This window comes from Pseudophryne corroboree, chromosome 3 (assembly GCF_028390025.1).
Source record: "Pseudophryne corroboree isolate aPseCor3 chromosome 3, aPseCor3.hap2, whole genome shotgun sequence".
In the NCBI taxonomy this organism is placed as follows: Eukaryota; Metazoa; Chordata; class Amphibia; order Anura; family Myobatrachidae; genus Pseudophryne; species Pseudophryne corroboree.
In genome coordinates, this window is record NC_086446.1 from 269,972,183 (window position 1) to 270,116,361 (window position 144,179).

Below are 144,179 nucleotides of genomic sequence, written 5' to 3' on the forward strand. Positions count from 1 at the left end.
ACGTCAGGGGGAGGAGGCACGACACAAGGGGGAGGAGCTAGGCCAGCGCAATAGTTCCTCTACTATCCACGCCACCAACTATTACCTTTAGTAAACAGGTGGTGAGCGAAGCGAACCACTGAGCCCGAAGCGCGGTGAGCAAACTTTTCGGGTACCCTGTTCGGCCGTAGCTCCTCCCCCTGGTGACGTTTCTCCTCCCCTAGTGATGTCAGAAGGTCCCTTCTCCGACTCCGATTTAGAACCAACCATAGGCTTAGGCTTAAGGCCCCTATACAACAGAGCTCCGTTTCCCAGATCTGATGTCATGGCAGCTATCGATGATTGGCGATCCGTTGGCATGGGGGAATCAGGAAAATTTAAACAGGTTAATGATCCCTGATATGCCGATCCCGAATGTTTTCAGTTGGAACCGGGAAAGCGTGATTTTCCCTGACCCGCCCGTTGGGGGATCAGGCAGCAATCTGCCGCTGGTGTATGGGGTCCAATGGTGTATGGGGTCCAATGGCCGATGGGGATTTGATGCTGCGTCTTCGGACACAGCACTTGGATCTATGATGCAGGCAGTAGGCGCCTTTTTTGCAGACTCCTCCTGCAGCATTAGCATTTTTTTTTCATCTCTGCTGCGTCCATCTCTGAATCACCACCACTGTGCATTGTGGCCCTCATTCTGAGTTGATCGCAGCAGCAAGAAAGTTAGCAATTGGGCAAAACCATGAGCACTGCAGGAGGGGTAGATATAACATGTGCAGAGAGAGTTAGATTTGGGTGGGGTGTGTTCAATCTGCAATCTAATTTGCAGTGTAAAAATAAAGCAGCCAGTATTTACCCTGCACAGAAATAAAATAACCCACCCAAATCTAACTCTCTCTGCATAAGATATATCTGCTTCCCCTGCAGTGCACATGGTTTTGCCCAATTGCTATCAAAAATCCTGCTGCGATCAACTTGGAATTACCCCCTGTATGCACAGGAGGAAATGTAATCACTTGCACATCTAATTGTGGTAGAGCCACATCGCTTCATTTGCTCCCATTACAACAGTTCCCATGCTATTCCCAGCATAGTTTTGAATTCAATTATTCCCACAGATTGCTATGCATGTGCAGTGTATAAGAAGAGTACAGATGTATACAGTTATCAATGCATGTGTATGGAGTGCAGTGTGTATATAGGGATCAGTGCATGTGTATGGAGTGTAGTGTGTATATAGGGATCAGTGCATGTATATGGAGTACAGTGTGTAAACAGGGATCAGTGCATGTATATGGAGTGCAGTGCATACACAAGATACATGTATATGGCGTATAGCATACAGGGATCAGTGCATGTATAGGAAGTGCAGTACGGATGTATATTTAGAGCAGTACGGATGATGTAATGGTTAGTATTACTGCCTCACAGCACTGAGGTCATGGGTTCAATTCCCACCATGGCCCCAACTGTGTGGAGTTTGTATATTCTCCCGTACTTGCATGGGTTTCCTCTGGGTAGTCCGGTTTCCTCCCACACTGCAAAAATATACTGGTAGGTTAATTGGATCTCAACAAAAATTAACCCTTGCGTGAATGTGTGTGCGTGTACATGTGGTAGGGAATAGTGGGGGCAGATGTATTAAACTGGAGACGGCATAAGGAAGTGATAAACCAGTGATATGTGCAAGGTGATAAAGGCACCAGCCAATCAGATCCTAACTGTTAATTTACATATTGGAGCTGATTGGCTGGTGCCTTTATCGCCTTGCACTTATCACTGGTTTATCACTTCCTTATGCCGTCTCCAGTTTAATACATCTGCCCCATAGATTGTAAGCGCCACTGGGGCAGGGACTGATGTGAATAGGCAAATATTCTCTGGAAAGCGCTGCGGAATATGTGTGCGCTATAAATAACTTGTAATAAATAAATAAGTGCAGTGCATACACAAGATACATGTATATGGAGTGCAGTGCATACACAAGGTACATGTATATGGCGTACTGTATACAGGGATCAATGCACGTATATGGAGTGCAGTGCATACACAAGGTACATGTTATGGTGTGCAGTGAGTGAATACATAGTGTACAGAGGGCAGCAGTCTCTCTATTGAGTTGAGTGCCTGCATTGTGTACACATAGAAGTGGGAGAGCTGGAACCCCGCCCTGCGTTGTGTACGGTGGCCTGGGTGGGACAGGCCGGCTTGTGACGTCACGCAGTCCCTGCCCAGCCGCAGCTGTCACACGGTTCCCGAACACCCGGATCCGGCCTGAGGTGCGACCCGGGGGATGGGAGGGAGAATGGAAGAACATGGTGGGGTGTGTAAAGGGCTGCGACCTGGGTGCACAGAGCAGGGACACGCAGGGCCTGGGGCAGCAGTGAGGGAACACGAAGCCCAGAGCTCATACTCAGTCATCATGTGTAGAGCACAGGCCGGGCTTGACTGGTGTGTGTACAATGACTGCATGCTCCCATCCTGTTGTTTTACCATTGTACGGAGTGTACCTGCTGCACTGCATGGGGAGGATTCATTGTAGGCATTTAAATCTCAATAATGCCTGTGTGTGTTATACTGACCCTACACATCCTATACCTGTGTTATATTGTCCCTACACATCATATACCTGTGTTATACTGTCCCTACACATCATATACCTGTTTGCGTTATACATGTGTTATACTGACCCTACACATCCTATACCTGTGGTGTGTGTGTGTTATACTGACCCTACACTTCCCATACCTGTGTGTGTGTTATACTTACCCTACACGTCCTATACCTGTGTTATACTGTCCCTACACATCATATACCTGTTTGCGTTATACATGTGTTATACTGACCCTACACATCCTATACCTGTGGTGTGTGTGTTATACTGACCCTACACTTCCCATACCTGTATGTATGTGTGTGTGTTATACTTGCCCTACACGTCCTATACCTGTGTTATACTTACCCTACACGTCCTATACCTGTGTTATACTGTCCCTACACATCATATACCTGTTTGCGTTATACTGACCCTACACATCCTGTACTTGTGTGTGCGTTCTACCGTCCCTACACATCCATACCTTTTGTGTGTTATACTGGTCCTACTAATAATGGTTTGTCATTCTAAATATGTATATGCCCACCCTACACATCTCAGTCCTGTGTGTTATGGCTTGATGGCGACCCTACACATTATGGGGTACATTTACTAGGCAGTGATAAGAGCAGAGAAGTGAGCCAGTGGAGAAGTTGCCCATGGCAACCAATCAGCACTGTAGTAACATATATAATTTGCATGCTATAAAATGATACAGAGCTGCTGATTGGTTGATGGGGAAATTTCTCCACTGGCTCACTTCTTCGTTCTTATCACTGCTTAGTAAATGTCCCCCTATATAACGGTATGCTGACTCACAATATTTTAATATATATTTTTATAGACCCTATACCATATGACCACACAGATCCTATAACTAAACTATTTATCATTCCATATACTCCCCCCCCCCCCCCCCCCCTCCCTCCACACACTTGTTCTAATTTTATCCTATTGTGAGCTTATAGAGTTGCTGTACCATTCTGTGTTGACCATTCTGATTATTAGAGAATGAAACTGTCCAGTGTGTACGCTGCAGGTGCTATGTGTGTCTGTAGAACATAGAGGTATGATTTTCTAGTGATTAATTAAATGCTTGTTGTATTTAGCAGTAATGACCCCTTTTAAATGGCAGAATATTTTCCTATTTAGCATTGTATAAAATAACCATTTCTTCCAGAACATTTACTAAGCTGTAGCTTTGGGGACAGGACAGAATGAAAAAGGGAAGTGTGTTAATTAATTTTGTATTTACTGCAGTGTATACAAAGAGTACAGTATTATTCTTTAAATTTATGTAAAATAGAAAACTATTTGCTTGAAACATTTTTTTTGGTATACTAGTACAGGGGTCCTTAAACTATTTTGCTCTGAGACCCCGTTTTACAATGAAAATTATTCCGGGACCCCAGCACGTTACCGCGGAATATCCGCCACATATGTGGTCAGCAGACTGCGCATGTACCGTAGCACTGAAGAGACACAAAACAGAAGTGAAAGCACCGCTAATGCGATCGTTTAATTTCTTACACATCCCAGGGACGAGTTCCTTTTGGAGCCCATGACATGCATGTGTTTTTTTAATACATTAATGCGAATGTTACGTTTATACCGACTGTTAAGGCTATGGAGGTGGCAGGGAGAGGCAGTAGGTGACTGGGGAGGAAGTGGGTGGCAGGGGCCAGGCGGTGACAGAGGCAGGGATGTGTAGTCAAGGAGCCTCCTCTGTCATACTCCCTGTCAAACTTCTGAGATTTGATATAAAAATAATTAGACTAATACAAAGAAGATATTTATAACATAAACATCTTCTTTGTTTATTGTAATCCTTTTTATAGCTAACACTCAGCAGCTTTGTGAAGATCCCTGGAGCTGCAGGGAGACGAGATGAGGCAGCAACAGCTCTGCCCCGGTTCTACAGTCAGACACTGCTTTTGCAGAGCTGGGGACGGGGCCACACCACGGGCTGTAAAGCTGCACAGAAAGGGAGCTAATAGAGGCATGCCTCGGAGTGTGGGGGTGTGCCTTCATTGATGGACACTTGGATGAGTCATGTGACCAGGAAGTGCACTCGGAGCTCAGTCAGCAGCAGCTAGAGAAGAGACATAGGGATGCATAGGATACTCAATGAACACTAGGTTAGTGTAGTAAGGGGAGAGTTACAATGAGTAGGGTGTGAGACAGGCTACTGGCATTCAGACGCATCCCTATATGTGCCTCCCCAGACATTGTTCCTAGAAGAGAGTCCTGCTGGCTCCTCTGAGTCTGACTGTGGTCTGCTGCTGATACTGGCTGCCTTTTTAGTCTGTAAGTAGCTTCTGCTGTGCACTGCGGTAGGGGCATTGCAGACAGTTCTACTCACTCGCATCACTGGCTGAGAGATCAGAGGAATCATCAGCAGCAGCATGGAGTCACGACCCACTTTGGGGTCACAACCCGCAGTTTGAGAACCGCTGTACTAGTATATACACTTGTATTTAAAGACCTAAAGCACATAAACATAACATTTCTAATGCTTTTTTCTCTTACGTCCTAGAGGATGCTGGGGACTCCGTAAGGATCATGGTGTATAGACGGGCTCCGCAGGAGACATGGGCACTCTAAAGACTTTAGATGGGTGTGCACTGGCTCCTCCCTCTATGCCCCTCCTCCAGACCTCAGTTAGATCCTGTGCCCAGAGGAGACTGGGTGCATTGCAGGGGAGCTCTACTGAGTTTCTCTGTAAAAGACTTTTGTTAGGTTTTTTATTTTCAGGGAGCACTGCTGGCAACAGGCTCCCTGCATCGTGGGACTGAGGGGAGAGAAGCGGACCTACTTAAATGATAGGCTCTGCTTCTTAGGCTACTGGACACCATTAGCTCCAGAGGGTCGGAACGCAGGTCTCACCCTCGCCGTTCGTCCCGGAGCCGCGCCGCCGTCCTCCTCACAGAGCCGGAAGATAGAAGCCGGGTGAGTATGAGAAGAAAGAAGACTTCAAAGGCGGCAAAAGACTTCGGATCTTCTATGAGGTAACGCGCAGCGGTAACGCTGCGCGCCATTGCTCCCAATACACACACACTGGCGGCACTGTATGGGTGCAGGGCGTAGGGAGGGCGCCCTGGGCAGCAATTATTAACCTTTTAGGGACACTGGCAGAGATATATACTGCGGAGGCAGTATATGGCAAAACCCCCCGCCAGTATAAAGATTTGAGCGGGATCGAAGCCTGCCGGTGAGGGGGCGGAGCTTGATCCCTCAGCACTAACCAGCGCCATTTTCTCCACAGCACGCTGCAGAGAAGCTGGCTCCCCGGACTCTCCCCTGCTGAACACATACTAAGGGCAAAAAAGAGGGGGGGTGCACATTTATTTGGCGCAGTGAGTATATTTATAAAAGTGCTGTACTGACTGGGATTTTATTCCAGTATCCGGTGGCGCTGGGTGTGTTCTGGCATACTCTCTCTCTGTCTCTCCAAAGGGCCTTATTGGGGGACTGTCTCTCTCTCTCTCTCTCTCTCTCTCTCTCTCTCTCTCTCTATGTATATATATATATCCCTGAGTGTGTGGGGGTGTCGGTACGTGTGTGTCGGCATGTCTGAAGCGGAAGGCTCATCTAAGGAGGAGGTGGAGCAGATGATTGTGGTGTCTCCGTCGGCAACGCGACACCTGATTGGCTGGATATGTGGAATGTTTTAAATGCAAATGTGTCTTTATTACATAAGAGAATGGACAAAGCAGAGTCCAGAGAAAAGTCAGGGAGTCAAGCCATGGCTTTGGCTGTATCACAGGGCCCTCCAGGGTCTCAGAAACGTCCCCTGTCCCAAGTAGCAGACACTGATACCGACACGGATTCTGACTCCAGTGTAGACTACGATGATGCGAGGTTACACCCAAGGGTGGCCAAAAGTATTCATTATATGATTATTGCAAAAAAAGATGTTTTACATATCACAGATGACCCCTCTGTCCCTGAAACGAGGGTATGCATGTTTAAGGAAAAGAAACCTGAGGTAACCTTCCCCCCATCTCATGAGCTGAACGCGTTATTTGAAAAGGCTTGGGAAACTCTAGACAAGAAACTGCAGGTTCCCAAGAGAATTCTTATGGCGTATCCTTTCCCTGCACTGGACAGGTTACGGTGGGAATCCTCGCCCAAGGTGGACAAGGCTTTAACGCTCTTGTCCAAAAAGGTGGCGCTACCATCTCCAGATACGGCAGCCCTCAAGGATCCTGCTGATCGCAGACAGGAAACTACCCTAAAATCAATTTATGCACATACGGGTGCCTTGCTCAGACCGGCAATAGCGTCGGCTTAGGTTTGTAGCGCTGTTGCAGCTTGGGCAGATACCTTGTCATCTGACATTGATACCCTAGATAGGAATAGCATTTTATTGACCTTGGGTCATATTAAAGACGCAGTCTTATATATGAGAGACGCTTCCAGAGACGTTAGGTTCAAAAGCTAACGCCATGGCGATTTCTGCTAGGCGAGCCCTGTGGACACGTCAATGGACGGGTGATGCCGACTCAAAGAGACATATGGAAGTTTTGCCTTACAAGGGTGAGGTTTTATTTGGGGAAGGTCTCGCGGACCTGGTTTCCACAGCTACCGTGGGTAAATCTACCTTTCTCTATCGTCCTAGTGGATGCTGGGGTTCCTGAAAGGACCATGGGGGAATAGCGGCTCCGCAGGAGACAGGGCACAAAAAGTAAAGCTTTAGGATCAGGTGGTGTGCACTGGCTCCTCCCCCTATGACCCTCCTCCAAGCCAGTTAGATTTTGTGCCCGGCCGAGAAGGGTGCAATTCTAGGTGGCTCTCATAAAGAGCTGCTTAGAGAGTTTAGCTTAGGTTTTTTATTTTACAGTGATTCCTGCTGGCAACAGGATCACTGCAACGAGGGACAGAGGGGAGAAGAAGTGAACTCACCTGCGTGCAGGATGGATTGGCTTCTTGGCTACTGGACATGAAGCTCCAGAGGGACGATCACAGGTACAGCCTGGATGGTCACCGGAGCCACGCCGCCGGCCCCCTCACAGATGCTGAAGCAAGAAGAGGTCCAGAATCGGCGGCTGAAGACTCCTGCAGTCTTCTTAAGGTAGCGCACAGCACTGCAGCTGTGCGCCATTTTCCTCTCAGCACACTTCACACGGCAGTCACTGAGGGTGCAGGGCGCTGGGGGGGGGCGCCCTGGGAGGCAAATGAAAACCTTTAAAAAGGCTAAAAATACCTCACATATAGCCCCAGAGGCTATATGGAGATATTTACCCCTGCCTAAATGTACTAAATAGCGGGAGACGAGCCCGCCGGAAAAGGGGCGGGGCCTATCTCCTCAGCACACGGCGCCATTTTCTGTCACAGCTCCGCTGGTCAGGAAGGCTCCCAGGTCTCTCCCCTGCACTGCACTACAGAAACAGGGTATAACAGAGAGGGGGGGCAAAATAAATGGCTATATATATATTAATATAAAAGCAGCTATAAGGGAGCACTTAATCATAAGGCTATCCCTGTCATATATAGCGCTTTTTGGTGTGTGCTGGCAGACTCTCCCTCTGTCTCCCCAAAGGGCTAGTGGGTCCTGTCTTCGTATAGAGCATTCCCTGTGTGTCTGCTGTGTGTCGGTACGTGTGTGTCGACATGTATGAGGACGATATTGGCGTGGAGGCGGAGCAATTGCCTGTAATGGTGATGTCACTCTCTAGGGAGTCGACACCGGAATGGATGGCTTATTTAGGAAATTACGTGATAATGTCAACACGCTGCAAAGTCGGTTGACGACATGAGACGGCCGACAAACAATTAGTACGGTCCAGACGTCTCAAAAACACCGTCAAGGGTTTTTAAAACGCCCGTTTACTTTAGTCGGTCGACACAGACACAGACAGGGACACTGAATCCAGTGTCGACGGTGAATAAACAAACGTATTCCTTATTAGGGCCACACGTTAAAGGCAATGAAGGAGGTGTTACGTATTTCTGATACTACAAGTACCACAAAAGAGGGTATTATGTGGGATGTGAAAAAACTACCATAGTTTTTCCTGAATCAGATAAATTAAATAAAGTGTGTGATGATGCGTGGGTTCCCCCCGATAGAAAATTATGGGCGGTATACCCTTTCCCGCCAGAAGTTAGGGCGCGTTGGGAAACACCCCTTAAGGTGGATAAGGCGCTCACACGCTTATCAAAACAAGTGGCGGTACCGTCTATAGATAGGGCCGTCCTCAAGGACCAGCTGACAAGGCTGGAAAATATAATAAAAAGTATATACACACATACTGGTGTTATACTGCGGCCAGCGATCGCCTCAGCCTGGATGTGCAGAGCTAGGGTGGCTTGGTCGGATTCCCTGACTAAAAATATTGATACCCTTGACAGGGACAGTATTTTATTGACTATAGAGCATTTCTATATATGCGAGATGCACAGAGGGATATTTGCACTCTGGCATCATGAATAAACGCGATGTCCATAACTGCCAGAAGATGTTATGGACACGACAGTGGTCAGGTGATGCAGATTCCAAACGGCACAGTATGGCCGTATAAAGGAAGAGGACTTGTTTGGGGTCGGTCCATCGGACCTGGTGGTCACGGCAACTGCTGGAAAATCCACCGTTTTTTACCCTAAGTCACATCTCTGCAGAAAAAGACACCGTCTTTTCAGCCTCAGTCCTCTCGTCCCTATAAGATCATATCTGCCCAGGGATAGAGGAAAGGGAAGAAGACTGCAGCAGGCAGCCCATTCCCAGGAACAGAAGCGTTCCACCGCGTCTGACAAGTTCTCAGCATGGCGCTGAGACCGTACAGGACCCCTGGATCCTACAAGTAGTATCCCGGGGGTACAGATGGGAATGTCGAGACGTTTCCCCTTCGCAGGCTCCTGAAGTCTGCTTTACCAAGTCTCCCTCCGACAAGGAGGTAGTATGGGAAAAAATTCACAAGCTGTATTCCCAGCAGGTGATAATTAAATTACCCCTCCTACTACAGAAAAGGGGTATTATTCCACACTATATTGTGGTACTGAAGCCAGAAGGCTAGGTGAGACTTATTCTAAAAAATTTTTTTTGAACACTTACAAAGGTTCAAATTAAGATGAAGTCACTCAGAGCAGTGATAACGAACCAGGAAGAAGGGGACTATATAGTGTCCCGGGACATCAGGGATGCTTACCTCTATGTCCCAAATTTGCCCTTCTCACTAAGGGTACCTCAGGTTCGTGGTGCAGAACTGTCACTATCAGTTTCAGACGCTGCCGTTTGGATTGTCCACGGCACCCCGGGGTCTTTACCAAGGTAATGGCCGAAATGATGATTCTTCTTCGAAGAAAAGGCGTCTTAATTATCCCTTACTTGGACGATCTCCTGATAGGGGCATAGTCCAGGGAACAGTTGGAGGTCGGAGTAGCACTATCTCGGATACTGCTACAATCAGCACGGGTGGATTCTAAATATTCCAAAATCGCAGCTGATCCCGACGACACGTCTGCTGTGCCTAGGGATGATTCTGGACACAGTCCAGAAAAAGGTGTTTCTCCCGGAAGAGAAAGCCAGGGAGTTATCCGAGCAAGTCAGGAACCGCCTAAAAACAGTGCATCATTGCACAAGGGTCCTGGTAAAAATGGTGGCTTCCTACGAAGCAATTCCATTCGGCAGATTTCACGTAAGAACTTTTCAGTGGGATCTGCTGGACAAATGGTCCGGATCGCATCTTCAGATGCATCAGCGGATAACCCAATATCCAAGGACAAGGGTGTCTCTCCTGTGGTGGTTATAGAGTGCTCATCTTCTAGAGGGCCGCAGATTCGGCATTCAGGATTGGATGCTGGTAACCACGGAGCCCAGCCTGAGAGGCTGGGGAGCAGTCACACAAGGGAAAAATTTCCAGGGAGTGTGATCAAGTATGGAGACTTTTCTCCACATAAATATACTGGAGCTAAGGGTAAATTTATAATGCTCTAAGCTTAGCAAGACCTCTGCTTCAAGGTCAGCCGGTATTGATCCAGTGGGAAAAACATCACGGCAGTCGCCCACGTAAACAGACAGGGCGACACAAGAAGCAGGAGGGCAATGGCAGAAACTGCAAGGACTTTTCGCTGGGCGGAAAATCATGTGATAACACTGTCAGCAGTTTTTCATCCCGGGAATGGAAACTGGGAAGCAGACTTCCTCAGCACGACCTCCACCCGGGAGAGTGGAAACTTCATTGAGAAGTTTTTTCCACATGATTGTAAACCGTTGGGAAATACCAAAGGTGGACATGATGGCGTCCCGTCTGAACAAAAAACGGGACAGGTATTGCGCCAGGTCAAGAGACTCTCAGGCAATAGATGTGGACGTTCTGGTAACACCGTGGGTGTACCAGTCGGTGTATGTGTTCCCTCCTCTGCTTCTCATACCTAAGGTGCTGAGAATTATAAGACGTAGAGGAGTAAGAACTATACTCATGGCTCCGGATTGGCCAAGAAGGACTTGGTACCCGGAACTTCAAGAGATGCTTACAGAGGTCTTATGGCCTCTGCCGCTAAGAAGGGACTTGCTTCAGCAAGTACCATGTCTGTTCCAAGACTTACCGCAGCTGCGTTTGTCGGCATGGCGATGGAAAGCCAGATCCTAAGGGAAAAAAGGCATTCCGGAAGAGGTCATTCCTACCCTGGTCAAAGCCAGAAAGGAGGTGACTGCACAACATTATCACCACGTGTGGCGAAAATATGTTGCGTGGTGTGAGGCCAGGAAGGCCCCACAAAGAAATTTCAACTCGGTCGTTTCCTGCATTTCCTGCAAACAGGAGTGTCTATGGGCCTCAAATTGGGGTCCATTAAGGTTCAAATTCGGCCCTGTAAATTTTCTTCCAGAAAGAATTGGCTTCAGTTCCTGAAGTCCAGAAGTTTGTCAAGGGAGTATTGCATATACAAACCCCTTTTTTTTTTGTGCCTCCAGTGGCACTGTGGGATCTCAACGTAGTTCTGGGATTCCTCAAATCACATTGGTTTAAAACCAGTCAAATATGTGGATTTGAAGCATCTCACATAAAAAGTGACCATGCTCTTGGCCCTGGCCTGGACCAGGCGAGTGTCAAATTGGTGGTTTTTTCTCAAAAAAGCCCATATCTGTTTGTCCATTCGGACAGGGCAGAGCTGCGGACTCGTCCCCAGTTCTCTCCCTAAGGTGGTGTCAGTGTTTCACCTGAACCAGCTTATTGTGGTGCCTTGCACCTACTAGGGACTTGGAGGACTCCAAGTTGCTAGAAGTTGTCAGGGCCCTGAAAATATGTTCCAGGACAGCTGGAGTCAGAAAATCTGACTCGCTGTTTATACTGTATGCACCCAACAAGTTGGGTGCGCCTGCTTCTAAGCAGTCGATTGCTCGTTGGATTTGTAACACAATTCAACTTGCACATTCTGAGGCAGGCCTGCCACAGTCTAAATCGGTTAAGGCCCATTCCACAAGGAAGGTGGGCTCATCTTGGGCGGCTGCCCGAGAGGTCTCGGCATTACAACTCTGCCGAGCAGATACGTGGTCAGGGGAGAACACGTTTGTAAAATTCTACAAATTTGATATCCTGGCAAAAGAGGACCTGGAGTTCTCTCATTCGGTGCTGCAGAGTCTTCCGCACTCTCCCGCCCGTTTGGGAGCTTTGGTATAATCCCCATGGTCCTTTCAGGAACCCCAGCATCCACTAGGACGATAGAGAAAATAAGAATTTACTTACCGATAATTCTATTTCTCGGAGTCCGTAGTGGATGCTGGGCGCCCATCCCAAGTGCGGATTATCTGCAATACTTGTACATAGTTACAAAAATCGGGTTATTATTGTTGTGAGCCATCTTTTCAGAGGCTCCGCTGTTATCATACTGTTAACTGGGTTTAGATCACAAGTTGTACGGTGTGATTGGTGTGGCTGGTATGAGTCTTACCCGGGATTCAAAATTCCTCCCTTATTGTGTACGCTCGTCCGGGCACAGTACCTAACTGGCTTGGAGGAGGGTCATAGGGGGAGGAGCCAGTGCACACCACCTGATCCTAAAGCTTTACTTTTTGTGCCCTGTCTCCTGCGGAGCCGCTATTCCCCCATGGTCCTTTCAGGAACCCCAGCATCCACTACGGACTCCGAGAAATAGAATTATCGGTAAGTAAATTCTTATTTTTTACCTTATGTTCCCCCACAGCAATAGAAAACACTGCAATATCAGATGCAGTCCTTTCGGTCGCATAAGTCCAGAAGAGGTCGGGGCTCTTCCTTTCTCGCCAGAGGTAAGGGTAGAGGGAAAAGAATGCCTGCTACGGCTAGTTCCCATGAGCAGAAGTCCTCCCCGGCTTCTACTAAATCCACCGCATGACGCTGGGGCTCCACTGAGGGAGTCCGCGCCGGTGGGGGCACGTCTTCGACTCTTCAGCCAGGTCTGGGTTCAGTCAGACGTGGATCCTTGGGCGATGGAAATTGTATCCCAAGGCTACAAGCTGGAATTCGAAGACGTGCCTCCTCGCCGATTTTTCAAATCGGCTTTACCAGCTTCTTCCCCAGAAAGGGAGATAGTTTTAGCTGCAATTCAAAAACTTTGTCAACAACAAGTGATTGTCAAGGTGCCCCTAGTTCAACAGGGGAATGGGTACTATTCAACCCTGTTTGTGGTCCCGAAACCGGATGGCTCGGTCAGACCCATTCTAAATCTAAAATCCCTAAACCTGTACTTGAAAAAGTTCAAATTCAAGATGGAATCGCTCCGGGCAGTTATCTCCAGCCTGGAGGGGGGGCGGGGGGGGGAGGATTTTATTGTGTCACTAGACATAAAGGATGCATACCTTCATGTCCCCATATATCCCCCTCATCAGGCATACCTGAGATTCGCTGTACAGGACTGTCATTACCAGTTTCAGACGTTGCCGTTTGGGCTTTCCACGGCCCCGAGGATTTTTACCAAGGTAATGGCGGAAATGATGGTGCTCCTGCGCAAGCAGGGAGTCACAATTATCTCGTACTTGGACGATCTCCTGATAAAAGCTAGAATGAGAGATCAATTGCAGGAAAGCGTGTCACTCTCCCTGAGAGTTCTGCAGCAGCATGGTTGGATTCTAAATCTACCGAAGACACAGTTGATTCCAACGACTCTGCTATCTTTCTTAGGCATGATTCTGGACACGGAACAAAAGAGGGTTTTTCTCCCGATGGAAAAAGCCCAGGAACTCCAGAACATGGTCAGAGACCTGTTAAAACCGAAAAAAGTGTCAGTCCATCAATGCACTCGAGTACTGGGAAAAATGGTGGCGACCTACGAGGCCATCCCCTTCAGCAGGTTTCATGCAAGGACGTTTCAGTGGGACCTTCTGGACAAGTGGTCGGGGTCCCATCTACAGATACATCAGAAAATAAGCCTGTCCCCCAGGGCCAGGGTGTCTCTCCTGTGGTGGCTACAGAGTGCTCACCTTCTCGAAGGTCGCAGGTTCGGCATTCAAGACTGGGTTCTGGTGACCACAGACGCGAGCCTCCAAGGATGGGGAGCAGTCACACAAGGAAGAAATTTTCAGGGACTATGGTCAAGCCAGGAGGCTTGTCTACACATCAACGTACTGGAATTGAGGGCCATATACAACAGCCTACGACAAGCAAAGACTCTTCTTCGCGACCTACCGGTTCTGATTCAATCAGACAACGTCACGGCTGTGGCTCATGTAAACCGCCAAGGCGGGACAAGGAGCAGAGTGGCAATGGCGGAAGCCACCAGGATTCTTCGCTGGGCGGAAAATCACGCAAGCGTTCTGTCAGCAGTCTTCATTCCGGGAGTGGACAACTGGGAAGCAGACTTCCTCAGCAGACACGATCTCCATCCAGGAGAGTGGGGACTTCATCAAGAAGTTTTTGCAGAGATAACAAGTCAGTGGGGACTTCCACAAATAGACATGATGGCGTCACGCCTCAACAAGAAGCTTCGGAGGTATTGTGCCAGGCCAAGGGACCCTCAGGCAGTAGCGGTGGACGCCCTGGTGACACCATGGATGTTTCAGTCGGTCTATGTGTTCCCTCCTTTTCCGCTCATCTCAAAAATATTGAGAATCATAAGACGAAAAAGAGTGCAGACAATTCTCATTGTTCCGGATTGGCCTGGAAGGGCCTGGTATTCAGATCTTCAGGAAATGCTCACAGAAGTTCCGTGGCCTCTTCCTCTCAGGGAAGACCTATTGCAGCAGGGACCCTGCGTGTTCCAAGACTTACGGCGGTTACGTTTGACGGCATGGCGGTTGAACACAAATTCCTAGCGGGAAAAGGTATTCCGGAGGAAGTCAACCCTACTCTGATTAAGGCTAGGAAGGAGGTGACGGCGAAACATTATCACCGCATCTGGAGGAAGTATGTATCTTGGTGTGAAGCCAAGAATGCTCCTACTGAAGATTTCCATCTGGGCCGTTTTCTCCACTTTCTACAGACAGGAGTGGATATGGGCCTAAAGTTAGGCTCCAATAAGGTACAGATTTCGGCCCTATCAATTTTCTTTCAGAAGGAATTGGCTTCTCTCCCAGAAGTCCAGACTTTTGTAAAGGGAGTGCTGCACATCCAGCCTCCGTTTGTGCCCCCAGTGGCACCATGGGACCTTAACGTGGTGTTACATTTCCTAAAATCTCACTGGTTTGAGCCTCTTCAAACGGTGGATTTAAAATTTCTCACTTGGAGGGTGGTCATGTTGTTGGCCTTGGCATCTGCACGGCGGGTGTCTGAATTGGCGGCTTTGTCTCACAAGAGCCCCTATCTGATTTTCCATGTGGATAGAGCAGAATTAAGGACTCGTCCTCAATTTTTGCCTAAGGTGGTTTTATCTTTTCATATGAACCAACCTATCGTGGTGCCTGTGGCTATGGGTGACTTGGAGGATTCCAAGTCCCTTGATGTAGTCGGGGCCTTAAAGATTTATGTAGCCAGGACGGCTCGGGTTAGGAAAACAGAGGCACTGTTTGTCCTGTATGCAGCCAACAAGCTTGGTGCTCCTGCTTCTAAGCAGACTATTGCTCGCTGGATCTGTAATACGATTCAGCAGGCTCATTCTACGGCTGGATTGTCGTTACCAAATTCGGTAAAGGCCCATTCCACTAGGAAGGTGGGCTCTTCTTGGGCGGCTGCCCGAGGCGTCTCGGCATTACAGCTTTGCCGAGCGGCGACTTGGTCGGGTTCAAACACTTTTGCTAAATTCTACAAGTTTGATACCTTGGCTGAGGAGGACCTTATGTTTGCTCAATCGGTGCTGCAGAGTCATCCGCACTCTCCCGCCCGGTCTGGAGCTTTGGTATAATCCCCATGGTCCTTACGGTAAATCTTTTTCTCCTAGTCCGTACAGGATGCTGGGCGCCCGTCCCAGTGCAGACAAAATTCTGCAAGACTTGTATATAGTTATTGCTTACATAAGGGTTATGTTACAGTTTTGATCAGTCTCGGGCTGATGCTGTTTTGTTTCATACTGTTAACTGGTTCGTATGTTCCGAGTTGTACGGTGTGGATTGGTGTGGGCTGGTATGTATCTTGCCCTTAGATTAACAAAAATCCTTTCCTCGTACTGTCCGTCTCCTCTTGGCACAGTTCTCTAACTGAGGTCTGGAGGAGGGGCATAGAGGGAGGAGCCAGTGCACACCCATCTAAAGTCTTTAGAGTGCCCATGTCTCCTGCGGAGCCCGTCTATACCCCATGGTCCTTACGGAGTCCCCAGCATCCTCTACGGACTAGGAGAAAAAGATTTACCGGTAGGTTTAAAATCTTATTGTTTCTTTTAAATAAGTTTATTTACAATAATAATTTTCATTATTGAGTTCCTCTGTGACCCCAAAAATGGCAACTGGAAAACTCCCCGAGACCAATCTCCCCCATAATATCCTCTCCTACTTTTATGCAAAGATGCTTGTAAGAAAGGCATCAAATCCATGTTCTATTCTTTTATACTGAGAATTTGCCATTCTTATGGCCACTGCATATGGAGTTCCGCAGCTTAATCATCCTTACAGTAATATTATCCTTACAGTAATACAGTAAAAAAAACACAATGTTCAGTGCTGAAATACCTTTACTTTGCATCCACAGCAGAGGCCCTTGCTCTCTGTCTTCCTCTTACTATGAAAAGTTTAGAAAGCTTTATATGTATGTTTGTGACCAGATAGGCTTAACTATCTACCACTCAGCACCTGTCAGGTTCACTTTTACTGAGTGACCAGAGATGACTTGCTTCCCGACCTGTGGGTATAGGGATTCCCTTTCCTTCAGTAGCTGTCGATTACAGACTCCTGTAGCAGTAGAGTGACATAGATGCTGGGTTAGGTTTGCTTGTAGAATACAGTGCTCTTAAGGAAAAAAACAGGAACTATGTAATCCTCCCTTTTGCTCCCCCGCTCCTTCCTTAGTTCTTTTTCCATTCCCTGCATAGCTGTTGCCATGCAGTCAATATGATGCTGCTTACATGTTCCTGCTTCAGATCTCTCAATGCTTCAGCCTGCAGATTGACTTCAGCTTGCGCCAGCAGCGTGGCTATCCATCACATTGACAAGTACTGTCTCCTGCTTTCCCATGACTACTTAAGACAATTAGTGCCCCTTTTTGAACTGCAGGTATCCTTCAACAATTCCATATGGCAACACTAGAGTCTGAAATCCTTCAGTCGATGCCTGAGCCAATATGGTCCCCTTCTAGTGCACAGTTTTTGGACCAACTTTCCAATCTACTTATTTTGGAGTAACTGGGCCCAAGTACCTCAATGTCTCCAATCTAGAATCTGTCTGGGCTAATACACTAATCCTTTCCAGGGACTAAATGAGTTGCTGGAGGTGTGGGACTTCGTGCGAGTCTGCCTGTTTTTTTTTTTTTTGTTTGGTTTTTTTAAAAGCAGCAGTCATTTACAAGGCAAAATCGGTTGGTTTTCAAGGCAAAGCCATTTACAAGGCAAAACCAGGTTGGTTTTTCATTGTAAATGATTGCTGCTTTAAAGAAACGGGCAGACTCGCATACAGTCCTGCACCTACAGCAACTCGGAGGCTATTACATTTAGCCCCAGGCCTTTTGAGGAAAGTCACAGCCTTCCCTATGTGTTTGGCTCATGGGGAATGTATTGGCTGTGTCAATGATATATACTTATTCACATGATGAGCAGGTGAAGCTTAGGAAGACGAGGATAGTTTGACAATTTGATGTGTATCCAAATCTGATGAGTCCTTTCCTGCGACTGGCTATGTATGCTTATCAGGGTGGTGCTCTTGTCCCTGACATATTAGTGCTCACAGAACCTGCTTATCCATTGCGCTTCCTCTTGAATGAGGGGCAGTGGGTGGATCCAGACACTTTTGTGCCTTGTGGAGCTTTGTATCCCCTTTGGAGCCTGTTTCTTAAGGGGGGTACTGACGGGAGAGATGTGTGCTGAGTGATCTTAACACAGTCCGCTCAGCACACATCTTTTCCCCCGCTCAGCACAGCGCGATGTGCTAAGCGAGGGGGGGCAACGACGGGGTGCCGGCCACTTCACACAGCGCTGAAGTGAGCGACCCGCTAAATTGATGGGCCCTACACACTTGCAGATAAAACAGAACGATAATGAACGAGAACTCGTTCATATCGTTCTGTGTGTAGGCACCAATGATTAACGATGCGCAGCCCCGCGCACATTAATCGTTGGTGCCCCATCGCTTATGCATGCAGGCCAATATGGACGAGATTGTCCATATTAGCGTGCAGTGCTAACTTCACTTCCCCCGTCACCTCCCCATCCTGCCGCCGGGTCGCCCGTCGGCCGTATCCACCGTCGGGCAGCTCAGCGGCGGATCGGTATGTGTAGGGCCCATGAGCCTGCATGCAGGCTCAATCTAGCACCGGTGATAGCGATACGCGGGGCCGCGCATCGCTATCACTGGGGGGTATACACACGGCAGATCCCTGCTTAAAATCTAAGCAATCTAGTCAGATTGCTTAAATTTTAAACATGGATCTCTCCGTGTGTACCCCCTTTTAGGGAGATTTAGATTGTGGGCATTTTCACCAGCAATGAAAAGTGGCTGTCTAGGAACAAAAACATTTCTTTGATGCCTTGGACAAGAGTTAGACAGTCTTCTAAAGAGACCATTTTAAAGGCTCTGATTCTGCGCTAAGGCAGCTTATCTGGGCAGCTGGAACTTTTTCAAAAGCTGATACAGCTTGCTCTAATATCTTGCAACTGACCTGTCCCTGATCATCAGAGGGGTGTAGTTTTTGCTCCTTGTTTCCAAGCAGGACAGTATCTTCCAACTTGTTTTGGATCTGAAGCCCTGTTTATAAATTGTTTTGGAAAGAGTAATTGTAGACCAAGTTGCTTTAGTTCGTATAACAGTCAGTGAGGGCAGTATATTGGATTTCTGTATCCATATCCTTATTTCTCTGACGTCCTAAGTGGATGCTGGGGACTCCGTCAGGACCATGGGGATTAGCGGCTCCGCAGGAGACAGGGCACAAAAGTAAAAGCTTTAGGATCAGGTGGTGTGCACTGGCTCCTTACCCCTATGACCCTCCTCCAAGCCTCAGTTAGATTTTTGTGCCCGGCCGAGAAGGGTGCAATCTAGGTGGCTCTCCTAAAGAGCTGCTTAGAGTAAAAGTTTGTTAGGTTTTTTATTTTCAGTGAGTCCTGCTGGCAACAGGCTCACTGCTACGAGGGACTTAGGGGAGAGAAGTGAACTCACCTGCGTGCAGGATGGATTGGCTTCTTAGGCTACTGGACACCATTAGCTCCAGAGGGAGTCGGAACACAGGTCTCACCCTGGGGTTCGTCCCGGAGCCGCGCCACCGACCCCCCTTGCAGATGCCGAAAAGTGAAGGTCCAGAAACGGCGGCAGAAGACTCTTCAGTCTTCATAAGGTAGCGCACAGCACTGCAGCTGTGCGCGATTGTTGTCAGCACACTTCATAGCAGCGGTCACTGAGGGTGCAGGGCGCTGGGGGGGGGCGCCCTGGGCAGCAATGATAGTACCTTATTCTGGATAAAAATACATCACATATAGCCCCTGGGGGCTATATGGATGTATTTAACCCCTGCCAGGTCTCAGAAAAACGGGAGAAGAAGCCCGCCGAAAAGGGGGCGGGGCCTATTCTCCTCAGCACACAGCGCCATTTTCCCTCACAGAAATGCTGGTGGGAAGGCTCCCAGGCTCTCCCCTGCACTGCACTACAGAAACAGGGTTAAAACAGAGAGGGGGGGGCACTTATTTGGCGATATGTATATATATATTAAAATGCTATAAGGGAAAAACACTTATATAAAGGTTGTCCCTGTATAATTATAGCGTTTTTGGTGTGTGCTGGCAAACTCTCCCTCTGTCTCCCCAAAGGGCTAGTGGGGTCCTGTCCTCTATCAGAGCATTCCCTGTGTGTGTGCTGTGTGTCGGTACGTGTGTGTCGACATGTATGAGGACGATGTTGGTGAGGAGGCGGAGCAATTGCCTGAAATGGTGATGTCACTCTCTAGGGAGTCGACACCGGAATGGATGGCTTATTTAAGGAATTACGTGATAATGTCAACACGCTGCAAGGTCGGTTGACGACATGAGACGGCCGGCAAACAAATTAGTACCTGTCCAGGCGTCTCAAACACCGTCAGGGGCTGTAAAACGCTCATTTACCTCAGTCGGTCGACACAGACACGGACACTGACTCCAGTGTCGACGGTGAAGAAACAAACGTATTTTCCTTTAGGGCCACACGTTACATGTTAAGGGCAATGAAGGAGGTGTTACATATTTCTGATACTACAAGTACCACAAGAAGGGTATTATGTGGGGTGTGAAAAAACTACCTGTAGTTTTTCCTGAATCAGATAAATTAAATGAAGTGTGTGATGATGCATGGGTTTCCCCCGATAGAAAATTATTGGCGGTATACCCTTTCCCGCCAGAAGTTAGGGCGCGTTGGGAAACACCCTTTAGGGTGGATAAGGCGCTCACACGCTTATCAAAACAAGTGGCGGTACCGTCTCCAGATAGGGCCGCCCTCAAGGAGCCAGCTGAGAGGCTGGAAAATATCCTAAAAAGGTATATACACACATACTGGTGTTATACTGCGACCAGCGATCGCCTCAGCCTGGATGTGCAGCGCTGGGGTGGCTTGGTCGGATTCCCTGACTGAAAATATTGATACCCTTGACAGGGACAGTATTTTATTGACTATAGAGCATTTAAAGGATGCATTTCTATATATGCGAGATGCACAGAGGGATATTTGCACTCTGGCATCAAGAGTAAGTGCGATGTCCATATCTGCCAGAAGATGTATATGGACACGACAGTGGTCAGGTGATGCAGATTCCAAACGGCACATGGAAGTATTGCCGTATAAAGGGGAGGAGTTATTTGGGGTCGGTCCATCGGACCTGGTGGCCTCGGCAACAGCTGGAAAATCCACCTTTTTTACCCCAAATCACATCTCAGCAGAAAAAGACACCGTCTTTTCAGCCTCAGTCCTTTCGTCCCCATAAGGGCAAGCGGGCAAAAGGCCAGTCGTATCTGCCCAGGGATAGAGGAAAGGGAAGAAGACTGCAGCAGGCAGCCCATTCCCAGGAACAGAAGCCCTCCACAGCTTCTGCCAAGTCCTCAGCATGACGCTGGGGCCGTACAAGCGGACTCAAGTGCGGTGGGGGGTCGTCTCAAGAGTTTCAGCACGTAGTGGGCTCACTCGCAAGTGGACCCCTGGATCCTACAAGTAGTATCCCAGGGGTACAGACTGGAGATTCGAGACGTCTCCCCCTCGCAGGCTCCTGATGTCTGCTTTACCAACGTCTTCCTCCGACAGGGAGGCAGTATTGGAAACAATTCACAAGCTGTATTCCCAGCAGGTGATAATCAAAGTACCCCTCCTACAACAAGGAAAGGGGTATTATTCCACACTATATTGTGGTACTGAAGCCAGACGGCTCGGTGAGACCTATTCTAAATGGGAAATCTTTGAACACTTACATACAAAGGTTCAAATCAAGATGGAGTCACTCAGAGCAGTGATAGCGAACCAGGAAGAAGGGGACTATATGGTGTCCCTGGACATCAAGGATGCTTACCTCCATGTCCCAAATTGCCCTTCTCACCAAGGGTACCTCAGGTTCGTGGTACGGAACTGTCACTATCAGTTTCAGACGCTGCCGTTTGGATGGTCCACGGCACCCCGGGTCTTTACCAAAGTAATGGCCGAAATGATGATTCTTCTTCAAAGAAAAGGCGTCTTAATTATCCCTTACTTGGACGATCTCCTGATAAGGGCAAGGTCCAGAGAACAGTTGGAAGTCGGAGTAGCACTATCTCAAGTAGTTCTACGACAGCACGGGTGGATTCTAAATATCCAAAATCGCAGCCGTTTCCGACGACACGTCTGCTGTTCCTAGGGATGGTTCTGGACACAGTCCAGAAAAAGGTGTTTCTCCCGGAGGAGAAAGCCAGGGAGTTATCCGAGCTAGTCAGGAACCTCCTAAAACCAGGAAAAGTGTCAGTGCATCATTGCACAAGAGTCCTGGGAAAAATGGTGGCTTATTACGAAGCGATTCCATTCGGCAGATTCCACGCAATAACTTTTCAGTGGGATCTGCTGGACAAATGGTCCGGATCGCATTTTCAGATGCATCAGCGGATAACCCTATCTCCAAGGACAAGGGTGTCTCTCCTGTGGTGGTTACAGAGTGCTCATCTTCTAGAGGGCCGCAGATTCGGCATTCAGGATTGGATGCTGGTGACCACGGAGGCCAGCCTGAGAGGCTGGGGAGCAGTCACACAGGGAAAAAATTTCCAGGGAGTGTGATCAAGTCTGGAGATTTTTCTCCACATAAATATACTGGAGCTAAGGGCAATTTACAATGCTCTAAGCTTAGCAAGACCTCTGCTTCAAGGTCAGCCGGTATTGATCCAGTGGGACAACATCACGGCAGTCGCCCACGTAAACAGACAGGGCGGCACAAGAAGCAGGAGGGCAATGGCAGAAACTGCAAGGATTTTTCGCTGGGCGGAAAATCATGTGATAGCACTGTCAGCAGTGTTCATTCCGGGAGTGGACAACTGGGAAGCAGACTTCCTCAGCAGGCACAACCTCCACCCGGGAGAGTGGGGACTTCATCGGGAAGTCTTCCACATGATTGTGAACCGTTGGAAAAGACCAAAGGTGGACATGATGGCGTCCCGCCTGAACAAAAAACTGGACAAGTATTGCGCCAGGTCAAAAGACCCTCAGGCAATAGCTGTGGACGTTCTGGTAACACCGTGGGTGTACCAGTCGGTGTATGTCTTCCCTCCTCTGCTTCTCATACCCAAGGTATTGAGAATTATAAGACGTAGAGGAGTAAGAACTATACTCGTGGCTCCGGATTGGCCAAGAAGGACTTGGTACCCGGAACTTCAAGAGATGCTCACAGAGGACTCATGGCCTCTGCCGCTAAGAAGGGACTTGCTTCAGCAAGTACCATGTCTGTTCCAAGACTTACCGTGGCTGCGTTTGACGGCATGGCGGTTGAACGCCAGATCCTAAGGGAAAAAGGCATTCCGGAAGAGGTCATTCCTACCCTGGTCAAAGCCAGGAAGGAGGTGACCGCACAACATTATCACCACATGTGGCGAAAATATGTTGCGTGGTGTGAGGTCAGGAAGGCCCCATGAAGAAATTTCAACTCGGTCGTTTCCTGCATTTCCTGCAAACAGGAGTGTCTATGGGCCTCAAATTGGGGTCCATTAAGGTTCAAATTTCGGCCCTGTCGATTTTCTTCCAGAAAGAATTGGCTTCAGTTCCTGAAGTCCAGAAGTTTGTCAAGGGAGTACTGCATATACAACCCCCTTTTGTGCCTCCAGTGGCACTGTGGGATCTCAACGTAGTTCTGGGATTCCTAAAATCACATTGGTTTAAACCGCTCAAATCTGTGGATTTGAAATATCTCACAGGGAAAGTGACCATGCTGTTGGCCCTGGCCTCGGCCAGGCGAGTGTCAGAATTGGCGGCGTTTGTCTCAAAAAAGCCCATATCTGATTGTCCATTCGGACAGGGCAGAGCTGCGGACTCATCCCCAGTTTCTCCCTAAGGTGGTGTCAGTGTTTCACCCGAACCAGCTTATTGTGGTACCTGCGGCTACTAGGGACTTGGAGGACTCCAAGTTGCTAGATGTTGTCAGGGCCCTGAAAATATAGTTTCCAGGACGGCTGGAGTCAGGAAAACTGACTTGCTGTTATCCTGTATGCACCCAACAAACTGGGTGCTCTTGCTTCTAAGCAGACGATTGCTAGTTGGATGTGTAGCACAATTCAGCTTGCACATTCTGTGGCAGGCCTGCCACAGCCAAAATATGTAAATGCCCATTCCACAAGGAAGGTGGGCTCATCTTGGGCGGCTGCCCGAGGGGTCTCGGCTTTACAACTTTGCCGAGCTGATACTTGGTCAGGGGCACACCCTGACTGAGGAGGACCTGGAGTTCTCTCATTCGGTGCTGCAGAGTCATCCGCACTCTCCCGCCCGTTTGGGAGCTTTGGCATAATCCCCATGGTCCTGACGGAGTCCCCAGCATCCACTTAGGACGTCAGAGAAAATAAGAATTTACTTACCGATAATTCTATTTCTCGTAGTCCGTAGTGGATGCTGGGCGCCCATCCCAAGTGCGGATTGTCTGCAATACTTGTACATAGTTATTGTTACAAAAATCGGGTTATTATTGTTGTGAGCCATCTTTTCAGATGCTCCGCTGTTATCATGCTGTTAACTGGGTTCAGATCACAGGTTGTACAGTGTGATTGGTGTGGCTGGTATGAGTCTTACCCGGGATTCAAAATCCTTCCTTATTGTGTACGCTCGTCCGGGCACAGTATCCTAACTGAGGCTTGGAGGAGGGTCATAGGGGGAGGAGCCAGTGCACACCACCTGATCCTAAAGCTTTTACTTTTGTGCCCTGTCTCCTGCGGAGCCGCTAATCCCCATGGTCCTGACGGAGTCCCCAGCATCCACTACGGACTACGAGAAATAGAATTATCGGTAAGTAAATTCTTATTATCTGTGGTCCACCAGTGTTGCCTTTGCTTTCAAGGGAACTGGCTTAGGCTGGGGCCACACAGTGCGTTTTAGCGGACCTGCTCTGCAGGAAAGAGCCATCACATGGGCTCCTATCCGGCCGTCCACACATATGCACCGCCGTACCCTTTGGACCCAACCGCAGCATGCTGCAGTTAAGCCGTATGACAGGTTGAAAACACTATGGGGCAGATGTATTAACCTGGAGAAGGCATAAGGAAGTGATAAACCAGTGATGTGTGCAAGGTGATAAAGGCACCAGCCAATCAGATCCTAACTGGTAATTTACATATTGGAGCTGATTGGCTGGTGCCTTTATCACCTTGCACATATCACTGGTTTATCACTTCCTTATGCCTTCTCTAGGTTAATACATCTGCCCCCATGTGTGGTCCAAGCATTATAGTGCTAGGCAGTGCTCCACAGGATTGTGCAGATCATAAAGAGGCCCAAATTGTTATTAGCCCCATTGATTTCCATGGTGTTTCTGGACTTCTGTTTCGCCTTTTCATGACAAAGTGTTTCTCCTACAGATGTGTCTTCATACATCTAGCCTCAATACGCCGTGCACCGCAAGGTGCCTGGTGTGAGTGAGCCTGCAGTTTCTGGGCAGCTCTGCTAATGCTGGGTGATTTTGGTATTTTTTGCCGAAATTGTATCTTAATCGCATCGCTACGTGTAAGACACACAAGCAGACTCTGTTGATTTAAAATGATATGCAGCATGCCACATATCATTTTAATCAGTATTCGGAAATGCGCTCAGGACTAGGCATGTAGAAGCACACATCTGTACCTTCAAGCCATTTGCTTTGTACAGGATCTAAAATCCTCATTTAAGACCAGCCCATACACTCCCATCAATACCATATTAGTGTATTGACCTTAGAAAGAGTGCCCTAAACACAGTCCTCCAATCACTTTATGTAAAGTGCATTTCCCCTGTAGTGGAACTAGTCTGTCATAAACGTCCTCACCATTTATCTCACAGGGTGGATTACTTTCTGAGTTGGTGAATGGATATCGCCTATCTTATGATCTGGGACTTCTCAGATCCTGTGTGGACAGTGTCTCTTGAGATAGTAATTTTCATTGTTCACCATGTTTGGGATACTTGGTTTGCTCAGAAGTCCAATACCCATGTATATGTTATGGAACTCGTCATTCTAGTAGGCCCTAAACATATGGACATTTCTTGGTAAGGACCAAGCTGTTTTGGTGTAGATGTACAATTCTACTATGGTGACTTACCTAAAACATTAAGTAGTAGTACCCAGGCCAATAGGGAAGCATCTTGCAGAATGCTTTGTTCCAACCAGATCACTGACCTACATACTTTGGGTGGACAACTGGGAAGGCAGACTGTTCAAGCATGCCTAAACTGAAGCAAGTAGACCTTGTACAGGTCTGAATCCCTGGAAGTAGATCTGTTTGCATATACAACTAATAAACAAAAATCCTTATTTATGCACGTGTTTCTGTAACTGTTTTATTTAGTCCAAATTTTCTACTTCTTTAAGCTGAATCTTCAGTTTTGTTGATTTCTTGATCAGTCTTTTTCGACTCCTCCCTCTTCAGCCAGACCTTCTGTTTTGGGGTGCTATTTAATAGCCTTTGACTTGCCTCTTGAAGCAATGATACTTAAGAATAATAGTCTTGCAGACCCTGTGATTGAGGCCATGCAGCAGCACTTACGAATTTTCTCTTCCCTTGATCTATTATATGTTTGGAAATTGAACATGGTCTGTTATGATTTTTTTTCTTTTCTTGAGACCTTTCATATTTGTTACATTTCCTTCAGTGGGGTCAGGGGAAAAAAATGTCTTTCTCTTACGTCCTATCCTGTAGGACGTAACAGAACTAAGCCGGCGTCCCGGTTAGCGGGTCGCCGGCCATTATGGCGGCATGAGGGTACGGAGACTCACGGCTTCTAACCGGGGCGGATTGCGTCTACAGTCTCAGTACACTGTACACAGTACCCACACTGGCAAACAAAGCTTTAAAACAAATGACCTCAGCCAGTATAAAAAAAGCGGGAAGACTGCACGCCATGGAAGGGGCAGGGCTTCACTATGAGCGGATCCAGCAGCTCACCAGTGCCTTTTTCCCTCTGCAGTGGACACAACTCTGACTGACCTGGACACGCAGCTCCTCCGGTGTGACTCCAGATTACCTCAGCCATATCAGGGGGTCATAGCAGGGAGGGGAGCTATTATTAGTGTACTAAGTCCCCAATCTGGGTACTTAGTCTGCGACCCGGCTATGTTTGGCATTAGCAATAAGGGCACGGTGTGCTGGCAAATACCTCTGTGTCTCCATGGAAGGGCTCCTGGTGGGTTAATTGTGCTTTTAACCTTTCCTGTGTGTGCGGTCACATTTACAATATCTCAGGCAAAGAGTGTGTTTCATGCACGGCAGAGTGTTCCTCTTCCCCAGGGAGCTCACTACTATGTACTTAGTGTAGTGCACCTTCTCAGGCTAGCGTGGCTGGATTACCTCAAAGGAATGATTTCCAATATCTCTAATAAATTGTTCCAGAATGAGACGCAATACTTAAAACAGTCTGTGGATGAGATTATGAACAGAGACTCAGTCCCAAAACAAGTGTCCCAGTCCCTTGCCATTTGTCCACAAAAACGAACTCTGGCCCATATCCTGCAGTCTGACTCTGACGCTGAAGGGGTCAGACATGGAGGTGGATTCAGAAGGGGGGGACGCTGCTATGTCACAGGGAATAGAGGCTCTTAAGGGGGGTACTCACTGAGCGATAATCTAAGCAATCTGACTAGATTGCTTAGATTTTAAGCATGATCGCTCCGTGTGTACACCCCACAGTGATAGCGATGCACAGCCCCGAGCATCGCTATCGCTGGTGCTAGATTGGCCTGCCATGCAGGCCAATCTAGCAGGTCGCTCATTTCACCCGCTGGGTGAAATGAGCGGCTCCCCCCGCACGCTCAGCACACATCGCGCTGTGCTGAGCGGTGGGAGAGATGTGTGTTGAGCGAACCGCTCAGCACACATCTCTCCCACATTGGCCCGTGAATACGGGCCTTTATAGAAGCTATCAGAGATGTACTACAAATTCCTGATAAGGTGACAGAGTAGTGTGAGGAATCTTATTTTAATGAAAAAAATAAGTCCTCAGTCACTTTTCCTGTGTCAAAGGAATTGAATGCCCTGTTTGAAGAACTGTGGGTTAATCCTGATAAGAAATTTCAAATCCCTTAAAGGTTACTCTCATCTTTTCCTTTTCCTCCTGGGGATAAGAAAAAATGGGAAAGTCCACCGATAGTGGATGCATCTGTGTCCAGGTTGTCACGGAAGATTGTGTTACCCGTCCCTGGTGCAGCCTCCCTGAAAGACAAAGCTGATCGTAAGATTGAGACTACTCTCAAATCCTTGTACACAGCTGCTGGGGTGGCTCAGATACCCACTATAGCATGTGCGTGGATTACTAAAGCCATTGCTAAATAGTTGGGTATCCTTATTGAAGGGTTGGATTCCTTATCTAGGTGGGAGATTGTGTTACTCCTGCAACATATACAGGACTCTGCGAACTTTATGGTGGAAGCCATAAAAGAAGTAGGTTTGCTTAATGCACGCACCACTACTGGCGTAACCATAAGCAGGGGCTTATGGTTACGCCAGTGGACTGTGGAAGGGATACCCTTCACAAGAGAGGCCTTATTTGGAGATGAACTGGACAAATGGATCTCCAAAGCTACTGCGGGTAAGTCCACATATCTTCCTTCTGCAGCTTCCCCAACCAGGAAGACCTACTCAGGACCTACCCTACAGTCCTTCAGACTGCCATGTTTAAGGGCAAAGTCAGAGGATCTTCTACTGCCAGCAGAGGTGCTAGAGGTAAACCACGCAAACCAGCAACTGCCGGTTCTCAGGAACAGAGCTCCATTTCTGCTTCCTCATAGCCTTCTGCATGGCGGTGGACCGCGAGGCCTGGAAGACTGGCAGGTGGGAGCCTGACTAAAAAATTTCAGTCACATCTGTACAACATCTTGCCAGGATCCCTGGGTCATATATCTTATTTCTCAGGGCTACAGACTGGAGTTTCAGGAGCTCCCACCTCACAGATTCTTCAAATCAGGCTTACCAGTTTCACAAGAGGCAAGTATAACCTTACAGGATGCAATTCAAAAACTGGTACAGACTTAGGTCATTGTTCCAGTTCCACCTCATCTGCAAATGAAGGGGTACTATTCCAACTTGTTTGTAGTACCGAAACCTGACAGTTCGGTAAGGACGATTTTGAATCTAAAATCGTTGAACCCGTACTTTCGAGTGTTGATATTCAAGATGAAGTCTCTGAGAGTGGTGATCTCTGTTCTGGAGGAGGGGGAATTCCTAGTGTCTCTGGATATCAAGGATGCGTACCTTCACATTCCGATCTGGCTGCCTCACCAGGCTTATCTACGCTTTGCACTACAGGACTGTTACTACCAGTTCCCTGCCATTTGGTCTCTCCACGGCACCGCGCGGTGTTCACCAAGGTGATGGCAGAGATTATGTTTCACCTTTGCAAGCAGGGAGTGAACATAATTCCGTACCTGGACGATCTTCTGATAAAGGCACCGTCCAGGGAAAGGTTGTTGGACAGCATTGGTCTCACAACCAAACTACTCCTGGATCACGGGTGGATTCTAAATCTCCCGAAATCTCACTTAGAGCCAACTCGGAGGCTCCCATTTCTAGGAATTATACTGGACATAGAGTCGCAGAAAGTTTTTCATCCGTTGGAAAAGGCATAGGTAATCCAGTCGATGGTTTGGGATGTCCTGAAGCCAGCCCGGATATCGTGCATCTATGCGATCGCCTTCTGAGGAAAATGGGGGCCTCTTACGAGGTGCTTCAGTACAGAAGGTTTCATGCGAGGCCCTTCCAGCTGGATCTGTTGGACAAGTGGTCCGGATCATATCTTCACATGCACCAGAGGATCCGTCTGTCACCAAAGGCCAGGATCTCCCTTCTGTGGTGGCTACAGACTTCTCACCTGATCGAGGGCCGACGGTTTGGGATTCAGAATTGGATTCTGCTAACCACAGACGCAAGCCTCAGAGGTTGGGGAGCGGTCACCCAGGGGGTGCAGTTTCAAGGAAGATGGTCAAGTCAGGAAGTCGTCCTTCCAATCAACATTCTGCAGGCCTCATATCTTCTTCAAGATCGTGCCTTTCAGGTTCAGTCGGACAATAAGATGGCAGTAACGTACATAAACCGACAGGGTGGAACGAAAAGCAGAATAGCAATGTCAGAGGTATCAAGAATTCTCCTTTGGGCAGAAAAACACGCCGTGGCATTGTCGGCGGTCTTCATTCCGGGAGTAGACAACTGGAAAGCAGACTTCCTCAGCAGACACGACCTGCACCCGGGGGAGTGGGGCCTTCATCTGCAGGTGTTCAGGTGCTTGACACATTGATGGGGATGTCCACAAATCGATATGATGGCCTCTCGTCTCAACAAGAAGCTCAAGCGGTATTGTTCCAGGTCGAGAGACCCACAGGCAGTGGCGGTGGACGCTCTGATGACTCCATCGGTCTATCAGATGGTGTTCCCTCCACTTCCGCTGATCCCAAGAATTCTGAAAAGAATAAAAAGGGAAAAAGTTCAAGCAATTCTCATTGCTCCAGACTGGCCAAGATGGCTTGGTACGCGGACCTTCTGGAGATGCTCCTGGAAGATCCGTGGCCTCTATCTCTTTGCAAGGATCTCCTGCAACAGGGGCCGTTGGTCTATCAAGACTTAACACGGTTACGTTTAACAGCATGGAAGTTGAACGGCTGATTCTAGCCATCCCGACTATGATCCAAGCCAGGAAGGGGGTAAGGTCTAAACATTACCACCGTATTTGGAAGAAATACGTCTCTTGGTGTGAGAGCAGAAAATATTCTGCGATGGAATTTTATCTGTGACGTTTCCTGCTTTTTCTGCAGCCGGGTGTGGCTGTGGGCCTACACCTGGGCTCCATAAAAGTCTAGATTTCAGCTTTGTCCTTTTTCTTTCAGAAATAATTGGCGTCTCTTCCTGAGGTCCAGATGTTCTTGAAAGGGGTTCTGCACATCCAGCCTCCCTTTGTGCCTCCCCGGCACTTTGGGACCTCCAATTTGGTGCTGAAGTTCCTCCAATCAGACTGGTTTGAACCGTTACAGGGCGTAAAACATCTTACGTGGAAAACCGTCACACTATTGGCCTTGGCTTTAGCAAGACGTGTGTCGAAGCTGAGGGCGTTGTCTCACAAGAGCCCCCATTTAATCTTCCACGAGGACAGAGCTGAACTCGGGACTCGTCAGCAATTTCTTCCTAAAGTGGTGTCTGTGTTTCACATCAACCAACCTATTATGGTTCCGGTTGTTACTGACACCTCTGTTACTTCAAAGTCTTTGGATGTTGTGAGGGCTTTTAAGGTGTATGTGAAGAGAACAGCTCGTCACAGGAAATCGGACTCGCTGTTTGTTCTTTATGATCCCAATAAGATTGGGTGTCCTGCAGTTAATTGCACGCTGGATAAGGCTCGCTATCCAGCATGCTTATTCCACGGCAGGATTGCCGGTTCCAAAATCTGTACAGGCCCACTCGACTAGGTCAGTGAGTTCTTCTTGGGAACCTGCCTGCTGTGTCTTGGCCTTACAGCTCTGCCGAGCAGCTGCTTGGTCAGGTTCGCACACGTTTGCTGCGCTGTATAAGAAACTGTTAATATATAAATAAATGCTTATTCCACGGCAGGTTGCCGTGTCTAAAATCTGTACAGGCCCACTCTACTAGATCGGTGGGTTCTTCCTGGGCGGCTGCCCGGGGTGTCTCGGCTTTACAGCTCTGCCGAGCAGCTACTTGGTCAGGTTCGAACACATTTGCAAAGTTCTATAAGTTCGATACCTTGGCCTCTGAGGACCTTCAGTTTGGTCAATCCGTTCTGGAGGACCCTCAGCACTCTCCCACCCGGTTTGGGAGCTTTGGTACTTCCCCCATGGTACTAAATAGATTGCCAGTATCCTCTAGGAGGTAAGATAAAATAAGATTTTAATTACCTACCGGTAAATCCTTTTCTCTTAGTCTGTAGAGGATACTGGGCGCCCGCCCGGTGCTTAGTTCGTCCTGCACTGTTACTTGGTTAAGTATTGTTGTTTGTTTCAGCTGTTGCTATTCCTGTTCCAAGTTTGGTTAGCATGGCTTTCCTCTTGTTTGTGTGTGTTGGTTCGGAATCTCACCACTATCCTTTTATAGCCTTCTCTCAAAGGGGTCGATTCAATTCACCGACAGTTGAATAGCACCGGGAATTAGCTCCCGCCGCTATTTAATTCAGCTCAAGTTAAGTCGGCGAATGCCCGTTCTCTCGGACTTAACAGGTTGATTTGTTGGGAGAACGGGCATTCTCCGACTTAACTCCCCGCGGCGATGCTGATTCTCGACAGAATCGGCCTCGCGCCGACTGATCGGCAGCACTTTTGTCTGATTTCCTCTCTCATCCCCCCGGGGGTGAGAGAAGTATTCCCAACAATTGACTGTCACTTGGCGCTGTATTGAATAGCGCCGGGAGCTAATTCCCGGTGCTATTCAACTGTCGGTGAATTGAATCGACCCCAAAGTATGTCTGTCTCCTCAGGCACAGTTTCCTAGACTAAGTCTGGTAGGAGGGGCATAGAGGAAGGAGTCAGCCCAAGCCTCCCAGTGGACCCGTCTATACCCCATGGTACTAAATGGATCCCCAGTATCCGCTACGAGAAAAGGATTTACCGGTAGGTAATTAAAATCCTATTTTCTATGCGTCTCCTCATTATGCAAGTCCCTGCCCTGTCTGTTTTGTTTAAGAACCAATTTGTGCTACTTTCTAATGTTACTGTTTTTACAAGAGTGCCAATTGTAGGACACTTTTCTATTTTCCTTGCTCTTTCGAAGGCTTAAACCTGCTTCTTATGATCCATAAGGCCTTTTCTATCAAGCCCTGTGAATTCTGATCCCTTGTGTTTTCTCACTTGTAGGGTAATTTTGCACATATTTATTATATTGGCTAGGTGGGTCTCTAAACTGGCTGTTGTTTCCAGTATGTCTCCTTGTGCCCTCAAACTAGTGATTACAATGAGGCAAAACTTCACACCTTTGGCATGGTGCATAGTTTCCAAGACAGTCTGTCCAGGATTCAAGCGTTCTCCCTATGGATCAGATGGCAATCCTGCGGGCCTATTCTGTGGTGGGGATTCTGATCCAGTATAGATGGTGGGGGGGGGGGTGTTATCTGGCTTTTCATTTTGCTGGTCTATGTATCATGCTGCTGGAAACATAATACAGTTAACTGCATTAAAATATACTACTAATAGGAGCCAGTTTAAGTTTGATAATTTGTTTAAAAAGTTAACCATTCCTGTATAAATTGAAATATAATGAAAATGGTAAAATGTCGCTAGTAAGTGAGGCAGCATGTTTGGGCATGGTGTGTGTACAAAAAAAAAAAAAAAAAGGCACTAAAAGTGTACCATGATGTGTAAAACGTGACTGCAAGAATGGAGTACGTGGGTTGCTATAAAAACTGATGTTGGGCACTGAGGAAACGAATGGGACATTTAGGTATAGGACAATAGTGGAGTGAGTTTGAGCAGTGAGTAACAAATCAGACTATGTGGAATAGAGGGATATGAGACAGATGTCTTGAAGATTGACCGGTGAAAATGGTGATAGCACAACAGGGAGCACTAGGCCAGTGAGAAGAGATTGGTATAAAATTTGTATGAAAGGGGATGGTAGGAAAGGTGTAGCTGAAGCATGGGTGACAGGACGAGCAGTGACAGTGAGAGAATTGAAGGGAAGCGCTGTACAGTTAGATAAGGTTGACCGGCATGTAGTTTGGACAGTGTGACAGCTAATGGGTAGACTGAATATTTATAGTCCGCTAGATTCATGCTCATAGTACTGTTTATTTTTTGCCCCTTTTCCAATCTGGAAATGACAAGTTGGTAACATTTTCTGAGCAGTAGTCTCTTTGGGATGTCTCTCGCTTGCACCAAACTTCCGGATTTAAATTTTATTACATGCTGGACAAAGTCTGAGAAGCATCCAGTTAGTGACAGATATTCTGCCTGTTCCCTACAGTGCATGTTTCCCAGCACCACCGGAGTACAGGGCCCACGAGTAGCTTTCTTTTCTATTCTATGAATTGCCTGACATGAAAGCTGGACAACAGTGATAGGATTACTTTGTCTCCTCAACAAACCACACTGCTATGTGTTTCAGGATGAGATCTCGGTGAGTGAAGACAAGCCGGATATGAATGACAGCACATGGGTAGATAAGTCGGGGAGCCCCAGTGAAGAAGAGAAGATGAGGAGCCCTCGGAATGTGCCAGGCCCCGAGGATGGTGAGTGATATAAATACAGACATACATACATACATACATACATACATACATACATACATACATACATATGTAGTGCTGGTATAGTATACTGTATCCCACCTCCACAAGCCCCTGACAGATGGCTGTGGCTTGTTAGTTAATTTGGAGACTTAAGGGTTACACGTGTCAGGAATGTGCACAAGGAAGAGGTCAGGGTTACCAAGGGGTGTGTTGCATCTGGATGAGCTGGATTGTAAAAGGTAAATAGACATATTCCAATTTAGGTCAAAGATCGTTTCTATGGAGTTTGGGCCAGCCTACATTTCAGTTGAGATAGTGTACTGTGAAGGAAGAGTGCACAGGGTGTCAAATTGACAAATTGTGAGGAATATATTATGGTGATACAATAAGAGAGCTGCTTATCAGCTATGGGATTAGTGAGAGAGTTTTGCTTTTTGATCGTAGTAATAGAAGGACGGTATTGCTTATATTCTGTGGTAATAAGAAGAGAGCACGGCTTGTGTACTGTAGTAGAGAGTACTAGTATACTGTGGTGGAAGGGGGGTCTATGTACTAAGGTTTGGAGATTGATAAAGTACCAACCTATCCACATCTAACTGCCATGTTATAGACTGTGGGGTCGATTCAGTTTAGCGTGCTGTTAACTCCGCCAGGATTTCTGCTTGCACCCATCAGGAACTGCGAACAGAAATCCAACAAAACTAGAACTGCAATGCTGTTTTGTGCCTTAGCGCGGCAACAAACAGTATCGCAGCTGGGCACTTAAGTTGGAGAATGCCCGTTCTCATGACTAAACACCCGGATTAAGGCACCAGTACCTGTATTCTTTTGACCTAACAGCATGCTGAATTGAATTGACCCCTGTGTTTGTTTGAAAAAAAAATGACAGGAGCTGATTGGTTGGTTGTTTTATCTCTCTCCAAAACATTTGTCTCAAAGAGCTGCTGTATTGATAGGAAGATAGTGTAGCTTGTATAGTATAGTGGTAGGAAGTGGGCACAATTGTATGCTGTAGTGACAGGAAGAGAGCACTGCTTGTTTACTGTGGTGGTAGGAATAGAGTGCTGCTTGAATTCTATGGTGATAGGAAGAGAGCTTATACTGTGGTTGTAGAAAAAGAGTGCTGCTTGGATGTTGTGGTAGTAGGAAAAGAGCACTATTTGTATGCTGTAGTGATAGTAAGTGAGCACTGCTTGCATACTATAGTGGAAAGAAGAGAGCGCTGCTTGTGTACTGTAAGGGTAGTCAGAGTGTGCTGATTGTAGACTGGTGGTAGTAGTGGAGATCGCTGCTTGTATGAGGTAGTGCTAGGAAGAGAGCGCGCTGATTGTATACAGTAGTGGAAGAGAGCGCTGTTTGTATGATGTGCATGTAGGAAGAGATCACTGCTTGTATGTTGTGGTAGTAAGTGATCGCTGCTTGTATGCTGTGGTGGTAGGAGGTGATCGCTGCTTGAATGCTGTATTAGTAGGAAGAGAGCGCTGTTTGAGCTGTGGTGGTAAGAAGTGATCGCTGCTTGTATGCTGTGGTGGTAGGAAGTGATCGCTGCTTGTATGCTGTGGTGGTAGGAAGTGATCACTGCTTGTATGCTGTGGTGGTGGGAAGTGATCGCTGCTTGTATGCTGTGGTGGTAGGAAGTGATCACTGCTTGTATGCTGTGGTGGTAGGAAGTCATTGCTGCTTGTATGCTGTGGTGGTAGGAAGTGATCGCCGCTTGTATGCTGTGATGGTAGAAAGTGAGTGCTGTGGTGGTAGGAAGTGATCACTGCTTGTATGCTGTGGTGGTAGGAAGTCATTGCTGCTTGTATGCTGTGGTGGTAGGAAGTGATCGCCGCTTGTATGCTGTGATGGTAGAAAGTGAGTGCTGTGGTGGTAGGAAGTCATTGCTGCTTGTATGCTATGGTAGTAGGAAGTTATTGCTGCTTGCATGCTGTGGTGGTAGGAGGTGATCGCTGCTTGTATGCTGTGGTGGTAGGAGGTGATCGCTGCTTGAATGCTGTATTAGTAGGAAGAGAGCCCTTTTTTAGCTGTGGTGGCAGGAAGTGATCGCTGCTTGTATGCTGTGGTGGTAGGAAGTGATCACTACTTGTATGCTGTGGTGGTGGGGAAAGAGCGCTGCTTGTATGCTGTGGTGGTAGGAAGTGAGCACTGAGTGCTGCGTTGGTAAGAAGTCATTGCTTCTTGTATGCTGTGGTAGTAGGAAGTTATTACTGCTTGTATGCCGTAGTGGTAGTAAGTGATTACTGGTTGTATGCTGTGGTGGTTAGAAAAGAGTGCTGCTTGTATGCTGTGGGGGTAGGAAGTCATTGCTGCTTGTATGCTGTGGTGGTAGGAAGCAGAGGTGTCACCGGTGCACACCCTTGGTATGCCAGCACGCTAGGGGCACGTTCGCGGGAAAAAGGGGGCATGGTAGGAAGTGAGCGCTGAGTGCTGTGGTGGTAGGAAGTCATTGCTGCTTGTATGCTGTGGTAGTAGGAAGTTATTGCTGCTTATATGCTGTGGTGGTAGGAAGTCATTCCTGCTTGTATGCTGTGGTGCTAGAAAGTGATTGCTGCTTGTATGCTGTGGTGGTAGGAAGTGATCGCCGCTTGTATGCTGTGATGGTAGAAAGTGAGTGGTGTGGTGGTAGGAAGTCATTGCTACTTGTATGCTATGGTAGTAGGAAGTTATTGCTGCTTATATGCTGTGGTGGTAGGAAGTCATTGCAGCTTGTATGCTGTGGTGGTAGGAAGTTAATGCTGCTTATATGCTGTGGTGGTAGAAAGTGATTGCTACTTGTATGCTGTGGTAGTAGGAAGTTATTGCTGCTTATATGCTGTGGTGGTAGAAAGTGATTACTGCTTGTTTGCTGTCGTGGTAGGAAGTCATTGCTGCTTGTATGCTGTGGTGGTAGGAAGTGATCGCCGCTTGTATGCTGTGATGGTAGAAAGTGAGTGCTGTGGTGGTAGGAAGTCATTGCTACTTGTATGCTATGGTAGTAGGAAGTTATTGCTGCTTATATGCTGTGGTGGTAGGAAGTCATTGCAGCTTGTATGCTGTGGTGGTAGGAAGTTAATGCTGCTTATATGCTGTGGTGGTAGAAAGTGATTGCTGCTTGTATGCTGTGGTAGTAGGAAGTTATTGCTGCTTATATGCTGTGGTGGTAGAAAGTGATTACTGCTTGTTTGCTGTCGTGGTAGGAAGTCATTGCTGCTTGTATGCTGTGGTGGTAGGAAGTGATCGCCGCTTGTATGCTGTGATGGTAGAAAGTGAGTGCTGTGGTGGTAGGAAGTCATTGCTGCTTGTATGCTATGGTAGTAGGAAGTTATTGCTGCTTGTATGCTGTGGTGGTAGGAAGAGAGCACTGATTGTATGCTGTGGTGGTAGGAAGCAGAGGCGTCACCGGGTGTGGTGCTCACCCTTTATATCCCAGCGCGCCAGGAGCACGTTTGCGGCAAAAAGGGGCACGGCCTCAAATAAAGGGGCATGGCCACGCAGGCTCATCACTCCAGGGGTGTGCCCAGCATCTCTAGAGATGCTGGCCTGCCCCCTGAGCCTGTCTCCCAGCGCTGTCGGCTCCTCTTTTATGACAGGAGCCGGGTGCTGTAGCAGACTTTCACACTGCAGCACCTGGCTCCTGTCACTGCGGAGGAGCCCACAGTTTGGTGTCACCCTTTCCAGACGTCACACCCAGGTGCAGTCCGCGCCCCCCGTACTCACCTTGTGACGCCACTGGTAGGAAGTGATCGCAATTTGTGTGCTGTGGAGGTAGGAAGTGATCTCTGTTTGTGTGCTGTGGTCAGGGCTTAAAGTGGTCCTGGAGAGGTGGGGGAACTCACCTCGCCCGCAATCCCTTCCGCTTAGTGCGCGCCGAAGGCAGGGGCGTGGCCACACAAAAGTACCACCAATTCAAAACAATGCTTCACAGTAGCACAATCTTATTCACATTGCCCGCCCCACTATGCCCTTTACACACAACACACACAATGCCCACAATAGCAGAGCCACTTACACACACAATGCCCACAGCAGTGTCCTCCCCCTCCTAATTTTGAATTTGGTTCACAATGTATATGTTGAACAACCTTTGCTCACCTCTCTTAGGTCTTCTATGTGTCCCTTCTGCTTTCTTGTTTCCTTTGTCTGTCACTCTCCTCATGTGTCCATACATTTTAGCGCTGTGTGTAAGAAACAGCATCGGCGTTCCTCCCCATATTTAAAATAGGACCAGTGACAAAAATTTAGGGGGAAGGGGCATCGTCACAAAATAATACCAATTCATATTACGCTGCACAGTAATCTCCATTATTCAAATGACGCCGCACAGTAGCACCACTTACACCAGGTAGAGCCCCTATCGGGCATTATGCCAGGTAGAGCCCCCTTTTACACAGTACAGCAGGCAGAGCCCCCTTTTACACAGTGCAGCAGGCAGAGCCCCCTTTTACACAGTACGGCAGGCAGAGCCCCCTTTTACACAGTGCGGCAGGCAGAGTCCCCCATAACACAGTACGGCAGGCAGAGTCCCCCATAACACAGTACGGCAGGCAGAGTCCCCCATAACACAGTACGGCAGGCAGAGTCCCCCATAACACAGTACGGCAGGCAGAGTCCCCCATAACACAGTACGGCAGGCAGAGTCCCCCATAACACAGTACGGCAGGCAGAGTCCCCCATAACACAGTACGGCAGGCAGAGTCCCCCATAACACAGTACGGCAGGCAGAGTCCCCCATAACACAGTACGGCAGGCAGAGTCCCCCATAACACAGTACGGCAGGCAGAGTCCCCCATAACACAGTACGGCAGGCAGAGTCCCCCATAACACAGTACGGCAGGCAGAGTCCCCCATAACACAGTACGGCAGGCAGAGTCCCCCATAACACAGTACGGCAGGCAGAGTCCCCCATAACACAGTACGGCAGGCAGAGTCCCCCATAACACAGTACGGCAGGCAGAGTCCCCCATAACACAGTAAGAGAGACGGAGCATCCAGCACCCCCCTGTTTGCCCCAGCACTACACCCCCTCTGTCACATAGCATCCAGCACCCCCACAGTGTCAGTAAGCATTCAGCACCTCCCTCTGTGTCCCCCAGAACTGCTCCATCTCTGTGTCACACAGCACAGCCTCTGTCACCACCATTACAGTACCGTCAGATCCCCACCCCTCCCCTCTCCTCCCTCCACAGTGAACCGTGAGTCTCCTGCAGGATGCCCGCTGCTCAGCCTCACGGTAAACTCCGGCGGGGGGGGGGGGGGGGGGAGATCGGGTGTTAAAGCCCGCGGCTCACACTCCGGCGGCTGCAGGGAAGGGGATCGGGCGTTACAGCCCACGGCTCACACTCTGGCGGTTGTTGTGGGGGGGATCGGGTTTCAAAGCCCGCCGCTCACACTCCGGCGGCTGAGGCAACGGGGGCGAGAGAGCACTTTGAATCTGGCGCCGATTGTGCGCCATTCACGGCTCCTGAACCGCCAGCTAATGAGAAGCTGCCACTTGGCAACTTCTCATTAGCTGGCGGTCCACGAGCCGTGATTGGCTCAGGCTTGAAATAGCCGCCCCTACTTCTGATTGGTGCTGCAGTCGGTCCTAGAGTCGGGATTGGCTGGCGGCCGCTGCCACCTTTAAAATGCAGCTGGGACCTGATGCTGTGGCCGGGCGGAGGCGGAACTGGTTCCGCCTGCAATTAGAGGTGACGGAACGCAGTTCCGCCCCGTTCCGGACCACTTTAACCACTGGCTGTGGTGGTTGGAATAGAGCGCTGCTAGTGCGCTCTGTACCATTGGGAATTTTATGTGATGAACTGTAGTTATCTTGCATTTGTACTGCAGGGTATGTTCTGTATTTTATAGTGGTGTGACATGGGCTTTTCAGAGTGTACTGTATTATGTATAATTAGTAGTGATGTGCACCGGAAATTTTTCGGGTTTTGGGTTCGGTTCCGCGGCCGTGTTTTGGGTTCGAACGCGTTTTGGCAAAACCTCACCGAATTTTTTTTGTCGGATTCGGTTGTGTTTTGGATTCGGGTGTTTTTTTCAAAAAACCCTAAAAAACAGCTTAAATCATAGAATTTGGGGGTCATTTTGATCCCATAGTATTATTAACCTCAATAACCATAATTTACACTCATTTCCAGTCTATTCTGAACACCTCACACCTCACAATATTATTTTTAGTCCTAAAATTTGCACCGAGGTCGCTGGATGGCTAAGCTAAGCGACCCTAGTGGCCGACACAAACACCTGGCCCATCTAGGAGTGGCACTGCAGTGTCACGCAGGATGGCCCTTCAAAAAAATACTCCCCAAACAGCACATGACGCAAAGAAAAAAAGAGGCGCAATGAGGTAGCTGTGTGACTAAGCTAAGCGACCCTAGTGGCCGACACAAACACCTGGCCCATCTAGGAGTGGCACTGCAGTGTCAGGCAGGATGGCCCTTCAAAAAAATACTCCCCAAACAGCACATGACGCAAAGAAAAAAAGAGGCGCAATGAGGTAGCTGTGTGACTAAGCTAAGCGACCCAAGTGGCCGACACAAACACCTGGCCCATCTAGGAGTGTCACTGCAGTGTCACGCAGGATGGCCTTTCAAAAAAATACTCCCCAAACAGCACATGACGCAAAGAAAAAAAGAGGCGCAATGAGGTAGCTGTGTGACTAAGCTAAGCGACCCTAGTGGCCGACACAAACATCTGGCCCATCTAGGAGTGGCACTGCAGTGTCAGGCAGGATGGCCCTTCAAAAAAATACTCCCCAAACAGCACATGACGCAAAGAAAAAAAGAGGCGCAATGAGGTAGCTGTGTGACTAAGCTAAGCGACCCTAGTGGCCGACACAAACACCTGGCCCATCTAGGAGTGGCACTGCAGTGTCGGGCAGGATGGCCCTTCAAAAAAATACTCCCCAAACAGCACATGACGCAAAGAAAAAAAGAGGCGCACTTGCAGGGGGCGTGCAAATGGTGGAAGGCGCAAGCTCTTCCCGTCCAGTGTTGGGAAGGTCAGGCATCGCAACCGACACAATTGGACTCTCCTTGGGGATTTGTGATTTCGAAGAACGCACAGTTCTTTGCTGTGCTTTTGCCAGCTTAAGTCTTTTCTTTTTTCTAGCGAGAGGATGAGTGCTTCCATCCTCATGTGAAGCTGAACCACTAGCCATGAACATAGGCCAGGGCCTCAGCCGTTCCTTGCCACTCCGTGTCGTAAATGGCATATTGGCAAGTTTACGCTTCTCCTCAGACGCTTTTAATTTTGATTTTTGGGTCATTTTACTGATCTTTTGTGTTTTGGATTTTACATGCTCTGTACTATGACATTGGGCATCGGCCTTGGCAGACGACGTTGATGGCATTTCATCGTCTCGGCCATGACTAGTGGCAGCAGCTTCAGCACGAGGTGGAAGTGGATCTTGATCTTTCCCTATTTTTTTAACCTCCACATTTTTGTTCTCCATATTTTAATGCGCACAACTAAAAGCCACCACAGGTATACAATGTAGATGGATGGATAGTATAGTATTATATTACTTATGGACGACGAGTGCACTGACGACACAGAGGTAGGTACAGCCGTGGCCTACCGTACTGCATATATATATAATATACTGTATAACGGACCTGGTGGACACTGTCAGCAGACTGCTAAACTAGTATGAAGAAAAAAAAAGCCACCACAGGTATACAATGTAGATGGATAGTATAGTATTATATTACTTATGGACGACGAGTGCACTGACGACACAGAGGTAGGTACAGCCGTGGCCTACCGTACTGCTTATATATATAATATACTGTATAACGGACCTGGTGGACACTGTCAGCAGACTGCGAAACTAGTATGAAGAAAAAAAAAGCCACCACAGGTATACAATGTAGATGGATAGTATAGTATTATATTACTTATGGACGACGAGTGCACTGACGACACAGAGGTAGGTACAGCCGTGGCCTACCGTACTGCTTATATATATATATAATATACTGTATAATATAATAACGGACCTGGTGGACACTGTCAGCAGACTGCTAAACTAGTATGAAGAAAAAAAAAGCCACCACAGGTATACAATGTAGATGGATGGATAGTATAGTATTATATTACTTATGGACGACGAGTGCACTGACGACACAGAGGTAGGTACAGCCGTGGCCTACCGTACTGCTTATATATATAATATACTGTATAACGGACCTGGTGGACACTGTCAGCAGACTGCTAGACTAGTATGAAGAAAAAAAAAACCACCACAGGTATACAATGTAGATGGATGGATAGTATAGTATTATATTACTTATGGACGACGAGTGCACTGACGACACAGAGGTAGGTACAGCCGTGGCCTACCGTACTGCTAGATATATATATAAAATAAATATAATATACTGTATAATAAATAATAACGGACCTGGTGGACACTGTCAGCAGACTGCTAAACTAGTATGAAAAAAAAAAAGCCACCACAGACAGGAGTGTTTTTCAGGCAGACAAACGTATACTGGACTGGTGGTCACTGTCCGCAAAACTGTGCACTGTACTCCTGCTATAACTGCTCCCCAGTCCCCACAATTAGGCAGTGTGAGCAGTGCACTCAGCACAGATATATCATGCAGCAGTGCAGCACACTGAGTGAGCACAGATATGGTGGAGCGTTTTTTTTTCAGGCAGAGAAACAAACAAAGGATTAAACTCACTGGTGGTATAATCAAAACCCTGCACTGTACTCCCTAACAGCTGCTCCCCGTCCCCAATCCTCCCCACAATTATAAGTAAGTCACTCAGTCTTTATACTCAGTCTTTTTCTACTATAACGGAGAGGACGCCAGCCACGTCCTCTCCCTATCAATCTCAATGCACGTGTGAAAATGGCGGCGACGTTCGGCTCCTTATATAGAATCTGAATCTCGCGAGAATCCAACAGCGGGATGATGACGTTCGGGCGCGCTCGGGTTAACCGAGCAAGGCGGGAGGATCCGAGTCGCTCGGACCCGTGAAAAAAAAGGTGAAGTTCGGGCGGGTTCGGATCCCGAGGATCCGAACCCGCTCATCACTAATAATTAGAATGATGTTTTGTAATCACGGGTTAAATATACACAGTGAAGCGAATTTTTGTGCAAAAATTTGCTCCCCTGGTATGCATTTCTGTTTCTATAAATATGCGTAACCACCCACCTATTACATATATAGGTATACAGTCGCATTTCACTTTTGGGAGCTGTCCTGGTAACTCTACAGTATACTTTTATTTTATTTTTTTCTTCAGGACTGCAGGTGTGGCTGAAATTACACTATGGGCACAGGGAAAATGTCACTACTCCTTTTCACATAAAAATTCTGCTACCCCCAGCCTCATTCACATGTAGCTATGTAACTGACGGACTTTTGTGTGTTGAATTATTATTGTACGTGGGTAAAGATGCATGTGCTCAAATAAAATGTACCAAATTTAGAACGTCAATGTTTTTAAAATAAAAATGTGGGTTGTTTTGCAAAGAAAGCCTTGCTATTTTACATTACGGACTTAAACACAGTGGGAAGAGGCCGCTTTTATATGCCACCACTTTGTAGATAATTTCAGAGTACAATGAGACCTTAAAACTGCAAAACTTTCAATAAAACCTGGAAAAATGGGAGTGTACTAAAACTTCTGATGAGTAGGTTATACACAGTGATGACTGTATAGACTTACCATACTATTCCTTTAAACCGGGATGCTCATGAATTACACAGGTTCTTTGGCTGGCTGACTTCAAGCCTGCATTTCATCCGATCCATTTTTGGCGGGTGAAAACGTACGGATATCGCAATTTATGACCAATGGTCATTATCATGGTATCCAATTAGGGTCCGTTTTCAAAACGGATCAGCGATCGCACGAAAACACATGGGATTAGGGATAAGTCCACGATCATCGGATACCCCCGTGGTGTGTAGGATAGGTGCAGTTAGGGGAGAGTTAGGAATTCAGAGTTGATTGCAGCAGCAAATTTGTAAGCAGTTTGGCAAAACCATGTGCACTGCAGGGCGGGGGGTGGCAGATATAACGTGCAGAGAGAGTTAGATTTGGGTGGGTTATATTGTTTCTGTGCAGGGTAAATACTGGCTGCTCTATTTTTACACTGCAATTTAGATTTCAGATTGAACACACCAAACCCAAATCTGACTCTCTCTGCACATGTTATATCTGCCCCCCCCCCCCCCCCCCCCTGCAGTGCAGATGGTTTTGCCCAACTGCTAACAAATTTACTGCTGCGATCAGATCTAAATTACCCCCTTAATGCAGGTGCAGAGAGATGTGTGAGGCGTTGGGGAGTCGTAAACATGCGGTGTGGTTGAGGTTTAGAGAATTAGATGCTGAATAAGCAGTGAAGGATAAATGCAGTAAGGGTTGGTGTGCGCGATAGATACAGAGATTTTTGAAATTACATTGTGGTTGCATGACAGATACAGTGTGGGGTAGATGTATGTTTTTAGTGGGATGCAGGCTAGATATGAGGGATGGGGTGAAAGATAGATGCAGAGAGTATAGATATGTGACCGCTGAGTGTCTGATAGATGCAGTGAGTTGTGGAGTGTAGGATAGATGCAGGGAGGTGAGAAATGTCACCGCTGGGTGCAGGACAGATGCAGGGAGGTGTAGGGGCAGGATAGGTCCAGAGAGATTAGAAAGTATGCAGTGGGATACAGGGTATATGCAGTGTGGGGTTGATGTAGTGCGATGGGAAGCAGTTTGCTTCCTGACGAACGTGATCCCGGCGGCTAATATAACGACACCGGGATCCCGAGTTAGGACAGAAACGCAGCGTCAGTATACCGACCCCGAATAGGATGCCGATATCAAAATACTGACAGTCGGCATCCCGATTGGCCTGACAGCGAGACGTGCTTAATTCCTGCTGCGGTGGGGAGGATGTAGGTTAAGTTTAGGCTGCATAAGGGGGGTTAGGGTTAGGCTGCAGCACCGGAAAGGTTAGGGTTAGGCACTTAGCAGGGGAGGTTAGGGTTAAGGCCCATACACACTGGGTGATTTTGAACTGAAAGCAGGTCACTTTTGGTGTGTTGAGCTCAAACCGCCCAGTGTGTATGCCCCGGCGATGAACGCTGATGCGCCCTCCCGCTTCATCGCCGGCGGCTGACGTTCATCTGCTGGTATTACCAGCAGATGAACGGTTGGGTGGACGGCTTTCCATAGCGTCCTGCTATGGAAAGCCGATCACCCCCGCTGACATCGCTAGGCAGGGGGGAAAATCGCTCAGTGTGTATGCACCTTTAGGCTCCTAGCATGGAGGGTTAGATTTAGGCAGCAGGGAAGGGAGGGATAGAGTTAGACACCTAGCGGGGAGGGTTAAGGTTTGGCACCACTGCGGAGGGGCTGGGTTAGGGTAGGGAAAAGGTGAGGGTTGGGGGTCTTCCTGGGGGGATGTCGGGATTCTAATGGGCGGGATGCCGCTGTCTGTATACTGAACGTCGGCATCCCGTCCGTCGGCGAATCATACTGATCCCAGTGAGATGTATGTTGAGATGATAGATGCAGTGATGTGGGGAAACGGAGGCAGTGGAGTGAGGTTAGAATAGAGCATGGGTTGGAAACTGTAGCAGCTGCAAGGGCCACACAATGAAAACTAAAGTTGCCTAAGGGCGCATCACTTGTAAATATGCAGGCGGTATGTCCAGTAAGAAAATTTATATTTCTCTGACGTCCTAAGTGGATGCTGGGCTCCGTAAGGACCATGGGGATTAGCGGCTCCGCAGGAGACTGGGCACAACTAAAGAAAGCTTTAGGACTACCTGGTGTGCACTGGCTCCTCCCACTAAGACCCTCCTCCAGACCTCAGTTAGATTCTTGTGCCCGGCTGAGCTGGATGCACACTAGGGGCTCTCCTGAGCTCCTAGAAAGAAAGTATATTTTAGGTTTTTTATTTTACAGTGAGATCTGCTGGCAACAGACTCACTGCAGCGAGGGACTAAGGGGAGAAGAAGCGAACCTACCTAACTGGTGGTAGCTTGGGCTTCTTAGGCTACTGGACACCATTAGCTCCAGAGGGATCGACCGCATGGAACCGGCCATTGATGTTCGGTCCCGGAGCCGCGCCGCCGGCCCCCTTACAGAGCCAGAAGCAAGAAGTGTTCCGGAAAATCGGCGGCAGAAGACTTCAGTCTTCACCAAGGTAGCGCACAGCACTGCAGCTGTGCGCCATTGCTCCTCATGCACACCTCACACTCCGGTCACTGATGGGTGCAGGGCGCTGGGGGGGGCGCCCTGAGCAGCAATATAAACACCTTGCCTGGCAAAATCATCACAATATATAGCCCCAGAGGCTATATATGTGATAAATACCCCTGCCAGAATCCATAAAAAAGCGGGAGAAAAGTCCGCGAAAAAGGGGCGGAGCTATCTCCCTCAGCACACTGGCGCCATTTTCTCTTCACAGTGCAGCTGGAAGACAGCTCCCCTGGCTCTCCCCTGTAGTTTTCAGGCTCAAAGGGTTAAAAAGAGAGGGGGGGCACTAAATTTAGGCGCAATATTGTTTATACAAGCAGCTATTGGGGGGAAAATCACTCAGTTATAGTGTTAATCCCTGCATTATATAGCGCTCTGGTGTGTGCTGGCATACTCTCTCTCTGTCTCCCCAAAGGACTTTGTGGGGTCCTGTCCTCAGTCAGAGCATTCCCTGTGTGTGTGCTGTGTGTCGGTACGGCTGTGTCGACATGTGGGATGAGGAAGGTTACGTGGAGGGGGAGCAGAGGCCGATAAATGGGATGTCGCCCCCTGTTGGGCCGACACCAGAGTGGATGGATAGGTGGAAGGTATTAACCGACAATGTCAACTCCTTACATAGAAGGCTGGATGACGTAAAACAGCTGTGGGACAGCCGGCTTCTCAGCCCGCGCCTGCCCAGGCGTCTCAAAGGCCATCAGGGGCTCAAAAAAGCGCCCGTTACCTCAGATGGCAGACACAGATGTCGACACGGAGTCTGACTCCAGTGTCGACGAGGTTGAGACATATACACATTCCACTAGGAACATCCGTTACATGATCTCGGCAATGAAAAATGTGTTACGCATTTCTGACATGAACCCAAGTACCACATAAAAGGGGTTTTATTTTTGGGGAGAAAAAGCAGCCAGTGTTTTGTTCCCCCATCAGATGAATGAATGAAGTGTGTAAAGTAGCGTGGGTTCCCCCGATAAGAAACTGGTAATTTCTAAAAAAGTTACTGATGGCGTACCCTTTCCCGCCAGAGGATAGGTCACGTTGGGAGATATCCCTTAGGGTGGATAAGGCGCTCACGCGTTTGTCAAAAAAGGTGGCACTGCCGTCTTAGGATACGGCCACCTTGAAGTAGCCTGCTGATAAAAAGCAGGAGGCTATCCTGAAGTCTGTATATACACACTCAGGTTATATACTGAGACCTGCAATTGCCTCAGCATAAATAGTGCTGCTGCAGCGTGGTCTGATACCCAGTCAGATAATATTAATACTCTAAGACAGGGATAATAGTTTGCTAACATAGAGCATATTAAAGACGTCGTCTTAGATATAAAGGATGCACAGAGGGATATTTGCCGGCTGGCATCCAGAATGAATGCAATGTCCATTCTGCCAGGAGGGTATTAGAAACCCGGCAGTGGACAGGTGATGCTGCCTATAAAAGGCACATGGAGATTCTGCCTTATAAGGGTGAGGAATTGTTTGGGGATGGTCTCTGGGACCTCGTATCCACAGCAACAGCTGGGAAGAAAATTTTTTACCTCAGGTTTCCTCACAGCCTAAGAAAGTACCGTATTTTCAGGTACAGTCCTTTCGGCTTCAGAAAAGCAAGCGGGTCAAAGGCGCTTCCTTTCTGCACAGAGGCAAGGGAAGAAGGAAAATGCTGCACCAGACAGCCAGTTTCCTGGATCAAAAATCTTCCCCCGCTCCCTCTGAGTCCACCGCATGACGCTGGGGCTCCACAGGTGGAGACAGGTGCGGTGGGGGCGCGTCTCGGGAACTTCAGGGACCAGTGGGCTTGCCCACAGGTGGATCCCTAGGTTCTGCAAGTAGTATCACAGGGATACAGGCTGGAGTTCGAGGCGACTCCCCCTCGCCGTTACCTCACATCAGCCTTGCCTGCTGCCCTCGGAGAAAGGTAGTACTGGCGGCAATTCACAAGCTGTACTTCCAGCAGGTGAAATCAAGGTACCCCTCCTTCAACAAGGCCGGGGTTACTATTCCAAAATGTTGTGGTACCGAAACCAGACGGTTCGGTGAGACCCATTCTAAAATTGAAAGCCTTGAACACTTATATACGAAGGTTCAAGTTCAAAATGGAATCGCTCAGGGCGATTATTGCAAGCCTGGAGAATTTCATGGTATCACTGGACATCAAGGATGCTTACCTGCATGTCCCTATTTACCCTCTTCACCAGGAGTACCTCTAAATTGTGGTACAGGATTGTCATTACCAATTCCAGACGTTGCCGTTGGTCTGTCCCCGGCACCGAGGTATTTACCAAGGTAATGGCCGAAATAATTATCTCGTACTTGGACGATCTCCTTATAAAGGCGAGGTCCAGGGAGCAGTTGTTCGGCGGAGTAGCACTATCTCGGGAAGTGCTACAACAGCACGGCTGGATTCTGAATATTCCAAAGTCGCAGCTGGTTCCTACGACGCGTCTACTGTTCCTGGGTATGGTTCTGGACACAGAACAGGATAAAAAGGGTTTCTCCCGGAGGAGAAGTCCAAGGAGTTGTCGTCTCTAGACAGAGACCTCCTAATACGTATACAGGTCTCGGTGCATCAATGCACGCGAGCCCTGGGAAGGATGGTAGCTTCTTACGAAGAAATTCCATTCGCCAGGTCCCATGCAAGGATTTTCCAGTGGGATCTGTTGGACAAGTGGTCCGGGTCGCATCTTCAGATGCATCGGCGGATAACCCTGTCTCCAAGGGACAGGGTGTCGCTGTTGTGGTGGTTGCAGAGTGCTCATCTTCTAGGGGGCCGCAGATTCGGCATACAGGACTGGGTCCTGGTGACCACGGATGCCAGCCTTCGAGGCTGGGGGGCAGTCACACAGGGAAGAAACTTCCAAGGCTATGGAAAAGTCAGGAGACTTCCCTACACATAAATATTCTGGAACTAAGGACCATTTACAATGCCCTAAGTCAGGCTAGACCCTGCTTCAACACCAGCCGGTGCTGATCCAGTCAGACAACATCACGGCGGTCGCTCATGTAAACCGACAGGGCGGCACAAGAAGCAGGATGGCGATGGCAGAAGACACAAGGATTCTCCGATGGGCGGAAAATCATGTGTTAGCACTGTCAGCAGTGTTCATTCCCGGAGTGGACAACTGAGAAGCAGACTTTCTCAGAAGACACGACCTCCACCCGGGAGAGTGGGGACTTCATCCAGAAGTTTTCCAAATGATTGTACACCGTTGGGAAAGGCCACAGGTGGACATGATGGCGTCCCGCCTCAACAAAAAGCTACAAAGATATTGCGCCAGGTCAAGGGACCCTCAGGCGATAGCTGAGGACGGTCTGGTAACACCGTGGGTGTACCAGTCGGTGTATGTGTTCCCTTCTCTGCCTCTCTTACCCAGGGTAATGAGAATAATAAGAAGGAGAGGAGTAAGAACTATACTCATTGTTCCGGGTTGGCCAAGAAGAGCTTGGTAACCAGAACTCCAAGAAATGATCTCAGAGGACCCATGGCCTCTGCCGCTCAGACAGGACCTGCTGCAGCAGGGGGCCTGTCTGTTCCAAGACGTACCGCGGCTGCGTTTGACGGCATGGCGGTTGAACGCCGGATCCTGAAGGAAAAGGGCATTCCGGAAGAAGTTATCCCTACGCTATTTAAAGCTAGGAAAGAAGTGAACGCAAACCTTTATCACCGCATATGGTGGAAATATGTTGCATGCTGTGAGGCCAGGAAGGCCCCAAAGGAGAAATTTCAGCTAGGTCGATTTCTGCACTTCCTACAGTCAGAGGTGACTATGGGCCTATAATTGGGTTCCATGAAGGTCCAGATTTCGGCTCTATCGATTTTCTTCCAAAATAGAACTGGCTTCACTGCCTGAAGTTCGTACTTTTGTTAAGGGAGTGCTGCATAGTCAGCCCCCGTTTGTGCCTCAAGTGGCACCGTGGGATCTCAACGTGGTGTTGGATTTCCTGAAGTCGCATTGGGTTGAGCCACTTAAATCCGTGGAGCTACAATACCTCACGTGGAAAGTGGTCATGCTGTGGGCCGTGGCGTCGTCCAGGCGTGTGTCATACAAAAGCCCTTATCTGTATTTTATATGAATAAGGCGGAATTGAGGACTCGTTCCCAATTCCTTCCTAAGGTGGTATCAGTTTTTCATGTGAACCAACCTATTGTGGTGCCTGCGGCTACTTGGGACTTGGAGGATTACAAGTTACTGGACGTAGTCAGGGCCCTGAAAAGTATATGTTTCCAGGACGGCTGGAGTCAGGAAAACTGACTCGCTATTTATCCTGTATGCACCCAACAAGCTGGGTGCTCCTGCTTCTAAGCAGACTATTGCTCGCTGGATCTGTTGCACGATTCAACTTGCACATGCTGCGGCTGGACTGCCGCACCCTAAATCTGTAAAAGCCCATTCCACGAGGAAAGTGGGCTCTTCTTGGGCGGCTGCCCGAGGGGTCTCGGCTTTACAACTTTGCCGAGCTGTTACTTGGTCGGGTTCAAACATTTTTGCAACAGTCTACAAGTTTGATACCCTGGCTGAGGAGGACCTAGAGTTTGCTCATTCGGTGCTGCAGAGTCATCCGCACTCTCCCGACCGTTTGGGAGCTTTGGTATAATCCCCATGGTCCTTACGGAGTCCCAGCATCCACTTAGGACGTCAGAGAAAATAAGATTTTACTCACCGGTAAATCTATTTCTCGTAGTCCGTAGTGGATGCTGGGCGCCCATCCCAAGTGCGGATTGTCTGCAATACTTGTTTATAGTTATTGCCTAACTAAAGGGTTATTGTTGAGCCATCTGTTGAGAGGCTCAGTTATATTTCATACTGTTAACTGGGTATAGTATCACGAGTTATACGGTGTGATTGGTGTGGCTGGTATGAGTCTTACCCGGGATTCAAAATCCTTCCTATTTGTGTCAGCTCTTCCGGGCACAGTATCCTAACTGAGGTCTGGAGGAACGGCTTAGTGGGAGGAGCCAGTGCACACCAGGTAGTCCTAAAGCTTTCTTTAGTTGTGCCCAGTCTCCTGCGGAGCCGCTAATCCCCATGGTCCTTACGGAGCCCAGCATCCACTACGGACTACGAGAAATAGATTTACCGGTGAGTAAAATCTTATTATTTCTCTTACGTCCTAGAGGATGCTGGGGACTCCGTAAGGACCATGGGGTATAGACGGGCTCCGCAGGAGATAGGGCACCTAAAAAGAACTCTGACTATGGGTGTGCACTGGCTCCTCCCTCTATGCCCCTCCTCCAGACCTCAGTTAGATCTTGTGCCCAGAGGAGAATGGGTGCACTGCAGAGGGGTTCACTACGGCTGGCCGGCGGTCGGGCTCCCGGCGACCAGCATCCCGGCGCCGGGAGCCCGACCGCCGGCTTACCGACAGCTTGGCGAGCGCAAATGAGCCCCTTGCGGGCTCGCTGCGCTCGCCACGCTACGGGCACGGTGGCGCGCTACGCGCGCCACACTATTTTATTCTCCCTCTATGGGGGTCGTGGACCCCCACGAGGGAAAATAAGTGTCGGTATGCCGGCTGTCGGGCTCCCGGCGCCGGTATACTGAGCGCCGGGAGCCCGATCGCCGGCAAACAGAAGACCACCCCTGCAGAGAGCTCTCCAGAGTTTTCTGTTGAAGAAGAATTTTGTTAGGTTTTTTATTTTCAGGGAGTCCTGTTGGCAACAGGCTCCCTGCATCGTGGGACCGAGGAGAGAGAAGCAGAGCTGGCTTGTCAAGTTGGGCACTGCTTCTAAGGCTACTGGACACCATTAGCTCCAGAGGGAGTCGGAACACAGGTCTCACCTGGGGTTCGTCCCGGAGCCGCGCCGCCGTCCTCCTCACAGATGCCGAAGATAGAAGCCGGATGAGAAGGCAGAAGACATCTTAGGCGGCAGAAGACATCGGATCTTCATGAGGTAAGGCGCGCAGCGGTAAGCTGCGCGCCATTGCTCCCAGTCTCACACACACACAGAGCAGCACTGAAGGGTGCAGGGCGCAGGGGGGGGCGCCCTGGGCAGCAATAAACCTGCCCAGATTGATTAGGCTGCGGAGGCAGTAAATCTATGATCCCCTGCCATTTTTATTGAAAAATCACTGGGACCGAATCCCGCCGTCGGGTGGACGGGGCTTGATCCTCAGCACTAACCAGCGCCATTTTCTCCACAGAAGCTGCATGAGGAAAACGCTGGCTCCCTGGTCTCTCCCCTGCTGAACTTCACAGGCTGGAAAAAAGAGGAGGGGGGCACATTAGCGACGCAGTGAGTGGGAATTGGCATATTATATATAGAAAAGCGCTATCTGGTAATATTTTTTCCAGTGTTTTTAAGCGCTGGTGTGTGCTGGCATACTCTCTCACTGTCTCTCCTTAGGGCCTGGTTGGGGTTTTGTCCCCTTATAGGTTAATCCCTGTGTGTGTGGGGTGTCGGTACATGTGTGTCGACATGTCTGAGGCGGAAGGCTTCTCCAAGGAGGAGGTGGAGCAAATGAGTGGTGTGTCCCCGTCGGTTGTGCCGACTCCAGATTGGGTGGACATGTGGCATATGTTGAATGCAAGTGTGGCATCTTTACATAAAAGTCTTGATAAGGCTGAATTAGGGGGGACATCAGGGGGTCAATCCTCGGATTGGACCGACTCACAGGGCCCGTCGGGGTCTCAAAAGCGTCCCTTAACACAAGACACTACTACCGACACGGATTCTGATTCCAGTGTCGACTACGACGAAGTAAAATTGCACCCTAGGGTGACTAAAACCATTCAGTGTATGATTGTGGCAATAAGGGATGTGTTGCATATTGAGGATGAACCCTCGGTCCCCGACACAAGGGTACACATGTTTAAGGAAAAGAAACAGATTATTAACTTTCCCACATCTCATGAATTGAATGATTTCTTTGGAAAAGCTTGGGAGACTCCGGATAAGAGACCGCAGATCCCCAAAAGAATTTATATGGCATACCCCTTCCCTACGCAGGACAGGGAGATTTGGGAATCACCCCCCACTGTGGACAAGGCCCTGACGCGCTTGTCCAAGAAAGTGGCGCTACCGTCTCCTGACAGAGCAGCCCTTAAGGACCCTGCAGATCGCAGGCAAGAAACTACCTTAAAGTGTATTTATTCTCATACGGGTGCTGTGCTAAGACCGACAATTGCGTCGGCATGGGTGTGTAGCGCAATTGCAGCTTGGACAGATGAGCTGACAGATCAATTTGATAATATGGATAAGGATACTATATTCTTAACTCTAGCCCATATTAAAGACGCAGTCTTATTTATGAGGGATGCTCAAAGGGACATTGGATTGCTAGCTTCTAGGGCCAATGCCATGTCTATCTCAGCGAGAAGATCCTTATGGACTCGCCAATGGACGGGTGATGCGGATTCCAAAAAACATATGGAAGTACTACCCTATAAGGGTGATGTATTGTTTGGGGATGGGCTGACGGACCTGGTTTCCACAGCTACAGCAGGTAAATCAAATTTTTTACCATATATTCCCCAACAGCAAAAGAAAGTAACACCCTATCAGATGCAGTCCTTTCGGTCGCACAAGTCCAAAAGAGGTCTGGGATCCTCTTTCCTCGCCAGAGGTAAGGGCAGAGGCAAGAGAGCACCTGCTTCGGCAGGTGCCCAGGAACAAAAGTCCTCCCCGGCTGCTCCAAAACCCACAGCATGACGCTGTGGCTCCCCTGAGGGAGTCCGCACCGGTGGGGGCACGTCTTCGACTTTTCAGTCAGGCCTGGGTCAGTTCGGACCTGAATCCCTGGGTGTTGGAAATAGTTTCCCAGGGTTACAAATTGGAATTCGAGGAGGTGCCCCCGCGCCGATTTTTCAAATTGGCCCTACCAGCTTCCACATCGGAAAGGGATATAGTGTTAGCTGCAATTCAAACACTGTGTATACAGCAAGTGATAATCAAGGTTCCCCTGCACCAGCAGGGAAGAGGTTACTACTCAACCCTATTTGTGGTCCCGAAACCGGACGGTTCGGTCAGACCTATTTTGAATCTGAAATCCCTAAACCTGTACATAAAAAGATTCAAATTCAAAATGGAATCTCTCAGAGCGATAATAGCCAACATGGAGAAGGGGGAGTTTATGGTGTCTCTGGACATAAAGGATGCGTACCTTCATGTCCCCATATATGCCCCCCATCAGGAATACCTGAGATTCGCTGTACAGGATTGTCATTACCAATTTCAGACGTTGCCGTTTGGACTCTCCACGGCCCCGAGGATTTTTACCAAGATAATGGCGGAAATGATGGTGGTCCTGCGCAAGCATGGAGTCACAATTATCCCATACTTGGACGATGATCTGATAAAAGCGAGATCAAGGGAGAAATTGCTGAGCAGTGTGGCGCTCTCTCTGAGAGTGCTCCAGCAACACGGTTGGATTCTAAATCTACCGAAGTCACAGTTGATTCCGACAACTCGACTACCGTTCCTAGGTATGATACTGGATACGGAACAAATGAAGGTTTTCCTCCCAATAGAGAAAGTCCAAGACATCCAGAACATGGTCAGAGACCTGCTAAAACCGAAAAGGGTGTCAGTTCACCAATGCACTTGAGTTCTGGGGAAAATGGTGGCGGCCTACGAGGCCATTCCCTTCGGAAGGGTCCATGCAAGGACTTTTCAATGGGATCTTCTGGACAAGTGGTCCGGGTCCCATCTGCACTTACATCGGAAAATAACTCTGTCCCCAGGGACCAGTGTGTCCCTCCTGTGGTGGTTGCAAAGTGCTCACCTCCTGGAGGGTTGCATGTTCGGAATTCAGGATTGGATCCTGGTTACCACGGACGCGAGCCTCCGAGGATGGGGAGAGGTCACACAGGGAAAAAATTTTCAGGGTCTTTGGTCAGACCAGGAGTCCTGTCTACACATCAGTGTGTTGGAACTCAGGGCCATTTACAACGGCCTTCGACAAGCGGAGAGTTTTCTTCGAAACATACCGGTTCTGTTTCAATCAGACAATGTCACAGCAGTGGCTCATGTGAACCGCCAAGGCGGGACAAGAAGCAGAGTCGCGATGGCGGAAGCCACCAGGATCCTTCGCTGGGCGGAAAATCATGTAAGCGCTCTGTCGGCTGTCTTCATTCCGGGAGTGGACAACTGGGAAGCAGACTTCCTCAGCAGACACGATCTCCATCCAGGAGAGTGGGGACTTCATCAAGAAGTCTTTGCAGACGTAACACGTCTTTGGGGAACTCCTCAAATAGACATGATGGCGTCACGCCTCAACAAAAAACATCGGAGGTATTGCGCCAGGTCTCGGGACCCTCAGGCAGTAGCAGTAGACGCTCTGGTAACACCGTGGGTGTTCAAATCGGTCTACGTGTTTCCTCCTCTTCCTCTCATCACAAAAGTGTTGAGGATCATAAGACGAAGAAGAGTACAGACGATACTCGTTGTCCCAGACTGGCCTCGAAGGGCCTGGTACTCGGATCTACAAGAGATGCTCACAGGAGATCCCTGGCCTCTTCCTCTGAGGGAAGACCTGTTGCAACAGGGGCCCTGTGTATTTCAAGACTTACCGCGGTTACGTTTGACGGCATGGCGGTTGAACACCGAATCCTAGCGAAAAAGGGGATTCCGGAAGAGGTCATCCCTACTTTAATAAAGGCTAGGAAGAAGGTGACGGTAAAACATTATCACCGTATCTGGCGAAAGTATGTGTCTTGGTGTGAGACCAAGAATGCACCTACGAAAGATTTTCATCTGGGTCGTCTTCTCCACTTCCTACAGACAGGAGTGGATATGGGCCTGAAATTAAGCTCTGTTAAGGTACAGATTTCGGCCCTCTCGATTTTCTTTCAGAAGGAATTGGCTTCTCTTCCAGAAGTCCAGACGTTTGTAAAGGGAGTGCTGCACATCCAGCCCCCTTTTGTGCCTCCAGTGGCACCATGGGACCTGAACGTGGTGTTGCAGTTCCTAAAATCACACTGGTTTGAACCGCTTAACAAGGTTGAGTTGAAATTTCTTACATGGAAGGTGGTCATATTGTTGGCCTTAGCATCAGCAAGGCGAGTGTCAGAATTGGCGGCTTTGTCACACAAGAGCCCCTACTTGATTTTTCATGTGGATCGAGCTGAATTGAGGACACGTCCGCAATTTTTGCCTAAAGTGGTTTCTTCGTTCCATATGAATCAACCTATTGTGGTGCCTGTGGCTACAAGTGACCTGGAGGATTCCAGATCCCTGGACGTAGTCAGGGCCTTAAAAATGTATGTAGCCAGGACGGCTAGAATTAGGAAAACAGAGGCTCTGTTTGTCCTGTATGCGGCCAATAAGATTGGCGCTCCTGCTTCGAAGCAGACTATTGCTCGCTGGATCTGTAATACGATTCAGCAGGCTCACTCTACAGCTGGATTGCCGGTACCAAATTCGGTTAAGGCCCATTCCACTAGGAAGGTGGGCTCTTCTTGGGCGGCTGCCCGAGGCGTCTCGGCATTACAACTTTGCCGAGCGGCGACTTGGTCGGGTCAAACACTTTTGCTAAATTCTACAAGTTTGATACCCTGGCTGATGAGGACCTAGAGTTTGCTCAGTCAGTGCTGAAGAGTCATACGCACTCTCCCGCCCGATTGGATGCTTTGGTATAAACCCCATGGTCCTTATGGAGTCCCCAGCATCCTCTAGGACGTAAGAGAAAATAAGATTTTAAACCTACCGGTAAATCTATTTCTCCTAGTCCGTAGAGGATGCTGGGCGCCCGTCCCAGTGCGGAAACTCTGCAAGACTTGTATATAGTTGTTGCTTACATAAGGGTTATGTTACAGTTGACATCGGTCTTGGACCGTTACTGTCGTTTGTTCATACTGTTAACTGGTTATGTATGTTCCAGGTTACATGGTATGATTGGTGTGGGCTGGTGTGAATCTTGCCCTTGGATTGCTAAATCCTGCCTTGTATTGTCCATCTCCTCTGGGCACAGTTCTCTAACTGAGGTCTGGAGGAGGGGCATAGAGGGAGGAGCCAGTGCACACCCATAGTCGAAGTTCTTTTTAGGTGCCATATCTCCGGCGGAGCCCGTCTATACCCCATGGTCCTTACGGAGTCCCCAGCATCCTCTACGGACTAGGAGAAATAGATTTACCGGTAGGTTTAAAATCTTATTTTTTGTTTATTATTGATTCTGTCCCATTATCTCTCCTCCACTCTCCTTACATATTTTTATTTATTTTGATACACTCTCCCCTAATGTACATTTTTATTGATTTTGTCCCATTTTCTCTCCTCCACCCACCCTTATATATATTGTTTATAATTGATGTAGGGCGGTTTTACTCTTACTCATCCAATTATCTTTTTTTATTTTGTTTGTAATGGTGTAATGCAATTTACGGACTCGCTCCCCCACCCTATATTTAGTAAATCTTCTGTGTCTTTTTTTGTCACATAGGTGCAGTAAGGAGAGGCTGGGGCATTGTGCTGCAGGATGCATGCGTGGGATTAGATATGTGGCAGTTGATGTACAGATCAGATGCGGTTCGTTGTGGGGTTGAGGCATTGGGAAGCAGAATTTTTTGTAGTGAGGTGAAGTGATTTAGACAGTGTGGTGCAGGATAAATGATATAAGGTTTGGGGATAAGGCTGTGAGATGCAGATATTAGGGCAGTGGTTTCCAAACTTTTTTGAATCACGGCGCCCTAGAATATCAGAATTTTCTGCTGCGGGGTACACTGGGCTCCACAAGTCTGGACAATGGGGTGTAGAGTAGGATCTTGATCCGAGGCACCAACAGACTCAAAGCTTTGACTGGTCCCAGAATGCACAGCGCCGCCTCCTATATCACCCCGCCTCTCAGCACTGGAGCTAAGTGTTGTAAGTTGGTGCTGCAGTAAGCAGGCACTTAACAGAGGGGCTGCTCCATGCAGCCCTAAGAAAGGCTTTTTTCTGAAGAAAAAGTGAAGACTTCAGGGCAGCAGCAGTGGTAAATGTCTTGTGACATTCTCTGCTGCAGCTCCAGCTCTCCCCAGCGGCGCTGTACACTCCCGAGCCCTGGTTGCCGGATACCTACAGCGGAGGCTCCGGTTTACTTCACGTTAGGCACACACGGCTGGGGCTCTCCAGGATCGAGTGGCCGCGCTTCGGGAGGTGGTAAGTGGGTCCTACTCGTGGAACCTGGTCTTTATCGCGATCCGGCGCGGTCAGTGGGAGGCGGGCGGCGCGCGCTGGCGGTGAACATTGTGGCAGTACAGGCGATCCCACTAGATCACCAGGGCATGGGCGCAGGTCAGGTTTTCTCTCAAAACCGATTTTAATATCGCCCACAGTACCCGGTGGTTTTGCCAGCAAGTGGAATAAGGCTTAGACCTGAAGCCCCTCCCCCAGCCCCAGGGCGCCATTTCTAGCAAGTGTTCCCGCCCTGGAGCTGCATCTCTGTCTTTTCCTCACTCCCTGTCAGTGTCTGCGGCGCCATTAATCCTCAGCTCACTGTTCCTGGGACTGCTTGGGCAAATCCTCCTATGTAAAGTAGAGATGAGCGCCTGAAATTTTTCGGGTTTTGTGTTTTGGTTTTGGGTTCGGTTCCGCGGCCGTGTTTTGGGTTCGAACGCGTTTTGGCAAAACCTCACCGAATTATTTTTGTCGGATTCGGGTGTGTTTTGGATTCGGGTGTTTTTTTTCAAAAAACCCTAAAAAACAGCTTAAATCATAGAATTTGGGGGTAATTTTGATCCCAAAGTATTATTAACCTCAAAAAACATAATTTACACTCATTTTCAGCCTATTCTGAACACATCACACCTCACAATATTATTTTTAGTCCTAAAATTTGCACCGAGGTCGCTGTGTGAGTAAGATAAGCGACCCTAGTGGCCGACACAAACACCGGGCCCATCTAGGAGTGGCACTGCAGTGTCACGCAGGATGTCCCTTCCAAAAAACCCTCCCCAAACAGCACATGACGCAAAGAAAAAAAGAGGCGCAATGAGGTAGCTGTGTGAGTAAGATTAGCGACCCTAGTGGCCGACACAAACACCGGGCCCATCTAGGAGTGGCACTGCAGTGTCACGCAGGATGTCCCTTCCAAAAAACCCTCCCCAAACAGCACATGACGCAAAGAAAAAAAGAGGCGCAATGAGGTAGCTGACTGTGTGAGAAAGATAAGCGACCCTAGTGGCCGACACAAACACCGGGCCCATCTAGGAGTGGCACTGCAGTGTCACGCAGGATGGCCCTTCCAAAAAACCCTCCCCAAACAGCACATGACGCAAAGAAAAAAAGAGGCGCAATGAGGTAGCTGACTGTGTGAGTAAGATTAGCGACCCTAGTGGCCGACACAAACACCGGGCACATCTAGGAGTGGCACTGCAGTGTCACGCAGGATGTCCCTTCCAAAAAACCCTCCCCAAACAGCACATGACGCAAAGAAAAAAAGAGGCGCAATGAGGTAGCTGTGTGAGTAAGATTAGCGACCCTAGTGGCCGACACAAACACCGGGCCCATCTAGGAGTGGCACTGCAGTGTCACGCAGGATGTCCCTTCCAAAAAACCCTCCCCAATCAGCACATGATGCAAAGAAAAAGAAAAGAAAAAGAGGTGCAAGATGGAATTATCCTTGGGCCCTCCCACCCACCCTTATGTTGTATAAACAAAACAGGACATGCACACTTTAACCAACCCATCATTTCAGTGACAGGGTCTGCCACACGACTGTGACTGATATGACGGGTTGGTTTGGACCCCCCCCAAAAAAGAAGCAATTAATCTCTCCTTGCACAAACTGGCTCTACAGAGGCAAGATGTCCACCTCATCTTCACCCTCCGATATATCACCGTGTACATCCCCCTCCTCACAGATTATCAATTCGTCCCCACTGGAATCCACCATCTCAGCTCCCTGTGTACTTTGTGGAGGCAATTGCTGCTGGTCAATGTCTCCGCGGAGGAATTGATTATAATTCATTTTAATGAACATCATCTTCTCCACATTTTCTGGATGTAACCTCGTACGCCGATTGCTGACAAGGTGAGCGGCGGCACTAAACACTCTTTCGGAGTACACACTTGTGGGAGGGCAACTTAGGTAGAATAAAGCCAGTTTGTGCAAGGGCCTCCAAATTGCCTCTTTTTCCTGCCAGTATAAGTACGGACTGTGTGACGTGCCTACTTGGATGCGGTCACTCATATAATCCTCCACCATTCTATCAATGTTGAGAGAATCATATGCAGTGACAGTAGACGACATGTCCGTAATCGTTGTCAGGTCCTTCAGTCCGGACCAGATGTCAGCATCAGCAGTCGCTCCAGACTGCCCTGCATCACCGCCAGCGGGTGGGCTCGGAATTCTGAGCCTTTTCCTCGCACCCCCAGTTGCGGGAGAATGTGAAGGAGGAGATGTTGACAGGTCGCGTTCCGCTTGACTTGACAATTTTGTCACCAGCAGGTCTTTCAACCCCAGCAGACCTGTGTCTGCCGGAAAGAGAGATCCAAGGTAGGCTTTAAATCTAGGATCGAGCACGGTGGCCAAAATGTAGTGCTCTGATTTCAACAGATTGACCACCCGTGAATCCTTGTTAAGCGAATTAAGGGCTGCATCCACAAGTCCCACATGCCTAGCGGAATCGCTCCGTGTTAGCTCCTTCTTCAATGCCTCCAGCTTCTTCTGCAAAAGCCTGATGAGGGGAATGACCTGACTCAGGCTGGCAGTGTCTGAACTGACTTCACGTGTGGCAAGTTCAAAGGGCATCAGAACCTTGCACAACGTTGAAATCATTCTCCACTGCACTTGAGACAGGTGCATTCCACCTACTATATCGTGCTCAATTGTATAGGCTTGAATGGCCTTTTGCTGCTCCTCCAACCTCTGAAGCATATAGAGGGTTGAATTCCACCTCGTTACCACTTCTTGCTTCAGATGATGGCAGGGCAGGTTCAGTAGTTTTTGGTGGTGCTCCAGTTTTCTGTACGTGGTGCCTGTACGCCGAAAGTGTCCCGCAATTCTTCTGGCCACCGACAGCATCTCTTGCACGCCCCTGTCGTTTTTTAAAAAATTCTGCACCACCAAATTCAAGGTATGTGCAAAACATGGGACGTGCTGGAATTGGCCCAGATTTAATGCACACACAATATTGCTGGCGTTGTCCGATGCCACAAATCCACAGGAGAGTCCAATTGGGGTAAGCCATTCCGCGATGATCTTCCTCAGTTGCCGTAAGAGGTTTTCAGCTGTGTGCGTATTCTGGAAAGCGGTGATACAAAGCGTAGCCTGCCTAGGAAAGAGTTGGCGTTTGCGAGATGCTGCTACTGGTGCCGCCGCTGCTGTTCTTGCGGCGGGAGTCCATACATCTACCCAGTGGGCTGTCACAGTCATATAGTCCTGACCCTGCCCTGCTCCACTTGTCCACATGTCCGTGGTTAAGTGGACATTGGGTACAGCTGCATTTTTTAGGACACTGGTGACTCTTTTTCTGAGGTCTGTGTACATTTTCGGTATCGCCTGCCTAGAGAAATGGAACCTAGATGGTATTTGGTACCGGGGACACAGTACCTCCAACAAGTCTCTAGTTGGCTCTGCAGTAATGATGGATACCGGAACCACGTTTCTCACCACCCAGGATGCCAAGGCCTCAGTTATCCGCTTTGCAGTAGGATGACTGCTGTGATATTTCATCTTCCTCGCAAAGGACTGTTGAACAGTCAATTGCTTACTGGAAGTAGTACAAGTGGGCTTACGACTTCCCCTCTGGGATGACCATCGACTCCCAGCGGCAACAACAGCAGCGCCAGCAGCAGTAGGCGTTACACGCAAGGATGCATCGGAGGAATCCCAGGCAGGAGAGGACTCGTCAGACTTGCCAGTGACATGGCCTGCAGGACTATTGGCATTCCTGGGGAAGGAGGAAATTGACACTGAGGGAGTTGGTGGGGTGGTTTGCGTGAGCTTGGTTACAAGAGGAAGGGATTTACTGGTCAGTGGACTGCTTCCGCTGTCACCCAAAGTTTTTGAACTTGTCACTGACTTATTATGAATGCGCTGCAGGTGACGTATAAGGGAGGATGTTCCGAGGTGGTTAACGTCCTTACCCCTACTTATTACAGCTTGACAAAGGGAACACACGGCTTGACACCTGTTGTCCGCATTTCTGGTGAAATACCTCCACACCGAAGAGCTGATTTTTTTGGTATTTTCACCTGGCATGTCAACGGCCATATTCCTCCCACGGACAACAGGTGTCTCCCCGGGTGCCTGACTTAAACAAACCACCTCACCATCAGAATCCTCCTGGTCAATTTCCTCCCCAGCGCCAGCAACACCCATATCCTCCTCATCCTGGTGTACTTCAACACTGACATCTTCAATCTGACTATCAGGAACTGGACTGCGGGTGCTCCTTCCAGCACTTGCAGGGGGCGTGCAAATGGTGGAAGGCGCATGCTCTTCACCTCCAGTGTTGGGAAGGTCAGGCATCGCAACCGACACAATTGGACTCTCCTTGTGGATTTGGGATTTCGAAGAACGCACAGTTCTTTGCGGTGCTTTTGCCAGCTTGAGTCTTTTCAGTTTTCTAGCGAGAGGCTGAGTGCTTCCATCCTCATGTGAAGCTGAACCACTAGCCATGAACATAGGCCAGGGCCTCAGCCGTTCCTTGCCACTCCGTGTGGTAAATGGCATATTGGCAAGTTTACGCTTCTCCTCCGACAATTTTATTTTAGGTTTTGGAGTCCTTTTTTTTCTGATATTTGGTGTTTTGGATTTGACATGCTCTGTACTATGACATTGGGCATCGGCCTTGGCAGACGACGTTGCTGGCATTTCATCGTCTCGGCCATGACTAGTGGCAGCAGCTTCAGCACGAGGTGGAAGTGGATCTTGATCTTTCCCTAATTTTGGAACCTCAACTTTTTTGTTCTCCATATTTTATAGGCAGAACTAAAAGGCACCTCAGGTAAACAATGGAGATGGATGGATTGGATACTAGTATTGGATACCTGCCGACTGCCGACACAGAGGTAGCCACAGCCGTGAACTACCGCACTGTACACTGGTTGATAAAGAGATAGTAGTATACTCGTAACAACTAGTATGACACTATGACGACGGTATAAAGAATGAAAAAAAAACCACGGTTAGGTGGTATATATTATAATAATAATACAATTATGGATGGACGGACTGCCTGCCGACTGCCGACACAGAGGTAGCCACAGCCGTGAACTACCGCACTGTACACTGGTTGATAAAGAGATAGTAGTATACTCGTAACAACTAGTATGACACTATGACGACGGTATAAAGAATGAAAAAAAAACCACGGTTAGGTGGTATATATTATAATAATAATACAATTATGGATGGACGGACTGCCTGCCGACTGCCGACACAGAGGTAGCCACAGCCGTGAACTACCGCACTGTACACTGGTTGATAAAGAGATAGTAGTATACTCGTAACAACTAGTATGACACTATGACGACGGTATAAAGAAAGAAAAAAAAACCACGGTTAGGTGGTATATATTATAATAATAATACAATTATGGATGGACGGACTGCCTGCCGACTGCCGACACAGAGGTAGCCACAGCCGTGAACTACCGCACTGTACACTGGTTGATAAAGAGATAGTAGTATACTCGTAACAACTAGTATGACACTATGACGACGGTATAAAGAATGAAAAAAAAACCACGGTTAGGTGGTATATATTATAATAATAATACAATTATGGATGGACGGACTGCCTGCCGACTGCCGACACAGAGGTAGCCACAGCCGTGAACTACCGCACTGTACACTGGTTGATAAAGAGATAGTAGTATACTCGTAACAACTAGTATGACACTATGACGACGGTATAAAGAAAGAAAAAAAAATACCACGGTTAGGTGGTATATATTGTAATACAATTATGGATGGACGGACTGCCTGCCGAGTTCCGACTGCCGACACAGAGGTAGCCACAGCCGTGAACTACCGCACTGTACTGTGTCTGCTGCTAATATAGACTGGTTGATAAAGAGATAGTATACAATACATACAACAATATACTACTATACTGGTGGTCAGGCACTGGTCACCACTAGTCACACTGGCAGTGGCACTCCTGCAGCAAAAGTGTGCACTGTTTAATTTTAAATTAATATAATATTATGTACTCCTGGGGGCTCCTGCTATAACAACCTGCAGTGCTCCCCAGTCTCCCCCACAATTATTATAAGCTTTGCCTTTTATACATTGATGTGCAGCACACTGGGCTGAGCTGAGTGCACACAGACTGAGTCACACTGTGTGACTGGCTGCTGCTGTGTATCGTTTTTTTTCAGGCAGAGAACGGATATAGCAGAGAACGGATATATTAAAATAAATAAAAGTTAACTAACAACAACTGCACTGGTCACTGTGGTAAACTCTGTCTGACTCTGCACAATCTCTCTCTCTCTTCTAATCTAATTTCTAATGGAGAGGACGCCAGCCACGTCCTCTCCCTATCAATCTCAATGCACGTGTGAAAATGGCGGCGACGCGCGGCTCCTTATATAGAATCCGAGTCTCGCGAGAATCCGACAGTGTCATGATGACGTTCGGGCGCGCTCGGGTTAACCGAGCAAGGCGGGAGGATCCGAGTCTGCTCGGACCCGTGAAAAAAACATGAAGTTCGTGCGGGTTCGGTTTCAGAGAAACCGAACCCGCTCATCTCTAATGTAAAGCCGCCTAGTTGTCAGTGCTGTGACTTTACATGACACTTAAGTATTCTACCTGCCTTTTTAGTCAGTGATAGTTAAGAAAGAGTGCATTTAGTCAGGGGTTTATAGTACAATTACCCTGTGATATACATCCAGTTCTTACTGTGTACTGTTATATCTCTTGACTATTTAGCTATACAAGCTAGTCCAGTGCAGTATTATTGTCATTAATAACCTCTGCATTGTACAAACTGTGACTATTGTGTGTGCATTTGATAGCTGAGTGGTGTCCATTTCGTGTCTTTCACTCAACTTGCTATCCCTATATTCTATAACCTGAGGGGGCTTGGTGCGTCAGGTGTTATTTAATATAGGATTTTCACAAAGATATACTGTATTACGTATTTTTCTCTGTGATTTAGTCACCATATCTCTCCTTTATCTCTGCTAGTGCTGACTACACTACGCAGGGGTTTGGGTTTGGGATATTGTGCTGCTGATAATTGTATTGTGTTACCTCATACTGCAAGTTATATCATGTCTGCTTCTGAGGGTAACGGTTCTGGGGCTGAGCACACTGCTGGGGTTGCTGCAGCCACAGACCCATATGAGGAGAATATAGCAGCTGTGGGCTCTGGTTCTGGGGGCTCTTTGCCCCCCAGTGGGACTGTGGCAACGGAGGCACATACTGACCCTCCGTGGGCCGCTTTTTCCACGCTTCTGCATACGCTAGTTCACAAACTAACACCCCCTATGGGACCCCCAATTCCGGTACAACTGTATGTAATCCCTGCAGCTAACCCGCCGTGGGCAGATGATTTATCTGCTCAATTAAAGAAGTTGAACCAGTCCTTGACTACTAAAAAGTCTGACCAACACTCGCCTAAGTCCAAGAGGTCCTCTAAGCGAGCGCTCGTCTCACAATCCACTGCTGTCACTGACACCTCGTCTGATGAAGACAGCACATACACTGACCCCACAGGTTCTGACTCCGATACGGCTGATGGGGAGGGTGGTTCACATGTGGATGTTCCTGATCTTTTGGAGGCTATTAAGTTAATTCTGCAGATTACGGATGATCCCGAGCCAGGTTTTACCTCACTCTGACCACCTAGTGGATATACGTCAGGAACCCTGGCAAAGCCCGGGTACGAAGTTTGTGCCTCAAAAGAAGATGCTGGCTCGCTATCCCCTCGCGCCAGAGCTGTCTAAGAATTGGGAAACGCCTCCTCCAGTAGACTCACATGTGGCTAGGATGGTGTTTTTTTCAGTTCTACCTGTCACTACTGTCACGTCTCTAAAGAGCCTACGGATAAACGTGTAGAGGGTTGTCTGAAAGCGATTTACACCCTCACGGGTACTGCACAAAGGCCCACTATTGCAGCTACATGGGCTGCAGAGGCTATTGAAGCACGGGCCTTGGAATTAGAAGCTGAAATCTCCTCTGACCATGCTAGACAATGCTTGTCATATATTGTCACAGCTTCTCTGTATATTAAAGAGGCGGCTTCTGATGCCGGTATCCTAGCAGCCAAAGCCTCTACTACGTCAGTCCTGGCTCGCAGGATATTGTGGCTGAGATCCTGGTCTGTGGATCTGGACTCTAGAAAAACCCTGGAGGTACTCCCTTTCAAAGGAGATATTCTGTTTGGGGAGGACTTAAATAAGATAGTGGCTGACTTGGCTACTGCCAAAACTGCCTGTCTGCCTAATACAGCTCCTTCTGTGTCGAAGGCCAAAGGCACGTCCTTTCGTCCTTCAGGTAAAGCAAAAGGTCAGGCATACCATAAGCAGGCCCGCACTTCCAAACCTGGTAAGCCGAAGCCCAAAAGAGCCTGGTCTGTCCGTCAGCCAGCTGCCAAGACCGATAAGCCTGCCGCATGTCGGGGCGGGCCTCCCCCTGGGGGATCCCATGGTGGGGGTCCGGCTTCTAGGGTATACCCAGGAATGGTTGAAGACCACTTCAGATGCCTGGGTACGGGAAGTCGTCACTCGAGGTTACGCCATAGCCTTCAAAAACCGACCCCCTCATCGAGTTTGCCAGACAGACATCCCGTCGGACCAGACAAAGGCAAACACTCTGCATTCGGTCGTACAGACCCTCCTGGATACAGGAGTCGTAGTACAGGTGCCTCTTGCTCAGAGGGGCCGGGGGTACTATTCTCCGCTGTTTCTAGTCCCGAAACCGAATGGGTCCTCCCGGCCCATTCTCATCCTCAAGGCACTGAACAGGTTTGTGAAGGTTTCCAAGTTCTGTATGGAAACCCTTCGCTCTATAGTTCTGGCCTTGGAACCTGGGGACTACATGGTCTCCCTGGACATACAGGATGCTTACCTGCATATTCCTATAGCAGTGTCACATCAACAATACCTGAGGTTCGCTATTGGCAACCTATATTACCAGTTTCGGGCGTTACCTTTTGGTTTAACAACGGCTCCGCGAGTCTTCACCAAAGTTATGGTGGTGATGACGGTGGTACTCCGCCGTCAAGGGGTCAGGATACTGCCGTATCTGGACGACTTGTTAATCCTGGCAAATTCCCCAGATCTTCTCCTGTGTCATCTGGATATGACGGTCCGGTTTCTACAAGCCCACGGGTGGCTTATCAACTGGAAGAAATCCTCCCTGGTCCCTGCTCAGAGCATGGTGCACCTGGGAGCGCTGTTGGACACTCACAACCAGAGGTTGTTCTGGTCTCAGGAGAAAGTCCTGAAGCTTCAGGACAGGATTCGTTGCTTCCTTTCTCGTCCGCAAGTGTCGATACATTCGGCGATGCAGGTGCTGGGCCTCATGGTGTCAGCATTCGACATGGTGGAGTATGCTCAATTCCATTCTCGCCCCCTCCAGAAGCTGATTCTAGCCAAGTGGGACGGCCTGCCTCACTGGATCAGGTCTCAAATGATCTCATTGACTCCGGAGGTCCGTCTGTCGCTGCTCTGGTGGCTCCAGGACCAACAATTGTGCAGGGGCCGTCCCTTCTGGATATCCAACTGGGTCCTGTTGACGACAGATGCCAGTCTAAGAGGTTGGGGCGCGGTGCTGGAGCAGCACTCCTTACAGGGTCGGTGGACCAAGGAGGAATCTCTCCTCTCGATCAACATTCTGGAGTTGCGGGCGGTCTTCAATGCGTTGAACCTGGCCCAGCATTTAATTCAGAACCGTCCTGTTCAAGTACAGTCGGACAACGCCACCACAGTGGCCTACATAAATCATCAAGGCGGCACTCGAAGCCGTTTGGCAATGAAGGAAGCATCACGGATTCTACAGTGGGCAGAACGCCATCTACCGGCAATATCGGCAATATTCATTCCGGGAGTCCTCAATTGGGAAGCGGACTTCTCAGTAGACAGGACGTGCATGCCGGCAAGTGGGGCCTCCATCCAGAGGTGTTTCAACTTCTCGTGGAAAGGTGGGGTCTTCCAGATGTGGATCTGATGGCGTCTCGACGCAATCACAAGGTTCCGGTCTTTGGCGCAAGGACAAGGGATCCTCAAGCAGCATTCGTGGATGCGCTGGCGGTGCCGTGGAGGTTTCGGCTGCCATACATGTTCCCTCCGGTGTCACTCCTGCCCAGGGTAATTCGGAAGTTCAAGCAAGAAAGAGGAACTCTGCTTCTCATAGCTCCGGCGTGGCCCAGACGGCACTGGTTCTCAGACCTGCAAGGCCTATCGTCAGAGCATCCACTTCTACTTCCACAACGCCCAGACCTCCGCGATCAGAGCCCTTGTGTCTATCAGGACCTAGCCCGGCTATCTTTGACGGCGTGGCTCTTGAAGCTTCCGTCTTGAGGGCTAAGGGTTTTTCTGAAGAGGTCATTAAAACTATGTTGCGGGCCCAGAAACTGGCTTCTGCTTGGATTTACCATAGGGTCTGGCATTCATACTTTGTTTGGTGCGCATCTAACAATTATGACGCTTTCAAGTTTAGTACAGCCAAACTTTTGGCTTTTCTGCAGCAGGGCCTAGATTTAGGCCTGCGTCTGGCCTCCCTCAAGGTTCATATTTCTGCCTTGTCGGTGTGGTTTCAGAGAAAAATTGCGACTTTACCTGATGTTCATACTTTCACTCAGGGTGTGTTGCGTATCCAACCTCCCTATGTCCCGCCTGTGGCTCCTTGGGACTTGTCGGTGGTTTTGGAGGCGTTGCAGGAGCCTCCATTTGAACCTCTTGGTTCAGCTGACCTTAAGTGGCTTTCCCTTAAGGTGGTGTTCTTGCAGACTATTGCCTCTGCTAGAAGAGTGTCGGATCTGGGTGCCTTGTCTTGTAGTTCCCCATATCTGATTTTTCACCGTGACCGCGGTTCTTAAGACTCGTCCCGGATATTTACCTAAGGTGGTTTCTTCGTTCCACCTTAATCAGGAGATTGTGGTTCCAGCCTTTGTCTCTCCTGATTTGTCTCCCAAAGAGCGGTCTTTGGATGTGGTACGGGCTCTCCATATCTATGTGAAGAGAACTGCTTCTATTCAAAAATCTGATTCTCTCTTTGTTTTGTTTGAATTTCACAAACGTGGCTGGTCTGCTCACAAGCAGACCCTGGCCAGATGGATTAGAATGGTGATTGCACATGCTTATGTGAAGGCTGGCCTGTCAGCTCCTGCTCACATTACGGCCCATTCTACTCGGTCTGTTGGACCTTCTTGGGCGGCCCACCGTGGTGCGACCCTTGAACAATTGTGCAAGGCGGCTACGTGGTCCTCCGGGAACACGTTCATAAGGTTCTATGCCTTCGATACTGCCGCTTTCCAGGATGCTTCCTCTGGACGCCGGGTTCTTGTGCCCGCTACAGTGCGTCCCCTCCCATAAGGCACTGCTTTAGGACATCCCCATTGTCCAGACTCATGGAACCCAGTGTACCCCGCAGCAGAAAACAAGTTTTATGGTAAGAACTTACCTTTGTTAAAACTCTTTCTGCGAGGTACACTGGGCTCCAGAAGGCACCCACCCTGACGCACTTAGCTTCTTTGGGTTGATATGGCATTAGCCGCTGACACTTCTCTTGTCGTGAGAGTGTGGTGTATGTGGCTACTAACCGTTGTCGTCTCTTTTCCTGCTACTGCATTGGGCTGGTTAACTAAAACTGAGCTCCTGTGCTGGGAGGCGGGGTGATATAGGAGGCGGCGCTGTGCATTCTGGGAACAGTCATAGCTTTGAGTCTGTTGGTGCCTCGGATCAAGATCCTACTCTACACCCCATTGTCCAGACTTGTGGAGCCCAGTGTACCTCGCAGAAAGAGTTTTAACAAAGGTAAGTTCTTACCATAAAACTCGTTTTTTCACGGCACCCGTATGCTAAAAATTTCTTATTGAGAAATTTAGAAAGAAATATTACATTAAGTAGATTGCGTTTATATGTCATCCTTAGGGTCAGTTGTGTGATGAGGGACAAGATTTGCTTCTGTTTGGCAACATATTTTCTGCTGCGGGGTACACTGGACTCCACAAGGAATGGACAATGGGGTGTAGAGTAGGATCTTGATCCGATGCACCAACAGGCTCAAAGCTTTGACTGTTCCCAGAATGCATAGCGCCGCCTCCTATATCACCTCGCCTCCCTACACAAGATCTCAGTTTTGTAGTTGGTGCTGCAGTAGCAGGCACTTAACAGAGGGGCTGCTCCAGGCAGCCCTAAGAAGAGCTTTTTTTCTGAGGAAAAAAGTGAAGACTTCAAGGGCAGCAGCAGTGTTACATGTCAGTGGACATTCACGGCTGCAGCTCCGGCTCTCCCCAGCGGCGCTGTACACTCCCGAGGCCTGGTTGCCGGGTAACTACAGCAGGAGGCTCCGGTTTTCTTCTTGTCAGGCACACACGACGGGGGCTCTCCGGGATCGCGTGGCCGCGCTTCGGAAGGTGGTAAGTGGGTCCCGCTTGCGGGACCCGGTCTTTATCGCGATCCGGCGCGGTCAGTGGGAGGTGGGCCGCGTTCGCTGGCGGTGGACACTGGCAGTACAGGCGATCCCACTAGATCACCAGGGCATGGGATAGGTCAGGTTTTCTCTATAAACCGTTTTATGAGAGCCCACAGTACCCGGTGGTTTTGCCAGCAGTGGGATAGAGCTTGGACCTGAAGCCTCTTCCCCAGCCCCAGGGCTCCATTTTCTGCAAATGTTCCCGCCCTGGAGGTGCATATCTGTCTCTCCCTCACTCCCTGGCAGTGTCTGCTGCGCCATTATCCCTCAGCTCACTGTTCCTGGGAATACTTGGGCAAATCCTCCTATGTAAAGCCGCCTGGTTGTCAGTGCTGTGACTTTACAAGACACTTAAGTATTCTACCTGCCTTTTTTAGTCAGTGTTAGTTAAGAAAGAGTGCTCTTAGTCAGGGTTTCCTAGTACAATTACCTTGTGATATACATCCAGTTCTTACTGTGTACTGTTATATCTATTGTTATATAGCTGTGTAAGCTAGTCCAGTGCAGTATTATTGTTAGTAATAACCTCTGCATTGTACAGACTGTGACTATTTGTGTGTGAGTGGTGTCCATTTCGTGTCTTTCACTCAACCTGCTATCCCTATATTCTATAACCTGAGGGGGCTTGGTGCGTCAGATTTTATCTAATATAGGATTTTCACAAAGATCACTAAACAAATCCCCTCTTGCGCTATAAATGATATGGTATGGCTCAAAGTTCAATAAAAACAAACTTGTTATTCCATAAGTTTTATATATTTTAATACATAAAAAAGGTATATATATATATATATATTTTACAGGTAAACTAATAGACCGGTCAATAAAAATTACTAACAATATATATTCATAAATAATAATATAGACTTCCTAAGGAGGTGGATAAGATATACTGTATTACGTATTTTTCTCTGTGATTTAGTCACCATATCTCTCCTTTATCTCTGCTGTGCTGACTACACTGCGCAGGGATTTGGGCTAGAGGTATTGTGCTGCTGACAAATTGTACTGTGTTACCTGATACTGCAAGTTATATCATGTCTGCTTCTGAGGGTAACGGTTCTGGGGCTGAACACACTGCCGATGTTGCTGAAGCCGCAGATACCTATGAAGAGAATATAGCAGCTTTGGGCTCTGGTTCTGGGTGCTCTTTGCCCTCCCAGTGGGACGGTGGCAACGGGGGCAAATAATGACCCGCCGTGGGCAGCTTTTTCCACGCTTCTGCATATGCTAGTTCACAAACTAACACCCCCTATGGGACCCCCAATTCCGGTGCAACCGTTTGTGGTCCCTGCAGCTAACCCGCCGTGGACGGACGATTTATCTGCTCAAATAAGGAAGTTGAACCAGTCCCTGACTACTAAAAAGTCTCACCGTCGCTCGCCTACGTCCAAGGGGTCCTCTAAGCGAGCGCTTGTCTCCTCACAATCCACTCCTGTCACTGACACCTCGTCGGATGAAGACGGCACTTACACTGACTCCACAGGTTCTGACTCAGATACGGCTGATGGGGAGGGTGGTTCACATGTGGATGTTCCTGATCTTTTGGAGGCTATTAAGTTAATTTTACAGATTACGGATGATCCCGAGCCATCCGTTCCTCCTAAGAAACCAGATAGGTTCAAGCGTCACAAGGTGATTAAACAAGTTTTACCTCACTCTGACCACCTAATTGATATGTCAGGAACCCTGGGAAAACCCGGGTACGAAGTTTGTGCCTCAAAAGAAGATGCTGGCTCGCTATCCCCTCGCGCCGGAGCTTTCTAAGAATTGGGAAACGCCTCCTCCAGTGGACTTGCATGTGTCTAGGATGGTGGTTTCCTCAGCTCTACCGGTCACCACCGTCACGTCTCTAAAAGAGCCTACGGATAAACGCGTGGAGGGTTGTCTGAAAGCGATTTACACCCTCACGGGTGCTGCACAAAGGCCCACTATTGCAGCTACTTGGGCTGCAGAGGCCATTGAAGCATGGGCCTTGGAGTTAGATGCTGAAATCTCCTCTGACAATGCTAGACAATGCTTGTCTTATATTGTCACAGCTTCTCTTTATATTAAAGAGGCGGCTTCTGATGCCGGTATCCTGGCAGCCAAGGCCTCTACTACGTCAGTCCTGGCTCGCCGGATGTTGTGGCTGAGATCCTGGTCTGTGGATCTGGACTCCAGAAAAACCCTGGAGGTACACCCTTTTAAGGGAGATATTCTGTTTGGGGAGGATTTAAATAAGATTGTGGCTGACTTGGCTACTGCCAAAACTGCCTGTCTGCCAAGTACTGCTCTTTCTGTGTCGAAGGCTAAAGGGACTTCCTTTCGCCCCTTTCGTCCTTCAGGTAAAGCAAAAGGTCAGGCGTACAACAAGCAGGCCCGCACTTCCAAACCTGGTAAGCCTAAGCCCAAAAGAGCCTGGGCTGTCCGTCAGCCAGCATCCAATACAAATAAGCCTGCCGCATGACGGGGCGGGCCTCCCTCTGGGGGATCCCATGGTGGGGGGACGGCTTCTAGGGTGTAACCAGGAATGGTTGAAGACCACTTCAGATGCCTGGGTACGGGAAGTCGTCACTCGAGGTTACGCCATAGCCTTCAAAAACCGACCCCCTCATCAATTGTGCCAGACAGACGTCCCGTCGGACCAGACAAAGGCAAACACTCTGCATTCGGTCGTACAGACCCTCCTGGATACAGGAGTCGTAGTACAGGTGCCTCTTGCTCAGAGGGGCCGGGGGTACTATTCTCCGCTGTTTCTAGTCCCGAAACCGAATGGGTCCTCCCAGCCCATTTCAACCTCAAGGCATTGAACAGGTTTGTGAAGGTTTCCAAGTTCCGGATGGAAACCCTTCGCTCTATAGTTCTGGCCTTGGAACCTGGGGACTTCATGGTCTCCCTGGATATAGAGGATGCTTACCTGCATATTCCTATAGCAGTGTCTCATCAGCAATACCTGAGATTTGCGAATGGCAACTGCCATTACCAGTTTCGGGCGTTACCTTTTGGTTTAACAATGGCTCCGCGAGTCTTTGCAAAAGTCATGGTGGTGATGACGGTGATGCTCCGCCGTCAAGGGGTCAGGATACTGCCATATTTGGACGACTTGTTAATCCTGGCAAATTCCCCAGAACTTCTCCTGCATCATCTAGATGTGACGGTCCGATTTCTGCAAGCCCACGGGTGGCTCATCAACTGGAAGAAGTCATCCCTGATCCCTGCTCAGAGCATGGTGCATCTGGGAGCACTATTGGACACTCACAACCAGCGGTTGTTCCTGTCTCAGGAGAAAGTCCTGAAACTTCAGGACAGGATTCGTTGCTTCCTATCTCGTCCGCTGGTGTCGATACATTCGGCGATGCAGGTGCTTTGCCTCATGGTGTCAGCATTTGACATGGTGGAGTACGCTCAATTTCACTCTCGCCCTCTCCAGAGGCTGATTCTAGCCAAATGGGACGGCCTGCCTCACCGGATCAGGTCTCAAATGATCTCATTGACTCCGGAGGTCCGTCTGTCGCTGCTCTGGTGGCTCCGGGACCAACAACTGTGCAGGGGCCGTCCGTTCTGGATATCCGACTGGGCCCTGTTGACGACAGATGCCAGTTTAAGAGGTTGGGGCGCGGTGCTGGGGCAATACTCCCTTCAGGGGCGGTGGACCAAGGAGGAGTCCCTCCTCTCGATCAATATTCTGGAGTTGCGGGCGGTCTTAAATGCTGGGCTAGGTTCAAGGCATTGAATTCAGAACCGTCCTGCTCAAGTACAGTCAGACAACGCCACCACAGTGGCTTACATAAATCATCAAGGCGGCACTCGAAGCCGCCTAGCAATGAAGGAAGTCTCACGGATTCTACAGTGGGCAGAACGCCATCTGCCGGCAATATTCATTCCGGGGGTCCTGAATTGGGAAGCGGACTTTCTCAGTCGTCAGGACGTGCATGCCGGCGAGTGGGGCCTCCATCCAGTAGTGTTTCAACTCCTAGTGGAAAGGTGGGGCCTTCCAGACGTAGATCTGATGGCGTCTCGACACAATCACAAGGTTCCGGTCTTCGGAGCAAGGACAAGGGATCCTCAAGCAGCATTCGTGGATGCGCTGGCGGTACCATGGAGGTTTCGTCTGCCGTACGTGTTCCCTCCGGTGTCACTCCTGCCCAGGGTAATTCGGAATTTCAAGCAAGAAAAAGGAATTCTGCTTCTCATAGCTCCAGCGTGGCCCAGACGGCACTGGTTCTCAGACCTGCAAGGCCTATCGTCAGAGCGTCCAATTCTACTTCCACAATGCCCAGACCTCTTCATTCAGGACCCCTGTGTCTACCAGGACCTAGCCCGGCTGTCTTTGACGGTGTGGCTCTTGAAGCTTCAGTCTTAAGGGCTAAAGGGTTTTCTGAGGCGGTCATTCAAACTATGTTGCGGGCCCGGAAACCGGCTTCTGCTCGGATTTACTATAGGGTCTGGCATTCTTACTTTGTTTGGTGCGAATCTAACGATTATGACGCTTTCAAGTTTAGTATAGCCAAGTTGTTGGCTTTTCTTCAGCAGGGCCTGGACTTAGGCCTGCGTCTGGCCTCCCTCAAGGTTCAAATATCTGCCTTGTCGGTGTGGTTTCAGAGAAAAATTGCGACCTTACCTGATGTGCATACCTTTACTCACGGCGTGTTGCTTATCCAAACTCCCTATATCCCGCCTGTGGCTCCTTGGGACTTGTCGGTGGTTTCGGAGGCGTTACAAGAGTCTCCGTTTGAACCTCTTGGATCAGCTGACCTTAAGTGGCTTTCCCTTAAGGTGGTGTTTCTGCTGGCTATTGCTTCAGCTAGAAGAGTGTCGGATTTGGGTGCCTTGTCCTGTAGTTCCCCATATCTGACATTTCACCGTGACCGGGCGGTTCTTAGGACTCGTCCCGGCTATCTACCTAAGGTGGTTTCTTCGTTCCACCTTAATCAGGAGATTGTAGTTCCGGCACTTGTTTCTCCTGATCTGTCTCCCAAAGAGCGGTCTTTGGATGTGGTACGGGCTCTCCATATCTATGTGAAGAGAACTGCTCCTGTTAGGAAATCTGAATCTCTTTTTGTTGTGTTTGGGTTTCACAAACGGGGCTGGCCTGCTCACAAGCAAACTCTGGCCAGATGGATTAGAATGGTGATTGCACATGCTTATGTGAAGGCTGGTCTCTCTGCTCCTGATCACATTAAGGCCCATTCTACTCGGTCTGTTGGACCTTCTTGCGTGGCCCACCGTGGTGCGACCCTTGAACAATTGTGCAAGGCGGCTACGTGGTCCTCTGTGAACACGTTCATAAGGTGCTATGCCTTCGATACTGCCGCTTCCCAGGATGCTTCCTTTGGACGCCGGGTTCTTGTGCCCTCTACAGTGCGTCCCCTCCCATAAGGAACTGCTTTAGGACATCCCCATTGTCCATTCCTTGTGGAGCCCAGTGTACCCCGCAGCAGAAAACGAGTTTTATGGTAAGAACTTACCTTTGTTAAAACTCTCTCTGCGAGGTACACTGGGCTCCACAAGGCGCCCACCCTGACGCACTTAGCTTCTTTCGGTTGGTATGGCATTAGCCGCTGACACGTCTCCTGTCGTGAGAATGCAGTGTTGTGGCTACTAACCGTTGTCGTCTCTTTTCCTGCTACTGCATTGGACTGGTTAACTAAAAACTGAGATCCTGTGCAGGGAGGCGGGGTGATATAGGAGGCGGCGCTATGCATTCTGGGAACAGTCAAAGCTTTGAGCCTGTTGGTGCATCGGATCAAGATCCTACTCTACACCCCATTGTCCATTCCTTGTGGATCCCAGTGTACCTCGCAGAAAGAGTTTTAACAAAGGTAAGTTCTTACCATAAAACTTGTTTTCGGCTTTATCTGTTTTCTTTCAAAAAGAATTGGCCGCCCTTCCTGAGGTTCAGACTTTCGTGAAGGGAGTGCTGCATATCCATCCCCCGTTTGTGCTACCCGTGGCCCCGTGGGATCTTGAAGTGGTGTTAAAGTTTCTTATGTCTCACTGGTTTGAACCTTTGCAAAAGGTTGAGTTAAAGTTTCTCACTTGGAAAGTGGTCATGCTTTTGGCCTTGGCGTCTGCCAGACTGGTGTCAGAATTGGCGGCTTTGTCTCACAAGTGCCCATATTTGATTTTTCATGTGGATAGAGCGGAATTGAGGACTCGTCAACAATTTCTGCCGAAGGTGGTTTCTTCGTTTCACATAAATCAACCTATTGTGGTACCTGTAGCTACGGAGGCTGTCGCGGTTCCAAAGTCTCTTGATGTCGTCATAGATTTAAAAGTTTATCACCAGAACGGCTCTTGTTAGCATAACGGAAACACTGTTTGTCCTGTATGCTTCCAACAAGATTGGTAATCCTGCTTCCAAGCAGACTATTGCACGCTGGATTTGTAATACGATTCAGCATGCTCACTCTTTGGCTGGGTTGCCATTGTGGAAGTCAGTAAAGGCCCATTCTGCCAGGAAGGTGGGCTCGTCTTGGGCGGCTGCCCGAGGGGTCTCGGCACTTCAACTTTGCCGAGCAGCTACGTGGTCGGGTTCAAACACTTTTGCTAAGTTCTATAAGCTTGATACCATGGCTGAGGAGGACCTCATGTTTGTTCAGTCGGTGCTGAGAGTCGTCCGCACTGTCCCGCCCGGTCTGGAGCTTTGGTATAGACCCCATGGTCCTTTTAGAGTCCCCAGCATCCTCTAGGACGTAAGAGAAAATAGGATTTTAATACCTACCGGTAAATCCTTTTCTCCTAGTCCGTAGAGGATGCTGGGCGCCCATCCCAGTGCGTACTGTTACTTGCAGTTGTATTGTTGGTTGTTAGTTTCGGTTACACGAAGGTTGTGTATCGGTTATGTTCAGCTTGTTGCTGTTTTTCGTTCATACTGTTATCTGGTATTCCTGCTAATCCAGTTGTACGGTGTGTTTGTGGTGTGAGCTGGTATCTATCTCACCCTTAGTTTAACAAAAATCCTTTTCCTCGAAATGTCCATCTCCCCTGGGCACAGTTCATATAACTGAGGTCTGGAGGAGGGGCATAGAGGGAGGGGCCAGTTCACACCCAGTCAAAGTCTTTTAGTGTGCCCATGTCTCCTGTGGATCGCGTCTATACCCCATGGTCCTTTTGGAGTCCCCGGCATTCTCTACGGACTAGGAGAAAAGGATTTACCGGTAGGTATTAAAATCCTATTTTCTCCCCAGTACTTTTCCTTCTGCACCGAAGGCAAAGAGTACCACTTTTCGCTCCTTTCGACCTCCAGGGAAGGCAAAGGGTCAGGCGTACCCGAGACAGGCTCATACTTCCAAATCCACTAAGAACAAACCTAAACAATCCTGTCAGCCTGTTTCCAAACTAGACAAGCCTGCTGCACAATGGGGTGGGCCTCCCCGAGGGGGACCCCAGGGTGGGAGGCCGACTTCTGCAGTTTGCCCAGGCCTTGTTAAAGACCACTTCGGATGCCCGGGTGCTGGAAGTTGTCTCACATGGGTACGCAGTCTCTTTCAAGAGACATCCCCCTCGCCAGTTCTGCTCAACTGTTATCCCTTGAAAGCGCAAGCTCTACACTTGGTTGTACAATCCCACCTGGACACAGGAGTGGTTGTGCTGGTACCTCAGTCCCAGAGGGGCAGAGGTTACTATTCGACCCTGTTTCTAGTTCCGAAGCCAAATGGGTCCTTCCAGCCTATACTCAACCTCAAATCATTGAACAAGTTTGTGAGAGTGTCCAAATTCCGTATGGAAACTCTGCCCTCTATTGTACTGGCCATGGAACCCGAAGATTATATGGTATCCCTGGACATACAGGATGCTTAGCTGCACATACCTATTGCCATATCGCATCAGCAATGTCAGCGGTTTGGTATTGGCAGCCTACATTATCTATTCCAGGCCCTGCCATTTGGACTGGCCACGGCCCCTCGGATCTTCACCAAGGTCATGGGCGTGATGATGGCCCTTCTCCGCCATCAGGGAATCAGGATCCTGCCATTTCTGGACGACTTGCTGATCCTGGCGAACTCCAAAGATGTTCTCCTCAGTCATCTGGAACTGAGGAGTGGCTCATCAACCGGAAGAAGTCCTCGCTGGTCCCTGCTCGGAGCATGGTGCACCTGGGGGCACTGCTGGACACACACAGCCAGAAATTATTTCTGTCTTCAGAGAAGGTCCTGAAACTTCAGGACAGGATCAGATACTTCCTCTCTCGCCCAAGAGTGTCGATACACTTGGCGATGCAAGTACTAGGCCACATGGTGTCTGCTTTCGACATGGTAGAGTGGGACGGCCTGCCTCATCGGATCAGGTCTCAAATGATCTCCTTGACTCCGGAGGTTCGTCTGTCACTGAGCTGGTGGTTACATGACCGACAGTTGAGCAGGGGCTGTCCCTTCTGGATCTCCAACTGGGTCCTACTGACTACAGATGCCAGTCTGCAGGGTTGGGGCACGGTGTTGGAGCAACACTCTCTCCAGGGTCGATGGACCAGGGAGGAATCTCTCCTCCCGATAAACACTCTGGAATTGCGGGCAGTGTTCAATGCGTTGACGCTTGCCCTGCCTCTGGTACAGGCCTGTTCAAGTACAATCAGACAGCGCCACCACGAAATCATCAAGGCGGCACTCGAAGCCACATGGCAATGCTGGAAGTATCAAAAATCCTCCGTTGGGCGGAACGCCATCTGTCAGCAATATCGTCAGTGTTCATTCCCGGAGTCCTCAACTGGGAAGCGGATTTCCTCAGTCGTCAAGACGTTCACGCCGGAGAGTGGAGTCTTCATCCGGAAGTCTTTCAACTCCTAGTGGACCAGTGGGGCCTACCTGATGTAGACCTGATGGCGTCTCGACGCAATCACAAAGTTCCGGTCTTCAGATCAAGGATAAGGGATCCTCAAGCAGCGTTCGTGGATGCACTGGCAATTCCATGGAACTTTCGGATGCCATACATGTTCCCTCCAGTGTCACTCCTGCCCAGGATATTACGGAAGTTCAAGCAAGAAAGAGGAATACTACTTCTGGTTGCTCCAGCGTGGCCCAGACGGCATTGGTTCTCAGACCTGCAGGGTCTATCGATAAAGCGTCCTCTTCTACTTCCTCAATGCCCGGACCTCCTCGTTAAGGGCCCTTGTGTCTATCCGGACCTGAACAGACTGGCTTTGACGGCGTGGCTCTGGAAGCTTCACTCCTGAGGGCCAAAGGATTCTCCGAGGTGGTTATTCAAACTATGTTGAAGGCTCGCAAACCGGCATCTGCACGGATTTATTACAGGGTCTGGAACTCTTACTTCACATGGTGTGCTGCTAAGAATTATGATGCCTATTCGTTCAGAACTTCCAGGCTTTTGGCTTTTCTGCAACAAGGCCTAGATTTAGGCCTTCGTCTGGCCTCCCTCAAGGTTCATATATCTGCCTGGTTGGTGTGGTTTCAGAGAAAAATTGCGTCTATTCCTGATGTTCATACTTTCACTCAGGATGTTTTACGGATTCAGCCTCCTTATGTCCCTCCTGTGGCTCCATGGGATCTGTCTGTTGTCTTAAATGCCCTACAAGAGTCTCCATTTGAACTTCTTGAGTCTGTGGACCTTAAATGCCTTACGCTTAAGGTCGTGTTTCTGCTGGCTATTGCCTCTGCTAGGAGGATGTCAGACTTGGGCGCTTTGTCCTGTCGTTCACCCTTTCTGATTTCTCACCGTGACCGGGCAGTTCTTAGAACTCGTCCCGGTTATCTACCTAAAGTGGTGTCATCTTTCCATCTTTCCAAGAGACTGTGGTTCCGGACTTTATCTCTTCTGGTTTGTCCTCCAAAGAGCGGTCTTTGGATGTGGTACGGGCTCTCCGTATCTACGTGGAGAGGACTGCCTCTATTAGAAGGTCAGATACCCTTTTTGTACTTTTTGGTTTTCGCAAACGTGGCTGGCCTGCGAATAAGCAAACCTTGGCCAGATGGATTAGAATGGTGATTGCACAATCTTATGCGCAGGTTGGACTCCCAGCTCCTACTGCTATCAAAGCTCATTCTACTCGGTCTGTTAGACCGTCTTGGGCGGCCCGCCGTGGCGCGTCCGCTGAAAAATTGTGCAAGGCGGCTAAATGGTCCTCGGTGAACACGTTCATTAGGTTCTATGCCTTTGATACTCCCGCCTCCCAGGATGTTTCTTTTGGACGCCGAGTTCTTGTGCCCGCTACGGTGCGTCCCCTACCATGAGTAACTGCTTTACGACATCCCCGATGTATTCCCTGTGGAATCCCAGTGTACCCCGCTGCAGAAAAGGAGATTTATGGCAGACTTACAATAGTTAAATCTCTTTCTGCGAGGTACATTGGATTCCACAGGGCGCCCACCCTGACGCACCTAGCTTCTATGAGTTTGTATGGCATTAGCCGCTGGTCCCTTCTCCTGTCATAAGAATGTGGTTCTATGTGACTAACATCTACCGTCTCTTTTACTTGCTACTGCATTGGACTGCTTAACAAAACTGAGCTCCAGTGCCCGGAGGCGGGGTTATAGAGGAGGCGGTGCAGTGCATCCTGTAACAGTCAAAGCTTTAGCCTGTTGGTGCCTCAGATCAAGATACAACTCTACCATACCTCCCAACTGTCCCGATTTTCGCGGGACAGTCCTGTTTTTTGGGGACTGTCCCGCTGTCCCACCCGCGGGCCACAGTGTCCCGCGGTGGGGGGGTGCAGTTGGGAGGCTCTGTCAATCGCTGCTCTGCTTAGCAGAGCAGCGGTGAATAGACGCTGTGCGCATGCGCACAGCGTCTATTCAGTGGAGTCAGAGGGAGCATGCCAGCGGCTCACAGAGCGCTGGGCATGCCCCCTCAGTGACGAAAACGGGGGCATGGCTCGCGATCGCGGGTCCTCCCACGAAGCCACGCCCCCTTTTCATAGACCACGCCCCCTTTTCGGGAGCGCACGCGGCTTCGCCGCGCGAGTGTCCCGCTCCACAAAACAGCAAAGTTGGGAAGTATGCTCTACACCCCGATGTAGTCCCTGTGGAATCCAGTGTACTTCACAGAAAGAGATTCAACTATGGTAAGTCTACCATAAATCTCTCTTTTGGGGTTTACTAGTACATAAATCCATACTACCTCCACGCCAGGCACTTGCTCTTTAAATATATGTATTTACTGTAATATTTATCTTCCCAGCTGTATTGCTGCACTACCCTCCCTAATGCCGGTGACAGATGAGGGAGATAAAGCATGCTATATACTATTGTAGCTTTAGGAAGAGGATAGATGATGTCATGCATTAGCTTTTCTCTCTTTTTAAAACATGGTATAAGAAGTTATAAAGACTGCAGATAGCTTTTCTGGAAAGATTATGGGTTGACTTTACATAGTATAAGGCACAGGTGTTGCATTGTTAGAAAGATGAGTGGTGTGTAACTCGGGAAGGTCCATACTAGAGTGTTTGTATCCTTCTAAGACTTCCCCTCCCCCTTTGTTTCCTTCCTTTTCCCTCTTTAGATCTACGACAGCCAGTGTCTCTAGGAAGTAATCCCATGTCCGTTCATCTATCCCAGAATTAGCTAAATCCTCTCAGAACTGTGGACTTGAAATTAAGGTGTGCACTGAATGAGATTGTATTTTACTATAATCTGATTTATACTCTTCTACAATCACTCTGCTGATCCCACTTCCGGGGATGGGACTTGGTGATGTAGCCGGTTACGTTTAGCCAGCTGAGAGACTACAGCATGTACTGTAAATTACTGCTGATATGGTACAGCCAGGATTATTATTATTATTTCTCTAACGTCCTAGTGGATGCTGGGGACTCCGTAAGGACCATGGGGAATAGACGGGCTCCGCAGGAGACATGGGCACTTTAAGAAAGAATTTAGATTCTGGTGTGCTCTGGCTCCTCCCTCTATGACCCTCCTCCAGACCTCAGGTTGAATCTGTGCCCGGACGAGCTGGGTGCTGTTCAGTGAGCTCTCCTGAGCTTGCTGTAAGAAAGTATTTTGTTAGGTTTTTTTATTTTCAGGGAGCTCTGCTGGCAACAGACTCCCTGCATCGTGGGACTAAGGGGAGAGAAGCAGCCCTACTCTTTGCAGATAGGTCCTGCTTCTTAGGCTACTGGACACCATTAGCTCCAGAGGGATCGTACACAGGATCTCACCCTCGTCGTCCGATCCCGGAGCCGCGCCGCCGTCCCCCTCGCAGAGCCGGAAGACAGAAGCCGGGTGACAGCCTTCGAAATCGGCGGCAGAAGACTCCAGTCTTCACTGAGGTAGCGCACAGCACTGCAGCTGTGCGCCATTGCTCCCACATACACCCACATACTCCGGTCACTGTAAGGGTGCAGGGCGCAGGGGGGGGGGGGCGCCCTAGGCAGCAATTTAGAACCTCTTTGGCAAAAGTTTGCATATATACAGTTGGGCACTGTATATATGTATGAACCCCCGCCAGAAATTGTATATTAAAGCGGTACAGAAGCCTGCCGTCGAGGGGGCGGGGCTTCTTCCTCAGCACTCACCAGCGCCATTTTTTCTCCACAGCTCCGCTGAGAGGAAGCTCCCCAGGCTCTCCCCTGCAGATACACGGTAGAAGAGGCTAAAAAGAGAGGGGGGGCACATAATTTGGCGCAAAAAGCAATATAACAGCGGCTACTGGGTTAACATTAAGTTACTGTGTTATTCCTGGGTTATATAGCGCTGGGGTATGTGCTGGCATACTCTCTCTCTCTCTTGTCTCTCCAAAGGGCCTTGTGGGGGAACTGTCTTCAAAAAGAGCATTCCCTGTGTGTGTGGTGTGTCTGTACGCTTGTGTCGACATGTTTGACGAGGAAGACTATGTGGAAACAGAGCGGGAGCAAATGAATGTGGTGTCTCTGCCGACGGCGCCGACACCTGATTGGATGGATATGTGGAAGGTTTTAAATGATAATGTTAATTCCTTGCATAAAAGGTTGGATAAAGCTGAAACCTTAGGACAGTCAGGGTCTCAGCCCGTGCCTGATCCTATGTCGCAGAGGCCGTCAGGGTCTCAGAAGCGCCCACTATCCCAAATTGTTGACACAGATACCGACATGGATTCTGACTCCAGTGTCGATTACGATGATGCAAAGTTACAGCCTAAATTGGCTAAATCCATCCGTTATATGATTATAGCAATTAAGGATGTGTTGCACATCTCAGAGGAAACCCCAGTCCCTGACAAGAGGGTTCATATGTATGGGGAAAAAAGGCAGGTGGCGACCTTCCCCCCTTCACACGACCTAAATGAGTTATGTGAAAAGGCTTGGGAATCTCCAGATAAAAAACTGCAGATTTCCAAACGGATACTTATGGCGTATCCCTTCCCGCCAACGGACAGGTTACGCTGGGAATCCTCCCCTAGGGTGGACAAAGCTTTAACACGCTTATCCAAGAGGGTAGCCCTGCCGTCACAGGATACGGCCACCCTAAAAGATGCTGCGGATAGAAAGCAAGAGGGTACCCTGAAGTCCATTTATACACATTCAGGTACCTTACTAAGGCCGGCAATTGCGTCGGCCTGGGTGTGTAGTGCTGTAGCAGCATGGACGGATACCTTATCTGAGGAACTTGATACCTTAGACAAGGATACTATATTAATGACCCTGGGGCATATAAAAGACGCTGTCCTATATATGAGAGATGCTCAAAGAGACATTAGCCTACTGGGCTCTAGAATAAATGCAATGTCGATTTCTGCCAGAAGGGTCCTGTGGACTCGGCAATGGACAGGTGATGCCGACTCAAAAAGGCACATGGAGGTTTTACCTTACAAGGGTGAGGAATTGTTTGGGGAGGGTCTCTCGGACCTGGTCTCCACAGCTACTGCTGGAAAGTCAAATTTTTTGCCATAAGTTTCCTCACAGCCTAAGAAAGCACCGTATTACCAAATGCAGTCCTTTCGATCACAAAAAGGCAAGAAAGTCCAAGGTGCGTCCTTTCTGGGCAGGGGCAGAGGAAGGAAGCTGCACAACACAGCTAGTTCCCAGGAACAGAAGTCCTCCCCGGCTTCCACTAAATCCACCGCATGACGCTGGGGCTCCACAGGCGGAGCCAGGCCCGGTGGGGGCGCGTCTCCGAAATTTCAGCCACAAGTGGGTTCACTCACAGGTGGATCCCTGGGCAATAGATATTGTGTCTCAGGGATACAAGCTGGTTTTCGAAGAGATGCCCCCTCACCGATACCTCAAATCGGCCCTGCCAGCTTCCCCCTTAGAGAGGGAAATAGTGTTAGCTGCAATTCACAAATTGTATCTTCAACAGGTGGTGGTCAAGGTTCCCCTCCCTCAACGAGGAAAGGGTTATTATTCGACCATGTTTGTGGTACCGAAACCGGACGGTTCGGTCAGACCCATATTGAATTTAAAATCCCTGAACATATACCTGAAAAGGTTCAAGTTCAAGATGGAATCGCTCAGAGCGGTCATCGCAAGCCTGGAAGGGGGGGATTTTATGGTGTCTCTGGACATAAAGGATGCATACCTTCATGTCCCCATTTATCCACCTCATCAGGCGTACCTCAGATTTGTGGTACAGGATTGCCATTACCAATTTCAGACGTTGCCGTTTGGTCTCTCCATGGCACCGAGAATATTTACCAAGGTAATGGCAGAAATGATGGTACTCCTGCGGAAGCAAGGGGTCACAATTATCCCATACTTGGACGATCTCCTCATAAAGGCGAGGTCCAGAGAGCAGTTGCTGATCAGCGTAGCACGCTCTCTGGAAGTGTTACGACAACACGGCTGGATTCTAAATATTCCAAAGTCGCAGTTGATTCCTACGACTCGTCTGCCCTTCCTTGGCATGATTCTGGACACAGACCAGAAGAGGGTTTATCTCCCGATGGAGAAGGCTCAAGAGCTCATGACACTGGTCAGAAACCTATTAAATCCAAAACAGGTGTCGGTGCATCACTGCACGCGAGTCCTGGGAAAGATGGTGGCATTATACGAGGCCATTCCCTTCGGCAGGTTCCATGCGAGGACCTTTCAATGGGATCTACTGGACAAATGGTCCGGATCACATCTTCAGATGCATCGGTTAATCACCCTATCCCCCAGGGCCAGGGTGTCTCTCCTGTGGTGGCTGCAGAGTGCTCACCTCCTCGAGGGCCGCAGATTCGGCATTCAGGACTAGGTCCTGGTGACCATGGATGCAAGCCTCCGAGGGTGGGGGGCAGTCACACAGGGAAGAAATTTCCAAGGGCTGTGGTCAAGTCAGGAGACTTGCCTCCACATCAACATCCTGGAACTAAGGGCCATATACAACGCCCTACGCCAAGCGGAGTCCCTACTTCGCGACCACCCGGTTCTGATTCAGTCAGACAACATCACCGCAGTGGCTCATGTAAACCGCCAAGGCGGCACAAGGAGCAGGGTGGCGATGGTAGAAGCCACCAGAATTCTTCGCTCGACGGAGAATCACGTAAGCGCACTGTCAGCAGTGTTCATTCCGGGAGTGGACAACTGGGAAGCAGACTTCCTCAGCAGGCACAACCTCCACCCGGGAGAATGGGGACTTCATCAAGAAGTCTTCGCGCAGGTTGCAAGTCGGTGGGAGCTGCCACAGGTGGACATGATGGCATCCCGCCTCAACAAAAAGCTACAGAAGTATTGCGCCAGGTCAAGAGACCCTCAGGCGATAGCTGTGGACGCACTGGTGACGCCGTGGGTGTTCCAGTCGGTCTATGTATTTCCTCCTCTTCCTCTCATACCCAAGGTGCTGAGAATCATAAGAAAAAGAGGAGTGAGAACAATACTCATTGTTCCGGATTGGCCAAGAAGGACTTGGTATCCAGATCTGTAAGAAATGCTCACAGAGGACCCGTGGCCTCTGCCTCTAAGACAGGACTTGTTGCAACAGGGGCCCTGTCTGTTCCAAGACTTACCGCGGCTGCGTTTGACGGCATGGCGGTTGAACGCCGGATCCTAGCAGAAAAAGGTATTCCGGATGAGGTCATTCCTACGCTGATAAAGGCTAGGAAGGACGTGACGGCTCAACATTATCACCGTATATGGCGAAAATATGTTGCTTGGTGTGAGGCCAGGAATGCCCCTACGGAGGAATTCCAGCTGGGCCGTTTCCTTCACTTCCTACAGTCGGGAGTGACTTTGGGCCTAAAATTGGGTTCCATTAAGGTCCAGATTTCGGCCCTATCCATTTTCTTTCAAAAAGAACTGGCTTCTCTGCCTGAAGTTCAGACGTTTGTAAAGGGAGTGCTGCATATTCAGCCCCCTTTTGTGCCTCCAGTGGCACCTTGGGATCTTAACGTGATGTTGAGTTTCCTGAAATCACACTGGTTTGAACCACTCAAGACGGTGGAATTGAAATATCTCACCTGGAAGGTGGTCATGCTACTAGCCTTGGCTTCGGCTAGGCGTGTGTCAGAATTGGCGGCTTTGTCACATCAAAGCCCTTATCTAGTTTTCCATGCGGATAGAGCAGAATTGCCGACCCGCCCACAATTTCTGCCAAAGGTGGTTTCATCATTTCATATAAACCAACCTATTGTGGTGCCTGTGGCTACTAATGACTTGGAGGATTCCGAGTTACTGGATGTGGTCAGGGCTTTGAAGGTTTATGTAGCCAGAACGGCTAGGGTCAGGAAAACAGAATCTTTGTTTATCCTGTATGCTTCCAACAAGCTTGGGGCACCTGCTTCAAAGCAGACTATTGCTCGCTGGATCTGTAACACGATTCAGCAGGCTCATTCTGCGGCTTGATTGACGCTGCCTAGATCAGTTAAGGCTCATTCCACAAGGAAGGTCAGGGGCAAACGCAGGATTTCTAGAGGGGGTTTCCAAATGTAATCCGCAATTTCCCACTGTGCCGACCATCGGGCAACTGGAAATCCCCCCTGCGTTTACCTATGCTTGTCCCCATATGTCATCTGCAGATACATTCATTATATGTATCTTAACACTCTAGATCCTGTGCACAAGATACCCCCCTCAGGGGTAAACGCAGGATTAATGGGGAAGGGGTGTTACTTCTATGTGCGCGCGCGCACACACACACACACACACACACACACACACACGTAGATATATATATAATACCTATATTACATAGAACACATACACACAAATGCACACATAGAGCACACAAACATACATATATACAGTACACACACTCGTAGAACACATCAATGCATACATAGAACATACATAGAACACGTACACATAAATACACACATGGAACACATACATATACACACACACATATACACAATTACACACCACATACAGTACACTTACATTTGGAAACTGCCCTGTCCTGAAGGAAGAGGATGCTGCAGTTGTTATTAATGCAGGGCTGGACTGGAGCACGTTTCAGAAATAAGCCACCATGACATAATTGGTCCGGAAACTGTAGCCCCGCCCCCTTGCGTCAAAATGCAGCGATTAGCGGGTCGGCATTGAGGGGGAGGAGCCAATATGACTCAATTACATGAGAATCTCGTCACATTGGCTCCGCCCCCTCCCGACAGACCCGCGAATCGCGGCATATAGCCGCAAGGGGGCGGGGCTACAATTGACGGCCGTCCGGACCACAGATGAAAAAAAAAATGTTTGGTCCATCAGGGGGGGTTTCTGGGTACTCAGAAACCTCCCCTGCGTGCGCCACTGAAGGTGGGCTCTTCTTTGGCGGCTGCCCGAGGGGTCTCGGCATTACAGCTTTGTCGAGCGGCTACTTGGTCAGGTTCAAACACCTTTGCAAAGTTCTACAAGTTTGATACCCTGGCTGAGGAGGACCTTGTGTTTGCTCATTCAGTGCTGCAGAGTCATCCGCACTCTCCCGCCTATTTGGGAGCTTTGGTATAATCCCCATGGTCCTTACGGAGTCCCCAGCATCCACTAGGACGTTAGAGAAAATAAGATTTTACTTACCGGTAAATCTATTTCTCGTAGTCCGTAGTGGATGCTGGGCGCCCGTCCCAAGTGCGGACTTCTTCTGCAATGCTTGTATATAGTTATTGCTTCAATAAGGGTTATATTATAGTTGCATCAGGGTTGATCTGATGCTCTGTTGTTGTTCATACTGTTAACTGGGTAAGGTTATCACAAGTTATACGGTGTGATTGGTGTGGCTGGTATGTATCTTGCCCTGGATTACCAAAATCCTTTCTCTATCGTCCTAAGTGGATGCTGGGGTTCCTGAAAGGACCATGGGGAATAGCGGCTCCGCAGGAGACAGGGCACAAAAAAGTAAAGCTTTACTAGGTCAGGTGGTGTGCACTGGCTCCTCCCCCTATGACCCTCCTCCAGACTCCAGTTAGATTTTGTGCCCGAACGAGAAGGGTGCAATCTAGGTGGCTCTCCTAAAGAGCTGCTTAGAGAAAGTTTAGTTTAGGTTTTTTTTCTTTACAGTGAGTCCTGCTGGCAACAGGATCACTGCAACGTGGGACTTAGGGGGAAAGTAGTAAACTCACCTGCATGCAGAGTGGATTTGCTGCTTGGCTACTGGACACCATTAGCTCCAGAGGGATCGAACACAGGCCCAGCCGTGGAGTCCGGTCCCGGAGCCGCGCCGCCGACCCCCTTGCAGATGCTGAAGCGTGAAGAGGTCCGGAAACCGGCGGCTGAAGACTCCTCAGTCTTCATAAGGTAGCGCACAGCACTGCAGCTGTGCGCCATTTTCCTCTCAGCACACTTCACTGGGCAGTCACTGAGGGTGCAGAGCGCTGGGGGGGGGCGCTCTGAGAGGCAAATATAAACCTTATACAAGGCTAAAAATACCTCACATATAGCCCATAGGGGCTATATGGAGATATTTAACCCCTGCCTGACTGGAAAAATAGCGGGAGAAGAACCCGCCGAAAAAGGGGCGGGGCCTATCTCCTCAGCACACGGCGCCATTTTCTGTCACAGCTCCGCTGGTCAGAACGGCTCCCAGGTCTCTCCCCTGCACTGCACTACAGAAACAGGGTAAAACAGAGAGGGGGGGCACATTAATGGCTATATATATATATATTAAAGCAGCTATAAGGGAGCACTTAATATAAGGATATCCCTTGTATATATAGCGCTTTGTGGTGTGTGCTGGCAGACTCTCCCTCTGTCTCCCCAAAAGGGCTAGTGGGTCCTGTCTTCATTAGAGCATTCCCTGTGAGTTTGCGGTGTGTGTCGGTACGTGGTGTCGACATGTATGAGGACGATATTGGTGTGGAGGCGGAGCAATTGCCAAATATGCAGATGTCACCCCCCAGGGGGTCGACACCAGAATGGATGCCTTTATTTGTGGAATTACGTGATGGTTTATCTTCCCTTAAACAGTCAGTTGAGGACATGAGGCGGCCGGACAATCAATTAATGCCTGTCCAGGCGCCTCAAACACCGTCAGGGGCTGTAAAACGCCCTTTGCCTCAGTCGGTCGACACAGACCCAGACACGGGCACTGATTCCAGTGACGACGGTAGAAATTCAAACGTATTTTCCAGTAGGGCCACACGTTATATGATTTTGGCAATGAAGGAGACGTTACATTTAGCTGATACTACAGATACCGTAAAACAGGGTATTATGTATGGTGTGAAAAAACTACAAACAGTTTTTCCTGAATCAGAAGAATTAAATGACGTGTGTGATGAAGCGTGGGTTGCTCCTGATAAAAAGTTGATAATTTCAAAAAAGTTATTGGCATTATACCCTTTCCCGCCAGAGGTTAGGGCGCGCTGGGAAACACCCCCTAAGGTGGACAAGGCGCTCACACGCTTATCCAAACAAGTGGCGTTACCCTCTCCTGAGACGGCCGCACTTAAGGATCCATCAGATAGAAAGATGGAAGTTATTCAAAAGAATATATACACACATGCAGGTGTTATACTACGACCAGCTATAGCAACTGCCTGGATGTGCAGTGCTGGAGTAGTTTGGTCAGAATCCCTGATTGAAAATATTGATACCCTAGATAGGGACAATGTTTTACTGTCGTTAGAACAAATAAAGGATGCATTTATCTATATGCGTGATGCACAGAGGGATATTTGCACACTGGCATCTCGGGTGAGTGCTATGTCCATTTCAGCCAGAAGAGCCTTATGGACACGACAGTGGACAGGCGATGCGGATTCAAAACGTCACATGGAGGTTTTGCCGTATAAAGGGGAGGAGTTATTTGGAGTTGGTCTATCAGACTTGGTGGCCACGGCTACTGCCGGGAAATCCACTTTTTTACCTCAAGTCACTCCCCAACAGAGAAAGGCACCGACCTTTCAACCGCAGCCTTTTCGCTCCTACAAAAATAAGAGAGCAAAGGGCTTGTCGTACCTGCCACGAGGCAGAGGAAGAGGGAAGAGACACCAACAGGCAGCTCCTTCCCAGGAACAGAAGCCCTCCCCGGCTCCTGCAAAAACCTCAGCATGACGCTGGGGCCTCTCAAGCGGACTCGGGGACAGTGGGGGGCCGTCTCAAAAATTACAGCGCGCAGTGGGCTCACTCGCAGGTAGACCCCTGGATCCTGCAGATAATATCTCAGGGGTACAGGTTGGAATTAGAGACGGATCCTCCTCATCGTTTCCTGAAGTCTGCCTTACCAACCGTCTCTTCCGAAAGGGAGAGGGTGTTGGAAGCCATTCACAAGCTGTACGCTTAGCAGGTGATAGTCAAAGTACCCCTATTACAACAAGGAAAGGGGTATTATTCCACTCTATTTGTGGTACCGAAGCCGGATGGCTCGGTAAGGCCTATTCTAAATCTGAAGTCCTTGAACCTCTACATAAAAAAGTTCAAGTTCAAGATGGAGTCACTCAGAGCAGTGATAGCGAACCTGGAAGAAGGGGACTTTATGGTATCCTTGGACATCAAGGATGCGTATCTACACGTTCCGATTTACCCCGCACACCAGGGGTACCTCAGGTTCATTGTTCAAAACTGTCACTATCAGTTTCAGACGCTGCCGTTCGGATTGTCCACGGCGCCTCGGGTCTTTACCAAGGTAATGGCCGAGATGATGATTTTCTTCGAAGAAAAGGCGTATTAGTTATCCCATACTTGGACGATCTCCTAATAAGGGCAAGGTCCAGAGAACAGCTGGAGACAGCTTTAGCACTATCTCAAGAGGTGCTAAGACAACACGGGTGGATTCTGAATATTCCAAAATCCCATTTAATCCCGACAACTCGTCTGCTGTTCCTAGGAATGATTCTGGACACGGTTCAGAAAAAGGTTTTCCTTCCAGAGGAAAAAGCCAAGGAGTTATCCGATCTGGTCAGGAACCTCCTAAAACCAGGAAAAGTGTCAGTACATCAATGCACAAGAGTCCTGGGAAAAATGGTGGCTTCTTACGAAGCAATTCCATTCGGCAGATTCCATGCAAGAATATTCCAAAGGGATCTGTTGGACAAATGGTCAGGGTCGCATCTGCAGATGCACCTGCGAATAACCCTGTCACCAAAGACAAGGGTGTCACTTCTGTGGTGGTTGCAGAAGGCTCACCTATTAGAAGGCCGCAGATTCGGCATTCAGGATTGGATCCTGGTGACCACGGACGCCAGCCTGAGAGGCTGGGGAGCAGTCACACAAGGAAGAAACTTCCAGGGAGTATGGACGAGTCTGGAAAAGTCTCTTCACATAAACATTCTGGAACTAAGAGCAATCTACAATGCTCTAAGCCAGGCGGAACTTCTCCTGCAAGGAAAGCCGGTGTTGATTCAGTCGGACAACATCACGGCGGTCGCCCATGTAAACAGGCAGGGCGGCACAAGAAGCAGGAGTGCAATGGCAGAAGCTGCCAAGATTCTTCGCTGGGCGGAGAATCACGTGATAGCACTGTCAGCAGTGTTCATCCCGGGCGTGGACAACTGGGAAGCAGACTTCCTCAGCAGACACGATCTTCATCCGGGAGAGTGGGGTCTACATCCAGAAGTCTTCAACATGTTAATAGACCGTTGGGAAAGACCAATTGTAGACATGATGGCGTCTCGCCTCAACAAGAAACTGGACAAATATTGCGCCAGGTCAAGAGATCCACAGGCAATAGCTGTGGACGCACTGGTAACTCCTTGGGTGTACCAGTCAGTGTATGTGTTTCCTCCTCTGCCGCTCATACCAAAGGTATTGAAGATCATACGGCAAAGAAGAGTAAGAACAATACTAGTGGTTCCGGATTGGCCGAGAAGGACTTGGTATCCGGAACTTCAAGAGATGCTCACGGACGAACCGTGGCCTCTACCTCTGAGAAGGGACCTGCTACAGCAGGGTCCCTGTCTTTTTCAAGACTTACCGCGGCTGCGTTTGACGGCATGGCGGTTGAACGCCAGATCCTAAAAGGGAAAGGCATTCCAGAAGAAGTCATTCCTACCTTGATTAAGGCACGGAAGGAAGTCACCGTGAAACATTATCACCGCATTTGGCGAAAATATGTAGCGTGGTGCGAGGATCGGAGGGTTCCGACGGAGGAATTCCAACTGGGTCGTTTCCTACATTTCCTGCAATCAGGATTATCTATGGGTCTCAAATTGGGATCCATTAAGGTTCAAATTTCGGCCCTGTCAATATTCTTCCAAAAAGAATTGGCCTCTGTCCCTGAGGTCCAGACTTTTGTCAAGGGAGTACTGCATATACAGCCTCCTGTGGTGCCTCCGGTGGCACCGTGGGATCTAAATGTAGTTTTAGATTTCCTCAAATCCCATTGGTTTGAACCATTGAAAAAGGTGGATTTGAAATATCTCACATTGAAAGTGACTATGTTACTAGCCCTGGCCTCTGCCAGGAGAGTATCTGAATTGGCGGCTTTATCTTATAAAAGTCCTTATCTAATCTTCCATTCGGATAGGGCAGAACTGCGGACTCGTCCGCATTTTCTCCCTAAAGTGGTATCAGCATTTCATCTGAACCAACCTATTGTGGTGCCTGCGGCCACTAGCGACTTGGAGGACTCCAAGTTGTTGGACGTTGTCAGAGCCTTAAAAATATACATTGCAAGGACGGCTGGAGTCAGAAAATCTGACTCGCTGTTTATATTGTATGCACCCAACAAGTTGGGCGCACCTGCTTCTAAGCAGTCGATTGCTCGTTGGATTTGTAACACAATTCAACTTGCACATTCTGTGGCAGGCCTGCCACAGCCTAAAACTGTAAAAGCCCACTCCACAAGGAAGGTGGGCTCATCTTGGGCGGCTGCCCGAGGGGTCTCGGCATTACAACTCTGCCGAGCAGCTACGTGGTCGGGGGAGAACACGTTTGTAAAATTTTACAAATTTGATACCCTGGCAAAGGAGGACCTGGAGTTCTCTCATTCGGTGCTGCAGAGTCATCCGCACTCTCCCGCCCGTTTGGGAGCTTTGGTATAATCCCCATGGTCCTTTCAGGAACCCCAGCATCCACTTAGGACGATAGAGAAAATAAGAATTTACTTACCGATAATTCTATTTCTCGGAGTCCGTAGTGGATGCTGGGCGCCCATCCCAAGTGCGGATTATCTGCAATACTTGTACATAGTTATTGTTAACTAATTCGGGTTATTGTTAAGGAGCCATCTTTAAGAGGCCCTTTCTGTTGTCATACTGTTAACTGGGTTTAGATCACAAGTTGTACGGTGTGATTGGTGTGGCTGGTATGAGTCTTACCCGGGATTCAAAATGCCTCCCTTATTGTGTATGCTCGTCCGGGCACAGTACCTAACTGGAGTCTGGAGGAGGGTCATAGGGGGAGGAGCCAGTGCACACCACCTGACCTAGTAAAGCTTTACTTTTTTGTGCCCTGTCTCCTGCGGAGCCGCTATTCCCCATGGTCCTTTCAGGAACCCCAGCATCCACTACGGACTCCGAGAAATAGAATTATCGGTAAGTAAATTCTTATTTTCCTTGTACTGTCAGCTCTTCCGGGCACAGTTTCTCTAACTGAGGTCTGGAGGAGGGTCATAGATGGAGGAGCCAGAGCACACCAGAATCTAAATTCTTTCTTAAAGTGCCCATGTCTCCTGCGGAGCCCGTCTATTCCCCATGGTCCTTACGGAGTCCCCAGCATCCACTACGGACTACGAGAAATAGATTTACCGGTAAGTAAAATCTTATTTATTATTTGCTCTTGCCAAAAATAGCACTGTATGTACTAAATTGAGCTGGGTTGTCCCCCCAAAAAAATGAACAAGCCCTTTAAGCAGCTTTACTTGCTCACAATTCTTACTACCTTCATAACAGCACTGCATTTTCTTAGCTAGAGCGTGAGCCACATTTCCATACAGACCCAGACAAATACAGACTAGGAATTGCAGGGTCCCTTCTCCTTTAATTTGCAGCATGTGCACATGCAGCTTCCTCAGTAACTGCAGCGGGAGGGTCTCCTCCATGTTGTGGCCGGTGACAGTTGGCAGCAGCCATTGTGTGTGTACCAGCCAGAGGAAGCGACCAGTGGTGAGAGTAGCGGCAGAGCTGCAGTATTCCTCCCAAAGTATTTCCGCACCGCTAAAAGCATGATGGATGAATGTACTTGGTTTCTGAGGCACAGTAAGGTGTGACAGGCTGGATGAGGTCAGCGATTGCACGATTTAGAGTAACTGAACTGTGTGACTAGCGCATCAGAAACATAACACATTCATATTTGCTTATTGTGTGCCTTTTGCAGATTTATGCTGTACTGAGCAAGCACTCCATTGTCCTATTACTAATTATTATTATTAACAGCACATCTCAGAGGTTGCCACTTACAGGTGGGGTAGGTGACTAAACCATAATGTGCAGCATTCTCATGGTTGCAAAGGAATCAACCATACAATGTCCCTTGTACAAAGCTGCATGTACAGGGTGCACTGAAACTCATTTGTCCTTGTTTATTGGGAGCAGATATAAAAATATACCAAAATAACAGAAGCTTATACATTTGGCAGCTATAAAGAAACTATAGGTCTATCTGGTCTGCCCTTTTGAGTGAGTGTGTGTGTGCGTGGGTGGGGGTGGGGGGAGGTATCTTTCACACTTTAGATCTAACTTTTAGACAGTTATATCATTGTCCCATGCATGTTGTTATATCATTGTCCCATGCATGTTTGAATTCGTCTGAGTCCCCACGGGTGTCGTACGGTATGCCGGCGCTCGGGCTCCCGGCGACCAGCATACTGTGCGCCGGGATCCTGACATTCGGCATACAGAAGACCACCCGTCCCCACCACACCTATCACCCTTTCTGTAAGAAAAACAACAGTTTTTCCTTATGTTATATTTACTGTACTTCCTCCAGTTTGAAAGTGCCGTCTTGTACTAGAAATGATACTGCCTTCCTGCACTCTGTGAATACTTTCCATAAGTATATAGCCACTGCCCCCCTTTGTCCTACGTTTATATTTACAGATCTCCTGAGTTTGCATAATAAGTTTTTTTGCATTGCTCACTTACAGTACCATTTTCTCTTACGTCCTAGAGGATGCTGGGGACTCCGTAAGGACCATGGGGATAGACGGGCTCCGCAGGAGACATGGGCACTAAGAAAGAACTTTAGGTATGGGTGTGCACTGGCTCCTCCCTCTATGCCCCTCCTCCAGACCTCAGTTGATTACTGTGCCCAGAGGAGACTGGGTGCATTACAGGGAGCTCTCCTGAGTTTCCTGGAAAGAAAGTATTTTGGTTAGGTTTTTTATTTTCAGGGAGCCTGCTGCATCGAGGGACTGAGGGGAGAGAAACAGACCTACTTTAATGTTAGGCTCTGTTTCTTAGGCTACTGGACACCATTAGCTCCAGAGGGAATGGAACGCAGGTCTCACCCTCGCCGTTCGTCCCTGAGCCGCGCCGCCGTCCTCCTCGCAGAGCCGGAAGATAGAAGCCGGGTGAGTATGTGAAGAAAGAAGACTTCAGAGGCGGCAGAAGACTTCAGATCTTCATAGAGGTAACGCTGTGCGCCATTGCTTCCACACAGCACACACACAGCAGTCACTGTAAGGGTGCAGCGCGCAGGGGGGGGCGCCCTGGGCAGCAATAAGGACCTCCAAATCTGGCAATAAGCATATATACAGGCTGGGCACTGTATATAAAAGAGATCCCCCGCCAGTTTTTTAATTTTTCAGCGGGACCGAAGCCCGCCGCTGAGGGGGCGGAGCTTGTTCCTCAGCACTCACCAGCGCCATTTTCTCCACAGCACACCGCTGAGAGGAAGCTCCCCGGACTCTCCCCTGCTTACCACGGTGAAAGAGGGTTTTAAAAAGGGGGGGGCACATAATTTGGCGCAAATAGATAATTACAGCGCTACCTGGGTAAACATATAGTGTGTTTTTTCCTGGGTCATTAGCGCTGGGTGTGTGCTGGCATACTCTCTCTCTGTCTCTCCAAAGGGCGTTGTGGGGGAACTGTCTTCAGATAAAAGGTTTCCCTGAGTGTGTGGTGTGTCGGTACGCGTGTGTCGGCATGTCTGAGGTAGAAGGCTTTCCTAGCGAGGAGGTGGAGCAAATGAATGGTGTCTCCGTCGGCAACACCGACACCTGACTGGGTGGATATGTGGAATGTTTTAAGTGCTAATGTGAATTTATTGCACAAAAGGTTGGACAAAGCTGAGTCCAGGAATTATGCAGACAGTCGGGCCCTGCCTGCCCCTATGTCGCAGGGACCCTCGGGGTCTCAAAAGCGCCCACTATCCCAAATAGTAGACACTAATACCGACACGGATTCTGACTCCAGTATCGACTACGATGATGCAAAGTTACAGCCAAAATTGGCTAAAAGTATTCAATATATGATTATTGCAATAAAATAAGAATTTACTTACCGATAATTCTATTTCTCGGAGTCCGTAGTGGATGCTGGGGTTCCTGAAAGGACCATGGGGAATAGCGGCTCCGCAGGAGACAGGGCACAAAAGTAAAGCTTTTACAGGTCAGGTGGTGTGTACTGGCTCCTCCCCCTATGACCCTCCTCCAGACTCCAGTTAGGTACTGTGCCCGGACGAGCGTACACAATAAGGGAGGATTTTGAATCCCGGGTAAGACTCATACCAGCCACACCAATCACACCGTACAACTTGTGATCTAAACCCAGTTAACAGTATGATAACAGAGGAGCCTCTGAAAGATGGCTTCCTAAACAATAACCCGAATTAGTTAACAATAACTATGTACAAGTATTGCAGATAATTCGCACTTGGGATGGGCGCCCAGCATCCACTACGGACTCCGAGAAATAGAATTATCGGTAAGTAAATTCTTATTTTCTCTATCGTCCTAAGTGGATGCTGGGGTTCCTGAAAGGACCATGGGGATTATACCAAAGCTCCCAAACGGGCGGGAGAGTGCGGATGACTCTGCAGCACCGAATGAGAGAACTCCAGGTCCTCCTTTGCCAGGGTATCAAATTTGTAAAAATTTACAAACGTGTTCTCCCCTGACCACGTAGCTGCTCGGCAGAGTTGTAATGCCGAGACCCCTCGGGCAGCCGCCCAAGATGAGCCCACCTTCCTTGCGGAATGGGCCTTAACAGATTTAGGCTGTGGCAGGCCTGCCACAGAATGTACAAGTTGAATTTTGTTACAAATCCAACGAGCAATCGACTGCTTAGAAGCAGGTGCACCCAACTTGTTGGGTGCATACAGTATAAACAGCGAGTCAGATTTTCTGACTCCAGCCGTCCTTTAAATGTATATTTTTAAGGCTCTGACAACGTCCAACAACTTGGAGTCCTTCAAGTCGTCTGTAGCCGCAGGCACTACAATAGGCTGGTTCAGGTGAAACGCTGATACCACCTTAGGGAGAAAATGCGGACGCGTCCGCAGCTCTGCCCTATGTCGAATGGAAAATTAAATAAGGGCTTTTATAAAACAAAGCCGCCAGTTCAGATACTCTCCCGGCCGAAGCCAGGGCCAGTAACATAGTCACTTTCCATGTGAGATATTTCAAATCCACATTCTTTAGTGGTTCAAACCAATTGGATTTGAGGAAATCTAAAACTACATTTAGATCCCACGGTGCCACCTTAGGCACCACAGGAGGCTGTATATGCAGTACTCCTTTGATAAAAATCTGGACCTCAGGGACTGAGGCCAATTCTTTTTGGAAGAATATTGATAGGGCCGAAATTTGAACCTTAATAGATCCCAATTTGAGACCCATAGACAATCCTGATTGCAGGAAATGTAGGAAAACGACCCAGTTGAAATTCCTCCATCGGAGCACTCCGCTGCTCGCACCACGCAACATATTTTCGCCAAATACGGCGATAATGCTTCGCGGTGACTTCCTTCCTTGCCTTTATCAAGGTAGGAATGACTTCTTCTGGAATGCCTTTTCCTTTTAGGATCTGGCATTCAAACGCCATGCCGTCAAACGCAGCCGCGGTAAGTCTTGAAAAAGACAAGGACCCTGCTGAAGCAGGTCCCTTCTCAGAAGTAGAGGCCACGGATCGTCCGTGACCATCTCTTGAAGTTCCGGGTACCAAGTCCTTCTTGGCCAATCCGGAGCCACTAGTCTTACTCCTCTTTGTCGTATAATCCTCAATACCTTTGGTATGAGAGGCAGAGGAGGAAACACATATACCGACTGGTACACCCAAGGTGTTACCAGCGCGTCCACAGCTATTGCCTGCGGATCTCTTGACCTGGCGCAATACCTGTCCAGTGTTTTGTTGAGGCGAGACGCCATCATGTCCACCATTGGTTTTACCCAACGGTTTAATAGCATGTGGGAAACTTCTGGATGAAGTCCCCACTCTCCCGGGTGAAGGTCGTGTCTGCTGAGGAAGTCTGCTTCCCAGTTGTCCACGCCCGGGATGAATACTGCTGACAGTGCTATCACGTGATTCTCCGCCCAGCGAAGGATCCTGGCAGCTTCTGCCATTGCCCTCCTGCTTCTTGTGCCGCCCTGTCTGTTTACATGGGCGACTGCCGTGATGTTGTCCGACTGGATCAACACCGGTCTTCCTTGAAGCAGAGGTTCCGCCTGGCTTAGAGCATTGTAGATTGCTCTTAGTTCCAGAATGCTTATGTGAAGAGACTTTTTCAGGCTCGACCACACTCCCTGGAAATTTCTTCCCTGTGTGACTGCTCCCCAGCCTCTCAGGCTGGCATCCGTGGTCACCAGGATCCAATCCTGCATGCCGAATCTGCGGCCCTCCAATAGATGAGCCTCCTGCAACCACCACAGAAGGGATACCCTTGTCCTCGGCGACAGGGTTATCCGCAGGTGCATCTGAAGATGCGACCCTGACCATTTGTCCAACAGATCCCTTTGCATGGAATCTGCCGAAAGGGATTGCTTCGTAAGAAGCTACCATTTTTTCCCAGGACTCTTGTGCATTGATGTACAGACACCTTTCCTGGTTTTAGGAGGTTCCTGACCAGGTCAGATAACTCCTTGGCTTTTTCTTCGGGAAGAAAAACCTTTTTCTGAACTGTGTCCAGAATCATCCCCAGGAACAGCAGACGAGTTGTCGGCATTAATTGGGATTTTGGAATATTCAGAATCCATCCGTGCTGCTTTAGCACCTCTTGAGATAGTGCTAAACCCATCTCTAGCTGTTCTCTGGACCTTGCCCTTATTAGGAGATCGTCCAAGTATGGGATAATTAATACGCCTTTTCTTCAAAGAAGAAATATTATCTCGGCCATTACCTTTGTAAAGACCCGAGGTGCCGTGGACAAACCAAACGGCAGCGTCTGAAACTGATAGTGACAGTTTTGTACAACGAACCTGAGGTACCCCTGGTGTGAGGGGTAATTGGAACGTGGAGATACGCATCCTTGATGTCCAAGGATACCATAAAGTCCCCTTCTTCCAGGTTCGCTATCACTGCTCTGAGTGACTCCATCTTGAACTTGAACTTCTTTATGTACAGGTTCAAGGACTTCAGATTTAGAATAGGCCTTACCGAGCCATCCGGCTTCGGTACCACAAAAAGAGTGGAATAATACCCCTTCCCTTGTTGTAGAAGAGGTACCTTGACTATCACCTGCTGAGAATACAGCTTGTGAATGGCTTCCAAAACCGTCTCCCTTTCTGAGGGGGACGTTGGTAAAGCAGACTTCAGGAAACGGCGAGGTGGCTCTGTCTCTAATTTCAACCTGTACCCCTGAGATATTATCTGCAGGATCCAGGGATTTACCTGCGAGTGAGCCCACTGCGCGCTGTAATTCTTGAGACGACCGCCTACCGCCCCCGAGTCCGCTTGCGAAGCCCCAGCGTCATGCTGAGGCTTTTGTAGAAGCCGGGGAGGGCTTCTGTTCCTGGGGAGGAGCTGCCTGTTGCTGTCTCTTCCCTCGTCCTCTGCCTCGTGGCAGATATGAATAGCCCTTTGCTCTCTTATTTTTAAAGGAACGAAAGGGCTGCGGTTGAAAGGTCGGTGCCTTTTTCTGTTGGGGAGTGACTTGAGGTAGAAAGGTGGATTTCCCGGCCTTGGCCGTGGCCACCAAATCCGATAGACCGACCCCAAATAACTCCTCTACGCATCGCCTGTCCACTGTCGTGTCCATAAAGCTCTTCTGGCCGAAATGGACATAGCACTTACCCGTGATGCCAGTGTGCAGATATCTCTCTGTGCATCACGCATATAAAGAAATGCATCCTTTATTTGTTCTAACGACAGTAAAATATTGTCCCTGTCCAGGGTATCAATATTTTCGATCAGGGACTCTGACCAAACTACCCCAGCACTGCACATCCAGGCAGTCGCAATAGCTGGTCGTAGTATAACACCTGCATGTGTGTATATACCTTTTTGGATATTTTCCATCCTCCTATCTGATGGATCTTTAAGTGCGGCCGTCTCAGGAGAGGGTAACGCCACTTGTTTTGATAAGCGTGTTAGCGCTTTGTCCACCCTAGGAGGTGTTTCCCAGCGCTCCCTAACCTCTGGCGGGAAAGGGTATAAAGCCAATAACTTCTTTGAAATTATCAGTTTTTTTATCGGGGCACCCCACGCTTCATCACACACGTCATTTAATTCTTCTGATTCGGTAAAAACTACTGGTAGTTTTTTCACACCCCACATAATACCCTGTTTAGTGGTACCTGTAGTATCAGCTAAATGTAACATCTCCTTTATTGCCAAAATCATATAACGTGTGGCCCTACTGGAAAATACGGTTGATTCGTCACCTTCACCACCGGAATCAGTGCCTGTGTCTGGGTCTGTGTCGACCGACTGAGGCAAGGGGCGTTTTACAGCCCCTGACGGTGTTTGAGGCGCCTGGACAGGCACTAATTGAGTGTCCGGCCGCCTCATGTCGGCAAACGACTGCTTAAGCGAGTTGACGCTATCCCGTAATTCCACAAATAAAGGCATCCATTCTGGTGTCGACCCCCTAGGAGGTGACATCCTCATATTTGGCAATTGCTCCGCCTCCACACCAATAACGTCCTCATACATGTCGACACACACGTACCGACACACAGCAGACACACAGGGAATGCTCTATACGAAGACAGGACCCACTAGCCCTTTGGGGAGACAGAGGGAGAGTCTGCCAGCACACACCAAAAAGCGCTATATATGACAGGGATAGCCTTATGATTAAGTGCTCCCTTATAGCTGCTTTTATATTAATATATAGCCATTTATTTTGCCCCCCCTCTCTGTTATACCCTGTTTCTGTAGTGCAGTGCAGGGGAGAGACCTGGGAGCCTTCCTGACCAGCGGAGCTGTGACAGAAAATGGCGCCGTGTGCTGAGGAGATAGGCCCCGCCCCTTTTTCGGCGGGCTCGTCTCCCGCTATTTAGTACATTTAGGCAGGGGTAAATATCTCCATATAGCCTCTGGGGCTATATGTGAGGTATTTTTAGCCTTTTTAAAGGTTTTCATTTGCCTCCCAGGGCGCCCCCCCCCCAGCGCCCTGCACCCTCAGTGACTGCCGTGTGAAGTGTGCTGAGAGGAAAATGGCGCACAGCTGCAGTGCTGTGCGCTACCTTAAGAAGACTGCAGGAGTCTTCAGCCGCCGATTCTGGACCTCTTCTTGCTTCAGCATCTGTGAGGGGGCCGGCGGCGTGGCTCCGGTGACCATCCAGGCTGTACCTGTGATCGTCCCTCTGGAGCTTCATGTCCAGTAGCCAAGAAGCCAATCCATCCTGCACGCAGGTGAGTTCACTTCTTCTCCCCTCTGTCCCTCGTTGCAGTGATCCTGTTGCCAGCAGGAATCACTGTAAAATAAAAAACCTAAGCTAAACTCTCTAAGCAGCTCTTTATGAGAGCCACCTAGAATTGTACCCTTCTCGGCCGGGCACAAAAATCTAACTGGAGTCTGGAGGAGGGTCATAGGGGGAGGAGCCAGTACACACCACCTGACCTGTAAAAGCTTTACTTTTGTGCCCTGTCTCCTGCGGAGCCGCTATTCCCCATGGTCCTTTCAGGAACCCCAGCATCCACTTAGGACGATAGAGAAAGGATGTTTTGTATATCACAGAGGAACCCCCTGTCTCTGACACGAGTGTACACATGTATAAGGAAAAGAAACCTGAGGTAACCTTTACCCCTTCTCATGAGCTGAACGAGTTATTTGAAAAGGCTTGGGAATCTCCAGACAGGAAGCTGCAGATTCCCAAAAGGATTCTTATGGCGTATCCTTTCCCGGCTAAGGACTGGATACGGTGGGAATCCTCCCCAAGGGTGGACAAAGCGTTGACACGCTTATCCAAAAAGGTAGCACTGCCATCCCAAGATACGGCTACCCTCAGGGATCCTGCTGATTGCAAGCAGGAGGCTACCTTAAAGTCCATTTACACACACTCTGGTACCTTACTCAGACCGGCGATAGCGTCGGCTTGGGTTTGTAGCGCTGTAGCAGCGTAGACAGATACCTTATCGGCAGAATTGGATACCCTGGATAAGGATACCATTTTATTGACCCTGGGTCATATTAAAGATGCTGTCTTATATATGAGGGATGCTCAAAGAGACATTGGCCTACTGGGTTCTAGAGTCAACGCTATGTCGATTTCTGCTAGACGAGTCCTATGGACCCGGCAATGGACAGGTGATGCCGACTCAAAGAGGCATATGGAGGTTTTACCTTACAAGGGTGAGGAATTGTTTGGGGAAGGCCTCTCGGACCTGGTCTCCACAGCTACGGCAGGTAAATCAAATTTTTTGCCTTATATTCCCTCACAGCCTAAGAAAGCGCCACATAATCAAATGCAGTCCTTTCGGTCAAATAAAAACAAGAGAGTACGAGGATCGTCCTTTCTTGCCAGAGGTAAGGGCAGAGGAAAAAAACTGCCAACCACAGCTAGTTCCCAGGAGCAGAAGTCCTCCCCGGCCTCTACAAAATCCACCGCATGACGCTGGGGCTCCGCTGAGGGAGTCCGCCCCAGTGGGGGCACGTCTTCGACTTTTCAGCCACATCTGGGTTCACTCACAGGTGGATCCCTGGGCAATAGAAATTGTTTCCCAGGATTACAAGCTGGAATTTGAAGAGGTGCCTCCTCGCCGGTTTTTCAAATCGGCCCTACCAGCTTCTCCCCCAGAAAGGGAGATAGTTTTAAATGCAATTCACAAATTGTGTCTTCAACAGGTGGTGGTCAAAGTTCCCCTGCTTCAACAAGGGAGGGGGTATTACTCAACCCTATTTGTAGTCCCGAAACCGGACGGTTCGGCCAGACCCATTTTAAATTTAAAATCCTTGAACCTATACTTGAAAAGGTTCAAGTTCAAGATGGAATCGCTCAGAGCGGTCATCGCCAGCCTAGAAGGGGGGGATTTTATGGTATCCCTGGACATAAAGGATGCATGCCTTCATGTTCCCATATATCCACCTCATCAGGCGTACCTGAGATTTGCGGTACAGGATTGTCATTACCATTTTCAGACGTTGCCGTTTGGGCTTTCCACGGCCCGAGGATTTTCACCAAGGTAATGGCGGAAATGATGGTGCTCCTGCGCAAGCAGGGTGTCACAATTATCCCGTACTTGGACGATCTCCTCATAAAGGCGAGATCGCGAGAGCAGTTGTTGAACAGTGTGTCACTTTCACTGAAGGTGTTACAACAACACGGCTGGATTCTCAATATCCCGAAGTCACAGTTCCTACGACTCGTTTGACCTTCTTAGGCATGATTCTGGATACAGACCAGAAAAGGGTTTATCTTCCGATAGAAAAGGCCCAGGAACACATGACTCTGGCCAAGGAACCTATTGAAGCCAAAACAGGTGTCAGTGCATCACTGCACTCGAGTCCTGGGAAAGATGGTGGCATCTTAGGAGGCCATTCCCTTCGGCAGTTTCCATGCGAGGACCTTCCAATGGGACCTACTGGACAAGTGGTCCGGGTCACATCTACAGATTCAGCAGTTGATCACCCTGTCCCCCAGGGCAAGGGTGTCTCTCCTGTGGTGGCTACAGAGTGCTCACCTTCTAGAGGTTCGCCATTCAGGACTGGATTCTGGTAGCAACAGACGCGAGCCTCCGAGGTTGGGGAGCAGTCACACAGGAAAGAAACTTCCAAGGTCTTTGGTCAAGCAAGGAGACTTGTCTTCACATCAACGTCCTGGAGCTGAGGGCCATATACAACGCCCTTCGTCAAGCGGAGACTTTGCTTCGCGACCTACCGGTTCTGATTCAGTCAGACAATATCACCGCAGTGGCTCATGTAAACCGCAAAGGCGGCACAAGGAGCAGAGTGGCAATGGCGGAAGCCACCAGGATTCTTCGCTGGGCGGAAAATCATGTAAGCGCACTGTCGGCAGTGTTCATTCCGGGAGTGGACAACTGGGTAGCAGACTTCCTCAGCAGACACGATCTACATCCAGGAGAGTGGGGACTTCATCAGGAAGTCTTCGCACAGATTGCAAGTGATAAAGCTAAATATTTATCGTATATAATACCCTTTATGAGGTCTAAAACACTGTACGCTATCTACGTATGAAGTACCGTAAGGGTACGCTAGTTGCGTAACAATCGCTTTGCCGTGATCGAGACGCTCAAGCGTCACGTTCACTCACGGCCAAGAGATCACAGGCAGGCACGTTATTGGCTGTTAACTAAAGTAATGATTCGCTATAGCGTAGCGAATGCTCGGGACCACGAGGAGATCACCAGCGGCGGTTTAATATAGTGCCGCTCACTATATTAAACCTTTGTATCTAAACCATAAACAGTGTATTGTGCAGTAAAACCTTAGTGTAATGTTAGAGAGTAAATGCAACGCAGTATAACCTTTATACCTTAAAAGCTGTTTGAGCGTCACCGACGCTCTGAGAATACTTAATACTATAAGAAACACACAGATACCGTGCTCAGGGTCCAACGCCTAAAATATATATTATGAATGCTATACTTGCAAAAGAGTTAAACACAATACAAGTCATACACTACGATATAACATAGACTACCTAACCAGATAACTACACAGGAAATACAATACAATACAATTTAAGGGAAATTGAGTGAGAAAGAGAAGGAGAGAGAGAGAGAGAGAAATTGAGAGAGATTGGCCCACAATAACAAGAAGATCAATATAGTTGCGGAGAAACACTTACGCACAAGGGGAAACGATCGCATGCGCCTCGATATCCAGCTCCCGATTATCAGCAATGAGAACCGTTGAAGAGAGTGAACTGGATATGGTCGGCCTGCCTATTTATGCCCCACACACAATGCAATTCAATGGTCCCTACAATCTTATTGTTCATTGGACACAGGAATTCGACTTCGCACTATAACAAAAGGTCATAGGTTGATTCATACAGGTCAAAGGAATGTAACCAGGCGCTAATATATCATCACCATAATTTGATGGTCAAATTACAAATATTAAAAAATTATATATAAATAAATAATACTACAAATACTGTATACTCAAGCTGCAGGAGAGAGCTTGACTTGGGGTAAATCAAGTCAAAAAGAACCGGCACTTTATAGTCTCCGGTAACACTAGAACACTGAACTAATCCCCTCTTGCGCTGTAAATAGTATGATATGGCTCAAAGTTCAATAAAGACAAATGGATAAATTCATATATTCTATATATTTTTTAATAATACATATAAATATATATATATATATATATACACTTTATAATGAACTATTAGACCGGTCAAATAAAATCACTAACAAATATATTACCTAGCTATAGGAGGTGGATCTCAGGTAAACTCTGTGCACAGAGTATTTTTAAAAATAAAAATCAGTCCATGTATTGGATTAAAAAATCAATTGACCAACTATAATTCGCACCCATGTAGTGGATAACATATTTAAACGTGGTTATGTATTGGAATTCCTCAATATGTTACCACTTAACCAGGAAGATAGTATTGTGCAGAATAACCGCTCCACACTGGAGCCTTACGTGTAGCTTGCACCAGTGGTTGTATCACGGGAGAGTCCAATGACAGGAGAGACGGTCTCGGGCTGCGGGACCGGCGCTTCACTGGCGTCTGCTGTGCTGATAGTTTACCCGACTTCCAAGCTGCGGGAACGGCGCTTCACTGGCGCCTGCTGTGCTGATTGTTTACCCGACTTCCAGGCTCTCTGAGTACACGTCTCTAAGTGCCGTATGCAGACACCTCAGTCACGGTTGTATTCCGCCAATCTCCGTTTGATCCACGAATAGTACCGCTGGATGATGGTATATTGTAGGGGTGCAAATAAGCTGGTACAAGGGTCCAATGGTCTACTTCTGACGCGTTTCGCTCCTCTTATGGGGGCTTCCTCAAAGAATGAGCTCCAAATACTCCAGAACCCTTTTTAAAGGAGAGATCTTAGCTCCTATTGGTGTTTCTATTAATGAGTATATAAAACACCTGTTTCAACGTTTACCTAATTCCACCTCCTGATCCAACCTCCTTATAGACATCATTCAGTTTATAACAAGAAATTCTCAATATCATTCTACTAAAAGAATGATACAAAATAATATGTACAAATATAAATATAAATATAGTCATGGTTATACATACATACATGCCCGCTCGTCCATATAATATTTTTTATATATACTATATATTCAATTAATTTCTAAACAAGTAAAAAATCAAATAAAAAACAAATATATAAACAAGTGTACACACAAAACCTGCACTTATATTAACAGTCCAACGTATGAATTGAACCAAGTACCCTATCTCTCGCAGTCCGATGCTCTACCACTTATCCATCCTTAGCCTCTATAGACATGTTTGATCTCAATGATACAAGTGATTTAAGGCGTACAACATTAATCACAAGTGCATAATTATGCGCAACAGGTGAGGTTTCTCAATAAACAGGTTTTTCAAATAGACCTCATGTGTTATTCATAATCTCAACTCTAAAATGAAAAAATATAAAAAAAAAAATATATATCTATTACCGCAATAATTATTAGTGTTGGACTACGGGTACCATTATAAGACTCTAATTTGCCAATCCATAAATCGAACCTGCAATTACACCTTCCCCAAACGGTTGGTCTGCCGTTCCCCTATCGGCAGTTCTTATCTCCAGAATGTTCAATTTCTATATTATTTTTATTTTCCCCATGTGTTTCTTTTTCAAATAAATTGTAATAAATGTGCTGATTAACTAATACTTGTTTTATATTTTAATTGATTCTACATATTCATTCTTTATTAATATTTATTACTATTTTTATTATTATTACTAAATTCATATTTATTTATGATTATTATTCGTTGTACAACTTCATATTATCTTCTTTAGTTGACACAATGAAGAATTTATAATCGGCAAAACGATGCCAGGAATAATAATATTCCTATCCACATATTAATCTCAAAAATGGAACAATGACTGTATGTGTCAAACTATACTAAATCCCCCCCATATTTGACTACTAAATTGGAGCCACTCCCACCCACCCCTCCCCTCCCACCCTCCACTGGAAAACCACGCAAAAGTATACGGCTGTATGACAACCTGACAGGTAACTGCATGTTAAACCATACCCCACAGAAGGCTTCATGCAAACGATTCAAACTCAATACTCTCATTGAGTCCTTGGGGTGATAAGGTTCTCAACTGAAAAATCCATAATGATTCTTTCCTACATAATTTTCGAAAACGGTCTCCCCCTCTAATAGTCCCCTTCACATGATGCACTCCTGTAACTACAAGACCTAATGGATTAGACTGATGTACCAAGCAAAAGTGGCGAGAAACGCTGTGTTTATTGAAACCCTTCATAATATTGAGACGATGCTCCCTAAACCTGGTTTTTAATGAACGGGTAGTCCTACCCACGTACTGCAAGCCACAAGGGCATTGCAGTACGTAAATGCAATATGTAGTGTCACAATTGATAAATTCTTGTATAGTGAATCTCTCTTTCGTAATGAATGATTCTATTTCACTAGACCTATTTAATATATAGCCACAAGTGAGACATTTGCCTTTTCCACATCTGAAGCAACCCACAATTGGTTTCCCCAACCATGGTAAAGAGGTAGAGTGAACTAACTCCCTAGAGGTCTTTTTTAACATGCTGGGTGCTAATAAACTTTTCAGATTACGGTTCTTTTTGAATATAATTTGAGGGTCTGGTAGGATGGCAGATTGTAACAAGTTATCCTGTAGTAAGATTTTGAAATTTTCCTTCACTACCCTTTTTATTTCTATAGACTGACTATTAAATTTAGTTATGAACCTCATCTTGACTGGAGTTTCTCTATTAGTTGCCTCATGTGATACAGCTTTCTTCTTTTTAGTTAGTAGTGTATTCCTATCACTTCTTATTACTTTATCACAAGCTGCTGTTACCATCCCTTTCGGATAACCTCTAGTGACAAAATCCTGTGTCATTCCATTGGCCTGCTCCCTGTAATCTTCAATACTGGAACAGTTCCTACGTAGCCTACCGAATTGACTGAAAGGTACATTGCGTAACCAAGGTTTATAATGATTACTGGAGTAGTGAAGGAAATTGTTTGTATCAACTTCCTTTTTATAATTTTTTGTGGTTATATTCCCTTCACTTGAGGAGATAGCTAAATCCAAATAATTAATCGTGGTTTTGCTATAGGTATGTGTAAATTTCAAATTATAATCATTAGTGTTCAAATAAGTGACAAAATCCAGTGCCGAATCCAAATCCCCATCCCAAATGAAAAACAAGTCATCTATATAACGGCCATAGAATACCAGGCTCGCGCCGAAGGGTCCATCCCAAATGTATTGATCTTCAAACATTCCCATATATAAATTCGCAAAACTCGGCGCGAACCTGGTACCCATGGCCGTCCCTAGTACTTGTAAAAAGAAATTTTTTTTTTATATTTTTTCATTTTAGAGTTGAGATTATGAATAACACATGAGGTCTATTTGAAAAACCTGTTTATTGAGAAACCTCACCTGTTGCGCATAATTATGCACTTGTGATTAATGTTGTACGCCTTAAATCACTTGTATCATTGAGATCAAACATGTCTATAGAGGCTAAGGATGGATAAGTGGTAGAGCATCGGACTGCGAGAGATAGGGTACTTGGTTCAATTCATACGTTGGACTGTTAATATAAGTGCAGGTTTTGTGTGTACACTTGTTTATATATTTGTTTTTTATTTGATTTTTTACTTGTTTAGAAATTAATTGAATATATAGTATATATAAAAAATATTATATGGACGAGCGGGCATGTATGTATGTATAACCATGACTATATTTATATTTGTACATATTATTTTGTATCATTCTTTTAGTAGAATGATATTGAGAATTTCTTGTTATAAACTGAATGATGTCTATAAGGAGGTTGGATCAGGAGGTGGAATTAGGTAAACGTTGAAACAGGTGTTTTATATACTCATTAATAGAAACACCAATAGGAGCTAAGATCTCTCCTTTAAAAAGGGTTCTGGAGTATTTGGAGCTCATTCTTTGAGGAAGCCCCCATAAGAGGAGCGAAACGCGTCAGAAGTAGACCATTGGACCCTTGTACCAGCTTATTTGCACCCCTACAATATACCATCATCCAGCGGTACTATTCGTGGATCAAACGGAGATTGGCGGAATACAACCGTGACTGAGGTGTCTGCATACGGCACTTAGAGACGTGTACTCAGAGAGCCTGGAAGTCGGGTAAACAATCAGCACAGCAGGCGCCAGTGAAGCGCCGTTCCCGCAGCTTGGAAGTCGGGTAAACTATCAGCACAGCAGACGCCAGTGAAGCGCCGGTCCCGCAGCCCGAGACCGTCTTTCCTGTCATTGGACTCTCCCGTGATACAACCACTGGTGCAAGCTACACGTAAGGCTCCAGTGTGGAGCGGTTATTCTGCACAATACTATCTTCCTGGTTAAGTGGTAACATATTGAGGAATTCCAATACATAACCACGTTTAAATATGTTATCCACTACATGGGTGCGAATTATAGTTGGTCAATTGATTTTTTAATCCAATACATGGACTGATTTTTATTTTTAAAAATACTCTGTGCACAGAGTTTACCTGAAATCCACCTCCTATAGCTAGGTAATATATTTGTTAGTGATTTTATTTGACCGGTCTAATAGTTCATTATAAAGTGTATATATATATATATATATATATTTATATGTATTATTAAAAAATATATAGAATATATGAATTTATCCATTTGTCTTTATTGAACTTTGAGCCATATCATACTATTTACAGCGCAAGAGGGGATTAGTTCAGTGATTCATACAGGTGGGTTGTGACTGTTTCCAACTGTTCAGGTGGGTGGGATACTGAGTTTCCCGCCGCATGACTAAATAAGAACAAATAATATTAAATGGACATAAACTTCTTATGTCCATAACTATTCGCACGAGCGATTAATCCGCTCCAAACCAACACCGGAATATTGCTATTTAAATACTCTTCCGATGGGTACCAAACACCACTGTATGACCCCTGTTAGACCCTTCGTACAATACAAAGAGGGATCTCTCTGTTCAGGAACATGCTATGTTAACTAAACTTTCAGAATCTATCAAAGGGACCATGATCTACAAAATACATTATTACTGAAAATATGTAACGATTGAGTCGCACGCTACGATCACATAAACTCTACCGTAAATACGCATACCGTGCGCCTGCGGGTGCCCGCGACTGTGAGTATGCGCACGCACGGGAGAGCGTACGCATGCGCAGCACGGACCTGTGTGAGGTGCAAATATGGTAGTGTGCATAGAGATATTTTTCTGACTTTGACACAAGTCAGTGGGGACTGCCCCAGATAGACATGATGGCGTCCCGCCTCAACAAAAAACTACAGAGGTATTGCGCCAGGTCAAGGGACCCTCAGGCGGTGGCAGTGGACGCCCTCGTGACACCGTGGGTGTTCCAGTCGGTCTATGTGTTTCCTCCTCTTCCTCTCATCCCCAAGGTGTTGAGAATAATAAGAAAAAGAGGAGTACAGACAATTCTCATTGTTCCAGATTGGCCATGAGGGGCCTGCTATCCGGATCTGCAGGAAATGCTCACGGAAGATCCGTGGCCTCTTCCTCTAAGACAGGACCTGTTACAACAGGGGCCCGGTCTGTTCCAAGACTTACCGCGGCTGCGTTTGACGGCATGGCGGTTGAACGCCGGATCCTAGCAGAAAAGGGCATTCCGGATGAGGTCATTCCTACTCTGATAAAGGCTGGGAAGGACGTGACAGCTAAACATTATCACCGTATATGGCGGAAGTATGTTTCTTGGTGTGAGGCCAGGAATGCTCCTACGGAAGAATTCCATCTGGGCCGTTCCCTTCACTTCCTACAGACTGGAGTGAATTTGGGCCTAAAATTGGGCTCCATTAAGGTTCAGATTTCGGCCCTATCCATTTTCTTTCAGAAGGAATTGGCTTCTCTCCCAGAAGTACAGACTTTTGTGAAGGGAGTGCTGCATATTCAGCCTCCTTTTGTACCTCCAGTGGCACCTTGGGACCTGAACGTGGTGTTGAGTTTCCTTAAGTCACACTAGTTTGAACCACTTAAAATGGTGGAGTTAAAATATCTCACTTGGAAAGTGGTAATGTTGTTAGCCTTGGCTTCGGCTAGGCGAGTGTCGGAGTTGGCGGCTTTGTCTCATAAAAGCCCCTATTTAGTTTTCCATATGGATAGAGCGGAATTGCGGACCCGTCCTCAATTCTTGCCAAAGGTGGTTTCGTCTTTTCATATGAACCAACCTATTGTGGTGCCTGTGGCTACGCGAGACTTGGAGGATTCCGAGTCCCTTGATGTGGTCAGGGCTTTGAAAATTTACGTGGCCAGAACGGCTAGGGTCAGGAAAACAGAAGCACTGTTTATCATGTATGCAACCGACAAGGTTGGCGCTCCTGCTTCCAAGCAGACTATTGCTCGCTGGATCTGTAACACGATTCAGCAGGCTCATTCTACGGCTGGATTGCCGTTACCAAAATCAATAAAGGCCCATTCCTCCAGGAAAGTGGGCTCTTCTTGGGCGGCTGCCCGAGGGGTCTCTGCATTACAGCTGTGCCGAGCTGCTACTTGGTCGGGTTCAAACACTTTTGCAAAATTCTACAAGTTTGATACCCTGGCTGAGGAGGACCTCATGTTTGCTCAATCGGTGCTGCAGAGTCATCCGCACTCTCCCGCCCGTTTGGGAGCTTTGGTATAATCCCCATGGTCCTTACGGAGTCCCCAGCATCCTCTAGGACGTAAGAGAAATAAAGATTTTAAACCTACCGGTAAATCTTTTTCTCCTAGTCCGTAGAGGATGCTGGGCGCCCGTCCCAAGTGCGGTCTGCTTCTGCAAGACTTGTATATAGTTTTTGCTTACATAAGGGTTATGTTACAGTTTTCCTCGGACTGATGCTGTGTTGTTTCATACTGTTAACTGGTTCGTATATCCCAAGTTATACGGTGTGGATGGTGTGGGCTGGTATTAATCTTGCCCTTAGATTAACTAAAATCCTTTCCTCGTACTGTCCGTCTCCTCTGGGCACAGTTTCTCTAACTGAGGTCTGGAGGAGGGGCATAGAGGGAGGAGCCAGTGCACACCCATACCTAAAGTTCTTTCTTAGTGCCCATGTCTCCTGCGGAGCCCGTCTATCCCCATGGTCCTTACGGAGTCCCCAGCATCCTCTACGGACTAGGAGAAAAAGATTTACCGGTAGGTTTAAAATCTTATTTTAGTAACCTATCCTTGAATCCTTCATTTTAGTAATGCCTTTATGGAAGTAGGGCCTGTAGAACTGTGCATGGTACCCAGATGGATCAGATTGGTCCCCCCTGCAGATTTGGTTACCAGCACCAACAGTGGCCAGCCTGGACTGTTAATCACTGTAACAAACAGTGGTAACATAACAGCTACTAGTGTTATATAGTTATTAGTTCAGGCTCAGCTTTTTTGTTTTCCGTAGTATTGCTATGGATTGCTAGCATTTATCTCGCTCCTCAATGCTCTGTAAAACTACTCATGGCAGCCCCAAACCTCATTACTTGGTCCTCATTACAGTCGTCCCAAGGGCACGGGCAGGACTAACAACACAAAGCTAGAGGCATTCTACTAGCAACCCAACATGTTTGGCAGCCAAGCAATGCATCCTAACTGTATGTGTGTATATATATATATATATATATATATATATATATATATATATATATATATATATATATATATATATATATATATATATATATGACTTTTTTTTTTTTTCATTTTCTCTGATCTTAACTTATTTTCTCAGTGGAGGGTGTCATGTGGGGACCCAAGTTTTGTAATGAGATAATAGACTTTTTCAAATTGAAGAATATTAAAAACCTCTTTCACTGTGCAGAGTGCTTTTACCTATGTAGTAGACTATACCTTCTTGCCATTACTCCAGACTAGTATTTTTAAAATACCATTTATATATAAGTGTAAAATAGCCATTTTTCTACCCTGCCCAGTGACCCACAAATCCATGCACTGTCCACTGATGCCAGGAACATGGTCCACGTGTAGCGTTGTGGAGATTTTAAACCTATTTTAATATTAGACTTCAGGATTCAGTATGTCTGAATTTGATTTTATCAGATGATGATGACATTTATTGGGTTATTAAGTAATGTGGACCGATGGTTGAGCACCCAGCTCACTAAGTTGTCTCTTTCAGATGACTCTTCCTCAGAGAGCTGCAATGGGAATGTCTTTTCTGTGCTAAATCCGTCCACCATCCCCGCCAGCACTGTCCTAAGCCACTCTCTACCAGACATGAATGGGAATACCACTGGCTCTGCACTCGAATTCACTGCCCCATCCGATGAACAGCCCATCAATCTCAGTGATAAGATACGTCCTTCTCCGGGGGTCCCACCATATCCATCTGAAGCTTGTACAACTGAGGCGCTACGTAACCATGGAAAATATGCCCTTAAAGCCACATCTGAGGTGATTCTAGTAAAACCTTTGGCACATACAAATGGCCTTAAATTATCTTGAGAGTTAGTTACACATGATGGCTCTTTGTAAAGCACAAATAGCATAATCCATTCTGTTAAATGCCATAACTGTTCAGTGATTAATGTTGTATATTTTTTTATTTTTCGGAATCCCTCCCTATCGTTGGTGCAATGTGAGAGTGCAGCCGTGAGACTACTATGCAGGAGGGTTCGGATGGGTGAACATCCTTTGTAAACTTGTATGGTTTGGTTTCAGTCCCCTCCTTACAGCTCAGGAAGTTATGACTCCATTAAGACAGAAGTGACTGAAGTAAGTGGCTGCGCAGAGGATCTGTCAGTGGGTAGAACTCCGGCAGTTGACGATGACGACGACGATGACCATGAAGATAATGATCGTATTACAGACACGGAAGGGCTGGACCCTGAACGTCTGAAAGCTTTTAATGTGAGTGGCAGGTTCTTGCCCCTACATACAGAGACATGATATTTTGGGCATGTAATTGTAGGCTACTGTATGTCAAACTACCTGTTACGAATGTCACTGTGAAGGACATTTTGTTTATATTTTCAGATGTTTGTACGCCTCTTTGTGGATGAAAACCTTGACCGCATGGTTCCCATATCCAAGCAGCCAAAGGAGAAGATACAGGCCATCATTGAGTCTTGCAGCCGCCAGTTCCCGGAGTTCCAGGAGCGTGCAAGAAAGCGCATCCGCACTTACCTGAAATCCTGCCGTCGCATGAAGAAGAACGGCATGGAGATGGTGAGAACCGAACCGGATACTTGCAGGGTCTATGTGAGTTTACAACCGGTGTATAACTTGTTTGTGTGTGATACTATTTAGGTGTATAACTTGTTATGTGATAACACAGTTGTATAACATCTGTGTGTGTGATATCATACAGGTGTATAAAGTGTCTGTGTGTGTGATATCCTATAGGTGGGTAAATTGTCTATTTTATTATATAGGTACATATCTTGTCTGCTGATAATGTTTTAGAGGTGTATAGCTTGTCTACTTACAAATTAGTTTTTTGTAATATCTCAGTTGTATATAAATGGTCTTTGTGATATAATATACTTGAATATCTTGTCTGCCTGATGCAATATAAGTGTATATCTTGTCCGTGCTTGCTATATTACAGTTGTTTAACGTGTCTGTTGTCTATATTATAAATTTATAACTGTGTGTGTAGGATATCATATAAATGTATAACCTGTGCATGTGTGATATAAATGTGTATAACCTGGTGTGTTTCGTGTGTGTGTGTGTTAGCCTAAGGGGGCACATCCTATATGTTTGTTTGATAAAGTATAGATGCATAACCTATTTGTGTATGATATCATACAGCTATATAAGTGAGGTGTATGTGATATAATAAGTGTATAACAGATCTATGGATTATAGATCAGAAGTGTAATATACTCACTGCCCTCTTTCCAGGCCAGGCCAACTCCCCCTCATCTGACCTCAGCCATGGCAGAAAACATTCTGGCTGCTGCCTGTGAGAGTGAATCCCGGAAAGCTGCCAAGAGGATGAGACTAGAGATTTATCAGACTGCTCAGGTAATGCACATTTCTTGAAGATGGTCGCTGTTATTTTCTAAGCTGCTTCCTGCCAGTTAATAGTAAAGTGTTATGGTGTGTACACACGGTGAGATCCTTGCTATGCCCGATTTTCACTTTGCAATTTCCCCTGAACTCCCCGGAACCCAGCACAACCGATTTTGACTACATCTTCTTGAGATATGGACTATGTGTACTTACGATTATTTTGGCTTATGTGAGATCTTATTGACATGTGAGATGAACTAGATAGTACACCGATCTAGCAAGAATTGACTTGCCTGCACAGTCTATCTTTTCTTGCGATCCCGACCTGGCGGGACCACGCATCGGATCGCAAGTGGCATAACACCTTGCGATTTACACTAACTTTTCTTGCGATTTTGACTATATAGTCAAAATTGAAAGAAAAAATCTCACCGATGTATTATTTCAAGTCAATATGAAATGAATTTCCAGTACAGTACATTAAAGGCAAAAATTATTTATAGGCGCAGCCATTTTCACATATGCTGCAAAAAAGTGAGAAAGGGCATTCCTCTCCTCTTTATCCCAAACTGCCATAAACACTGGAAATTATAATAATACTGTAATAAGTGAAAATCCTAATATAGTTAAAGATGGCATACGCCTTTACACCTGATGTGCCATGACCTGCAGACTGTTTCCTAGGTTTAATTCAGATCTATGCCCTTTCTTATGTCTTACTCTCATAGCAGAGTAATTCAAAGCAAGCCCCTAAACACATGTGGTGCCATGTTTGCTTTCAGCGAAGAAATGGGACGGATTGCATGCAGAGAATATATATCAGCTGTATCTTATTATTCAGCTTGGTAGTTCTTGGCTTCCAATGTCTCTGTTGGTGGTCTTACTTATAGTACGGTCAGCTATTTTGGGATGGGTATGGGAGGAAGACACTATATCTACAAGGAGTATATCAGCATTGCCAGTGCCAGGATCGCGCCACGGATATAATGCATCTTACTCATGTGGGTGTTATACATATTAAACATGCTGGCATGTGGCACCTGCACAGGTAAAATGCTGCAAGTAGCATTACACCTGTGTTGGGATCCCAGGGCCGGTATTGTACTCACTCTAGACCTAGCTATTCTCACAATCTAGTGTGACGTTTATAAAAACAGAGCAAAGTGCAGACAGAATTTGCATGAAAACTTGACCTGTAAAATTGCTGCATCACTTTATAAATGCATTCGTCTGTAAATGTACCTGCACTTTTCTCACAGTGGTACTGACTATTGTTGAGTGCACTGATAAAGGGGGATATTCAGGTTTGTTAGCAAACCAAAAAAGCCCACTAATGGGCAAAACCATGTTGCATTGTAGGTGAGGAAGATGTAACATGTGCAGAGAGAGTTAGATTTGGGTGGGTTATATTGTTTTTGTGCAGGGTAAATACTAGCTGCTTTATTTTTACGCTGCAATTTAGATTTCAGTATGAACACACCCCACCCAAATCTAACTCTCTCTGCACATGTTACATCTGCCCCACCTGCAGTGCAACATGGTTTTGCCCATTAGCGTGCTTTTATGGTTTGCTAACAAACCTGAATAAGGCCCAATAAGTAGTCTTTTATGTCCAGATTTTAGAACCGTCATGATGAGAAAAAAAGACAAAGGCTATAAATGTGTTCAACATGGCACATTGGATTATGGTCACGGTCTGGTTATGTATTCCACGCAGGAAGAGAACATCTCAGTAGAGAAGCCCGCAGGGCTTACACAGTCAGCATATGTGCTGCCAACAAGCACTTACAGCCAGGATTCGGTCTCTATGAATGGCAGCCTCCATTATACTTATCGTGGACATGGATCCATTGGAGGCAGCCTCCCGCCACCAACTTCACTACAAACTGGAAACCATTGTAACGGTAAGAGAACTGTGGCTGAGCTTGTGGTATGCTAGACAAGTATCCCTGCATTATATGATTATTTTACACCGATTGTTCTCTGTGGTTTCTTTAGCTGAAAAACAGTTTTTTGTTTTTTTTCTTTCATCACTGACCAGGTCCAACTGACCTCAGCATTAAAGGTTTGGCTTCTGGTAGTACCCAAACTAACGCCACCAACAGGGCAGTGCCATGTGCCCAGCTCAGCCCTACTGAGATTGGGGCAGTGCGGCAGCTGATCGCCGGGTACCGGGAGTCTGCTGCCTTCCTTTTGCGCTCTGCTGATGAACTGGAAAACTTGATATTGCAGCAGAACTGACTGGTGTTCCAGGCTGACCTTCAACCTCAACTACTTGTTCTAAGGACTGAGATAAGACAAAAATGTCTCTTTGCCCCTCAGATAGTCGCAGACACTGAACCTGCTCTCAGAGCAGGAGCCATACTCTGTTTTGCTGGGAAATCGGGGACTCTGTGTCTGCACTAAGAGATTTCCTTTTGCACCCTACTATTAGATTGAAGTCTGTCCAGCACAGGGGACAGCCATCGCATATTTATTGAGAACCGTATTTCTTTTAGTAATTTATTTGTTTTGTTTTGGTTTTCTATTTCATTTATACAAATAGTTGTTTGGATCTGTTTTCAAGTGGAGACATCAGTTTTGTGAGATGAACCAATATTCAGCCTGTCTATTCACCAGAAACGTGTCACAGAGGCATGATTGATGTAATTAGTTCCTGGTGAATGGACAGACTACATTCTCATTAATATTGGGTCAATCAACAAAATAGCTGCCTCTACTGTGTGCAGGTGACGGGTCTGCTTTAATGAACTATAGCATTAAAAAGTAATTCCATCTCTCCAGCAGTGGTGCCATCTGCAACCTTGGCTGGAACCATTCCACTATGGCACTGTTTCTCTTGATCCACTGCACCATTCCACCCTATTCCTTGTCTCAAAGAAAAGCAACACTTCACCACAGCTAGGTTCATTTTCCCATTGATTCCTCAGGTCTAGGACCTTTTCGTCATCTTCCAGACTCAGGCCATACCATTCTGCACGTAGGTGGTTTCACACTGTTTTGTGCTAAGCATTGACAAAGATCATTTATTTCCGATGTTTACCTACATCTTTCATCCATGGGAAGCTGAATCATTAAATACACGGTTAGCTTACTGCTGCTATAATTCACTTTTTTTCAGGTAAACTCAGCTTCCCAGTGCATATATTGACCATCTGACCTCTCCTGCTTGCTATCGTTTCTACAAGTTTTGCACAGAACATAGCAACTAGTACCTTTTGCTTCACACAACTCAGGCAGACAACCGGCTCAACACTCAATCTGCACTTCCAATACTATAGACTGACCTCACATGTTCACACTCCTGTCTACGCTCAAAGTGCTGTCTCAGTGTAGGTCCACACCATTTCAGCATGTTTTTTCAACATTCCAACAGATGCCTTCTGATCATGATTTTTTGTGTGTGTTTTTTCTATATATTTGTTTTCTTTTAATGTTAAACCATTCCAACTCCCATTGTCCTCTCCTCCCAGTTCATGTCAGCTGAGCACTTTCCCATGAATGCATTTTCCTTCGGTCCTTATCAGGGAGGATTCAGAGAACGTTGTCTTGTCCTAGCTAGGTAGTCCTTAGCTGTGCTCTGCACCACCTGAAGCAACTGTGGTTTTATTTTACTGCTGCTGGTGGGTTTGCTTCTACAGGCGCAGAAAGCGGCTGACTTGTATTTTATGTGAAGGACATGGTGGTAGCGAAATTTTCACCAAGCACTTTGTGGCTATTTGAAATCCGATTTTCTTCTGACCTCATTTTCAAAATGGCCACACTTTTCTCTGTCTTATTAGGTGCAGCTAGGTTTGATTTTTTTTTTTTTTTTTTCTTGACATCAGAACAAGAAATACCAACCTATTTTATTTGTATATTTTATGTGGTGCTTTTAATTCTAATATATAGATTTATCTTTTTTTTTTTGCCTTCGCTAAACCATTCCTTCCAACAGCTTTACCTACAGCCAATGTGTATATTTGTATGAGTTGATTCTGATTTTGGACTCTGTAAGGGTCCTGTTTACATGTACAGATGTCCCAATTCCTGCAAGACCTGGTGTAGATTAGAAACCACCAGGGGGCACTCCTCTGCTTACTAAAGCCACAAGTACAGGACAGTGAATACTGGCTTCTTAGCAGACTGATATCTTACACGTATTTCACTTTATTCCCACTAACTCAGGTAAAACACATGCACACTTTATAGGCACTGCGATCAGATACAGGTTAACTTAATACAAGTGTTTCAGAAGAGATGAAAAAACGAATCCATGATGGACCCTGCTAATAAGAGAGCAAATGACACTATAATGCTGAAACGGAACCATAAAGCCAGATCTATTACCATACTGTAATAACTAGGCGATCGTCCCTACACAAATTAGAACACTAAATCCACTTTTCTAGGCCATGTGCCTAAGCCCTCAGACAGGTCAGAGCGGCAAAACACTAGCATCCTACACCCCTTGCACTACCGAGTTGCGCCGTACCTCCACCCGTCCTTGCACTCCACAGCCTCCCTCTCCTTGCACTCAAGAGCAGCCCCTTCTATAGATACTTACAGCTGCACTTGGCTCTTCTAAGCAGATGAGAAATTTCAATAAACATATATATATATATATAATATATGAAATATTTATTGTTACTTATAGTGCTTTCTTTATCCGTAAATGTGGTTTTAATTATTATAATTTGTAGAATGTTTTTGTCATAAAAAGTGATGTGTTTAGCAGGCAGACCCCATCATTTACATAAACCACCAAGTTGTCTATAACGCCGTAAACCCCATGGTATTATTAAATGCTAAGTGCACTGACTTGCCACAAAGTGGATCCCTTCCTTTTTAATATGTATGTCATATGTTAGGCTGACTAATGAATAAACCACTGCATAATAAAATATTCCACCTTTCAAAAAGTGTGAGACTTGTGATTCATATGCGGCGGTGGCGCAGTGCTTGTGGCTAACTATAAATAATAATCAGTGGAATATGCTTTACAATTGGCCAAATGGCAGTTAGCGTCATCACCTATCCGTGAGAATGCGAGGGAAGCCTACAGCTGGACCTACGGGCAGATTTGGTAATGGGGTGCTACATAAATGATTTCATACCTAAATAGCTAAGGAACTCCCATACTGCCTGATGTAAAATTGTTATTACCATCATAATGTGTAAACTATGTTTCTCTGTGGATGGTTGTCAGTGACTGCATGCGTGTAATTGTGTGTCTGTAAAGGTACAGTAAATAATAGTATGTATATGGTTGTATGAATATACTGTATAGTATTGCTCATTTGTGCATTTTTAGGTTTTACGTAGAAAAGCTGTTTCTTGCCATACAGTGGAGTTGAGGATCTTATCTTAGCTAATAAAAGAAGACTCCCCTTGCAGACCTCTCTGGTAGCACCATCTCTCCCTCCCCATTCACTTTCACATGTGATCACTGTATTTGGGCCATTATGAGGCAGAAAGACAGATTTGTCAAAGCCAATAAAATAGCACTAGACCATAATCTGGAAACTCAATACCCTGTTTTTGAACTTTTTTTTTCTGAGGGTAGAAAAGAGATTAACAATGGAGAACCTTAGGCTTGCACACTAGTTGCTGCAGAGTCTTTCGGGCTTGATGGGTCTGATAAGGGGCAGTAGGCTAAAATGAGATGCAGTCATTACATCAACATTTACAAAGTTGACAGTCATAATGACGGCAGTTATAATGTCAACATGTCGACATTTAAAATGCGGACATTCTCAAAATGCCCACAATTAGGGTTAGATAATAGGGATCGTTAGATTGCAGGAGGGGAGGTTAGGCACTAGAAGTGCTAGGCCGCAGGAGGGGAGGTTAGGGTTAGGCACTAGGGGAAAGGTTCTGCTGCAGTAGGGGGTGTTAGGCGCTGGGGCAGGGGAGGTTAGGCACTAGGTGATGGGGTTAAGCTGCGGGAGGGGAGGTTCGGGTTAGGCACTAGGGGAAAGGTTATGCTGCAGTAGGGGAGGTTAGGGTTAGGCACTAGGTGATGGGGTTAAGCTGCGGGAGGGGAGGTTAGGGTTAGGCACTAGAGCAGGGGTGGGGAACCTCAGGCCCGAGGGCCGTATAAGGCCCGCAGAGCCACTTGATCCGGCCCGGCCAGGCTCACCTAGCCGGGCGCCCGCTGAGATTTTGTTACTAGTGGGCGCCTGGCTTCTTACTCTCAGTAGCAACCGGAGGCAGGAGCTCACTCCTGAGCTCCGGCTTCCGGCTCTGGCAGTGTGCGTGTGCTGCTGTGCGGTGTTATGGGAGAGATGTCATGACGTCTCTCCCATAGTTTTGAGGAGCGGGCGGCCAAACGGAGGGCAACGGTCCGGAAGCAGGAGCAGAGCTGGTGAGTATTGTGGGTTTTTTTTTTTCTTTTAATGTGTGTGTGTGTAAACGTCGCTACTAGGGGGCATATCTAATGGGGCATAAAACTGACTGGTGGCATATCTAATGGGGCATAACAAGTGACGGGGCATATCTAATGGGGCATAACAACTGACTGGTGGTATATCTAATGGGGCATAACAACTGACTAGTGGCATATCTAATGGGGCATAACAACTGACTAGTGGTATATCTAATGGGGCATAACAACTGACTGGTGGCATATTTAATGGGGCATAACAACTGACTGGGGGCAAACTTACTGGGGGCATATCTACTGGGGCATAACAACTGACTGGGGGCATATCTACTGGGGGCATATCTACGGGGGGTAAGGCTCATTTTTAAGTTGATAATTTTTGTATGGCCCCCGAAGGATTTTATAAATATCCAAATGGCCCTTGGTAGAAAAAAGGTTCCCCACCCCTGCACTAGAGGATGGGTTCGGCTGCGGTAGGGGAGATTAGAGTTAGGCACTAGAGGAAGGGATAGGTTGCAGGAGAGGAGGTTGGCGTAGGGGCAGGGTTAAACTGCAGGAGGGGGGGGCAGGGTTAGGTTGCGGAATGAAAGGTTAGGGTAAGGCTGTGTGATGGGATGTTATGGATAGGCACTATGGGCATAGTTAGGCTGTGGGACGGGAGGTTAGGTACTAGGGCAGGGTTAGGCTGCGGGATGGGAGGTTACGGTTAGGCACTAGGAGAAAGATTAGGCTGCAGGATGGGAGATTAGGGTTAAGTACTAGGGGCAGGGTTACGCTGCGGGATGGGAGGTTACGGTTAGGCACTAGGAGAAAGATTAGGCTGCAGGATGGGAGATTAGGGTTAAGTACTAGGGGCAGGGTTATGCTGCGGGATGGGAGGTTACGGTTAGGCACTAGAAGAAGGGTTAGGCTGCGGGATGGGAGGGAAGGGTTAGGCACTAGGAGAAGGGTTAGGCTGCAGTATGGGCCTAATTCAGACCTGATTGCAAAAGCAAAATCTTTCTCTAATGGGCAAAACCATGTGCACTGCAGGTGAGTCAGATATAATATGTGGAGGGTTCAATTTTGTTTCTGTGCAGGGTACATACTGGCTGCTTTTGTTTTTTTTACACTGTAATTTAGATTTCAGTATGAACACCCCACCCAAATCTAACTGCACGTGGTTTTGCCCATTAGAGAAAAAATTTGCTGTTGCGATCAGGTCTGAATTAAGTCCTATGTAAGGTTAGGGTTAGGTACTAGGAGAAGGGTTAGGCAGGCACTAGGGGCAGGATTAGGCTGCCGGAGGGGGAGATTAGGGTTAGACACTAGGGGAAGGGTTGGGGGTTAGTGATGTTCAACGCCAGAAAAGCTGCAGTATCAGCCAGCAGTCACCAGCAGCTGACCATTGTACCTGGAAGACATCGTTGGAGCTGCCAAACCAAGTAAGTCACCTCTAGACCACTAGGAATGTTTCTGCAGCAGGTTACATTGGTTTCCACAGGGAAAACATCGGGGTGTTGAGTGGATCTTGATCCAGAGGCACCAACGGGCTAAAGCTTTAGCTGTCCCAGGATGCTTAGGGGCCTCCTCTATAACCCCGCCTCCAGGCACTGAGAGCTCAGTTTTGAGTTGGTGCCTGCAGCAGCAGGTCACTTAACAGGAGGGCTGCACTGGGCAGCCCTGAAAAGCTTTTCTTAAGAAGATTTCTATTTCTCTGGGCTGTCAGCTCTGTATGTCAGTGTGACATTCAGCGCTGCGATTCCATTACCTCACAAGCAGCCCCTCCCCCGGCCCAGGGTGCCATCTCCTCGCAGATTTCCTGCCCTGTAGCTGCCTTACACTCTCCATCACTCCCTGACTGAGACGCTGGGCACCATCTTCACAGCATAGCTGCAGCAGGTCTTCCGGGATTGCAGGGCAAGGTCTCCCATGTAAAGCCGCCTGTACACAGCACTGAGACTTTACAAATACATAAATATCCTACATATCTTGATACATACAGCGTTAGTTGAGGAAGAGTATACCTTTCCAGAATATATTGTACGAGTATTCTGATATATCCTCCGGTCACTGACCATGCTGTGATATATACATATATATACTAGTCCAGTCCAGCTTTATGGTGATCATTTCTGCATTGCCTGTGACTGTGTGCCTGTATCTGCCGTGTGGTTTCATTTGCAGTGTTTCCCAGATATAACGGTCACTATATTCTGTACCCTGGGCTAGGTGCGTTTGGGTCTTATAATATAGTATTACACAGTATTTATCAAATACATTTATTCTACTATGTACAGTCACATAATACCAGGTTTTATCCATAGGTATGGTTTTTTGTCTGGCTTCATCGTACTATAATAGCCCTGTTGTTTGTTGCATTTGTCTCATAATGTCTAACAGAAAGGGCAGTAAATCTGTGGACGCTCCTGCAGCATGCAGAGTATGCTCCAAGGATTTATCAGAGGGGTAAGTGTTGTATGATGGTCTGTGTATTACTTGTCATGCAGCTCCTGCACTTACACAGGAGCCATCATGGGCTGCGTTCACCAACCTACTGGGAACTCTGGTGGAACGCCCTATGGGACCCTGTGCCACTACCACCACAAATTGCTCCTATGGTTAATCCGTTTTGGGCGGAAAATTTGTCTAACCAGCTGCAGCAACTAAATCAGTTCTTGGTGAGACAAAAATCTACCCCAGGTCCCAGGGTTCCTAAACTTGCTGCTTCCTAATCACAATCTCCAAACCTTTTTTGGTGTTTCATTAGAAGAGGAGGAAGAGCATATGGTCTTGTCAGACGCTGAATCCTGTATTACTGATGAGGATTCTCCGTTGCAAATTGATGTCCCTGCCTTAGTGGTTGCTTTTAAGCATATCCTACAAATCTCTGATTAGGAGGATGCCACTACTGCGGAAAAGAAAACTGATAAGTTTAAACAGCAGAAAGTGGTTAAAACTGTATTACCTCATTCTGATCATCTAGTGGACATTGGGCGGGAACCCTGGTCTAATACAGGGAAGAAATTCCCGGCCTTGACTCATTATCCTCTCCCTGCAGAGTTGTGTAACAAATGGGAGACTCCACCACCGGTGCATTCTCATGTCACCTGCCTTGTGTCGCCCACTCTGCCTGTCACCTCGCTGAAGGAACCGACAGATAAGCGTGTGGAGGGATGCCTGACATGTATATACTCCTTTACAGGGGCTGTTCATAGACCCTCTATTGTCGCATCTTGGGCGGCGAAAGGTGTTGAAGTGTGGGTTCAGGCATTGGAGGAAGAGCTGCCCGAGGATATTTCTGACAATGCCAGACAATACCTGTCTCACATTACCACTGCCTCCTATTACATTCAGGAGGTGTCCTCTGAGGCAGAAGTGTTGGCAGCCAAGGTGTCGACCACGTCTGTCCTGGCTCGACACATACTGTGGTTGAGGTCGTGGAAAGTGGACCTGGACTCCAAAAAGACTTTGGAGGTACTCCCCTTTACTGGGGACATTCTATTTGGGGAAGACCTAAATAAAATTGTGTCTGAATTGGCAGCTGCAAAAACGGCTTTTCTCCCCACTACTAATCTTTCTGCACTGAAGGCAAATGGTACCACGTTTCGTTCCTTTTGGCCTCAATGGAAAGCAAAGGGTCAGTCATACCCGAGACAATCTCGTGCTCCCAAAACCACCAAGCCCAAGGTGAAACAGTCCTGGGCAGCCTGTCAGCCTGCTACAAAAGATGACAAGCCTGCTGCATGACAGGGAGGGCCTCCCCCTGGGGGACCCCAGGGTTGGAGGCCGACTTCTACAGTTCACCCAGGTCTGGTTAAAGACCAATTCAGATGCATGGGTACTAGAAGTTGTCTGTCACGGGTACGCTGTCTCCTTCAAGAGACGTCCCCTAGTTCTGCATTATGGCTCTCTCCCTTCGGATCCGTTAAAAGTGCAAGCTCTACAAATGGTTTTGGGTTCACTCCTGACTACAGGAGAGTGGTTGTGCCGGTACCTCAGTCCCAGAGGGGCTGAGGTTACTACTCGACCCAGTTTTTGGTCCCGAAACCCAATGGGTCCTTCCGGCCAATACTCATCCTCAAATCTCTGAACAAGTTTGTGAGAGTGTCCAGTTTTCGTATGGAAACACTGCACTCAATTGTACTGGCAATGGAACCCGGAGACTATATGGTGTCCCTGGATATACAGGATGCATATCTGCATATTCCTATTGCCATGTCACATCAGCAGTTCCTGCGGTTTGCTATTGGCAACCTTCACTACCAATTCCAGGCTCTGCCATTTGGACTGGCTACGGCTCCTCGGATCTTCACCAATGTCATGGCCGTGATGATGGCCCATCTCCGTCGCCAGGGAGTCAGAATCCTGCTGTACTTGGAAAACTTGCTGATTCTGTCAAATTCCCGCAAAGTCCTCTTCAGTTATCTGCAACTGACGGTGACCTTCCTGCAAGCCCATGGGTGGCTAATAAATTGGAAGAAGTGCTCGCTGGTCCAAGCTCAGAGCATGGTGCACCTAGGGGCACTCTTGGACACACACAGTCAGAGACTGTTCCTGTCTCCAGACAAAGTCCTGAAGCTTCAGGACAGGATAAGATGCTTCCTTGGTTGCCCCATAGTGTTGATACAATCGTCAATGCAAGTACTTGGCCTGATGGTGTTGGCCTTCGACATGTAGAGTACGCTCAATTTTATTCCCGCCCTCTACAACGATTAATCCTTTCCATGTGGGACGGCCTACCTCATCGGATCAGATCTCAAATGATCTCTTTGACTCCGGAGATTCATCTGTCACTGACCTGGTGGCTCCAGGACCAGCAACTAAGCAGAGACTGTCCCTTTTGGATCCCCAACTGGGTCCTACTGACAACAGACGCCAGTCTAAGGGGATGGGGAGCAGTGTTGGAGCAACACTTTTTTTCAGGGTCGTTTGACTAAGGAGGAATCTCTCCTCCCGATAAACATTCTGGAGCCGAGGGCAGTGTTCAATGCACTCTTGCCCTGCTTCTGGTACGGAACAGGCCTGTTCAGGTACAGTAAGACAACGCCACCATGGTGGCATATATAAACCATCAAGGCGGCACCTGAAGCCACATGGCAATGATGGAAGTGTCAAAAACCCTTTGTTGGGCGGAACGCCATCTGCAGACCATATCGGCAGTGTTCATCCTGGCGCCCTAAACTTGGAAGCGGACTTCCTCAGTCACCAGGACGTGCATGACGGAGAGTGGAGTCTTCATCCAGAAGTCTTTCAACTAGTGGACAGGTGGGGCCTACCGAATGTAGACCTCATGGCATCTCGACACAATTACAAGGTTCCGGTCTTCAGATCTTGGACCAGGGATCTTTAGGCAGTGTTCGTGGACGCACTGGCAATTTCATGGAACTTTCGGCTGCCCTACATATTTCCTCTGGTGTCGCTCCTGTCCAGGGTCCTACGGAAGTTCAAACAAGAAGAAGGAATGCTACTTCTAGTCGCTCCAGTGTGGCCCAGGCGGCATTGGTTTTCAGACCTGCAGGGTCTGTTGACAGGGTGTCCCCTTCTCCTTTCTCAGCGACCAGACCTCCTCGTACAGGGCCCTTGTCTCTAGCCAGACTGGCTTTGACGGCGTGGCTCTTGAAGCATCACTCCTGACGGCCAAAGGTTTTTCCGAGTTGGTTATTCAAAGTATGCTGAAGGCCCACAAAGCGGCCTCTGCCCAGATTTATTACAGGATTTGGAATTCTTACTTCACTTGGTGTGCTGCTAAGAATTACGATGCCTAAAGATTCAGAACTTCCAGGATTTTGCCTGGCCTCCCTCAAGGTTCACATATCTGCCTTGTTGGTATGGTTTCAGAGAAAAGTTGTGTTTATACATGATGTTCATACTTTCACTCAGGGTGTCCTATGGATTCAGCCTCCCTATGTTCCTCCTGTGGCTCCATGGGATCTGTCTGTTGTACTGCATGCCCTGCAAGAGTCTCCATTTGAACCTCTTGAATTGGTGGACCTTAAATGGCTCACGGCCAAGGTCCTGTTCTTGCTGGCTATTTGTCCTGTCGTTCACCCTTTCTGATAGTTCACCATGACCATGCGATTCTACGAACTCGACCCGGTTATTTGCCTAAGGTGGTATCATCTTATCACCTTAACCAAGAGATTGTGGTCCCGGCCTTTATCTCTTCAGACTTGTCTTCCAAAGAACGTTCTTTGGCTGTGGTTGGGGCTCTCCGTATCTGCGTAGAGAGGACTGCCTCTATCAGGAGGTCTGATACCCTTTTTGTCCAGTTTGGTTTCCACAAACGTGGCTGGCCTGCGAACAACCAAACCTTGGCCAGATGAATTAGAATGGTGAAAAAAAATTAAAGTGGGGGGGGGGGGGGGGAGTGCAGGAGGAGGCTACTGATGGGGCAGAGCGAGTTAATCGCCTGCGGGTATCGCCAATGCTGATTCACGGCTGCCGTCTTGCGGTGCCCGGGAATCAGCATAAGGCATTTTGCTGCTAAGCCCACCCCCCAGCCAATAGGAGTCCAGGGGGGCGGTCTAAACTCCATAATGGAGTATGCTGATTCCCAGGCACCGTGCACGCTGCCTGGCTGTCCCTGGGATATCAGTCAGTAGTATGCCCAGAAATCTACCAGGGTTGCCAGCGCTGTCATCGCTGGCAAGCCTGGAAGATTTCCGGGAATGCCACTGAAGAGGTTAAAGCCCATTCTACTCTGTCTGTTAGACCTTCTTGGACAGCCCGCCGTGGCACATCTGCCGAACAATTGTGTAACGCGGCTACGTGGTCCTCAGTGAACAAGTTTCTTAGGTTATATGACTTTGATACCTTTGCCTCCCAGGATGCTTCCTTTGGACGCCGGATTCTCACATCCACTAAGGCGCGTCCCCTCCCTTGAGGAACTGCTGTAGGACATCCCCGATGTTTTCCCTGTGGAAACCAATGTAACCTGCTGCAGAAAAGGAGTGTTATGGTAGATTTACCATTGTTAACTCTCTTTCTGCGAGATACATTGGGTTCTACAGGGCGCCCACCCTGACGCACCTAGCTTCTTTGGGTTGTATGGCATTAGCCGCTGGTACCTTCTCCTGTCGTGAGAATGTGGTTCTATGTGACTAACATCTGTCCTCTCTCTTGCCTTTTCCTGCATTGGATTGGTTAACGAAACTGAGCTCTCAGTGCCTGGAGGTGGGGTTATAGAGGAGGTCCCTATGCATCCTGGGACAGCTAAAGCTTTATCCTGTTGGTGCCTCTGGATCAAGATCCACTTTACATCCTGATGTTTTCCCTTTGGAACCCAATGTACCTCTCTGAAAGAGCGTTAACAATTGTAAGTCTACTGTAACTCTCCTTTTTTTGATATTTCAATTGTTAACATTTTCTGTAACCTTATTGACAATGATGAGATGGTAAGCCTGTTTACATGCTGCATGTTGTCCATATCAACATTCTCAAGTCTACATTATGAATGTCATCAAAATATACCAAACCTGCTAAAACAGCTCATCGGTAGACACTTCTAGAGAGACAAATATATCACACCATTAGAAGGACTCAGTGGAAAACATGCAAATGCCACACCTATGCAGATTTAGAATTTTTGCTGCCAAGTAGCTTCTGCCATCTAGTATGTACTCCAATAACTACTAACATAGTGGCATGAGCTTATTTCTCACCAACGGCAAAGTAAAAATCCCTGGTATTATATTTCAAGACAGATCTAAATGAAAAGGGGCCCATGCTATTTGTGGCATGTACCTTTTTTTCCCCACTGAGCCTTTAATTGTTAGGTGAGCAAACTCTTGTCTTTTGTTTGAAGATTCTGACCTGGCCCATCATCTTGAGAGAATGTCTTGTGTCTGGTGAAAAGATGATGAACTGAGCAGATAACTGGGTACTAGGAGAAGGGTTAGGCTGCACTGGTAAAGTTGCCCAAGGCAACCGATCAGCTACTACATATAATTTTATAGACTGCACTTGATAAATGTTACTTCAAAGCTGATTGGTTGCCATGGGCAAATTCTCCACTCTTTTCACTGATTTATGAATAAACCCAAATAGATGGTTGGAACGTAATTAAACTTTTAGAATATTTAATTGGAATATTTTGGTATTTAGTCTTGCATACTGGACCACTTTGAACGAGAACACCATCTTTGCTAGTAACTTCAAAGAACCAATGGACCTATAGCTTTTCAAAAGTTTCTGAACTAGATTTTGAATGTCTCTTCTGTGGGAAAAAAGACACTGGCTAGTTGGGTATTCAATAGAATGCATAAAATCCTCATGCAATGACTGGGAATCATCTTGGACTTTTGCCCATTGATAACCCAGCCATGGGACTCAAGCAATTCCACTGCTATTAGCAGATCTACTTATAGAGCATATTTTTAAACTTTTGAAAAGCAATTTATTTAAGTAGGGAACAATCCTTTTTCCTATACATCTCAGGATGGTAGCTGTGACCTTTGTAAAAATTGAGGGGGGTTGGGGGGACCTATTCTGAAAGGAAGAGTCCTGAATTGGAAATGTCTTCCCTTGACCACAAATCGTAAAGGACATTGATAGCCTTCCCAGATGGGCAAGTTCAGGTAAGCATGTGCTTTGTCTATAAATGTCCAAAATTAAATTACCTCTTTTACATGTATGACTATTCTTACAAATTCCATCCTAATACCAGTCTTGTATTTAAGTCCTTTAAATTTAAAATGTGAGACTCCCATCTGGTTTTTGGACTGAAAACAGATTGAAATAAAAATCCCACTCTTTGACATTCTGGTACTAGGACAACCACTTCTGAATCCAGATGGGCAATAATAGCTTGATCTAAGGCCAGACACTTTGTCACTGTGTAATCTTGTTGATAGCTATACCGGGATATACTTTATTTAGGAAGGACAAAATGGGAAAATTCGGAGGAGGGGTAGCAATGTATGTAAAAAAAAAACAACAACATAAATACTACCTTAATACAAAGTATTGAAGAAAAAACTGAGGCCCTTTGGGTGACCATAGAAACATGGGAGAAGTGATTATTCGTATTGGCGTGATATACAGGCAACCAGGATAGGAAGACGAAATGGACAAGAACCTATTGCAGGACAACTAAAATGGCATTAAAAGGAGAGGTAATCATGGGAGACTTTAATCTTCCTGATATAAACTGGGAGGTGTCTGTTACTAGTTCCACTACAAGTAGAGACATTTTAAATTCCCTTCAGGGAGCATCCCTCCAACCAATTAGCGAGGGAGCCCACTCGGAAAGACGCAATATTAGACTTAATACTTACAAATGGAGACAGAATATTGGACGTAAAAGTGGATGAAAACCTGGGATCCAGTGATCATCAAGCAATATGGTTCAGCATAAATACAGAGACTGACTCATCCCATACAAAAACAAAGGTGTTGGATTTTAGGAAGGCTGATTTTGTAGGGATGGGAAAATGTGTAAGCAATTCTTTGGCAGAGTGGAGGAATTTGGAAGCAGTGCAGGAGAGGTGGGAAACATTAAAAAGTGCAATATTAAAGGCAACAGACCTTTGTATCAAAAGTGTTAGGAAAAACACAAAGAAAAGGAAGCCAGTGTGGTTTGCGATAGAAGTAGCAAATATTGTGAAAGAAAAAAAGATGGCTTTTAGGAAATATAAGCAGACACACAATAATGAAGACAAAGAGATATATCTTGTTAGACAGAAGGAGACTAAGAAGGTAATCAGGTGTGCAAAGGCACAAGCTGAGGAAAAAATGGCCCAGTCAGTGGGTAAAGGAAGCAGAACTTTTTTTAGGTACGGTATATAAGCGAAAGGAGAAAGACAAAAGGCGGAATTATAAAACTAAGACAGAGACTGGGAGTCTTGTTGAGGGAGACAATGTAATAGCAGATCATCTTAATAATTATTTTTGCTCAGTATTCACTACTGAAAGAGAGGGGAAGGGGCCACAGTTAAGTTGCAGGAATATTCAAGAAAATGAAACAAGTACATTTACAGAGGAGAAGGTCCTAACAGAACTCTCAAAGCTGAAAGTGGACAAATCTATGGGGCCAGATGGGATACATCCTAGGATACTAAAATAACTTAAAGAGGTGCTGGTAGCACCATTGACAGAATTATTCAACCAGTCATTAGCTACAGGAGTAATTCCAGAGAACTGGAAAAGAGCTAACGTAGTCCCACTGCACAAAAGTGGAAGCAAGGAAGAGGCAAACAACTACAGACCAGTGAGTCTTACATCAGTAGTAGGGAAATTGATGGAAACACTCTTAAAAGAAAGAGTTGTAGATTATCCCAAATCCAACAATTTACAGGATCCCCAGGATCCCAAACAATGGATTCACTGGGGGGAGATCATGTCAAACAAACCTTATTGACTTTTTTGACCATGTGACTAAAGTGATGGATAAAGTGGGAACCATGGATATAGCTTTTCTAGATTTTAGTAAGGCTTTTGACACTGTTCCACATCGCAGACTGCTAAACAAACTTGGAAATTTGGGATTGGATACTAGGATTATTGAATGGATAAAATCTTGGATGCAGGATAGAAAACGGAGTTCCTCCGGTGACCTGATTTGTCACCAGGCCCCATATTTTGTTGCCTGATATCTCCAGTCATGACGGTCTATAACTGCCGTACTCCCCTTTCGGGGAGCTGTTTGTGTTTAGAATTCTCATGTTTTAACCTTGCAAACTTTTAATTTCTCTCAAATAATTATGTTTCCAGCACCTATTGTAACGTGATACCCTGCTTTTTTTTTTTTTTTAATTCTTTATTTTTCATTTTACAATATAGAACATTTTCCAAATATGTCAACATACATATCAAAAATAGAACATAGAAGGCAGTCTCACATCTTATCAACTGCAGTAATAAAACATCAGTAAATGGTTGCGAGAAGGAGAGATTAACAGACTCATATATGGTATCTTAAGTTGTGTAACGGTCAGCAGAAATTGCAGAATCTGAAATAAAGAGCAATCCCGCAACAATATTGCTTTGTAACACAGTATTTATACAAAGTGTGAGGTAGCAAACATTTGGAAACACACAAAGAGAGGAGGACGAGGGGAAGAAGGGAAAAGGGGAGAAGAATGGGGGGGGGGGAGCAGATAGGCCACAGACGCAAAACATTTAGAAGGCAGTGCGGGGGCCTTAAAAACCTCCATCGTCAGTGTATATTCAGGGTGCATAGTCAGCATAGGTCTTAGTAGTCTTAAAGTCAATCCAAAGAAACCAGGTAGCTATATAGTCTGAATATTTGTCCAAGGCGGCAGAATAAACATCTTCCATATGCATGTAGAAATCAATGCGTTGGAACCATTACCATATTGTCGGTGGGTTAGTGGATCTCCAATGCACCGGGAGTACAGCTCTTGCCGCATTATTTAAGTGTTTAAGGAGGGACTTCTTGTAGCGGGAAAGGGGTATGTCTGAATGTGACAATAGCCAAAAGTCCGGGCCCGGTGGAACTGGGCCTCCCGAAATCTTTGTTGATAGATCTATAATTTTATTCCAAAATGGGGTAATTGACGGGCAGTCCCACCATATGTGGATCAGTGTACCAGTATCCTTACTACATCGCCAGCATAAAGGGGAAACTGAGGGGTAAAATTTATGTAGAAGAGATGGGCATCTATACCATCTTGTCAGTAGTTTGTATTGTGTTTCCACAACGTCCAGGCTAGTGGAGCATTGTGCCATAACCTTGCAATGTGTGTCCCATTGGATCTTGATTCCCCGATGCATTAAATCTTTATCCCAGGCGTCACAAAAAGAAGGGACAGTAGGAAAGGAACCCTGTTGAAGAATCTTGTAGATACCCGACACTACATGTGAGGGGGCTACCTCCTGGTTGCACATGGATTCAAAGGGAGTGAGAGCCTTATAAAGGTCTATCGCCTCTCGCTGTGAGGTAACAAAGTGGTGTACCTGAAGGTAGAACCAATAATCTTTAGCGGGTATGTCGCCCGTTTTCTGTATTTCAGAGAACGTTTTGAGTTTGCCATGTGCAAGCAAGTGAATCACCCTAGTCACACCCGCCCCCCCCCCCCCCCCATCTAGAAGCAATCATATTAGACCTTCCCGGGGGGAATAACGGATTATCGAAAATAGGCATAAGGGATGTTCGTTTAGACGAGATTCCCATCTTATAGCGAAGCGTCCGCCATAAAGCTAAGGTGGGCCCCACAGTGGGATGTGATGAGCGACTAAATCTAGGGGACCAGGGCACTGCCTGTAGGTTAAGATTGGTGGAAGAAGACTCTAGGTCAACCCACTGCTTCCTATGGGAAGTGGGGCGGGACCAGTCTATAACTCTATGTAGTAGTGTGGCATGGTAGTATGTAGAAATCATAGGTAATTGTTGTCCGCCTTGAGATTTCAGCCTAGATAAATGGCTATGCTTGAACCTAGGCTTCCGGCCGCCCCAAATGAAATGGCTTATTGCCTTGTGTGCTTCAGCTAAGAATTGCGGGGGAAGTTTCAAAGGGACGGTTTGAAAAAGGTATAGCAACCTGGGGAGAATGTTCATCTTTACTATATTTATACGGCCTAGCCATGAGAACCTCTGCGTGAGCCAGTGCCTCATCTCCTGTCGCAGTTTGCGAAGTAGAGGGGTATGATTAATATAAGCAATAGTGGTGAGTGCCGATGGGATTTGAATTCCTAAATATGTAATATGGGATTTTTGCCATGTGAATTGGAATGATTGCGACAAGAGGGATGCCGTGGCAGGTGGGAGCGTGACATTCATTGCCATGGATTTAGAATAATTAATTTTAAAATTCGACATGTCTCCGAACCGCGCAAATTCTTTCATAAGGTTGGGTAGAGAAATCAAAGGATTTGTTATGACCGCCAATAAGTCGTCTGCAAAGAGGGCCAGACACGATGGTCAGTGTTGCCCACCTGCAGGCCCGCAATGTTAGGGTTGCATCTAATCACACGAGCCAGGGCCTCCATGCATAGAACAAAGATTAAGGGTGACAGCGGACAACCCTGGCGTGTGCCGTTGGAGATTGATATGGGTTCAGAAAGAACACCATTCACCCTAACCCGAGCAGACGGGGCTCTATATAATGAAAGAATCCTCTGCAGGAAAACATCTCCCAGACCCAAGCGCCGAAGCACTGCCTCCATAAAATCCCAATCCACCCGATCAAAGGCCTTTTCTGCGTCTGTGCAGAGGAGCATGAGAGGAGTATCAGTTATCTGTGCGTGTGCTATCAGGTCAATGACTCTAATAGTATTGTCCCTTGCTTCTCTGCCCATGACAAAGCCGACCTGATCAGGGTGTAGTATATCTGGCAGTAATGGCCTAAGGCGATTAGCCATGAGTTTTGCAAACAATTTAACATCTACATTTAATAGCGATATCGGCCTATAGCTGGAAGGGAGGGTCGGGTCTTTAGAGTCCTTTGGGATGACAGTAATATGGGCGCTTAAGGACTGGCCCGATAGAGGAGCCGCTGATGATATGGCATTGCAGGCCTGCAGGAGAAGGGGGCCGAGTTTATCCTGAAAGGCCTTATAATATGTGACTGGGAAACCATCCGGCCCTGGGCTTTTACCGTTAGGAGACGACTTTAGGGCAGCCAGCAGTTCTTCCCCAGTAAAAGGTTCATCTAGGGCCCGAGCACTGTCCGTTGGGAGAATCGGGAAAGTGATTTCATCCAAAAATTTCTGTATGTTGTGTATGTGATCTTTGCGTGCAATTGATGTCCGCGTAGAGGTCAGGTTGTACAAGGCTGAGTAATAATTATGGAAAATCTCCGCTATCTCTGTATCAGAGGCCCGGGATACCCCGTCAGCGCCCGTGAGTTTAGATATGTACGTTAAAGATCTCTGAGCTCTAAGAGCACGTGCCAGAAGTTTACCGGGTTTATTTCCCCATCTATGATATTTATGTCGGCATTTACGGAACGCCCTGCGGGTACCGTCGCTGAGTAAAGTATTAAGAGCTTGCCTCGCTGTTTGGAGTTCGGCAAAGGTGTCCGACGCCAACGTGGACTTATGGGTCAGTTCCAGTTTTTTTATTTTCTCTAGTAAGGCGTTTCTACATTCAACCTTCTGTTTTTTCAGACGCGAGCCTAATTGTATGCACTGACCTCTAATCACACATTTATGTGCCTCCCATAATATAACCGGGGATACATCACCAGTTGCATTCAAAGAGATGTAATCATCTATTGCTGTCTCAATTTGGGCTCGACAAACAGTGTCCCGAAGGAGTTGTTCATTGAATCGCCAGCGCCAGTGTTTGGGGGGAGGATGACGGAGAGAAAGTGTGAGCGTAATTGGGGCATGGTCTGATATTGTTATTTGGCCGATAGTCGCATCAATCAATAGATCCAGATGGGCATGGCTCACGCAGAGGCAATCTATTCGAGAATATGAGTTATGCGGGGGTGAGTAAAAGGTAAAATCTTTATCTGAAGGATGTAAAAGACGCCAAGCGTCAACTAGTTGAAAATCATGTAAAACAGCCCTAAATCGTCTGGACTCTCTAAGAGTATTCCGTGGGGACCCAGAGGAGGAATCCAAGCGGGGTTCAAGGACTCAATTAAGATCTTCTCCCACTACCAAAGTACCCATCAGGTTTTGCTCGATTAGTTCTAATGATTCTCTAAGAAACCGAGTTTGGCCTCGGTTAGGAAGGTAGAGATTCACAAAGGTGAATGTCTGATGGGCTATGGAAGCTCTAACCAGAATCCCCCTCCCATCACCTATCAACATTTCGGAGACATCCAGCAGTCTCAGATGCTTGGCAAAAAGAATGGCAACACCCCTAGCCTTCGCTCCAGAATAATCGTTAAAGTAACCATTGGGGAAGTGACGAGAGCGAAGACCAGGGGAGGCCCCCTGCTTGAAATGTGTTTCCTGTAAGAAAACAACCTCTGCCCCATCAGTATGTAAGGTGTGTAGTAGGCCTGATCTCTTTTCAGGGATATTTAAACCCTTCGATACCCTGCTTTTTAACTCCCTCCCTACTTTTCTTCAGTTCTTGCTTCACCTGCTCTTTAGTCTCGCCTATACTTCTTGCTTTTCCCTCAGGTTCCTCAAGAGGGGATTGTTTGTCATCTACCACTATTCACATTGAGATGCATCAATCGGATGCCTTGACGCGCCCCCTCAGGGCTTTTAGCCCTATAGCTGACCCTCAGACATGTAGTTATCCCTTTCTTCTGTCAGCGCCAAGGGACCTGGCCTCGACTGCCGGATGACCAACTGACCCTCCCTCCCTTCCGATCTCCTCCTTTCTCTCCTTTCTCCCTTCTTTTCACCACGATGTCCCTTGCTTTCTGTTTCTTCTATGCACCTTTCCATTCCTCCATGCCTTCTCTACGGTCCAACACCTTTTATATTCTGCCTGTCTCTCAGTTAGTTGCACATGGGTCTGCGAGTTCTTTCTTTTAATGTAAAGGGGCTCAATAGCCCCCAAAAATGCGGAAAGCTCTTTGCCTCTCTTAAACTCCACAAGGGTCACCTGGTTTTCCTCCAGGAGACTGATTTCTTATACAACTCCCATCCTGAATTACGATGTAAACTATACCCTGACTCTTTCATGTGTGCGACCATACTGCCAAAAAACAAAGGGTCGCAATCATGATTGCTCATCCCCTCACCTTTGAACTTATTGATTCCCATACTGACAAAGAGGGACGCTTCCTTATATTGGTTGGGAAACTAAATAATAAGCTATGTACGCTAGTTAACATATATGCCCCAAATCAATGCCAAGATGTATTTTTTTTCCAAATTAGACACTCTCCTAACCCGATTTCGATAGGGAGAACTCATCCTCGCAGGTGATTTTAACTCTGTTCTAAACCCCACATTGGACCGCTCGGCCTCTGTACCCTCAGCCCCCTCCTCGGACTCCCTCCACTCTAGATCTCTCCTCCTTCTCATGAAGTCCCAACTCCTCTATGACTCCTGGAGGATGAAGGATCCGTTTGTGCGTGACTACACATTCTATTCCTCACCCCACAATTCATACTCCCGCATCGATATGATCCTGCTCAGTTATGAATTTGCTCTGAATCTTCAATCTGCCCTTATTCACCCACTTATTTGGTCTGATCATGCTCCTATCTCTTGTGATATTTCAGGTTTACTCTCTCGCCCTCGTCCGATGACTTGGCGCCTTAATGATTCTCTCCTTCTCAACCCTGAGGTCCTGTCCCATCTTCACGACCAGCTTTCCGACTATTTTGCTCTGAATGACTCCCCAGATATTTCTAGATCTACTCTTTGGTTAGCCCACAAGGTCGTTCTCCGGGGACATTTGATCAGCATGGCTTCCAAGAATAAAAAATAATCCCTCACCCAAATTAATGCACTTTCCCTTAAACTCCATGACTTAGAATCACAACATAAAGCATCTTCTGACCCGACTATTTTATCTGAACTTCGCACAGTTAAGGCGGAACTTGATCTTCTTTCTAGACAGGTGGCTACACGTCTTAAATGGCTTTGCCAATCATTCTATGAGAAGGGGGACAAGGCAGACAGGATCCTAGCTACACAACTTCGATCTACTAGGGCCTGAAACAATATATCGATTAGAGACCCCCACAACCGCTTGACTCATGACCCTGTTGCCATTAGAGCTGCCTTTCAAGCCTACTGTACTGACCTGTATAACCTCCCCTCTCCCTCCCTCTCCTCATCCTCTCCGACCTGATCTCTGGCTTCCTTTCCGAAGCTAATCTCCCCATATTATCTCATGACGCTTTGGAACATCTTAACACTGAGATCTCTGTGGAGGAAATTGCTCAGACTATAAAGACTCAAAAAACTGGCAAATCTCCTGGCCCAGATGGCTTTACAGCATTGTATTATAAAAAGTTCTCTGACTTCCTCATCCCTCACCTCCAGTCCCTTTTCAATCAGGTACTCCAGGGCGACGCTTTTCCCTCTGGGATGTTGGAAGCTAGAATTGTTGTGATCCCTAAGGAAGGTAAAGATCCACTTAACTGTGCTAGCTACTGTCTTATTTCCCTCCTGAACTTAGACTTGAAGATATTCGCTAAAATTCTGGCAAACCGTTTGAACCCGTATCTCTCGCCCCTGATCCATTATGACCAAGTGGGGTTTATTGCAGGTCGCCAGGCGAGAGACAACACCAGACGCGCTGTCGATCTAATTCATTTCTCAAACTTCAGGAGATCCCTTACTATTGTGCTTTCTTTAGATGCTGAAAAAGCTTTTGATAGGATCTCCTGGAGTTTCTTGAAATCTGCTCTCGCAGCCTACGGCTTGTCTGGTGACTGCCTCACTGGTCTCCTGGCACTATACTCTACACCTTCCGCTACAGTATTGATAAATGGCATGCCGTCTGCCCCAGTCCATATCTCTAAAGGCACACGGCAAGGATGTCCCCTATCTCCATTGATATTTGCTCTTATAATTGAACCGCTTGCCTCCCAAATTAGATCCTATCACAATATACTGTACATAGCATTCAAGTGGGCCATACCGATCCCAAAATCTCTCTCTTTGCATACGATATTCTCCTCTCCCTGACGCAACCTGCAATATCTCTCCCGAACCTATTCTCTGTCCTCCGATCTTATGGTGTTGTTTCGGGCTATAAGATTAATTATTCCAAGTCTGAGGTCATGCTGCTCCATGTTTTCCCCCTGGGAAGCCGAAACCCTTAGAACAAATTTCAACTTCAAATGGCAACCCAAAAAGATCAAATATCTGGGGATTTATCTCACCTCCCACTATGGGGTAAATTTACTAAGCTCCCGATTTTGACCGAGATGCCGTTTTTTCAGCAAAGTGTCATCTCGGTAATTTACTAAACACTAATCACGGCAGAGATGAGGGCATTCGTATTTTTTTGCAAGTCCAAGTAAAAAAATAAGATTTTACTTACCGATAAATCTATTTCTCGTAGTCCGTAGTGGATGCTGGGGACTCCGTCAGGACCATGGGGATATAGCGGCTCCGCAGGAGACAGGGCACAATAATAAAAGCTTTAGGATCAGGTGGTGTGCACTGGCTCCTCCCCCTATGACCCTCCTCCAAGCCTCAGTTAGGATACTGTGCCCGGACGAGCGTGCATAATAAGGAAGGATATTGAATCCCGGGTAAGACTCATACCAGCCACACCAATCACACCGTACAACCTGTGATCTGAACCCAGTTAACAGTATGATAACAACGAAGGAGCCTCTGAAAAGATGGCTCACAACAAGAATAACCCGATTTTTGTAACAATAACTATGTACAAGTATTGCAGACAATCCGCACTTGGGATGGGCGCCCAGCATCCACTACGGACTACGAGAAATAGATTTATCGGTAAGTAAAATCTTATTTTCTCTGACGTCCTAGTGGATGCTGGGGACTCCGTCAGGACCATGGGGATTATACCAAAGCTCCCAAACGGGCGGGAGAGTGCGGATGACCCTGCAGCACCGAATGAGAGAACTCCATGTCCTCCTCAGCCAGGGTATCAAATTTGTAGAATTTAGCAAACGTGTTTTCCCCTGACCAAGTAACTGCTCGGCAAAATTGTAAAGCCGAGACCCCTCGGGCAGTCGCCCAAGATGAGCCCCCTTCCTTTTGGAATGGGCTTTTACCGATTTTGGCTGTGGCAGGCCTGCCACAGAATGTGTAAACTGAATTGTATTACAAATCCAGCGAGCAATCGTCTGCTTAGAAGCAGGAGCACCCATCTTGTTGGGTGCATACAGGCTAAACAGCGAGTCAGATTTTCTGACTCCAGCCTTCCTGGAAACATATTTTTCAGGGCCCTGACAACGTCAAGTAACTTGGAGTCCTCCAAGTCCCTAGTACCCGCAGGTACCACAATAGGTTGGTTCATGTGAAAAACAGAAAACACCTTAAGGAGAAATTGAGGACGAGTCCTCAATTCTGCCCTGTCAGAATGAAAAATTAAGTAAGGGCTTTATATATGATAAAGCCGCCAATTCTGACACACGCCTGGCTGAAGCCAGGGCTAATAGCATCGTCACCTTCCATGTGAGATATTTTAAGTCCACAGTGGTGAGTGGTTCAAACCAATGTGACTTTAGGAAACTCAAAACAACATTGAGATCCCAAGGTGCCACTGGGGCACAAAAGGAGGCTGTATATGCAGTACCCCTTTTTACAAACATCTGAACGTCAGGCACTAAAGCCAGTTCTTTCTGGAAGAAATTCGACAGGGCCGAAATTTGAACCTTAATGGACCCTAATTTTAGGCCCATAGACAGTCCTGTTTTCAGGAAATGTAGGAAACGACCCAGTTGGAATTCCTCTGTAGGGGCCTTCTTGGCCCCACACCACGCAACATATCTTCGCCAAATGCGGTGAAAATGTTTTGCGGTTACATCCTTCCTGTCTTCGACCAGGGTAGGGATGACTTCATCTGGAATGCCCTTTCAGGATCCGGCGTTCAACCGCCATGCCGTCAAACGCGGCCGCGGTAAGTCTTGGAACAGACAAGGCCCCTGCTGGAGCAGGTCCTTTCTTAAAGGTAGAGGCCACGGGTCTTCCGTGAACATCTCTTGAAGTTTCGGGTACCAAGTCCTTCTTGGCCAATCCGGAACCACGAGTATCATTCTTACTCATCTCCCTCTTATGATTCTCAGTACTTTTTGTATGAGAGGCATAGGAGGGAACACATACTCTGACTGGTACATCCACAGTGTTACCAGAGCGTCCACCGCTATTGCCTGAGGGTCCCTTGACCTGGCGCAATATCTAGTTTTTTGTTCAGGCGGGACGCCATCATGTCCACCTTTGGTTTTTCACAACGGTTTACAATCATGTGGAAGACTTCCCGATGAAGTCCCCACTCTCCCGGGTGGAGGTCATGCCTGCTGAGGAAGTCTGCTTCCCAGTTTTCCACTCCCGGAATGAACACTGCTGAGAGTGTTATCACATGATTTTTCGCCCAGCGAAGAATCCTTGCAGTTTCTGCCATTTCCCTCCTGCTTCTTGTGCCGCCCTGTCTGTTTACGTGGGCGACTGCCGTGATGTTGTCCCACTGGATCAATACCGGCTGACCTTGAAGCAGAGGTCTTGCTAAGCTTAGAGCATTGTAAATTGCCCTTAGCTCCAGTATATTTATGTGGAGAGAAGTCTCCAGACTCGATCACACTCTCTGGAAATTTTTTCCTTGTGTGACTGCTCCCCAGCCACTCAGGCTGGCATCCGTGGTCACCAGGACCCAGTCCTGAATGCCGAATCTGCGGCCCTTTCATAGATGAGCACTCTGCAGCCACCGCAGAAGAAACACCCTTGTCCTTGGAGACAGGGTTATCCGCTGATGCATCTGAAGATGCGATCCGGACCATTTTTCCAGCAGATCCCACGTAAAGGTTCTTGCGTGAAATCTACCGAATGGGATCGCTTTGTAAGAAACCACCATTTTTCACAGGATCCTTTTGCAATGATGCACTGATACTTTTCCTGGTTTTAGGAGGTTCCTGACTAGCTCGGATAACTCCCTGGCTTTCTTCTCCGGGAGAAAACATCCTTTTCTGGACTGTGTCCAGAATCATCCCTAGGAACAGTAGACGTGTCGTCGGAAAAAAATGCGATTTTGGAATATTTGGAATCCACTCGTGCTGTCGTAGAACTACTTAAGATAGTGCTACTCCGACCTCCAACTGTTCTCTGGACCTTGCCCTTATCAGGAAAGCGTCCATATTTCTTTTAAGAAGAATCATCATTTCGGCCATTACCTTGGTAAAGACCCGGGGTGCCGTGGACAATCCAAACGGCAGCGTCTGAACTGATAGTGACAGTTCTGTACCATGAACCTGAGGTACCCTTGGTGAGAAGGGCAAATTTGGACATGTAGGTAAGCGTCCCTGATATCCAGTGACACCATATCGTCCCCTTCTTCCTGGTTCGCTATCACTGCTCTGAGTGACTCCATCTTGATTTGAACGCTTGTATGTAAGTGTTCAAATATTTCAGATCTCACCTAGCCGTCTGGCTTCAGTACCACAATATAGTGTGGAATAATACCCCTTCCCTTGTTGTAGAAGGGGTACTTTGATTATCACCTGCTGGGAATACAGCCTGTGAATTGTTCCCAATACTGCCTCCCCGTCGGAGGGAGACGTTGGTAAAGCAGACTTCAGGAACTTGTGAGGGGGAGACGTCTCGAATTTCCAATGTACACCTGGGATACTACGTGTAGGATCCAGGAGTCCACTTGTGAGTGAGCCCACTGCGTGCTGAAACTCTTGAGATGACCCCCTACCGCACCTGAGTCCGCTTGTACGGCCCCAGCGTCATGCTGCGGACTTGGCAGAAGCTGTGGAGGGCTTCTGTTCCTGGGAATGGGCTGCCTGCTGCAGTCTTCTTCCCTTTCCTCTACCCCTGGGCAGATATGACTGGCCCTTTTGCCCGCCTGCCCTTATGGGGACGAAAGGACTGAGACTGAAAAGACTGTGTCCTTTTCTGCTGAGATGTGACTTGGGGTAACAAAAGGTGGATTTTTCAGCTGTTGCCATGGCCACCAGGTCCGATGGACCGCCCCTTTATACGGCAATACTTCCATGTGCCGTCTGGAATC

The 144,179-nt window shown here is 47.6% G+C and overlaps 1 protein-coding gene across 7 annotated transcripts; it reads left to right on the plus strand.

The window, feature by feature from the left end:
- The first annotated feature begins 2,166 nt into the window (after positions 1-2,166).
- On the plus strand, positions 2,167-121,199 carry NOL4L (nucleolar protein 4 like). Of its 7 annotated transcripts, none has more exons than XM_063959067.1 (8): positions 2,167-2,249; positions 33,782-33,905; positions 114,458-114,732; positions 115,000-115,188; positions 115,315-115,506; positions 116,188-116,310; positions 118,016-118,202; positions 118,340-121,199. In XM_063959067.1, the coding sequence occupies exons 2-8, from the start codon at positions 33,815-33,817 to the stop codon at positions 118,537-118,539; spliced, it is 1,257 nt and encodes a 418-aa protein (XP_063815137.1). In that variant the 5' UTR covers positions 2,167-2,249; positions 33,782-33,814; the 3' UTR covers positions 118,540-121,199. The 7 variants fall into 7 exon arrangements, with proteins under 7 accessions (XP_063815137.1, XP_063815135.1, XP_063815140.1 ...); XM_063959065.1 differs by lacking the exon at positions 2,167-2,249 and adding an exon at positions 2,319-2,421 and having other exon boundaries at positions 115,315-115,539; XM_063959070.1 differs by lacking the exon at positions 2,167-2,249 and adding an exon at positions 82,037-82,133 and having other exon boundaries at positions 33,815-33,905; positions 115,315-115,539.
- The last annotated feature ends 22,980 nt before the right edge of the window (positions 121,200-144,179 follow it).

Coding starts and splice junctions, on each gene's coding strand:
- NOL4L (XM_063959065.1), top strand. CDS start 33,815: ATGAATGACAGCACATGGGTAGATAAGTCGGGGAGCCCCAGTGAAGAA. Junction 114,733..114,999: donor CCCTTAAAGCCACATCTGAG/GTGATTCTAGTA, acceptor GTTTGGTTTCAG/TCCCCTCCTTACAGCTCAGG. Junction 115,189..115,314: donor AACGTCTGAAAGCTTTTAAT/GTGAGTGGCAGG, acceptor TTATATTTTCAG/ATGTTTGTACGCCTCTTTGT.